We start from the raw sequence: 103,395 nt of genomic DNA, 5'->3' as shown, positions 1-103,395 counted from the left end.
CTGCTTATGTAACTTACATGCAGAGTACGTCATGAGAAACGCTAGGCTGGAGGAAGCACAAGCTGGAATCAAGATTGCCAGGAGAAATATCAATAACCTCAGATATGCAGATGACAGCACGCTTACGGCAGAAAGTGAAGAGGAACTAAAAAGCCTCTTGATGAAGGTGAAAGAGGAGAGTGAAAAAGTTGGCTTAAAGCTCAACATTCAGAAAACTAAGATCATGGCATCTGGTCCGATCACTTCATGGAAAATAGATAGGGAAACAGTGGAAACAGCGGCTGACTTTATTTTTTGGGCTCCAAAATCACTGCCGATGGTGATTGCAGCCATGAAATTAAAAGACGCTTGCTCCTTGGAAGGAAAGTTATGACCAACCTAGATAGCATATTTAAAAGCAGAGATATTACTTTGCCAACAAAGGTCCATCTGGTCAAGGCTATGGTTTTTCCAGTGGTCATGTATGGATGTGAGAGTTGGACTGTAAAGAAAGCTGAGCACCGAAGAATTGATGCTTTTGAACTGTGGTGTTGGAGAAGACTCTTGAGAGTCCCTTGGACTGCAAGGAGATCCAACCAGTCCATCCTAAAGGAGATCAGTCCTGGGTGTTCATTGGAAGGACTGATGCTGAAGCTGACACTCCAGTAATTTGGCCACCTGATGCAAAGAGTTGACTCATTGGAAAAGACCCTGATGCTGGGAGCTACTGGGGGCAGGAGGAGAAGGGGACGACAGAGGATGAGATGACTGGATGGCATCACTGACTCGATGGACATGGGTTTGGATGGACTCCGGGAGTTGGTGATGGACAGGAAGGCCTGGCGTGCTGCAGTTCATGGGGTCACAAAGAGTCGGACATGACTGAGCGACTGAACTGAACTGACTCTGAGAATGAGGGTTCTTTATTTTTCAACCCATGTGTGATATCTCTGAGAGTATACACAGAAGACATTGAAAACTACAGATTATCAGTATAGATGACTCAGGAATACATTCACAACAGTTATCTATTACAATGAGCCAAAACCAAAGATTCTTTCTCCTTTGTTTTTGCTTCTGTGAAAAGTGTTAGTTGTTCAATCCTGTCTGACTCTTTGTGACCCCGTGGACTGTAGCCCGCCAGGCTCCTCTGTGCATGGGATTCTCCATGGAAGAATAGTAGAATGGGTTGCCATTCCCTTCTCCAGGGGATCTTCTCAACCCAGGGATCGAACCAAGGTCTCCTGGATTGCAGGCAGATTCTTTACCATCTGAGCCACCAGGGAAGCCCCTTTACTTCTCTGGACCTTTCAAATAACTCAGTGTGCCCTTTGGACTTCGATATTCTTAATTATATGTTCTTGGGGGCAAGGGGAATTGACTTATCTGAACTAGTTGTTAGTGGAGCAATACACCCTGAATATCTTGTTAAGCAAATCCTGGACATTTCATTCAACATACTTGAGATATAACGGTTTTCCATTAAATGCCCGTTTCCCTAGAAACTGTAACATTTCAAAGGTTATTTACTACAGATTATTTTAAGAGAGCTCAAACAACACTTCTAACTTTATCCTGATGTAGATGTTCTGCCTCTAGATTTCCTGAAAACCTACAGTGACCCTATAGGCTCCAAATATTTCACAATTCTGTAGTAACAATTCTGTTTCAGGCATATTTTGGTAACTCATTAAACAAAAAGTTTGTTACAACATGCTGTAATTTTGATTCCAGAAGTGTACTAAAAGTTTTTATAACTTTGGTAATAAGCCATTATTTCAAGTCATCTCATCAAATCCATTAGCAAATACAAGTATACCTGAGAAATATTTTGGCTGTGGTTTCATGCCACTACAATTAGTGAATATTGTCATAAAGCAAGTCATGTGAAATTTTTGGTTCCTTAGTGTACATAGAAGTTATATTTACACTATACTGTAGTCTATTAAGTGTGCAAAAGTATTATGTCTAAAAAAGCAATGTACATACCTTAATGAAAAAATACATTATTGCTAAACAATGCTATCATCTGAGTCTTCAGTGAATAGTAACAGAAGCATCAAAGATCATAGATCACCATAACAAATATAAATAACAAACTTTAAAATATTGTGAGAATTACCAAAATGTGAGAGACATGGAGTGAGTAAACGTTGTTAGACAAATACTGCTGATAAGACTTGCTTAACGCAGAGTTTCCACAAACCTTTTATTTGCAAAAAAACGCAGTTTGTAAAAATCTGCCAAGTGCAAAAAGCGAAGTGCAGTAAAATGAGGTATACCTGTACACTGATGTAAATAATGTGCTACTATCAAGAGGTCAAGATCGTTTGTTTGCATGTGCAATATATTACTTGTAGAACATCTCAAAATGCTCACCATATTCCACAGTTTTACCTCTCAATCTTAATTCACATGGAGAATGTGGCAGTAAGTTTTACAAGAAAAGATTCCCAGGGATTCACTAGCATCTTGAGCTTTCAAGTCTTGGAATTCGCCATGATGTAGAATGCCGTGGGTCACAATGTAAAAAGTACATTTGCCTAAGGTAAGGAACATATCTGTTTCTAAGCAGCTTGAATTCTTCACAAGTACTGAAGAAAAAAAATAATTTCTTTCACTAAGCCACTCAAAATAGGATTTTTTAGACTGGTTTTCAAGTGAAAACCACAAACAGTAAAGAAAGCTTGCATGTAGTTGACTAACAAGTGAGTACCCTTCCCTATCTCCCAAAAAGAAACTTGATTTGCAGTTATTTTTAGTCATACGTATGGCTTAGGTTCCTCCACAGGCAGTCTCTCCCATCAGGAAGCTTCCATAAGCCCCTTATCCTTATCAGTGAGAAGGCAGACAGAACAAAAACCGCAATCACAGAACTAATCAAACTGATTACATGGACCACAGCCTTGCCTAACTCAATGAAACTAGGAGCCATGACATGTACGGCCACCCAAGACAGATGGGTCATGGTGGAGCGTTCTGACAAAGTATGGTCCACTGGAGAAGGGAATGGCAAACCACTGCAGTATTCTTGCCTTGAGAACCCCATGAACAGCATGAAAAGGCAAAAGATAGGACACTGAAAGATGAACTCCCCAGGTTGGTAGGTGCCCAATATGCTACTTGAGAAGAGTGGAGAAATAACTCCAGAAAGCATGAAGAGGCAGAGCCAAAATGAAAACACCCAAATGTGGACATGACTGGTGATGGAAGTCAAGTCTGATGCTATAAAGAACAATACTGCATAGAAACCTGAAATGGTAGGTCCATGAATCAAGGTAAATTGGAAATGGTCAAACAAGATATGGCAAGAGTCAACATTGACATTTTAGGAATCAGTGAACTCAAAGGGACTGAAATGGGTGAATTTAATTCAGAAGACCACTGTATCTACTACTGTGGGCAAGAATCCCTTAGAAGAAATGGTTTAGCCCTCATAGTCAACTAAAGTGTCTGAAATGCAGTACTTGGGTGCACTCTCAAAAATAACAGAATGATCTCTGATCGTTTCCAAGGCAAACTATTCAATATCACAGTAATCCAAGTCTATGCCCCAACCAGTAATGCTGAAGACGCTGAACGGTTCTATGAAGACCCACAAGACCTTCTAGAACTAACACCCAAAAAGTTCTTTTCATTATAGGGGACGGGAATGCAAAAGTAGGCAGTCAAGATAGCTGAAGTAACAGGGAAATTTGACCTTGGAGTACAGAATGAAGCAGGGCAAAGGCTAACAGTTTTGCCAAGACTACGCACTGGTCATAGCAAACACCCTCTTCCAACAACACTAAAGATGACTCCACAAAGGGAAATCACTACATGGTCAATACCGAAATCAGACTGATTATATTCTTTGCAGCCAAAGATGGAGAAGCTCTATACAGTCAATAAGACTATGTTGTCTGGAGTTGACTGTGGCTCAGATCATGAACTCCTTATCACAAAATTCAGACTTAAACTGAAGAAAGTAGGGAAAAGCACTAGGCCGTGTAGGTATGACCTAAATCAAATCCCTTATGATTATACAGTGGAAGTGAGAAATAGATTCAGGGATTAGATCTGATAGACAGACTACCTGGAAAACTATGGACAGAAGTTTGTGCATTGTACAGGAGGCAGGGATTAATACCATCCCCAAGGAAAAAAAAAATGCAAAAATGCAAAATGGTTGTCTGAGGAGGCCTTACAAATAGCTGTGAAAAGAAGCGAAGCGAAAGGCAAAGGAGAAAAGGAAAGATATGCCCATTTGAATGCAGAATTCCTAAGAATAGCAAGGAGAGAGAAGAAAGCCTTCCTCAGTGATCAGTGCAGAGAAATAGAGGAAAACAATAGAAGGGGAAAGACTAGAGATCGCTTCAAGAAAATCAGAGTTATCAAGGCAACATTTCATGCAAAGATGGGCACAATGAAGGACAGAAACGCTATGGACCTAAGAGAAGCAGAAAGTATTAAGAAGAGGTGGCAAGAATACACAGAAGAGCTATACAAAAAAAGATCTTCATGGCCCAGATAACCACGATGGTGTGATCACCCACCTAGAGCCAGAAATACTGGAATGCGAAGTCAAGTGGGCCTTAGGAAGCATCAATTGGAATAAAGCTGGTGGAGGTGATGGAATTCCAGTTGAGCTAGTTCAAATCCTAACAGACGATGCTGTGAAAGTGCTGCACTCTATATACCAGCAAATTTGGAAAACTCAGCAGTGGCTACAGGACTGGAAAAGGTCACTTTTCATTCCAATCCCAAAGAAAGGCAATGCCAAAGAATGTACAAACTACTGCACAATTGCACTTATCTCACATGCTAGCAAAGCAATGCTCAAACTTCTCCAAGCCAGGCTTCAAAGTTTGTGAACTGTTACCTTCCAGATGTTCAAGCTGGATTTAGAAAAGGCAGAGGAACCAGAGATCAAATTGCCAACATCAACTGGATCATTGAGAAAGCAAGAGAATTCCAGAAAGACCTCTACTTCTGCTTTATTGGCTATACCCAAGTTTTTAACTGTTGTGGATCACAAAACTGTGGGAAATTCTTCAAGAGACGGGAATACCAGACCACCTTACCTGCTTCTGAGAAATCTGCATGCAGGTGAAGGAGCAACAGTTAGAACTTGACAAGGATCAACAGACTGGTTCCAAATCAGGAAGGGAGTACAACAAGGCTATATATTGTCACTCTGCTTATTTAACTTATATTCAGAGTACATTATGTGAAATGCCGGGCTGGATGAAGCATAACCTGGAATCAAGATTGCCAAGAGAAATATCAATAACCTCAGATATGCAGATGACACCATTCTTATGGCAGAATGTGAAGAACTACTAAAGAATCTCTTGATGAAAGTGAAAAAGGAGAGAGAAAAAGCTGGCTTAATACTCAACATTCAGAAAACTAAGATCATGGCATCTGGGGCCATCACTTCATGGAAAATAGATGGGGAAGCAATGGAAACAGCGAGAGACTTTATTTTGTGGGGCTCCAAAATCACTGCAGATGCTGACTCCATCCATGAGATTAAAAGACACTTGCTCCTTGGAAGAAAAGCTGTGACCAGGCTAGACAATATATTAAAAAGCAGAGACATTAGTTTGCCAACAAAGGTCCATCTAGTTAAGGCTGTGGTTTTTTTCAGTAGTCATGTTTGGATGTGAGAGTTAGACTATAAAGAAAGCTGTGCACTGAAGAATTTATACTTTTGAACTGTGGTGTTGGAGAGGACTCTTGAGAGTCCCTTGGACTGCAAGACCAAACTAGTCCACCCTAAAGGAAATCAGTCCTGAATATTCATTGGAAGGACTGATACAGAAGCTGCAACTCCAGTACTTTGGCCACCTGATGCGAAGAACTGACTCACTGGAAAAGACCCTGATGCTGGAAACATTGAAGGCAGGAGGAGAAGGGGTCAAGAGGATGAGATGGTTGGATGACATCTCCAACTCAATGGTATGAGTTTGAGCAAGCTCCTGGAGTTGGTGATGGACAGGGAGGCCTTGTGTGCCGCAATTCATGGGGTTGTAGAGTCAGACACAACTAAGTGACTGAACTGAACTGAGTGCTAAATTGTCTTAAAAGGTAGAGAATAATCAGATGTAATATAAATACATATTTATAGTTTTTTTCTGTCTTCTCTTGACAGAAAAAAAATTAAGATAGAAATTCCAATGACATTCACACATTTTTAAAGGATTCTTTTTTTACTTCTGCTTTCAGAAATGACCACCAATTTTAAAATAAGCACAATAATTTTGGGATTTGTCCTTACTCAGCTTAAGTTTGGACAAAAATATTTTGAACAGCTGCTTAAACAAAATCGGCAGAGCTATTTTTCAATTGGTCGTTTATATGTGAACAACACTTGTCTGGAAATTCTCTGGTAGTCCTGTGGTGGGGACTCACGTTTTCACTACTGAAAGCCTAAGTTCAATCCCTGGTCTGGGAACTAAGATCCCACAAGCCATTCTGTGTTGCAAAAAAAAACAAAAACAAACCAATGGACCTCCCACCCACCTACTTCGCTTATGTTTCAATAACACTTATGCAATTTTTTATAGTACAATTTTTAAAAATATTTCAAGGTAGCTTGTTTAGACTAGAAAACTGATATGAATCTGATCAGCCTAAAAGGAATTTATACGTATAAATACAATTTTCCTGTATACTATACACTGATGTATGATTAAAATCTTTTACAAAGTAAAATACTTCAAAGAAAAGCTTATCAGTTTTTAGATTGCCCCTTTTCATTTATAAGTGACATAAAAATACCACTACTACTTTTTACATGAATTTAAGATGGAAATATTTTCAAGAGAATGAGACACCACAATGAAGGCTTCATGAATAATTTATTCCATTTGAAGTTTTTTTTGTTTTTGTTTTTTTTAAAAAGTATAAACCTTTTCATTTCCTCAATCACAATTTGTACAACTCAGTGTTATGGCATTCGGCAGCAATAGTGTTTGTTCCTTATTCTTTTTTTGTCACGTTAAAAAAAAAAAAAGCAATTGGACCATATTAAATGTCACTGCTAAACAACTTTAAAACGCCCCTTCATAAAGTGACCAAGCTATTTTGAGAGAGCTGATGCTGACATGTCCAGTAATGACATTACAATTTATAGTTTAAACTCAGTAACTTTAAGGTCCACAAATCCAGTTTACTCTGAAAACTAAAGCTATTTTAAAACTTCATGAATACATCAACCTGAGGAGTATTTTAGGTCCCAAATCCAGTTTTAAATTAATACTCCACAAAAAAGAAAACATATATATATATATATATATAAATTTAAACCACAGTTCTGGGCCCATTAAAACATCAAGAAAAACTGAATGGTTAAGATTTTCTAGCAGACTTTTTTGAGGGGTGCAGGGAAGCAAAAGAATTTTATGTCAAAAACATTTTTCCTTAATTTAGACAAAGAGAAAACCCAGACCAAAACATCACTCATGCAACATTAAATGTATTAATAGACTGATATGTGATGCCATAGTGGATGAGTAGCAAATTATATGATGCAACAGCATTTAAAAACTTCGTTTTAATGTATTCAATTTGAACATTTTAAATAACGCAACATAGTATTTTGATATTACAGTATTAACATAGTGCTTGATTAAAGATCTGCAAATCTTTGTAGTAACACATTAAGTTAAAAAATTACCTCAGAAGGTAAATATGAAGACAAAAGGAGAATATTTTAATACAGTAACCTGTGCCATACTGACAATTGAGTACGAATACAGCTGAGGATAGTTGACTAAGTAGTAAGAGCTTAATTTTTAGTGGTTTAAGAAAAGTTAGAAAGATTTAAAAATTACAGCTACTTTAAAATTTAAGGATTACATATAAGTACACTTGGTGGCCTTCTGGCCAAACAATAAGGTGTACAGAAATTTATTCATACAGTGTTAATTCACAGTCCTGATAACTGAATGGCTTGCATAAGAAAGGTATGGCTAGATGTTTCTCACTGGCTGGAAGCAGACATTATATAACTAATCCTTTAAAATGCCAAAATACTCAACTCCCACCCTGCTTTGTAATGGATAACTGCACAAAAAACAGACATTAGCACTGTAACAAAGAAGTCATGGTGTTGGTGATCAACTGGTATAAAGTATATCACTTTGCTTACCTATTTAAACAAAACTACCCATACTTGTCTGTGACTACATTAGTAAGTCAGATCCATCATTCTGAACGAAAGGCTTAATTTTTTGTTTTTTTCTGAAACAAGTTTCCTAACCTTTTTGAATGGCTATTTAATAATTTTCCATTTGAGTGTGAATTTATATATGAAGGGAAGAAAAAAGTCTTATCAGTAAATCCTATATATTTGGGAACTATTCCTTGATTCCCAGATAAAAAGGAATCATGTAATGGGTTCCTTTCTTATGGCTCCATATAAAAAGAAACTGTCAGGGAATAATTTTTTAAAAATCTGTTTTCAAACTGAGGTGTGGTTACTATAGATTAGTGATTTTAAACAACCGAGAGTATACTTTTTAAAGAGTCACTATTGAGATAATAAAATATATAAAAAAAGAATACCATTTTAATACAAATTTCAAATAAGCATCTTTCCCCTCAAATCTCAGACAAGTATTTTTTTAAGTACAGAACAAAACATGCCAACATAATCTGTAGTGTGTTAGCATAATTTAAGAACAAATGCACAGATGTGACCTTTAAATTTTCACTTCAAAATAGGCTGACCACTGGGATTGCATTATAATTTTGAACAAATGATTGAAAACCTTTGTTAGCAATTGTGTTTTCTCTATAGGAAAAACAAGACTTGCTAATATTTTAATATACACAATTTGAAGAAGTTACATTTTTCATAAGAAAGTGATATTTAAGCTAAGCATATAGTATTTACAAAACAAGTTTCAGTTAAAAAAAAAAATAACAAAACATACCAAATTACAGTTTTGTAAATACAATCCATTTTGTCCTTGTAGGGAATTAGTGAACATACAAATTCAGAATTTAGCTAGACTGCTTCCAAGAAAGACAGGTAGACTTGGCGACTGTGAATTTAAGTCAGCTACACAGGTAGGAGGCTAACTTGGACTCTCTTGTGAGCAGCACTGTAGAAAGGATTTTTTAAGGGGATAAAGGCTGCATAAAAGCAGTTATCTTGGCATGTGCAAACAAGAAGAGGGAAAGCTGTATTGAAGGAAGGGGTGAATTAAAGTCCCTAAAATTCAAGTCCCTTCTTTAGGGAGGTGAGAACCTCCTTGGCATATGCCCTGCCTTTTCTGAGCTGTGTTATAGAAAAGTACAGACTCTGGTGTTTGGGACTGTCATCTCCAAACCAAGAAAATTAAATAAATAAAAAAGGCAAAAGGAAACAGGTTAGGTTTAGAAAATGGTTCTTTAACTAGTGGAATAGTCTGAATACCAGAATTCACTGAGAATCTATTTACACCACAGTTTGATTGCACACACACACCCATACATATGCATACTCTCATACACATTCCCAATCTTTAATTAAAAAAAAAAAGAGTCAAACAATCAAGAGTGACTGCTCTTAAAATAATTTGTAAAATGCCTAGAGCTGGGCTAAATTTCAACCTATAGCAGATCCTGAAGATAATTTTCATAATTAATAATACTACCATGCCTAGATGTGCCACTGTTAAAACAAACAAAAAATTTTAAGCATGTAACATTAAACACCAAAATTAGTTTAAGCATTCAGTAGCAAATGTTTTTCTTGTAAAACTAAGTTTCTTTCACTGGAAATGGCCTGAAATATTAGTCATAGCCCTAAACCATAGTACAAAATATAACTGAAGAATTCTCATTTTTATTCTAAGTTAAACCACCTAACAATATCACTTGTATATTGCCATCATGTTATTCTGTAAAGGTGTGGTTGATATATAAAATGTTGTAAGACCCGGTACCTTTTCAATTTATAAACACAGTGAACTTCATTACTGTACATGTACTCTGCAACTACAGCTTAGCTGTAAATCCTCCACACACAATGGTATGGACATTATTTCCCCTCTATCCCCATTAAACTGTACATCAAGACAATACAAATTTACTGTCCCACCCACCCCCTTACAAAAAAATAATACTCTAAAAGCAACCCTACTGCAACTTTTTAATTAAGACGATTACATATATTTTAGACCAATTGCTTTAAAGCAAGAAGGCAGTATAAACCTTCTAGGAAAATTTTTATAAAAGAGGTTAAGAAATATAAGACAATTTATACATTTAAAAACTTACAATAAATAAGAGATGCAGGCATTTTTGAATACTAGATACTATAATCCAATACAAGAACATCTTGATGTTCTGAAGCCATATGTTGAAATTCATTGTTCCTCATGTTTCCTTCTCCATGCTTTTAATATTCATTTAACATGACTGGGTACTATGGCTCATTACTTTTCACAAATACTGTGACTGGAAAAAAAAGGTTAATTTTGCTACGAAAATGTTATAATATGTTGTGTATGATCAGTCATCATCCTAAAGAGTTCAGTATAGTCAATGAAAAATAACAGGGTTATCGCCCCTCCCTCCAAGTCAAAACAATATTTGTTGAAGTAATAAGAATTAGACCCCATCACAAATGACTTTCACTGAGAAGATAACTGTAACTTAATCTTGCAGCAAAATCTTTTTCCTTGTTCTTTTCTTGCACAGTTCCATCAAATGAAGATCACAGCATATTCATGATAAAGTTATATAACTGATTCAGCACCACAAAATGAATTGGGAGACATGAGCGTCTGTCCTGGATTGCAGGGTCACAGGTTAGCCAGGAGAGTGCATTGTACTGTTCCAAAACAAACCTGAAAAGCAAGTAAACTAAGTAAGTCATATATGTACCTACATTGTAAATTTTGGAAGCAAATTCGAAGATGGCATATAAGATTAAAAGTCACACACACAAAAAAAGTTAAAGTATGAAATAGAGGGTCTTGGGGAGATTAAAGAAAACTGATTTTCATTAAAATTGTTCTCAGAGGTAGATTACATGTATTAGAAAGGAAAGCACTCATTCTGAATGATAAATAATTCAACTAGAGATCCAAAGGTAAAACAACTGTAAACTACTGCCAAACATGAGAAAAATCTGTGAGGATGAACATGCCATTCCTTCCAAGCTCAGCAGTAAGCAGCACGGTACCTGAGGACGTCTGAAGTCTGGTTTGAGTCGAGGGGGTGGGAGTGTTTACTGTGAAGCAGCTCGTCAGATTGCACTGAAGGCACGTGGAGGTGCAGAGAGGCCTGGAAAGGAACAGGGCCAGTCAGCCAGCGGGAAATCTGCTGGTGTCGCCTCGTCTGCCCAAGGTCTCGTCCTTGATGAAATACATTTTAGACTTACGTAGTGAATGGGAGCCACTATAAACATGGCTATTCTTCTTGTGTAATTCATTATGTAATTTTTAAGTGCATAACAAAACTTGTTCAGTTTCATGGCTTTTGAGACCACAGAAAGGATTTCTAATTATTTTCTATGTGTAACTTGCCCAGATGTGTGAAGTAAATGTTTAAGAAAGCACAAAACTGATAACCTGAGTACAGTCTGTATGTAACACAGACTATGCGAATTAACCTAGGTCCAGGGCTGAAAGAGTACTGTGCTAAGTAGCTTCAGTGTGTCTGACTCCTTGAGACCCTGTAGACCATAGCCCGCCAGGCTCCTCTGTCCACAGCGAATTTTCAAGGCAAGAATATTGGAGTGGATTGCCATGCCCTCCTTCAGGGGATCTCCCCAATTCAAGGATCGAACCCACATCTCTTATGTCTGCTGCACTGGCAGGGGGGTTCTTTACAACTAGAGTCACCTGGGAAGCCTGAAAAAAGTACCAGAAGCAAGCATATGCACATATTTTACCTGTAAAGCTATAAATCTTATGCAGAGCTACTTTCAGTGGCTGGATGAAGCACAAGCAGGAAATCAAGATTGCCAGGAGAAATATCAATAACCTCAGATATGCAGATGACACCACCCTTATGGCAGAAAGCACAAAGGAAATGAAGAGTCTCTTGATGAAAGTGAAAGAGGAGAGTGAAAAAGTTGGCTTAAAACTCAACACTCAAAAAATGAAGTTCATGGCATCCCGTCCCATCACCTCATGGCAAATAGATGGGGAAACAGGAAACTGTGACAGACTTTACTTTCTTGGGCTCCAAAATCATTGTAGATGTTGACTGCAGCCATGAAATTAAAAGACGCATGCTCCTTGGAAGAAAAGTTATGACCAACCTAGACAGCATATTAAAGAGAAGAAACATTACTTTGCTGCCAAAGGTCCATCTAGTCAAAGCTATGGTTTTTCTAGTAGTCATGTATGGATGCGAGAGTTGGACCATAAAGAAAGCTGAGTGCTGCATAATTGATGCTTTTGAACTGTGGTGTTGGGGAAGACTCTGGAGAGTCCCTTGGACTGCAAGGAGATCCAACCAGTCCATCCTAAAGGAAATCAGTTCTGAATATTCATTGGAAGGGCTGATGCTGAAGCTGACACTCCAGTACTTTGGCCACCTGATGTGAAGAACTGACTCATTGGAAAAGACCCTGATGCTGGGAAAGATTGAAGGCAGGAGGAGAAGGGGATGACAGAGGATGAGATGGTTGGATGGCATCTCCCAACTCGATGGACATGAGTTTGAGCAAGCTCCTGGAGTTGGTGATGGACAGGGAGGCCTGGCATGCTGCAGTCCACGGGGTCGCAAAGAGTCGCAACTGAGTGACTGAACTGACTGATGAGCAACTTAAGTAATACAGTGCACAGATGCATTCTTTTGTCCATTCAGTTTCATAATGGAGGTTTAGTAACAACTCATACACTCACTTAGGTATGGCAATGAAGAGTAAAAAAAAGGAATATGGTACTCTTCTTCACATTTCAATCAAAGAAAGTGAACTGTTTAGTTTGTAAGTCAAAATATATAACAGTGTTAAGCTATGAAAAGACATAGTACTGACTGCAGAAACTCTTGACAGATCTCATTCTCTGTACGACTATAAAAGGTATTATTTTATATTGAGATGCGCTCTCCTCTACAACTGCAATAATATGTATAAAATTTTGTGTTGTGTATTTAGAAATATAATCAAAAATATGTTTCAACTGCCCACGGGCCCTAGATTTATGAGTTATAAGCAAAAGTCTCTCATATGGCAGATTACAACAAATAAATGAATGTAATTAGTAGTAGTGCTCTAATTTCAATGATAAAAAGATTTTTTTAATCATCTAGGTAACAACCTTTTTTTCCCCAAGCCAAGAGAAACATACCAAATGATTTTATTGCCTATGATATAGAAATAAAATGGAATGTATAAAAAAAAAAAGGTGAACAAAATTATGGTAAGTTATGCCTTACCTGGTAATTCAGACCAGAAGTCCTAATCTTGTTACACTGTATCTGAGGGTGAATGCCCACTTTACACTATCCTCTCTGCAAATAAATATTGAGTAGAAAAGAATCTGGATAGTCCCTTGGACTTCTTATAAAGTGGTGTTTCTTAAAAACATGTTCTGTGAAACACTATTATTTGCTGCTGTTTTTCAGAGCTTTTAATGTGTATGGGAATAACAAAAGAGAGAGAGCAGAAAGCACATGGAGCACTTCCTAAAGGACCAAAGAACCCTCTGTTTTGTAGAAACTCCAAGGACTACTACAGAAGTGCAGAAATCCCCCTGGGAATACATTCTTGTAATGAGATACAAGACCACTACACATATACTGGAAGGGGTAGAAAAGTCTTGTGCTAAAACTATTACCTTGGCCAACACTCTCTAAATATATTATCTCACTAACAGTCAATTCAGATCAACAGCTCTTGTATCCTTCATTAATGTGCTACAGAAATTCACTGTTTAATCAAAATGTCACTGACTCAATGATATGTGAGCCAAGGGAATCATATTTAATAGTAACAGGCTTAAAAGACAGCAACAAGCTTATTGGTTCAAGTACCCACTAAATATAATCCTAAAAAACTAAAGTACATACTATTCAACTTTTACCCTACAAATAAAAATCAGCTGGCAAGTAGTTAAGTTAGCATAATTTATGGAATAAACCAGTCAACTTCTGGTAGGTTTATACAAGAATAAGTGAAATCAGATCTTCATTTGTTATTTTGGAAAAGTAGTAGTAGCAGCAGGAACAAACTCTAGATAGGGCTTTCACATTTCATTTTACCATTTTATGATTTATCTCCACCTTGTTATATCACTTGATAATGAATTTGTTTTGATAAAATAAGTCACTATGGGTCTGAGAATACCATTACTTGAAAACCACGCAATAGTTTTAACACAGCAATTTATACAAAGCTAGCAAGCTTTTTTAAGGAGGAAGGGAAATGCACCTAAACAGCAAACATTTTTATAAAGATTATGAATCCTTCTTCAGTTCTCAAAGTAATGAGGCATAATAGGAGTGTACTATGCTATAATTCAAAGAATAACATATAATCATTAAATGATTCAGGTTTTAATCAAGTCTACTACCAATTTATGACTCTGGACAAACGAGTTTTTCTGAACTGTTAATATGCTCACTAAGAAAATGAAAAGGAGGTTTCTTCTAGCTCTAAACTCTAAATGTGCAGCTAAAACTAATTAAGAGCAAAGGTCTCAGACAGTCCATTTAAAGCTATTTAAAAGTTTAAACTTAATATAAATTTAAGAATTAGAGTTGCTTCATAATTATTCTCTTTGTTATTTTATCTAGAGAGTTATATGTGGCAATGCATTTAAGACCTCAGACAAAAGCTAAAGACTTCACTTCCATACTTCTTAGGACTTAAGCGGTCAATCAGCATCACTCAGGAACTGGCCAGAAAACAAAAAAAAGAGCAATACCTTAAGAAAAAGGGGACACTGATATTGTGCTTGAGGACATGCTGACCAGAACCAGTCAGGTAAGGGACCCGCTTTGGCAGTTGATACAAAGTAACCAAGGGCCAATGGTTGCTGAAGAATATTAGTTACTTCATCATGAGATTCTGTTGAAAGTAGTCGATCAGTACCTTGACCCTTAAAAAGAGAAAAATTAAAAATATGTTAGTTCATTTGCTACATAATAGCTATAAATACAGAATGGTTTATTACTATCAGTCTCATTACCTAATTACTTCAATTTAAAAAATACTGAAGGACATTTTATTTTCTTTTATAGATAAGATCTGTTTATTTAATAAAATTCATCAGCAATGGTCCAGTGTCATCTGAATTATTTTCAACAATAATTTTCATTCCAAACTCTTACAATAAATATCATTTCAAAATAAAAAGATAGAAAATTTGGCAAAATGTGTTAAAATGCCTGTGGTTTAGTTGCTAAGTTGTGTCCAACTCTCGTGACCCCATGGACTGTAGCCTGCCACACTCCTCCGTCCATGGGATTCTCCAGGCAAGAATACTGGAGTGGGTCGCCATCTCCTTCTCCACTGAAGGACATTTTAAAAAGTCAATTTGCTACGTATCTTAATTAGTAATAGTATTAAATAAATGAATTTTAAGAGTTTTAAGAAAATATACTATTTTAACAAGTTTGTATTATTAGGTCAAGCCCATGTTCAGTGTGTGACTGTGTGTATAAATCTTTGTAGCTGACTCAAAAGTTTACAAAACATTCAACGAACTTTCTAACTTATTTCCTAATACCCTCTCAACTAATTCATGATTGTATCCCAATCCAAAAGGTGGACTGAATTTATCTTTGTTCACGTAGCACTATCTATAAAATGCAGTTAAGAGTTATTTGGAAGGCATTATGGCAAGGATCATAGCCTTTAGACTAGTTAATGCATTCTTTGCTATTTATGTTAAGGAAATAGGTAAAAAGAAAAATGATATATCAACACAGAAACGTTCACTGCAATTATTACTTACAACAGAAAAAAAATAAAAGATTTAAGTGTCCAATATTTGGGGAATGATATAACAAACTAGATAGTATTACTGACTCAATGGACATAAATCTGAACAAACTCCAGGAGACACTGAAGGATACAGGAGCCTGGCGTGTCGCAGTCCATGGGGTGGTGAAGAATTGGACACGACTTAGGAACTGAACAGCAATGAAAACAAACTATGGTAAAGGATCAATGTAATTAAAAAATTGCTAAGGGAATTCCCTGATGGTCCAGTGGCTAGGACTCAACGCTTTCTCTGCCAAGGATGCAGTTTCAGTTCTGATCTGGGAACTAAGAAACCACAAAATTGGTTCTATTAAAAGTGGTATGATTATTGGTGCTTTTCCTTATTTGTTTCTTTTTTCCCATCATTTAATTCTTTTCCAGTTAAAAAAGAAAAAGGAAAGGATGCAAAGTAAGGTCAGACGAAGATCCTTCTTTAAACATATGTAAACATATGCATGTTATAATAATCAAATAACCACTACATATATAATTTCATTCAAATAATGATGTTATTCAAATGAAGCTCAAATAATTTTGAGTTCAAACAGAAGGACAAGACAGAATGTTTCCGTAACGTAAGTGGTAAAAATAAAAAGGGGAGGGGTCTGTGCTCTTTCTATTTTTATGGGAAAATCAGTTATTTCCTTTATGTTCCTTGTCCACAGCTCTGATATGAGTGGCAGCTCTTAGAGTCATATCCTGTTTTTCAGATAATCTAATTCTATTTCTAACCAGAAGCTGTGGTGAAGTAGCAGGAAAACTTAAAGAAGGATTAATGCCAAGTAGTCTAGAAAATACAAAGTCAGAGAAAGCAGAACCTTAAAGACCCTCTTAACAATGTACAACTCAACTTATTGATGTCTCCGTGGTAGAAGTACATGAACGGACTGTTTTAATTTTCTTGCTAATTTTCAAGGGGAAAAAAGTGTTCTTTCTCATTGATATAGTCCATTACTAAGATAATGAATGACATTTAGATAAACTGAACTTTTATAACAGGATTACCTTGCCAGTGTCACCTCCATGGGGGTAATGAGATCCTGGAGAATGAACAGGAGAACCCGTTGGAGATGCAGGAAGGATATTAATGATATCAGGGTCAAGATCATCTCCTGTGTCTAATAAATCAAAGATACCCATTCCATCTGCTCCATCTATGAAGAAGGAAGAAAAAATTAAATACTCCATTTTTCATATCCCACGGTCATTTACAAGAAAGGGTTAAAACAATGGATCTTAGCCAAAATAAGTTAATTTAATCAACATCTACTGAATGTATACCATGTCCAAGTATTGTGATAAGATACAAATAATCAACTATGCATAAATAAACATGAGACTGCTTTGAATAATGGTCCCTCCCTAAAATGCCCACATCCTAATTCCAGAAATCTGTGAATATGTTATGATAAAGAACTTTACAGATGTGATCAAACAAAAGGTCTTGAGATGGGGAGATTATTCTGGATTATCCAGGTGGGTTCAATGTAACCAAAGGGGTCCCAACAAGAGGGTTAAAGAATGCTTAGAGTCACTGAAGATGTGACTGTATTAACTTGCTGGCACTGAAGATGAAAAAAGGGACCATGACCAAGAGATGTACATGGTCTCTAGAAGTTGTCAAAGACAAGGGAACAGATTCTCCCTTAGAGCCTCTAGAAAGAATCAACCCTGCAGACGCCTTGACTTTGTATTTATAGCCCAGTAAGAATAATTTTGGACTTCTGATTTCCACAACTGTAGGAAAATAAATGTGTGTTGTTTTAGGCCAATAAGCATGTGGTAATTTGTTACAAATAGCAACAGGAAACTAACACAAATGCTGGGAATGAAAATGTATTTAAAATGAGACTGCTGCTGCTACTGCTGTTAAGTCGCTTCACAAATTCCTTAATTCTTTATTATTAAAATATTCAAGTTACTGCATACACATTAAAAGAGGAGAATAATTATTACCCATACTTTTGACTTTAGAGATGTGTCATTTTCTCAGAGAAACAATGCAGTATCACTTATTTTCTCTTGTACTAAAATGCAATCTATATAAGTACATCTAGAAAAGTTATAAATTACTCTATTATTTTAGTAAATCAAAATAGAATAGAATATAAAATGACCTGCAAAGTTTACATACAGGTAACTCAACAGTATGTACATAAACTATACAAATATTTTATGATCAATGTTGTCTTTTAACGTAAGCAAACATCAGGGACTTCCCTGGTGGTCCAGTGACTAAGACTGAACTCCCAATGCAGGAGTCTGAGGCTGATTCTTATTCAGGAAACTAGAACCCACAAGCCACAACTAAGAGTCCGCATGCCATAAGCAAGACTCAGTGTAGCCAAATTAATTAATCAATTCAAAAAATAAGTAAATATTTATGGGATAATTCACAGCATTAGTTCTGATATCAATAAAGTAGAAGAATGGTATTAGTCTCCTGTAGCAGTTTAACAAATTTCCACAAACTTGTTGAAACAACGAACATTATTTTCTTCTAATTCTGGAGGTCAGAAGTCTAAAATCAGTTTTACTGGGTTGAAATCAAAATGCTAGTCATTAGGCCAGAAATCTAGGTACAGGCAGGGGTATGCTCTCCCTCAAGGCTCCAGGGGAAAAATCTGTTTCCTTGTCTTTTCTAACATCTATTCCTATTTTCCTTGGCTCAAGCTCTTTCCTCCATCTTCAAAGTCAGCAGCATAGTCATTTCTCTCTGACTCTGATTTCCTCTGTTGCCACTACACGGTCCTCTCCTCTTTTGTGTACAGTCAATTTCTCTCTGTCTCCCTCTTCTATGGATATATAAGATTGCATTTCGGGCCCACCTGCATAAGCCAGAGTAATCTCTCCATCTTAGATCTTTTCTCAGATCTGCAAGAGCATGCATATAACGTTAACAGTCACAGGTTTCAGGAATATACACAGGACACAGATGTTTTGAGAGGCATTATCCAGTCTATAATCAGTCAGAATCACCCAGATTTATTTTATATTTGCAAACCTCTAGAGAACAATTTGACTTCCCTGGTGGCTCAGATGCTAAAGCGTCTGCCTACAATGCGGGAGATCCAGGTTCAATCCCTGGGTTGGGAAGATCCCCTGGAGAAGGAAATGACAACCCACTCCAGTACTCTTGCCTGGAGAATCCCATGGATGGAGGAGCCTGGCGGGCTGCAGTCCACGGGGTTGCAAAGAGTCGGACATGACTGAGAGACTTCACTTTTCAGAGACCAATTCACTTACCATTGTTGGGATTGAAAGCTAAGTCTAAATTTTCAGTGGTATAAGTAGCTGAAGCTACTTGCACAGAAGCAGAAGTTGGAAACACAAGTATATGAGTACATGATATATCCTGTGGGGTATTAAGCTGAGACGCCTGCATGTTTAGAGTGGTGCTTCTTCCGAATACAGAACCAGTTGACACAGAATCTGAAAAGAAAATGAAAGGTATTTTTTCTTTTAATTAATGAAGAATCAATTTTACATAACACTTAGAAACTTAAGTACATAAAGAATTAAATCTGATATAAACTAAAGATAACTAACCTGGCATAATAACAAAAGAGCCTTGGGGTTCCATTGCTACCAAGCAAGCACTGAGAATGCTAGGAGAGTCTGCAGCAGATATACCACACATTCTACACATGTCTTTCAGCCTTTTACTTAGAGACTGCAGGTTTCGACGACTCAGCAAACAGCTCCAATCTGTGGGTATCAACAGTAAATAATAATAATAGTAATACCCAAAATAAAAGCACTGTTAACAACCTAGAGAACAAAAGTTAAAACATAATGGTTTTGAAATTAATGTATTCCTCAAGAGTCATCAAGTCAAAAATCTATTACTGATAGGTCTCAACATCTTTTACCCCCTAACTTCAGTATATGCTGATAACAGTATCTATTGAACATAGGATGAGTTGACTAATAAGCAGAAAGGGGATAAAACTGGGAGATGGCAAGAATAGTAGTAATAGCACTTATTTAAAATTGGAATAAGTTCTCTTAAAATTTGAGTTAGGCCATTTGGCAGCTAGACATATGTGGTTCCTCTTTAAAGAGCAAGACAGAAAACTAGGTTTTTATTACCTTTTGCATTTTATTCAGTACCTATTCCTAGATATGATCTGAATAGTATATGAATTAACATAAAACAGAAATTTAAGTATTAAATAATAAAAACACAATTTTACCTTTTAATTCTCCATGACCAATCCTTCCTAGACGGCCAATTACAACTCTCCATGGCAATGAACTCATCTGTACAAGTCCTAAGCACCATTCCCAAAGTTTCTGTAGACCAAATCTTCTAGCAGATCCTTTTTTCCGACGAGCTCTGTTGTATGGAATAGAGACAGTCATAAATATTTCTAAAATTCCTATGATGACATTTCAAAAGAGCTCAAATTTGTGAAAAACTGGTTCCTTCATTTTAGTGCTTGACACATTTTTTCACAACTCCTAAATAAGAATACATACAAAATTAAAGGTTTGGTATGCTAGTTTACATTTCGTTTAATACATGCTAAAACATATACTTAAAATTAAAAACCATTCACAAATTATCAAAATTCATCAGAAACAGTGCTCTACACCAGAGACTGGCAAGCTTTTTCTTTAAAGGGCCAGTATTTTAAGCTTTGCAGGCCATCAGAACTCTTCTGCAACAACTCAACTCTGCTGCTGCAGCATGAAATGGACAACAGTTACACAAACAGGTGCGGCCAGATATGGCCCCCAAACTGGAGTTTGCCAACCCTTGCTTCATACTTTAAATTGAAATATATCGAACAAATCCTCCCATACTTCTCAGAACAAACAATGCTATTTTCTGCATGCATGTCCTTTATTAGGCAAGTACATAAGCACTCTCTGGCTGAGCAATAGTAGCTATCATTTGTTGAGTACTTACTGTGTATCAAGCAGCATGCCCAATTAACTTATATGTAACACTTCATTTCATCCTAAGAACCCTTATAAGGCAGATAAAATTATCCTCCTGATTTTACAGAAAAGTAAGCTATAGCTCAGTTGGGTAAAGTAATTTTCTCAAGATCACACAGCCAATAAGCCAGGATTGGGATTTTAATCCAGATCACTATGACTCTAGCACTGGCCCTCTTAACCATCACCTCACTTTTACTTTCAGTAAAATGGCAGCACACCATCTCTGTATTGGGAAGGCAGCATTATTCTCTCTGTTCTCATTCTCATCCTTCACAGATCAATGTTTCTATATCTGCTTCTTCAGTGCCACTATAGCCAAATAAGCAAATTTTTTTTTTTGGCATATAACCAATTTCTGACCTTAAAACAACAGAATGTTTATAAAAGAAAGAAGAAAATAAAGGAGAGAACCAAAACTGAAAAATCAAAAGTTACTTCATGGACTTTCATGTTCTCTTAGGCAATGTTCACTAGCTTTGAAATATGGTATCAGTGTGTCTATTAAGTGACAACTCAATACAAGGTTCATCTGTTATAAACTCTTGGTTACAGCCTTCATGAATAACTAGTCATGATACCCAATTACTATCAAGAAGAATTCTAAAGAGGGCCACCATTTTCAGAAGACACTCCAATATTTAAATAGTAAAATTTTTCATTGTTGTTTAGTCACTAGGTCACATCTGACTCTTTTGTATCCCTCTGGACTGTAGCCTGCCAGGTTCCTCCATTCCAGGGATTTCCCAGGCAACGATACTGGAGTTGGTTGCCATTTCATTTCCCAGGGGATCTTCCTCACCCAGGGATCAAACCCATGTCTCCTGCACTGACAGGTGGGTTCTTTACCACTGAGCCACCAGAGAAGCCCAAAATTTTCAGTGAATAAAGTTAATTTCGTTTATTAGGGACTGTATCTTAGATGGTACATGAGAAAAATAAAATGTTCTAGAAGCTTTACTGGATTTTAAATTGCAAATGACCTTCTAGTCCCATGTTTCAAAATCTGTTAGCCTAAAATCATTACCTCAAGGTTTACTATATACAATTTAGGGGCTTTAATCTCTTTTGTCTATTTAACAGATTAATCAAAATTATTAATCCCCTTACACAATACAATATAAATATTCACTATAAAAGAAATGAAAAGTACCCATAATCCCAAGACTTAATGTAATGATACATTTAAGAAAATAAAAATACCTGTTTGGAACATCAATGTTAATGATACAAGTTTCTAAAAGTTCTCCATATAGATCTGTGCAAGATGCAAGAATCCATCTTTGATCATGTGATAAACAGTAGCCCACGAAAAGAACATGATATTTCTGTCCAGCTTCCCCAAAGGTTTCTCCTAGCTCTGTTTGTTTATCCTTCACTGGAGCCAGGATAAAAGGAGGTGTGTAAAGTCGAATACACTCTGGTCTCTGTAGAATAAAACGTTAAGTTACTATGGCACCATACAAGTGCAGAAAAATTTTCTATTGAAAATAAAAACCCATTACAAGATAAGTGGAAAATAAGAACTAAAAAGAAACCTGCACTTAGTTTTGCATAACATCCAAAGTAGTCATTTAATAACTTTGGTTATGGAAAACATACTTACATCAGGACTTTTAAGAGCTGTTTCCATGGCTAAACCTGGACCAAAACCAGTCAATGTCTTCACATTGGTTGATGTTGGAAGTGGTCTCCGACACTGGGTAAAGGCCGAAAAAGCCAGAGATTTTAAATGCTGGGTATAGATTTGTCTATCTTCATGCTTCACAGGTTGCAACAGGTACTGACAGGGAACAATCTAAGAATTAAAGGCAAATATTACAAATGTTAAATTTTTAACAAGAGATTAAAAAAAGAATAGTGGGTTTAAAACTCTAAAAATTTTATTAGAAAATTTAAACAGAACCTATGTAAAATAAAGAATTATATTTTCTTATCTAGTATATAGATTTTAATACTCAATTATACTAATGAGTTATGTAAAAATCTTTAAACATTTCTACATAGCAGCTATATTGATTAATACTGCCACTGACTGCCATAATCCTATTGTAGTCTATAAAGAAATAATTCAAATTCTCTGCATACAACTTAATGTGATTTTTCTCTACTTTTACTTTATAACCAGTCTCATTTAGAACTCTAGCTTATATCAGTCCATTCTTGATTTTCTTATTTAAGCCAAAGAATTAAAAAATTAGTTTATATAAAAGTAACACAGGAGAAACATTTACCCTACTTAATGCAATCTTTTTATCCTCCATTATTACTGTGGTATAACTGCAAGTTTATCTTTTATAAACTCTCTAAGATTTCTAATATCATTTAAAATGAAGTCAATAGATAGAATCTGGCTTTTAGAAAATCAATCTAGATATAGAATAGTAGCTGTAAAATGTCTATCAGGACCAAACTGTTTTAAGAAAACTTGTAACATTTATCATTCTTACCTGTACAGAAACAGTATTCTTAATATGAGGAGGAAGAGTCTGGACCATTTCCAGAAAACAACGAAGTAACCCCAAAGTCCATATATTAGAAGAATTAGTGCTCTCATCTTTATTTTCATATGTAAAAGGGTCAATTATATAAACAACAATTGCAGGTGGATAAGTGATTGCATGTGAATCACCATCTGTGGGGATGCCCACTTTGTCCCGATCCATTGTGCTAAAATTTGAAGGAGAAATAAGACAGTTAGGGAAAAAGCTGTACTCCACCTTCTTAAAATAGCATCAAAGGAGGTTCTTATCCTCTCCCCATTTTGGGGGTGGGGTGCTATCGAGAGCCTCTCTAGAAATGAGGACACCGTTCCAAACAGAATCATAAATGTTCACAATTTCATGGTGTACAAAGACCCTTGTCATTAAGAGGTTTGCAATTAAAAGAAAGAGAATTCTTAAAACCACAGAGGATAAGAAATGTCAGACAGCGTAGTGCTTATGTGCTAAAACTAAGACAAAAGTTAACTTAAATGAGCTGCCCAAGATCACAAAGCTGTCTAGAGGCAGAGCTAGACCAAAAAGAAACCAGTTTTCCAGACTTAGTCAGTGGTCTACTACATTTTTAGAAAATACACATTCATTTCAAACTTCATAACTTCACTGGTGATTAAGCTTCATTCTTTGATGGCAGTATGAGTTTTTAAAACTCCAAATCTATAGATATTAAAGATGGAAGGATCTAGCTGGGTAATTAAGAGTTTGTTTTTAATCACATTTATAACTTTGGGGAAAACTGCAAGTGGGAGCTGAAAGACATAATCAGGCTCAGGTTAACCTAACCTATAAATCAAAAGGGAATACCTTCTTCATAAAAGGAACAGAGCTGCCATCATCATTGTTGTTGTTAAAAATAACTAATGTGATTGGAAGCATTTTCTGAGGCACACAATGTACATTATATCCTTCTGCTCCTACTTTACAGATAAGAAAACACTGGCTCAAAAAGGTTAGGTAACTTTCCTGAAGTGATATAGCCAGTAAACGACAGAGCGACGATTCAAACCCTGGTATAACTCTTATGCCTCTGAACAGGGTCATTCAATAGTGACTTATAGATCACTGCAGTGATTTGCACTTAATTGACAATTATGTCACAGAATAGACTCAAACATCACAGGACAACTGGACTAGACAGTTTTCAAGGTCTTCATTCCCACTCTGAGATAATACGATAAAGACTTTATGAAAAGTCTTCATCATAATTTTATAGGTAAAATATTCAACATTAAAAACTAAAATTTCAAGGGTAAGAACAAAGGCTCTTCTATATTCTCATTCAGAGAGAAGCGGCATATATTTATATTTCTGCAAAATCAGTACATTTAAAGATACCTTTCAGACACATCAGGATGTGGCTGAGTGGGAACCGAAGATGACTCTCCAGAAAGGCCAGCTGTCTGCAGAGCTGAGGGAGGCTGCCCTCCTAGCTGGCTACTTGGAACTGTACTTGCTTGTGTAGACATGGATCCCGCAGCACTACTGTTCATAGTGCCGAAAGGTGGAAATGAAGGTAGTTTATTGGATGACATTCCACTATTCAAGCTGGAGGACAATGAAGATGAAGCTGAAGTTGTGGGTAAGGTTGAGTTAGCTGTGGCAACTGAAGAAGACATTGCAACACCTGAAGTCACTGTCATAGTGCTGCTCACTGTAGGTGCTGGGGTGGCAGACGGAGTATTAGCACTTCCAGTACTCGTCATCTGAGGTGGTGTAATCAAAGACTGACTTGTAGGGGCAACTAAATTTGGCTGGGATAGTAGAGAGCTGTCCAATGGCTGGGAAGCAAGATAAGGACCTAAAGATAATAAAACAAGCAGGATATTTAATTCTTTATTTCACTAATTGGTTCTTTATTTACTATGTGAATAATAACTAGTGGACACTTTTTCAGTAATTACCCTCTCCCTAAGTTGCCTGCTAACAGTATAGCACACACTAGCTTACTATTTCCCCTAGAAAGTGAAAAAAGCGAATTCTGAGTGGAATTGAAAACCACTTTCAACTGAAAAACCAACAGATAGAAAATTTTAAAAAAATGATTTCCATGAAATATCCAGCAAAATTTCATTAAACCATTGAAGAGTTCCCTGGTCACAAGGTGAAAAGTGACTATACTGGGGGCTAATTAAATATAAAACAGAGGGGTTCAAATTAAGGGGTTCAAATGATAGGAATGTCTAATGAGGTTCAATGTTTTGGTTTTGTGTCTCTTTGGATTAAGTCTAAAGTAAGTCCATTGATATTTAATTAAGGGTTTTAAAAACAAGTTTCAATAACTGTCATTTTCTTAATTCCAACAAAGAACTATCTTCCGATATTATAGAGGGAACTACAAGTTGTTTTTATCTCTAAACCATTAACAAATCAAGAATCTTAATGTTAATAAACTTACACAAAAAACACATATCTTCCTACTTGATAGGAGCCCTATTGCAGTGATCAAATTTTTTTCTGTAAAGGATCAGATAGTAAATACTTTTGGCTTTGCAAGTTACACAGTCTCTGTCACTACTACTTAGCTCTGATTTTAATAGCACAAAAGGAGGCCCAGACAACCTGTAAATAAATGAATGGCTGTGTTTCATTAAAATATTATTTACAAAAAGTTGGTTGACTGGGTCATACTTTGCTAAAATTGGCCTTATACAAAAAATATAAATTCAATACCTAGGTCATATCTGCAGACTTGTGCATAAAGCTTGAGTTTAGAAAATGCTTCACTGTTACCATCAGCTGCCTGAGAAAACCATTCTGCTACCAACTTTTCTGATAGCTTCTTTGATGCAGTAGATCCAACTCTCATGATCCCATCCGTCAATAATCGAGAAATAGGTCTATGCTGACCCAATCGACAAGACTATAAATATACACACAGAAATCAGAATTAGTGAATTTGCTATTTTTTTTTAGTACATATCATAAACTAAAGCATTGAAGCTATTTAAAAAATAAGCTTTATCATTTATAATTAACATTTGGAATAAAAATATTAAAGGAGAAAAAGTGCCATAGGTCTTTATGCTTTTTACATTAGAAATCCATTAAATTTCTATCAAAGTTATCTCCAATGAAATAAAACACCTAGATAATAGCACTAAAACCACGTACTTTGAATAACAAAAATTTGCAGCCATTTTAAGTTGTATAACTATTTCAAATCATGTATATAACTACAAATATCCAGCTCTCCCTCAAATTCTGTTGGCCACTATGGTTTGTTATAGGAAGTCCAATTTCAAATAGGTTTGCAACACTGGGTTACGAAAATTTATGACAAAGAATTTCTTTACTGTAAGAATTTCAAAGGCTTTAATAATCTAACATGTATAATGAATTTCTAAAAGGTAAACAGATATACAATATCTCCCCAAACCTATCTAACTATGGAATTTTTTTCTCAGAAGATTTTGCAGGACTAGCGTTCTAAATAACACACTTTGGAAATACTTTTACAAGACACATTACAGATACCTTGCAATTATTAAGTAGAACATTAATGAGGAACGAAACTGGCACAAAATAATGATTCAGGTTGTAAAAGAAATTTTAAAGACTAGACTTCCAAGTATTTGTAGGAAAAGGAAAATACCATCGGTCCTTCATATCCTTAGGTTCCGCAATCACAGATTCAACCAACCATGGATCAAAAATATTAAAAAAAAAAAAAAAATCAAAAAAGTTCCAAAAAGCAAAACTTGAAATCCCACACCTGCAACTACTTACATAGCATTAGCTATTGTAAGTAATCGAGAAGATTTAAAGTATAAGTGAGGATGTGTGTAGATTATATGCAAATACTATGACATTTTATATAAGAGATTGGGCATCCATAGATTTTGGTATCTGCAAGGGATCCTAAAATCAATACCCTCAGGATACTCAGGAATGACTACAAAATGAAGACTTTATGTTCCAGAGTACTTAAAATTTATAATCATTGCTCTCAATGATCAATACAACATAAGAATTATAACTTAAAAGACCAGCCAAGAATTTCAGAAAGAAAATGAGTCTTAGAGATGCCTATCATAGCTGCATTTTACAATGAGCAGAGTAAGAACCTTAGGTCCTGGAGAATTAAGACAATAATTCTTTTTTTTTTTAAGACTAGAATTTTTTAAGATGTAATTTTTTTCCTAGCCATTTAACAACATTACCCTTCCCTTCAGAAAAAGATTATCTTAAATGTGATGTATATGCACCCAATGTTTTCCCCTCAGTATAGCAACTTCCACTGTGAGTCATGGCACACACATCTAACAAAGATCTGGGTCAAAGCTGTAAAGAATGTAACCTGCTAGTACAAGAACTAAACATCTAGCCTGACATCATTATTCTTTTTTACCAATCAACTGAAATATTCAGTATATTTTATATATAAACATACAAATCATAAGGTGTTTTAAAATGACCTTTTAAAGCACCTACCTCATATATTGCAGTAAGATCTCTAAAAAAGCTTTTGGCTCCATTTAACAAGGCTTCATTTTCTGGACAGAGTACAACATAGGCTATATCTCTTTGAGATCCATAGGGTTCCAGCATAAGTCTCTCCCAGTAAGGGAGAGCAAATGGAGAAAGCACCAGAAAATCAAAATCATAACCCAACAAAAACGTGGGGATTGGCAGTGGTTCTGGGGATTCATCAGTTCCTAAATAAGAAAAGACGTATTTTAAGAAAAGATCTAAAAGAGGAACATTTAAATGTCAGGAGTTAGTGAAGTTATTATTAGCAGTAAAAATATTTAGTTAAAGACAAAAATGCCTAAAAGTCAGTGACTGAGACTTTTACAGTTAGAAATTTACTAAACAATCTGTATGAAACATGTGACTTATACCTTCACTTAAATGAAAAAAATTAATTTGGGTGAAAAACTTATCAGTACAAAAGAAAATATGGGAGGCAGAGTTTTTTAAAATATTAGTTTCAGGTATACAGCATAGTGATTTGACATTTTTATACGTTATAAAATCATCACCAAAATAAGATCTATTATTATTCATCATCACAGAAAGTTGTTATAATTTTACTGACTGAATTCCCCATGTGTACATTACATCCCCATGATTTATTTATTTATTTATTTTGATTTATTTATTTTATAGTTGGAAGTTTGTACCTGTTAATCCCTTTCAACCAATATCATCATCATTTTATTTGGGATAAATTTAGACTAGAGAAAATCTTTGCAGGCATAATGTAAAACCTGTACATTTATAAACCGATCAATCTGGACTTCTCTGGTGGTCCAGTAGTCAAGAATCCACCTGCCAGTGCAGGGGACATGGGTTCAATCCCTGGTCTGAGAATATTCCACATGCCAGGGGGCAACAAGCCCATGTGTTACAACTACTGAAGCCCACGCACCTAGAGCCCGTGCTCTGTAACAAGAGAAACCACAGCAATGAGAAGCCTGCACACCACAACTAGAGAGTAACCCCACTCACTGCAACTAGATAAAGTCCACACTCCGCAATGAAGAAACAGCAAGGGCAAAAATTAATAATAAACATAAAATTTAAAACTAAAAAATAAATAATAAAAACAATTAATCTGACAATATAAATTTTAAATTGTGGCATGAAAAAACACTACTAGCAAAGCCAAACAATTAAAAACAAAACAGAAGAAAAGATTTGCAACACATATAACAAAAGGTTAATTCTCTTCCCATAGAAAGGGAACCTATAAATCCATAAGAAAATGATCAACATCATAACAGAAAAATGGGCAAAGGATATGAACAAAGTTCACAAAATCCAGAAATATCAAAGTTCACAAAACCCAGAAATACCTTACACATAAAAAGATGCTCAATCTCATTAAGAGCAAGGAATTTAAACTAATTAATAGCAAGTGCTACATGCCAGATAATGTTTAAAGATCTTTACATATATTAAGTAACTTAACCCCATGAAAACCATGAGGCAGATACTAATATTAACTTGATTTTAGAGGTGAGAAAGCAGGAATAGAAGAGTTAATAACTTGTCCAGTGTCACACAAGAAGTGGCACAGATGGGATTAGAATTCAGAAAATCTACCCTTACAGTCTGTACCATTCTACCCATTCAAACTATAAAGAAACACACCGTTTTCTCCGATCTACTCAGCATCTTACTGGCAAAGGTTTGGGGAAACAGGCATTTTATTGGTGGGAGCTTAGACTGCTATGGCAAGGAGCAATTTGGCAATATTTTTTTAAAAGAAATACACACATGCTTTAAGCCAGGGATTGTGTACATTATAGAAAAATAGTTGTAATGATAATGATGTAATCAATATATATCCATAAACAGTAGGCTGGTAAAAATTACATCATGTGTAAAGAATAATGCAATATATGCAGCCCTTAAAAAAAAAAAAGAGAGCTCCTTATGTTACCGATCAGTAAGGTGCAGAACTCTGTGTCTACCATTTTGACTTTTAAAAACAATGTAAAAATACTAAAACAACAAATGCTGGAGAGAGTATGGAGAAAAGGGAACCCTGCTACACTGTATGTGGGAATGCAAATTGGTATAACCATAATGGAGAACAATATGAAAGGTCCTCAAAAAACTTAGAAATACCATATGATCCAGCAATCCCACTCCTGAGCATGTATCTGGAGAAAATCATAATCCCAAAGGATACATGCACCCCAGTGTTCATTGCAGCACTATTTACAACAGCCGAGGCATGGAAGCAATCTAAATGTCCACTGAAAAAGAAATGGACAAAGAAGACATGGTATAAATATTGTTGTTTAGTTGCTAAGTCGTATCTGACTCTTTGCAACCCTATGGACTATAGCCCACCAGGCTCCTCTGTCCATGAGATTCTCAGGCAAGAATATTGGCGTTAAAAAGAAAAAAAAAAAAAAGAATATGGGAGTGGATTGCTATTTCCTTCTCCAGAGGATCTTCCTGACCAGGGGTCGAACCTGGGTCTCCTGTGTGGCAGGCAGGTTCTCTACCACTGACCTACCTGGGAAGCTCAGTGCATACATATACAAAGGAATGTGTGTGCTGTGTGCTAAGTCGCTTCAGTCACTTCTGACTCTGTGCAACCCTATGGACCGTAGCCCGCCAGGCTCTTCTGTCCACAGGATTCTCCAGGTAAGAATACTGGAGTAGGTTGCCATACCTTTCTCCAGGGGACCTTTCCAACCCAGGGACTGAACCCAGGTGTCTTATGTCTCCTGCATTGGCAAGTGGGTTCTTTACCTCTAGCGCCACCTGGGAAGGCCTACAATGGAATATTACTCAGCAATAAAAAAGAATGAAAGAATCCCATTTGCAGCAACATGCATGGACCTAGAAATTATTACACCAAGTAAGTCAGACAGAGAAAGACAAATATCATATGATATTACTCAGCTGTGGCATCTACTTTAAAAAGATACAAATCAACTTATTTGCAAAAACAGAAACATACTTACATATATTGAAAACAAACTTACTATTACTAAAGGGGAAATGGAGGGGGGAGGGATAAATCGGAAGCTTGTGATATACACACTACTACACATAATCAACAAGGACCTACTATATAACCCTACTCAAGATTCTGTGATGATCTATATGAGAAAAGAATCTAAGAAAGAACAAATATATGTGTAACTGAATCATTTTGTTGCACACCTGAAACTAACACATTGTAAACCAACCATATGCCAATAAAATTATTTTTAAAAAAACAGAAAAAAATAAAAAGAAACTAAAAGTACTATCATTAAACTGCAATTTTCACCGAGTATCAAGGTTGTTTTGTTTTTTTTTTTATAATTGCGTCTTTGTTGTTGCACACAGGCTTTCTCTAATTGCAGCGAGCGGGGGTTACTCTCTAGTTGTAGTGCATAGGATTCTCATTGCAATGGTTTCTCTTGTTGCAGAGCATGGACTCTAGGCACCTGGACTTCAATAGTTGCAGGTCACAGGCTCTACAGTGCTAGCTTATGTGCTTAGTTGCTCTGTGGCTTGTGGGATCTTCAAGGACCAGGGATAGAACCTGTGTCCTCTGCATTGGTAGGCAGATTCTTAACCAGAGTCACCAGGGAAGCCCCAAATATCTTTTTTTTTAATGAAATTTAAATTATTTACCCATTAATAAAAGGAGGAAAAGGAAAATATGAGCAAATCTACTACTTCTGTACATGATGCATTCTAAAACCAAGGATGCATTCAAAAAACTCAAGGATTTCAATGCTAAAAACTGTTATTCCAAATATATTTTAAAGTTCCAATTACATCTCATCTTTCACAGACAATTTTTTCCCCTCTAGAGACAATGTTCAACAGATAGTTTAAGTATTTTGAATGTTCCTTCCATTACAGTTGATCACAAATCTACTGTGTACTATGTGGGAGTTACTCTTGTCACAACTGGCAAATTTCATGTTTTTTTTCCTAAAGGAAGACCTTTGGGCCTCTTATCACTAGTATTATCCTTTTCTTTTTATCTCATTTTTCATTCAATTTTGTATGTAAAATGGTAACTTACAAGAAAAGTAGTGTATCAATCCTTTTAATATGATTCTTTCTTAGCATAGAATCTTACTGGTCAGTGTAACATGTAACAGCAAGCTGTTCTTTCTAAAGTGAGGTTGGAAAATTCAGTAAACTGAATGCTGAAAATGTTTCAAGTGAGGAAGGCTGAGATTGACCACAATGGCCTTAAGTCAAGCATATGCCACAGAAATAAGGAAGATAAACGTGCTTATTAAAGTTAGGTAAAGATACTGAGAACTGATATGAAATAAGTCAATACGTATGATTGTAAATTACTTACCATAAGAGCCTCGGCCAGCCATTTTATGAAATTGTTGCCAAGTGAGAGGACCTTGAACCCCCCAAGGCCTTACTGTTCTTTTTTTCTGAATAGCATCCTGAAGAACTGGCTGAAGCGATAGGAGCATTCGAAGTATATCCTGTGAGCACTGCACACTCACATCTACAACCATTAAAAAAAGAAGAATTGCTATTGTCAACACACAAAAAATTTTAAGATAACAAAGAAATCCATCTAGGAAAGTAAGTTCAGCTCTACATCACCAAGATTAAGCATCTGCTTGTGTTTTTTTTTTTTTTCTTTCATTTATTTTTAGTTGGAGGTTAATTACTTTACAATATTATAGTGGTTTTTGCCATACACTGACATGAATCAGCCATGGATTTACCTGTGTTCCCCATTCCGATACCCCCTCCCACCTCCCTCCCCATCCCATCCCTCTGGGTCATCCCAGTGCACCAGCCCTGAGCACTTCTCTCATGCATCCAACCTGGGCTGGCGATCTGTTTCACACTTGATAATATACATGTTTCAATGCTATTCTCTCAGATCATCCCACCCTCGCCTTCTCCCACAGAGTCCAAAAGTCTGTTCTATACATCTGTGTCTCTTTTTCTGTCCTGCATATAGGGTTATCGTTACCATCTTTTTAAATTCCATATATATAAGCATCTGCTTGTATAGAGAACTATATTAAGTTCTATCTAAAATGATCTGTGCGTGCATGCTAAGTCACTTCAGTTGTGTCCGACTCTTTGCAACCCTAAAGACTGTAGCCTGCCAGGATCCTACTGGAGTGGGTTGCCATGCCTTCCTCCAGTGGATCTTCCTGAACCAGGGATTGAACCCATGTCTCTTATGACTCCTGCATTCACAGGCAGGTTCTTTATCACTAGAATCACCTATAGAGATGATTTTTCTAGGTATTTAAAACCAAGAAGAAACATAATTAAAAACTTATCGTAACTTTATAAAGTCATTCATTAGCTCATTAACCAATTTATAAATCAAATCAATTTCTTCCTTTTTGCATTTATTTTGATTGTCTTTGGTGCTCAGAGGTACCTTAGTAGAAAGAACACTACCTCATACAGAAATGGGTTATTAATTATCCACTTTATATACCTCTACTTTGGTAAAAAGATCAGATAAATAACACTGGTTACAATGATTAAAGTTTAATTTGTGAAAAATAGTAAACTGTAACAATTCTAAAGTATATAATTTGCATAGTAACAGATAATAAACTTGTTCACACTGCTAGATAGTGTCATAATGCCCACACATACTTTATAAACCTAGACTTAAATACCCACACATATTTTTATAAACCTAGACTTAATAGATTTACAGATTATCAAATTATTATGATCCACATTTCTGACCAACTATTAGAATGGATATGAAAGGTGATGCTCTTAAACATCAAATGACTTTTTAAAAAACCATGAAATCTTCCTAATATAATTAATCTGTCCCTTGAGCATGGCTCAGTTGTATCATTACATCTTCTTTGAGCACTCTGTTACATTAAATCATTCAACTTTAATTCATTATTATTATTGCCTAATTTATAATTTCTTGCTTTAATTCCCTATATCTATAAATAGTGTACAGAATCAGAAATAATTTCAGATATACTGTTGAATAATTATTATACTTAATTAACTAGTATATACATAACAAAAATACTATTTAAAATGATAAGAGCTATTTAAAGTGGACTGATAATACACTAGTAAATAAAAAATAGGTTTTAAAACTGGAAGATATTTTACACAAATAGAACTGTGTATTGATATGTGTTTACATAAAATCTAGAAAAAGCTGTCACTGGCTAAGGTTGTTTATCATAATCAAATGGGGAACTTTTATAAAACACATATACAGAGCTTACCCTGAGAAATTCTGATCTGAGTAAAGTTCAGGAATTTACAGTTTGATCTTAATTCAGAGAGATTCTCATTCACAATCTTTCATTATAAAAAACATATAACAAAGACCTACTATGGTTCAGGAATTATGCTAGCTGCTGGGAATACTGTGAAATACATTCTTATTCACGTCTTCAGGGATCTTATCATCTTGTGGGGAGGAATGCATGAAAAAGAATATAACTGCATATTATGACAAGTGCAAGGTCTCAAAGCTGAAATCTGGTTGGAAAGCAATGGTTTCAGAATATACTAATTTTTAAGAGTGATCATGAAGAATAGATATTCTGTTGAGTAGAACAGAAATAAGCATCCAGAAATAAAACTTCATATTTACAGTCAATTAATTTTTGACAAAGGTGCCAACACAATTTAATGTGAAAAGATAATCTTTTCAACAAATGGTTCTAGGGCAATTGGATATTCATGTGCAAAAGAATAAAACTGAAACTCTTCCTTACATGATATACCAAAGTTAATTCAGAATGGATCATAGATGTAAATATGTGATAAAACAATAAAACTCATAGAAAAAAAATAGAAGTAAATTTTCATGACTTAGGATTAAAGTCTTTTTAGATATGGCACCAAAAGTACAAACCTTTAAAAAGGACAAAAGAAAGTAATATACTGAACTTCATCAAAATTAAAAACTCTTCTGCTTCAAATGACACCATCAAGAAAGTGAAAAGACAAACCAGAGAAAAGAAGAAAATATGTGCAGATGTTAAGAAACTTATATCTAAAAGATATAAAGAACACTCACAACTCAATAATGAAAAGACCAAAAAACCTAACTTAAAAATGGGCAAAGGATCTGAAAAGACATTTCTCCAAAGAAAAAATACAAACAGGCAATAAACACATGAAAAGACACTCAGCATCATTAGTCATTAGGGAAATGCAAATCAAAACGATAATGAGATAATACCTCACAATCCAGTATGATGATGATGATGATGGTAATAATTACAAACACATGATGACAAGTGTTAATGAGAATGTGGAAAAAGTGGAACCCTCACACACTGCAACGGGAATGTAAAATGGAGCAACTGCTTTAGAAAAGAGTCTGGCAATTTTTCAGAAGGTAAAACAGAGTTATCAAGTTCACTCAAGACTAATAAAAATATATGTTTACACAAAAACTTGTACACAAATGTTCAGTGTATCATTATTCATATCAGCCAAAGAGGGGAAACAATCCAAATGCCCATCAACAGATGAATGGGTAAGTAAAATGTGGTATATGCATAAATAGAATCTTATTTGGCAATAAAAATGAATTAAGTACTAATCCATGCTAAAACCTGGATGAACCCTGAAAAACTACGCTAAGAAAAAGAAGTCAATCACAAAAGACCATACAGCGTATAATATTATTTACATGGAGTATATAAAAGAGGCAAATCTATAAAGACAGAAAGTAGACTGGTAGTTGCCCAGTGCAAGGAGGGGGTGGTTGGAGGAAAACAGGAGTGATCACTAATAAATACAGATTTTGGGGATGATGAAAATGTCCTAAAATTGATTGTGGTGATGGCTACACAAGTCTGTGCTAACTAAAAACCATTCAGTTGTTCACAACAAAAGGATGAATTGTATGATATGCCAAAGTTGCTTAGAGATGAGTGATCATGCAGTGGTGTAATGATGGGGCTGGGGCAATTTTTACGTCTATTCATCTATATCAGATTCTTAACTTTCTTTTCAGAAAGTATGTATTTTTTATAATTAGAACAAAGCTTTTCCTATTTTGAGAAAAACAAACATTACCGTTAAATTACGAACTCTTAATTCTAACAAATATTTCAACACCTTGGACTTCTGGCCATCTACTACATGCCATCTACTACCAGGTACTATTTTAGGTATTTGGACATAACAAACAAAACAGACAAAAATCCTTTCTTGTACACAGAACTTGCACAGAGTGAACTTAATGGGGTGAGAGATAATAATTAATACATTATGCAATATGCTTAGAAGGTAATAAGCAAACACTAGGGGGAGAAACACTAGGAGGAGGAGGCCATCTCATGTGAAGAGTTGACTCATTGGAAAAGACCCTGATGCTGGGAGGGATTAGGGGCGGGAGGAGAAGGGGACGACAGAGGATGAGATGGCTGGATGACATCACCGACTCCATGGACATGGGTTTGAGTAAGCTCCGGGAGTTGGTGGTGGACAGGGAGGCCTGGCGTGCTGCGATTCATGGGGTCGCAGAGTCGGACATGACTGAGAGACTGAACTGAACTGAACTGAGGGGGAGAAAGCAAAAGGAGCAGGATGGGGGAGATAAAGAGTGGTTTGCAATTTTACACTAAGATGACTTCTGACAAAAGTAAAGAGATAAGAGCGTTATTCATGTAAATACCTGGAAGAACGGTATTCTGTCCAAAGCAGAGGAAACAATTTGGGGCAAAGGTACTAATGTATTAAATAGGAGCTTGCTACTATTTAATGAAGCTGTTATAATTTAATGAAAAAGTACTCCAAGATTGCAAATTTAGGTTTTATAGCATGTCTTTGTATTGAAACTTTAAACTGAAATATAAAGATATTTCTTGTTTTGAATTATTTTCTCAATGTAAGTCCTTAGGATAAAACCCATCTTCATGGCTGCAGAGTTGTCTGTCGTATGTCTTTGTTGTAATAAACACAGTTCTCCCTAGGTAAACCACCCAGTATTGCCCTTGTTGCTGCTGTTCTGCTGCTCAGTCGTGTCTGACTCTGTAGCCGCACGGACTACAGCACACCAGGCTTCCCTGTCCTTCACTATCTCCCAGAGTTTGCTCAAACTCATGTCCATTGAGTAAATGATGTCATCCAACCATCTCATCCTCTGTCATCCCCTTCTCCTCCTACCCTCAATCTTTCTCAGCATCAGGGTCTTCTCTAGTCAGTCTGCTCTTTGCATCAGGTGGCCAAAGTACTGGAGCTTCAGCTTCAGCATCAGTCCTTCCAATGAATACTTAGGGTTAATTTCCTTCAGGACTGACTGCTTAGATCTCCTTGCTGTTCAAGGGACTCTCAACAGTATTCTCCAGCACCACAATTCAAAAATGTCAGTTCTTTGGCACTCAGCCTTCTTTACAGTTAAACTTTCACATCCATACATGACTAGTGGAAAAAACCGTAGCTTTGACTATATGGACTTTTGTCAGCAAACTGGTATTCTGCTTTTTATTATGCTGTCTAGGTTGGTCATAGCTTGTCTTCCAAGGACCAAGCGTCTTTTAATTCCATGGCTGCAATCACCATCTGCAGTGATTCTGGAGCCCAAGAAAATAGTCTGTCACTGTTTCCCCATCTATTTGCCATGAAGTGATGGGACCAAATGCCATAATCTTTGTTTTTTGAATGTTGAGTTTTAAACCAGCCAACTCCTCTATCACCTCCATCAAGAGGCTCTTTAGTTCCTCTTCACTTTCTGCCATAGGGTGATGTCATCTGCGTATCTGAGGTTGTTGATATTTCTCCCAGCAACCTTGATTTCAGCTTGCATTTCATCCAGCCTGGGATTTTGCATGATGTGCTCTGCATATATTTCTGTTTCTGCTTTATTGACTATGCCAAAGCCTTTGACTGCATGGATCACAATAAACTGTGGAAAATTCTAAAAGAGATGGGAATACCAGACCACCTGACCTGCCTCTTGAGAAACCTGTATGCAGGTCAGGAAGCAACAGTTAGAACTGGACATGGAACAACAGAATGGTGCCAAATAGGAAACGGAGTACGTCAAGTCTGTATATTGTCACCCTGCTTATTTAACTTATATGCAGAGTACATCATGAGAAATGCTGGACTGGAGGAAGCAAAGGGTGCAATCAAGATTGCCGGGAGAAATATCAATAACCTCAGATATGCAGATGACAGCACCCTTATGGCAGAAAGTGAAGAGGAACTAAAGAGTCTCTTGATGAACGTGAAAGAGGAGAGTGAAAAAGTTGGCTTAAAGCTCAATATTCAGAAAACTAAGATCATGGCATCTGGTCCCATCACTTCATGGCAAATAGATGGGGAAACAGTGGCTGACTTTATTTTTCTGGGCTCCAAAATCACTGCAGATGGTGACTGCAGCCGTGAAATTAAAAGACACTTACTCCTTGGAAGGAAAGTTATGACCAACCTAGACAGCACATTGAAAAGCAAAGACATTGCTTTTCCATTCAGCTCCACAGTTTAAAACACTGATACGTGCCATGTAGGTGTCATGTGCTCAGTCACGTCCAACTCTTTGCGACCCCATGGAGGAGGGGTTGCGACCCCCTAACAGGCTCCTCTGTCCATGGAATTTTCCAGGCATGAATACTAGAGTGGCTTGCAATTTCCTCCTCTAAGGGATCTTCCCAATCCAGGGATTGAACCCACGTCTCTTATGTCTCCTGCATTGCAGGTGAATTCTTTACCCACTGAGCTATCACTGGGAAGGCTCAAAACACTGATAACACACACAGAAAATTTTTTAATCTCTATCCCCAACCACTCTTCTCAATTTAAAACTTGTATTTCCAAATACGCACTTGGATAAGTAAGGATCATCTTACTTCTTTGCTCAAAACTGTCCTAGCCATCTCGGAATAAACTATAAAGACCACAGTTAAACATGGTGCATTAGACTCCACATGACATTGGTGCTCAGCCATCTCTTAGACTTCCAACTGCTACCAGTCCCCCCATCGCCCAACTCATTCCAACAACAGTGCCTCTTTACTGTTTCTCAAACATTAAGCACATTACTCGCGGTCTCTGCACTCTCTGAAAACACTTCTTTTGTTTAGCCACACAGCTTACATTCCCCGTCTCTATGTAGGTCTTTGCTCAAATGCTGTCCCTCAGTAATATCTTCTCTAAACATACCTCTAAAGTAACACATTTCTGTCCTGTCTTTTTCTACTCCTTTCCCTGCTTTTCCCTCAAAGCAGTTGTCACCATCTGATACCATATAATTACTTTCATTTAAATTTGTTATTTTGAGTCTTATAGGCTCAGAAAGGGCAGGAAATACGTTTGCTTTAATATTGTAGTTTATAAAAGAACAGTCCCTGGCACATACTAGTTGCTCAATAAATATTTAATGAGTGAAAGAATCCTGAACAAAGCAGACAACCAGCAATTTTCTGCTAATTAACATGTGCAAAGTACCTTTTATACTCCTACACAAGTACATAATTACAGACTTATAATAACCATACTTTTGTTGCTGAAATTAAACTAAACTACTCGGAAGTTCTTCCTTTAAAAGTGTCATTCTTGAAGGAGTTTTAAGTGCACATTTAAGTGTCTCTATCAGCTAAATGGGAAACTGTCTTTATTACCTTAAGAAGAAAAAGTCATACAACTAAAACAAAATGGAAAAATTACTTCATTAGCATACTTACCATTTCTTTTGGACCAGGGGTGTAAGCATGAACTTTTCACAAGTGCTTCATCAACTTTGCCTCCTGACATGTTATCCATGAACTGACGCCCATGTTCCAATGCAAGGTAGCAGTCATTGCAACAGTCCCGCTCTTCAACACGTACCCAATTGTTAGTTACACCAATTTTGGGAAAGGGATCTTGGTCTGCAGCTCCAAAAGGTGAAAATAAATTAGTGCACTGATCTTGTAGCAATAGTATCAATTCATCAGGCAATTTTTCAGATTCCTTTAGTCCTCCATTAACATGTTCAGCAGAAGTAGCCCTGAGAGCTTCAAAACGTTTTTCTGCTTCTTTGCCACATTCTGTGTTGCGTCCTATGATATCTAGTTCATCTTCTAGAAATAATCCTGAATTGTTTCCGAATTTCCTGTTCATGACCGCACTGAAGCCACAAGTACACCTATACTGTGCTTCCTGTGTTGGATCTGGAATGTAAACTCCAACATCGGCACCCTTGATATTCATGTTGCAAACACAGATACAGCAACTATCAAAGTTACAGTCTTTAAACAAATTCATAACTGATTCTGAAAGAATGAGGTTTACATAAAGACTGTGTGCTTCAGGGATGGAAGGAACAGTTGCAGGTTCAACAGAATTAAGGGGTCTGCAGGTGGATGGAGTGGAGGCTGGTGAATATAAGTCTGAATTTTCATATTTGACTGAACCTTGAGCACTAGCTGGTCCACCAGCTCCACGAGGAGTCCTTGGAGTCCTTGGGGTCCTTGGAGTTGGAAACCTAGGGGTAGATGGAGAAGGAAGAATTCCTGCTCCACTGTTACTAGGAGGTGCACTGCTAGGAGGCATCCCAAAGGAAGTATGAGTTTGAGGTGTATAAGCAGGGCCATATTCTTGATCCATAGTACTTCCATCACTAGCATCATCAGGGGAAAAGAAAATAAAAAAACATACATAAAGGAACATATTAGTAAGGTGAAATACAACTAAAGATTTCCCAAATATTTCTCAGTAACACTGAAAATTATGAAAACACAATTGGTCCAAAAATTGTAAGTACAATTAAAATATATGTTTGGTTAATATATCCACTCCAGGTGATTGTTGTGTGGTAAAATCCAACTAATTAGTCCTATTATAAATAAATAAAATTTGTATACACTGTTCCACATCTATATATCCATGATTACTATCTCTACAGTTCTTGTACTAGGAATACTCACACTTCATTGATTCTAAGATGCCTCTAACTGTTTAAAGAAAAGGACAGTGGCAATTTTAAGATGTTACCAATTATAAGACACCCCAATTTCAGAGATATTTTAAATATAAAAAGTGTGTGGGAAAAAAAAAAGTGTGTGAAATATGGCAAATATAAAAATAAGTGTGATTAGAATTTTAGACCAAAACAAAAGATGCTTCCAAATACAAAGTTTTCTGGTCTTTAGTGTTCCAATACTTTACTTTAACCATATCAAACACCATTATAAACTATTAATCAGAAAATAATTTTAAAAAATTATCAAAAACCTGTTATCTTTTTCCAGATACCAATATACTAGGTGTTAATTATGAAAAAAAATTAAAGCTACACAATATTCATATAATATACCAATAATATAAATTTAAATCATACCCCTCTTTGATGAATGGCATTGTAGGCCCTGAAGAAAGCAATTCTAACTTTCCAACAGTCCAGCTCTGACGGTAAATACACTCTTCTGGCAATTTGATAGGAGGCAGACACTGGCTTGGTAGAGTTTTTAGAGGTGCAAACATGGAACATCCCACTAGAACTTGACAATTTTCAGGCTTATACACATAAGAAAAATCCTATAATATAAACAACACGATTTTCAGCATCTTGTCTTTCAAGGGAAAAAAAAAACACAAAACAAACTAACATTTTTTTCCTTTTTTAAACAGAATAATAAAATGTAAATATAATTCTACTCTTTCATTATGAGAGGATTTTTGAATATAGCAGTAAACTAATTCTATATAAAAATGTAGAAGTGAATTATTTTTCTAGAAAAATAAAATACTTACTTTAATTTCAGAAGGTTTTGGGCTACAGAATCCTTCATCAACCTCAATTTTGAACTGTGCTCCTATACTAGAACTATTTCCTTCTAGAACAGTTCCTCCAGGTGTTGTATCCATACTACCATATTCTTTATTATTCATATTCATTGGAGAAAATCCCATAATATGTTGTTCCAGTGATGGTGGTGTAGGATACATTTTATGAAGATCTGCAGTGCCTATAGTTAATAAAACACACATTTTAACATAAGACTAAAACGAAGTTATTTTGTGTATAAAACAAAGGGATGGGAGATATTATTGAGATTAAAAGTTTGCAGATTTATCTGGAATACAGATTTGGTAAGCTTACTTATGCAAGATAATGGGTCCAGATTTCCTGTCTTTGATTCCTTGCAGCTGGATTTATCATCTGATCCATTCGCCGATTTTTTAGATCCAGGCTATTAAAAAAACACACACACACACATAAATTTCTCTGAAATTTAAATCCAGTCTGAACAAGATAGTAATCATTTGGATGTAATTTGAAAGTAGAGCCCATTGGTGCCGCAGCCAAATATCTACTAGATGAAATTTGAAGACATAAAAAAATTTTACGTATCAATAAACCAGATTAGTTTATCTGATGATTATAATAATACTCCAAATTAACAGAGAGAGGAAAAAGTTCCTTCAAGAAAACAACCATTACTTTCAAAATACATTAAAACCTATTAAAATAACAAAAAAATAATAAGAAAATTTAACAGAATTTGGGAACTGCCTCTTAGTAAAAGATACTTATAAAGCATTTGTCTCTTTAAAGAAAAGACATTAAATATTCCTTTATAATCAATAACCTTTCCAAATTCCTTTTACATTTTTATCTTTCTTAATGATCTTCTAGCCCCTACAAATATGCTACGAAAGGTTAAACTAAGCAAAACTTCAGAAAGATCTTGTACGACAAAACAATAGGATCTCTAACTAAAGGCAAGTTTTAATACATTGAACAAAACAAGTCTTAAAATCTCCAATCTGTCCTCAGTGTTGTTAGAGCTGACAATTTGGTTCCTAAAACAAAGTGGCTAGCAGGATACAAGGAAACCAAGCTGTCAGCTCTAACATTGACACATGAACAGCAGCAGGCAGAAAGCACAAAAGTACCACAGTATTCAGGGACTGTTGTTTAGTCGCTAAATCATGTCCGACTCTTTGTGACTCCATGGACTGCAGCCTGCCAGGTTCTCTATTCATAGCGTTTCCCAGGCAGGAATACTGGAGGGGGCTGTCATTTCCTTCTCTAGGGGATGTTCCCGACCCAGGGATCAACCCCACATCTCCTGAATTGGCAGGCAGATTCTTTGCTGCTGAGCCAGCAGGGAAGCCCTGTTTTCAGGCATACAGTTATCTAAACTACACTATATTATGGGATGTGAAGTAGAAGTTTATGTATAGTGATATCTGCATTATATCACTTAACTGAAGAGACCAAATGTACGATAGAAGTTTCCAAGCTACCTTTATACAGATGAAAAAGGAATTCCCTTTTATAATGCAACACTCAATTCATTAATTTCCCAGAGATTTCACATTCTGAGTGATAGTCGCTCAGTCACGTCTGACTCTTGGCGACCTCACGGACTGTAGCCTGCCAGGCTCCTTTGTCTATAGAATTCTCCAGGCAAGAATAATGGAGTGGGTTGCCATTTCACATTCTAGGGACTCTTATTTTAAGCTTTAATTTCTTTTATCTTCAGCTTTCTCTGCAAATGGGTGTTAAAGATTAAATATTACTTTTTCTTCCTCTTTCACTATTATAGTATATAGATGTCTTATAATAATGACTGTGGTACCAAACAAATTCCTGAATAAACTGACAAGGCATATAACTTCAATGTTAATTATTTATTCTCTGATTGAGTCAATTCTCGGGTCATTTCTAAAATTATAGGATCAAAGATTAGGTAAATAATCTGCTTTCTAAGGACTGCAGAAAAGGAACATATGGCCAAGATCAAATTAAGCTTAATTATACATGTCCTTCAAACATAAAAAGTAAAGGAAAAAAAAACCCTTAAAGTTTATAGGTTACATTATATATGGAATGCTTAGGGAACTCTGGTGGTCCAGTGGTTAGGACTCTGTACTTTCACTGCCAAGGGCCTGGGTTCAATCCCTGGTTGAGGAACCAAGATCCCACAAGCAGCACAGTGAAGCAAAAAAAAAAAAAAAAAAAAAAAAAAAAAACCCAAAAAAACCCACCACCTCAAACATGAGGGAAATTAAAAAAAGGACATCAATTACAGAAATTTTATTTCAAAGTATTTCCTATCGTTCAGTGCTAAAACATAGTATTCAAGTCACATATCACTTCTGAAGAAAAACTTTTATAAAACTGAGGAAAATAAACTATAATTGTAATCATTAATAAGGATACTTACTGTCAGTTCATCTTCATCAGAATTAAAAAGATTATCAAGGTCAGTATAAGAGACAGTCAGGTCTGAGTCATAAATCAAACTGGTTGATGGAGGTCGGGCATGACCAGCAGGGCGGGGAGCATCTACAGATGGCAATTAGAAAAACAAAATAAAAAATTCTACTACTGACCAAATAAGTATTTTTCTATTTCTTTAAGCTAGACATGTACATTTACATTTGTAAGGGTATTATGCAATAAAGAAACTGTGATTTGCTTAAAATCCATAGATTTTTTTAATAGAAATAAAAATTGTAAATATATGGTGACACCTTTCCAAGGAAGCTCACCATATATAGGAAGCTCAGGTTTTATAATCCATAACATAACTAAGTAATCTACATTAATAATGCATCAAATAAAACTGTAAGGACAACAGAATTAAACACAGACATTTTTAGTCTTTTTATCTTTCTGAAATATAAAGGAAGCACAGAATAATTAAGTTCTCTAGTTATGTCAGACAGACTATCTTAATTTGAGTTCCAATGCCAGCACTGACAATATGACAAGAATTAAATGTGAGAGAGCGCATTAATGGATAAACCACTTCTGCCCAGTGCCAGGAACTTAAGTACACACTTAATTACCTCTTAGTTAAGTTTCATTTCAGTTCTAAAATTTTATTTTCCTTTTTGCTTTTCTCCCCAGTCTTAGTGAAAAATATATGACTACTATAGAAAAAATAAAAATACAAAGGAAAGTTATATTCCACTTGCATTCCCACACAAGGGAAAAAAAGCAGTTGGTGTATAAACCTTCCAAAGCATCCTCAGGATGGTTAAATGACTTGCAACAACCCTCCCTTTCAGAAAGATTAAAGTCACTTTCCAAGTGCCTTTGCAAATCCATCCTAAAGATTCACTAAAGCAGAAGTTCTAAAATTTTAGTGTGTAAAAGTCATCTGGAATACACCAAGATTCCCAAGTTTCACTTCAAAAGATGCTCAGTGTCAGATGGTCCACATTTTGAGAAAGCCACACCACAGGCACAATTACACAGTTCCTTTATCCTAAGGCAGGTAAACAGACTAAAAAACCTAAACAGTTAACTCACCAAGATACTTACAACCACTGACCATTAAATTTATTTCATGAAAGACCATCATCTCTTTCTTATTCAGATGGACGTTTTTTCTTATTTCGTTTTTGACTACAAAGAGTCTAATGGATCCTCCCTATTTATTTCAAATGCTAAAACAAAACTTTGTCCCTAATAGACACATACCAAAGAACAATTTCTTTTGCCTCCATCAGAAGTTAAACAGATCTTGTAAAAGAAACAATACAACCTGTCTCTCTTTTCTACTTACAAGGAGGACAAATCAGATGCTTTCACAGTTGAGTCTTCAGTGTACCTCCAGTGCTGAGAACAGTGCTAGAAAACTACGTTAATATAAGGAGCTCAGCAATAATTGTTCTAACTTGGGGGTAGGGGGAGAAAAGGACAACCAAATTACAGTAAAGTCTAATTCATAAACTGAGTTTTTATAACTGAGAGGGATCTTAGGTAATGATCTTATCCTATCTCCTTCTTTTACAGATAAGGGAGTTATTTTTATTTGTTAAACAAAGGAAAGCAGCTCCACAATTCAAAACAGTATTTCTATCACCTGAGGCTCCTTCTCCTTAAAATCCATCATTTTAAGATTAGTCCCTTTCTATGAAACATGAACTATGCAAAAAGGAATACTAAAAGTCCAACAATATCAGACTACTTTAAAGTAACAATCCTGGAATGCAGTACTTTGACTGGAAAATAAGTTTTACCTTGCTTGATAGATGGACTAAATAATGACATAGCATCTTCTTCATGTGATAACACTGTAACACTAGATGGCCCATCTTCTACCTGCATACAATATTACATATTAGATTGAAATACATATTTTCCCAATAAAAAAAATACCAATTATTGAGTAGCTATGTATTGATCCAAACAGTCCATCCTAAAGGAAATCAGTTCTGAATATTCAAAGGAAGGACTGATGCTGAACCTAAAACTCCAATACTTTGGCCACCTGATGCAAAGAACTGACTCATTTAAAAGACCCTGGTGCCGGGAGAGATTGAAGGTGGGAGGAGAAGGGGACGACAAAGGATGAGATGGTTGCATGGCATCACTGACTCAATGGACATGAGTCTGACTAAACTCCGGGAGTTGGTGATGAACAGGGAGGCCTGGCGTGCTGCAGTCCATGGGGTCACAAAGAGTCAGACATGACTGAGCAACTGAACTGATGTATTGATCATTCTGCTGGGTGTTCTACAGACATTATCAATAACTCTCACAACTAACCTACAGGATAAGTAAGTATGTTCATCTTAAGTTACAGACAAAAAGTACTTCTATAGATAACCCAGGAAATAAACTAGTAAGTAGTGGAGCTGGGATTTCAAACTAAATCTGTCAAATTTCAAAGTCCATGTTCTTTCTACAAAATCTATTACATTCCCAGCTACTTGTTTTCATATTTACAAAAGAACAAAATGTCAAGTACCTGGCACACAAAAAGGCTAAGCAAAACTTTGTGAAATGAATTCTTTGAATTAAACATATTACTGCGTCCTTTTTGTAATTTTATAGCCTTCAATTTTCAATTTTGTGTTTAAGGCAAAACTCTTCTCTAGCAGTTATCTTGTGCTTAATAGATCCTCAAATATTTTATTTAAAAAAATTTTTAAGACACATTATTAATATAAGACTTTACTTCTTGAGTCACATATTCAAAATATCATGTATTTTATAAACAGAGTGATGTGTATTTTACTGCATTTTTGAAAACTGTTAATTCACTTAGAGCATAGTTTAACTCAGAATCAAAGCAGTTCATCTACCTAAGTGTTCTGATTTCAATATAACAAACTAATGTCCTTTTTCTCTAATCTCAAAACTTTTATAATAAAGATATATTCATTATCATCAGAGACCAGTAATAATTTCAAAGCCATATAAGCTCTTAAATTTTGTACAATGTGCCTGATTAATCTATTTTTAAGAAATTTTTTTCTAAGTTAAAATGAAGAATCTTTTTTTAAAATGAGAATTGTGGTACCATATGCAGAGCTACAAAACATCAGTGACGCTTTGGTGTACTTTCTCTTACTCACCTTGTGTTTTTTCCCAGCTTCTCTTTCATTATTTTGTCTATCTTTCTTATCAGGAAAAAGGAATTCCTCATCTCCTTCAACGAATGCATATGGATCAATTTTAGGTTCTTGTTCTGAATCAGATGCTATTGCTGAAAGATACTGATTTTTAATTTGATATTGCTGCACTAATTCATCAGAAACTTTTAAAGGTTTCTTACATTGCACCATTAACCTGCATAAAAAAAAATTAGAAAAATTAATTATATTCTCCATAAAAGCATAAAAATTTCTAAAGTGACTAAGTATCATAAAGCTTTCAGAATTATTTTCTTAAAAAAATTATTTAGAGATGATCTAACTTGCAATCCTCCATTTGACAAATGGAAGAAACTGAGGCATAGAAAGATTATGTGATTTACTGAAGTCTCAAATTCAGCAACAAAGAAATGGAGCTAAAATCCTGGTCTCACAGTCTTTCACCAAAATGTGTTGTCTTTTGGTAACTGACTCCATTTCCAAATACTCAAGTGCATTAACCTGTACAAATTCATTCACTTGAAAGGGATTCATATCTAAACTGCTTCAGCACAGGAACTCTCAAAATTTGTGCCAAACAGTGAGACTACTGTACTTTTATACAAGTTATACCTTTATAAAATTTATATCTACTATACAATTTATACCTTTACACCTTTATACAATTAAAGTGATTATCCTTTTCCTACTGCCATGAGTGGATATACTTTAAGTTTAAAAAGTTTAAGAGGCTGACGTGTTTCATGAAAATAACAATTTTCTACTGTATTATTTATCAACTGTAAATAATTCTAGCAAAACCTTTAGAATGTCAAGTGGAGTTTCAGCACAAGTTATCTCAGAGGTTTTTACTACTCACATTGGAAAATAAGTTATTAGTCTTCTGGTTCTACTTCATGAATGATAAACGTATCTCTATACTCTCCTAAAATAGCCAATAAAATGTCAAAGAACAACAGAACAGGCAAGAAGACAACACTGAAGTTAGAAAGATGAACTACTAGGAAGAGACACCAGAAAAAAGTGAAATCCAAGGAAGTCACAACAAACTGACAGGATCACCAAACCCTGAAGGCATCAGGACCCTTACATCTCTGAAGACCAAGGTGCTTGGTGAATGGGAAGAGAGGATGATTCATTTTTGGTTTGCATGACACTTTTAGACTCCTAAACTCATTTTCTCTATGGTTTGCAAAGCTGAGATTCCCGCACTACCGAAACAATGACAGCCCAGCTTCTAGTCAAATAATGCTTAAAATCCTGCAATGACTATTTTACCCTGAGTCAAAAACAAAGTCCTTATAATATCCTATCAAAGCTTTCCATGATCTGTCTCCCCTTTTCCCCTTCATCTTCTACTATTCTATTCCTCCCTCTCTCACAGTTCTTTCAAGGGCTTCCTTGATATTCCTCAACAGGTCAGCCACACTTGTGACTGTTCTTTTTATCTGGAACATTGTTCCCCCGAATAGCTGCATGGTCAACTCCCTCACTTCCTTCAAGTCTTTAAATGTCACATATTTATGAGACTTTATTTAAAATAAACCCACTATCTCAACATTGATCCCCCTTATCTGGCTCCACTTTTCCCTCCACAGTATTTCTCTCTTAACATGCTATGTAATTTGCTTATGCTTATGGCTGTCTGTCACTCGACTAGACTATCTATAAGCCTCTAAATGTTAGGGATTTTGTCTCTATTTACTGAACTATCCCGAATGCCTAGAGTAGTGCCTGGCACATAGTAAGTGCTCAATAAATACTTGCTAAATTAATATATGAAATCTAAAAGCCACAGAGGATTGAGATACTGTGTTTGCATTAATAATTCTAAGATAAAGTATGTTGTACTTTGAAGTAATTCACCTTTATTTGTTAGAAAATGATACTACTGCTGTGACTTGCCTGTCCTGGTGTCCTGGGTATCAAGACAAAAAAAATCATACGAGAAATAAGGTTTGGAATCAATGAAGCTATTTGCTAGTTTATAAACTATGAATGACAGAGCTATCACAGCTAGCTAATCTATTCACCAATGTCCAGCACTAGAAGCACTCTATACCCTATAAACTAAGGTTTGAAATAGAGGTAATCAAAAGAATAACTGACATTTTCTCACAATGCTATCAAATATGATATATGTCACTATTATCTCAATGTGCCTCAGATTTATCCTCAAACTGAAATCTCAAATATACAAAACCTTTTATTCCATAGGAACATAGTGCTAACCCAACTGTCAATGGGATATATGTTTTACAGTTATCTGTTAGAATGGTTCTGTTCTATAAATAAGCATTTATTTCTTGATAAGTTTTCTATCTCACCGTACTAGATGCTAAATGTTTCCTGAAATGTCTATCAGATACCAACATAAATCATTAAAATAGTATTTGTATCTACTTTGACATCTATTTTCTTATTTAATACTTAAAAGTCATGAAATAGGAAACAGAGGGTGTGCTCTCTGACTTGGATGTGAAAATTATGTTGGAAGAAATGGTCAAATAGTGGCAGGGTTAGGGCAGGGAAGATTTTAAATAAATATGCAAATACACATAACTATTCATAGGGGGAAAGTATAAGAACCTACCCCTCCACCCCCAGTCACTAACCTGAAAGACTACTCTGTGTTGAGGTGAATAAAACATCTATTTTCATATTAAGTTGTCCTCTGGCAGAAGCATAAAAACTGCCACACTATTCACATAAGTAGTTGTTAAGCTAGTGGGCAGTAACAGTAAAAAGAAAAAATCCTACTGCGCAGGGCTCTTTTAGGAATAAAAATGAGTAAACCAAATGCAATACCTAAAGACAACTTTTTGTTATTTTATTGAATGGATCTCACAGCAAAGAACTGAAATGAAGTCAATGATATCAAGAGTATCAAGTCACAATAAATTAAAAATATAAATTATTTACATTATACATCCTTCTATATTTAAAACTAATAGAAATAAAAAATGTGCTTTTTTTCTTTAAAGAGATGCCAGATTAAAAACTCAAGTTAGCATTTCATCACTATCCAATTATAAAGTATACAGACAATTTTGTGAACAGGAACAAAACACCTCTCCTTTTCTAAAAGGAACTTTCACATAAAGCCAAAGTGTTAACTACAGAGATAATTTCAGTCAGATATAAAAGCAAATACAGACAAACTGGAAAAGAATGATTAGGTACAGCCATGAACAGGAACCTTTGTAATGCCCAAAGCAAACCAAAATTACTTTTATTAACTGTATCTCCTTCTTTTCACTATGACAAAGCAGCACACGACCCTAAAAAGTACTTGTAGAGAATTTAACATGGCTTACAGCTTATGCTTCAATGTCTTTATTCAAAAGAAATTCTTTCAGACAAGATGTGACAATATTTTAGAACTAGCAATTATAAAAGGAGGTAAGCTATAATTCAAGAACTGTTAATGAAGAAATGAATTTAATAAATCTCAAAAAATTAACAGTACCTTTTCTAATACCATCTCCAATATTCAGAACCAATCCTTAAACTGAGTCAAGCTAGCTGTCAAAAGTATAGCTGTATTGCATTAAAGTAAGATATCAAATAAGGAAGACTTAGAAAAAAATCTTAAAGAGAAAAAAAACTTATAAGATTTAGAATACAGTAAATCAAAGCAAGTTTATTTCATCATAGACATCTTTCTATGAAACAAAGTAATTAAAATCTATCTTTTAGAGATCAAATAATGCATTATAATAACTATATACATACAATAAAAATCTGATATATCACTGATACAAATATAAAAGCTAATTCCACTAATGGACATTATGGTTAAGATATCCTGAAGTATCCTTTATACCAACCAAGACATCATGACAAGAACTATGCTCAAGTACAGTTCTTTGTTCAGGGTTTAGAAAGATTCTTTGTGAATCAGAATAGCAGATTATTTTAAGCTGTCACAAATTCTACTAAAACTAAATTCTTGAAAAAAATGTCAAAAAGCAACTGTAATGTTTCTTGGCAGAAATTTTGCTTTTTAAAAAAATTTACAAGGTCTTAAGTCACTATTCTAAAATAGATGTTATCATTAACAAAGAGACTAAAATTAATTAGACACAAAAAGAAAATAAAGGTAATTGTCACAGATGTGTATATTTTGTGTGGGAGATATGCTAAGCTCCACCCAACCTCTCTCTCCTCCAATTAAATTCTAACAAATTAGAAAAGGAATTTTACTTTAAAGTGGCTACTAAAAAGTGTCAGGCTGGATGAAGCACAAGCTAGAATCAAGTTTGTTGGGAGAAAAAATCAGTAACCTCAGATATGCAGATAGTACCACCCTTATGGCAGAAAGTGAAAAAGAACTAAAGAGCCTGTTGATGAAGGTGAAAGAGGAGGGTGAAAAAAGGTGGCTTAAAAATCAACATTCAAGAAACTAATATCATGACATCCTGTCCCATCACTTCATGGTAAATAGACAGGAAAACAATGGAAACAGTGACAGACTTTATTTTCCTGGGCGCCAAAATCACGGCAGATGGTGACTGCAGCCATGAAATCAAAAGATGCTTGCTCCGTGGAAAAAAAGCTATGATAAACCTAGACAGCGTATTAAAAAGCAGAGATGTTTCTTTGCCAACAAAGGTCCATCTAGTTAAAGCTATGGTTTTTCCAGTAGTCATGTATGGATGTGAGAGTTGGACCATAAAGAAAGCTGTGTTGAAGAACTGATGCTTCTGAACTGTGGTGTTGGAGAGGATTCTTGAGAATCCCTTGGACTGCAAGGAGATCCAACCAGTCCATTCTAAAGGAAATCAGTCCTGGGTGTTCACTGGAAGGACTGATGTTGAAGCTGAAACTCCAATACTTTGGCCACCTGATGCGAAGAGCTGACTCACTGGAAAAGACCCTGATGCTGGGAAAGACTGAAGACAGGAGGAGAAAGGGATGACAGAGGACGAGATGGTTGGATGGCATTACCGACTTGATGGAAATGAGTTTGAACAAGCTCTGGGAGTTGGTGATGGACAGGGAGCCTGGCATGCTGCAGTCAGTGGGTTCACAAAGACTTGGACACAACTGAGCAACTGAACTGAACTGAGCTACTAAAAAATTTGGCATAAAAAAATAATAAAAAAATAAAAAATTTGGCATCAACTCCTGCACATGAAGCCTAAGAATAAAGGAAATGCTTAGAAATGATGAAGTAATTACTCTTCACAAGTCAAGTGGCCATCACCAACTAAAACTGATTAGCAAAATAAACAGTATGTCTTTCTTTTATCTACTTATTATTAACACCTATTACAACCCTTTAATACCAATCAGTGGAAAACTTCATTTATTTATGCCAAATGTAAACTGAATTGCCACTAACAAAAATAAAGGTCTAAATTTCTCCTTCATTATTTCCTAAAAAGGCACACATCTGTAAAAGTCAACTAGTATAAACTACTTTTTTATTTCTACTGATGCATTCTTGCCACTCTTTGTATTATGCTGCTGCTAAGTCACTTCAGTCATGTCCAACTCCGTGCGACCCCACAGACGTCAGCCCACCAGGCTCCCCCATCCCTCGGATTCTCCAGGCAAGAATACCGGAGTGGGTTGCCATTTCCTTCTCCAATGCATGAAAGTGAAAAGTGAAAGTGAAGTCGCTCAGTCGTGTCCGACTCTTAGCGACCCCATGGACTGCAGCCTACCAGGCTCCTCCGTCCACGGGATTTTCCAGGCAAGAGTACTGGAGTGGGGTGCCACTGTCTTCTCCGCTTTGTATTCTAGATCTATTCTAACTGGCCATAAGGTTCTTTAGTCTACTCCACATCTATAAAATCCATCCATCCCTACTGCATCCTTCTAATTTCCTAGGGAGGTCCCTGTATCACCTTATAAGCAATATTTTGCTACTCTATTATACAGCCCCACCCTACTCTTGAGATTTCATTTCTCATCATGACATACCAAACCACTAAGCAGCAACCTATAATCTTTCCATACTAAGCTACCTAAAGCTTCTGATCTCTATAAATGGAATTATTTTCCACTCTGGCTCTGTGTTCCTACTATACTTTATATATATCTGTATCAGAGAATTGAATATTATTTTCCATTAGATTACAATTTCATTTAGGGCCAGGACCAAATTTATCTTTTTTTTTTTTTCAAATTTATCTTATACTCCAACATCTTACAGCATCTTGTATATTACAGAAACTTCAGTTTTATTAAAATTGATAATGTATCTTTGAGGAATATGAATTTAAACAAGATAATCTTCCCACAAAAGGAGAAAGAATAATGTAGGAGTTGCAACAACCTTCTAATTAATTAACCTCATTAAAATTAAGTGTTATACACTTTCAGACTTTCAAAACTCAAAGTATTAAAAAGGATAATAGAAATTTACTGTGACTGGGTAATAGGAATTCACTAGCTTTTTTTTTTTTTTGTGGGGAACTGTAATGTTTTTATTTTTATTCCATTTATTTTTATTAGTTGGAGGCTAATTACTTTACAATATTGTAGTGGTTTTTGTCATACATTGACAAACTTTTAAAATATAAAACAAACTAGGCTTTTGAATGGATTACTATATGGCCAGAAATGTGTTTGACATATTACATCTTTAAAAATATAGAATACTTCAATAAAGAATTTAAGAAGACTGTTTAAATTCCATTAAGGAAGTATAATAGTAATTTAGGGTATTTATAATTCTTTTTAGATAATTTATTTTTAATGACAAGGGACATCATCTGACTGTGTCAACAGGCTTTGCCACTTGTTGTAAGGAGATGACCAATCCTCATGATTTCCCATCTCAAGTAATATTAAGAGCAGGCACTTGAATTAATAAGTTATTTCAACAAGATCTCCTTAACTGTGAGAAGAAATAACTTTTGTTTCAGCATAATACAAACACAGAAGACCATGCCAGGTATTTTACTGTGGTTTGGAAAGAGAGAGTACAGGAGAGCTCGCACGTGAAACTAATCATTAAACATGCTTAGTATATGTAATATAATAACTTATTCTAGATTTCTATTTCTGTTAAAAGTTATTTGTGACATTAAAGGACCTCAACATGACTAACATTTCAGGCTGGAGAATTCCTTGTTGTACAGGATAATCCTATACCTTGTAACATATTTAGCAGCATTCCTGGCCTCTACCTATCAGATGTCAGTAGGACACTTCTGGTCGTCACAAACAATGTATCTCTAGACACTGCCAAATGTCACCTGGGAGGGGTGTGTGTGTGTGTGAAAGGCGGCCAGAAACTGTTCCAGTTAAGAACTACTGCCATAGAACAGTAACTCCAGGGAAAAGAAAATCACCCAGATGATTAAAACATAAAAGACCAAAACTTCTAACCTACCAAGTATAAAAGTTATACTCCAGAAATGTTTCCTAGTTCATATAGTAGCGAAGCCTCTAAAGGCTGACTTTCTGTGGTACCTACCCTATTCTTATCTAGTATTACAAAAACAAGGATTCTATCTACAAGTAATTTATGATACAACACACATTTTAGTAACTAGCATAACCAAACAGCATTCATGAGACATTTTTTAAAAACCTGTATTTTTGTGCTGTTTGCTTTTTATGAGGTAGAAAAAATGGTGACCAGTAACAGAGAGAGGCATGTTATTTCCTTCATTTACATAAACATGATCCAGAACCATTCTACTCTGCATGCTACCTTTCTACACTATGCTTCTCATTCTTATTCAATGAGAAAAACATCAAAGTAATTTGAGAACAGACTCTTAAGGTTAAGCTGTATTAATTTCTAAGAGACCTTCATTTCACTTACAGATAACTCATGCACACAAGCAGCCAATACACTTAAAAGTTACAGCTAGAATTCTTAGATCTAATGACTATATCCATAAAAACTCACTCTTAACGTTCTTAAAACTGAAAATATTTACATCACTATTTTTTTTAACATACATTTATTAAATAAGAAAATATGACATCTAGAAAGAAATAAGTTTTAAAATCACAAATTTAGGGCCATACTGTCATTTCATTCATCCAACATTTGCTGAGTGTCTACTAAATGCCTAGGATTATTCTAGGGGTGTGGGTGTGTGCACATGTGTGCACACAGGCCTGTGTATGTGTTTATGCTGGAAGAAGACAGTAGTACACAAGACAAAATTCTTACCCTCATAGAGTTTACATTCTAATGGGGGAAGAGACCATTAACAAATACGCAATTTCAGATAATTATATATATATATATATATGTGTATGTATATGGAAAACAATTCACAGGATAGGCAGTCACTTGGGGACTAAAGAGAAGCCACAGTTTTGTTACGGTGGTCAAGGAAATACTTCCTGAGAAGGTAAATTTCGAGTTCGATGGAACAAAAAGGAGTGAGCAGTCCCCCCTCCCCCGCAGTCCCATAATGCAGTTTCTAAGACCCTGATGCTGGGAGGGATCGGGGGCAGGAGGAGAAGGGGACGACAGAGGATGAGATGGCTGGATGGCATCACCGACTTGATGGGCATGGGTTTGGGTAGACTCCGGGAGTTGGTGATGTACAGGGAGGCCTGGCGTGCTGCAATTCATGGGGTTGCAGAGTCGGACATGACTGAGCGACTGAACGGAACTGAACTGAAAGGCCTTGAGGAATGACCTTAACTTTCTGACAGAACAGCAAGAAAGCTGATGTGGTTAAGTCAGGAAGCAAATAGGAGAGTAGTAAATACAAGTGAAGAACCAGGTATACAGGAGACTGTGTAGAAACCTTACAGATGAGGAAAAGAGTATGGATTTTATTCTCATGTAAAGGGGAACTACTTGTTTCCAAGAGATCTGCTGACTAATTTAGTAACTAAGTTAGTTGTCTTCTATGATCATAAGGATATCCTAAAGTCCCTCAATTTCAAATTAATTTTAGTTTTTAAAAAAGTCATACTAGAATGCTTTTACAATTCAAACTGCTAGACAAAGCACACAGATATATCTATTAAAATAATAATCAAGGAACTTTAAAAGAAAATACATCTCTGTAGGGAAAATGAGAGGCTATAAATGGATCGGGCATTTTACTTTATCTCAGGGAAGCTCAAAAATCAATGAAACACAAGCAAAATGAAAAAAAAAAGAAAAAAAGACCAACGAAACACTGTAGAGAAAGTTCATAGCTTAGAATATGCAAGAGGGGGCTAAAGGCAAACCACATAAACAACAGGAGAGCCAAACTGCCTAAAAACCAAAGAAACCGCCTTTTATCTCTGGAAAAGAAATGAAAAAGCTGAAAATGGAGAAGCAGTGTTTCTTTTTAAAAATACCCATTTCTGAACTGAAGCACAGTTAATTCACAATGTTCTGTGGCTTTCAGGTGTACAGGGATTCTGCTTTGTGTGTGTGTGCATACATTCTTTCTCAGATTCATTTCTATCACAGGTTATTACAAGATACTGTAAGATAGTTCTCTGTGCTGTACCGCAGGTCTCTGTTGTTTACTTTATATATACTAGTATGGATATGTTAATTTCAAACTCCTAGTTTATCCCCCTCCTCTACACCCGTCCCAGTCCTGAAAAGGTTCCTTTTCTAAGAAAAACGAATAGATAACCTGCTGAAGGCACAAAGTTTAGGTATAAGGCCTCCCCGCCAAAACATCCCCTACCCCATTACCATAAAGCAAAGTGTCTGGAACTGACACACAACTGATACTGAAATATTTATTGAATGAGTAAGTCCTGCCAATTGACAAGGTTCTCTCTTTACACACAAATTTCTACTCAGCTCCTCTATTCCCTCATTCTAAAATGTGTAAGATGAGGAGCTTCCCTGGTAATCCAGAGGCTAAGACTCTGCACTTCCAATGCAGGGGACATGGGTTTGATCCCTGATCAGGGAACTAGGATCCCATATGCTGCAGAGCCAAAACAAATAAATAATAAAATGTGTAAGATGAAACAATAATATGATGAGAATCAGTATAGTAAAGAAAAAGACCAAAACACAGTACTTCTAAAGGGAAAAAAAAGTTAACAGGACATTTAACAACAGGGTGCTATTTTTTTTTAATTTAGAAATTAAAAACACATGAATAATAAATATTAAAACTCTAAGAAAAGAGCTAGGGGAAAAAAAAAAGAAAAGAGCTAGAAGTTGAGGAATCCCCTCAGAAAAACAAAATGAGAGAAAATATAAAAGTTCAAAATCTGAATTCTAGAAATTCCACAGAGAATGGAGGGAAAAATAGAGACATTATCCAAGAAAAAAGTTCCAGTGATGGGACAAAAGAAAAAAGACTTCAAACTAAACCAGCTCTCCTCAAAAGTTCAGTACAAGGAATGAATAAAAGATCACTACATATATATGTGTGCACGCGTGTGTGCGTGAGTGTATATACACACACACACATTCTTGTGAAATTTTAACATTCTAAGCAAAAGACCCTAAAATTTTCACTGACAACAGACAGAGAAGGAAGTGTAATCTCTGCACACTACTTGGCCTTGTATTGATAAATAGGTAGATAGCTTTAATGACTATAATAGTAAAACGAATATAATGGTTGGTTTTCACCTTTAAAAAAAACACACTAACTGATTCACTCTGGTGCACACCTGAAACTAACACGGCACTGTAATCGACCACACTCCAATCAGACACTAGGGGAAACCCCACTATGGATAAAAATGCAAAAACTTTGGGACAGACGATAATCAGAACAACAGAGAAAGTAAACGGGACCTGAAAATAAGACTATTTTTGCCCCAAAGTACATTATACATAATGTATACGTATGACATACTTTGTGGACAAAGAAGGCAGACCATAGAACAGAGGAAGATATCTGTAGTACATCTAACTAACACAAGATTAATAGCCAGAAGATACAAAGAATAAATCGGAGTGGGGGGGAGGTGAAAGACTAAAAATGGACTAAAAATTATATCCAAAGCATAATAACTAATATGAGATTAATAACCAGAATATGAAAGGAATAAATTGGGGGGAAAAAAGAAACTAGACTAAAATATAATATAAGTATAGGCCCATGAACACTTTCTAAGTGCTGCTTAACATTACTAGGAAACTGTAAAACATATAGTAAGACAATAATATGCCATTCTGCATGCAGCAGAATAGAAAATTAAAAGTCTCTTAATATTAAGTACTGAGGAAAATGTAGAATAGCTATTCTCATACTCTGCTGTTTGATGAGGGTATAAACTAGTATAGTTTAGAAAGTAATTTGGCAACAACCTTTAATGCTGAATATCAATATACCCCATGGCACAGCAATTCCACTTTTTGCTATATTCCCTAGAGGAATTCTTACAAGTGTAAAAGGAAATGTGTACAAAAAAATTCACTGCTACATCTTTTGTGAAAAACTGAAAATAATCAACATGCCATCTCAAGAAAGTAGATAACTGTGTAAATTTTGGCTAATATATTCATAACAAAGAAATACCAGAAAGCAAGTGAAATTAATTAACTAGAGCCACAAGTATAAAAACATGTATAGAAGTGATAAATACCAAATTCAGGACAGTGGAAGGAAGAATAGAGGAAAAATAATAGTATACAGTAGTGCTAATTGTATGTTAAATCCTTAAGTTGGCTGATGGACCAACTTAGTTGATGGACAAATGTTATTATTTTCTCCACTTTTATGTGACTAAAATATTTCATAATAAAGAGGTCCCCTGAGGAAAAAATACAGTAGAGAAATTATCCAAAATTAATACTCAACTACTGAAAGGATTTATTATTGTAAATCCAACCCTGAAACCATTCTGGCGCCTATTAAGAACTTACATCATTTCCACCCTTAAATTTTAATTGACTATTAAAAAAAATACATACTCTGTAACTGATGTTACACTTTCCTGTCCAAAAGGTCCAACTGGATCATCCTTGAATTTATCACTTGGAAGTTGAGGTGGTAAAAATTCTAAATCTTTTTTCTTTGGGACCTTGTAATACTTCCAGGCTATAGTAGCTTCATCTTCTTCCAAGTTTACTGCTGTACCAACATATATTGTAGGTTCTACAGCTTCCTGGAATTGAGCTGGGAAAGACTGGGATAAACTGTCTATCCCATCTTCCACTGGTTTAGAAGGAATCAAGGGATCCGGTGTTGGCATTTGATAAAAATGTTGACTTTGCGGAGTTGAGGGTGTTTTAGTCACTCCTTCATCAACCACATCACAGGGGTGAGGACTAAGTGGGGGTGGTTGAGGTGAATTTGCCATTTCAGTGCCATGCATTTGAGGAGTCTTTGCTACATCATTAGTTCGGATATTTGAAAATCTCACTTGACTATCTGGAGCAGATATCACAAGTCTTTGGCTGGCTGAATCTGTGTCCATGCCAATGTCATCGCTAACAGACACACGATGGTGAAAAGGAGTCAAGGGGCGTTTCTGTGGCTTTTCACTCTTCTCTTGCTTCTCACTGGTCTTGTGCTTCGGAAGTACTTGCTGCTGCTGACTTAGAGATGGCGCCTGTCCTTGTTGTCCAGGATTTCTAGGTTTGAGATTTTTGTGCCTGGGAAGTTAAAAGAAAGGTATATTTATAGCATAACTATTGTATCAAAGTATATAAGTTAACAGTATTAGAAATTTCAGATGTCATTTGTTTTTCACATATAATCCTAAAATTATTTAAGTTTACATAGGAAAATTCTGTTTAGTGGCCTAAAACTAAGACCATGCAGAAAGCTTCATAAAAGTCAATTCTCTCATGCTAATTTAATATGTGATCAGATAGGCAAAGATGATTTGCCTTACATAATTTAAGTATCTCAGTATCTGAATATAGAGATAAGATTCTAGTTAAGATAAAAAGGTATAAAATGTACTCAAATGTATCCATTTAACCCTCTCCACTGAGGGAACATACTGAGATACACTTCTGTGCAGTCTAGGACCTGTATACAGGAGGGCAAAAAAGCATGAAAAGTTAAAACTGCAGTTACGCCGAAATGACACAAGAGAAACCCATCGTTATCATGACACCAAAATCAAAGACACTGTACGAAAAGGAAATCACAGAACAAAACTCTTTAAGGAAACACATGTATTTGGTGATCACATGGTTGTAAATATTTGTCAGAACTCAAAACTGCCCACCTGAGAAGGGTGAGTGTTACTCTATTAAAATTATACCTCAATAAATTTCACTTTAAAAATGTAAAAAAAAAAAAAAAAAAAACAAGAACACAGATGTAAATCAGTAACAAAAGATAAGCAATTGAGAAATTCATAAATTAAGAACACATCATAATCAAATGGGATTTGCACCATGAATGTAAGGTGTAACATTCACAAGAAAAAAAAAAGTATTGTTCATCATATTAACAGAATAAAACAGAAAACTATATGATTATCTCAATAAATATAGAAAAAACGTGACAAAATTCAATACTTATTTATATAAAAAGATTCAACTAGCAAGTACTAGGACTTAATCCAATAAAGTTCAGTTCAGTCACTCAGTTGTGTCCGACATTTTGTGACCCCGTGGACTGCAGCACGCCAGGCCTCCCTGTCCATCACCAACTTACGGAGTTTACTCAAACTCATGTCCATTGAGTCAGTGATGCCATCCAACCATCTCATCCTCTGTCGTCCCCTTCTCTTCCCGCCTTCAATCTGTCCCAGAATCAGGGTCTTTTCCAGTGAGTCAGTTCTTCACATCAGGTGGCCAAAGTACTGGAATTTCAGCTTCAGCATCAGTCCTTCCAATGAACACTCAGAACTGATTTCCCTTAGGATGGACTGGCTGGATCCCTGTGCTGTCCAAGGGACTCTCAAGAGTCTTCTCCAACAACATAGTTCAAAGAATCAATTCTTTGGCGCTCAGCTTTCTTTATGGTCCAGCTCTCACCTTCATACATGATCACTGGGAAAACCATAGCTTTCACTAGAATGGACCTCTGTTGGCCAAGTAATGTCTCTGTTTTTTAATATGCTGTCTAGGTTGGTCACAACTTTTCTTCAAAGGAGCAAGCGTCTTTTAATTTCATGGCTGCAGTCACATCTGCAGTGATCTTGGAGCCCCCCAGAATAGAGTCTGTCACTATTTCCTCTGTTTCCCCATCTATTTGGCATGAAGTGATGGCACTAGATGCCATGATATTAGTTTTCTGAATGTTGAGCTTTAAGCCAACTTTTTCCACTCTTATCAAGAGGCTCTTTAGTTCTTCACTTTCTACCATAAGGGTGGTATCATCTGCATATCTGAGGTTATTGATATTTCTTCCAGCAATCTTCATTCCAGCTTGTGCTTCCTCCACCCCAGCGTTTCTCATGATGTACTCTGCATATGTTAAATAAGGAAGGTGACAATATACGGCCTTGACGTACTCCTTTCCCTATTTGGAACACGTCTGTTGTTCCATGTCCAGTTCTAACTGTTGCTTCTTGACCTGCAAACAGATTTCTCAGGAGGCAGGTCAGGTGGTCTGATATTCCCATCTCTTGAAGAATTTTTCACAGTTTATTGTGATCCACACAGTCAAAGGCTCTGGCATAGTCAATAAAGCAGAAGTAGAGGTTTTTTAAGAATTCACTTGCTTTTTCGATGATCGAACAGATGTTGGCAATTTGATCTCTGGTTCCTCTGCCTTTTCTAAAACCAGCTTGAACATCTGGAAGTTCACGGTTCATGTACTGTTGAAGCCTGGCTTGGAGAATATTGAGTATTACTTTACTAGCATGTGAGATGAGTGCAACTGTGCGGAGTTTGAGCATTCTTTGCATTGCCTTTCTTTGGGATTGGAATTTGAAAACTGACCTTTTCCAGTCCTGTGGCCACTGCTGAGTTTTCCAAATTTCCTGGCATATTGAATGCAACATTTGCACAGCATCATCTTTTAGGATTTGAAATAGCTCAACTGGAATTCCATCACCTCCACCAGCTTTGCTCATAGTGATGCTTCCCAGGCGCACTTGACTTCACATTCCAGGATGTCTGGCTCTCTAAGTGAGTGATCTTACTATCGTGATTATCTGGGTCATGAAGATCTTTTTTTGTATAGTTCTTCTGTGTATTCTTGCCACCTCTTCTTAATATCTTCTGCTTCTGTTAGGTCCATACCATTTCTGTCCTTTATTGTGCCCATTTTTGCATGAAATGTTCCCTTGGTATCTCTAATTTTCTTGAAGAGATCTCTAGTCTTTCCCATTCTATTGTTTTCCTCTATTTCTTGGCATTAATCACTGAGGCAGGCTTTCTTATCTCTCCTTGCTATTCTTTGGAACTCTGCATTCAAATGGGTATATCTTTCCTTTTCTCCTTTGCCTCTAGCTTCTCTTCTTTTCACAGCTGTTTCTAAGTCCTCCTCAAACAACCATTTTGCCTTTTTGTATTTCTTTTTCTTAGGGATGGTCTTGATCCCTGTCTCCTGTACAATGTCACAAACCTCTGTCCATAGTTCAGGCACTCTATCAGAGCTAATCCCTTAAATCTATTTCTCACTTCCACTGTATAATCGTAAGGGATGTGATTTAGGTCATACCTGAATGGTCTAGTGGTTTTCCCTACTTTCTTCATTTTAAGTCTAATTTGGCAATAAGGAGATCATGATCTGAGCCACAGTCAGCTCCCGGTCTTGTTTTTGCTGACCGTATAGAGCTTCTCCATCATTGGCTGCAAAGAACATAATCAATCTAATTTCGGTATTGACCATATGGTGATGTCCATGTGTAGAGTCGTCTCTTGTGTTGTTGGAAGAGGGTGTTTGCTATGACCAGTGCGTTCTCTTGGCAAAACTCTACTAGCCTTTGCCCTGCTTCATTCTGTACTCCAAGGCCAAATTTGCCTGTTACTCCAGGTGTTTCTCAACTTAAGAGTCCCCTATAATGAAAAGGACATCTTTTTTGGGTGTTAGTTCTAGAAGATCTTGTAGGTCTTCAAGGAACTGTTCAACTTCAGCGTTACTGGTTGGGGCATAGACTTGGATTACTGTGATATTGAATGGTTTGCCTTGGAAACAGAGATCATTCCGTCATTTTTGAGATTGCATCCAAGTACTACATTTCAGACTCTTTTGTTGACTATGATGGCTACTCCATTTCTTCTAAGGGATTCTTGCCCACAGTAGTAGCTATAATGGTCATCTGAGTAAAATTCACCCATTCCAGCCCATTTTAGTTCGCTGATTCCTAAAATGTCGACGTTCACTCTTGCCATCTCATGTTTGACCACTTCTAGTTTGCCTTGATTCATGGACCGGACATTCCAGGTTCCTATGCAATATTGCTCTTCACAGCATCAAACTTACTCCCATCACCAGTCACATCCACAACTGGGTGTTGTTTTTGCTTTGGCTCTGTCTCTTCATTCTTTCTAGAGTTATTTCTCCATTGATCTCCAGTAGTATGTTAGGTACCTACTGACCTGGGGAGTTCATCCCTCAGTGTCCTACCTTTTTGCCTTTTCATGCTGTTCATGGGGTTCTCAAGGCAAGAATACTGAAGTGGTTTGCCATTCCCTTCTCCAGTGGACCATGTTTTGTCAGAACTCTCTAATCCAATAAAAAAACATCTATTAAAAAACTCCTGGAGAAGGAAATGGCAACCCACTCCAGTATTCTTGCCTGGAGAACCCCACATGTGACCATGTGACCATGGGGTCATAAGACTCAGACATGACTTAGTGACTAAACTACAACTACTGTTAAAAAAAATAACAATATCATACTTAATGATGAAAGACTAAATATTTCTCCCTAAGACTAGGAACAAAACAAGAATATTAGCTCTCAACATTTCAACAATTTTATTGAAAGTTTTAGCCAACTCAGTAAGTCAAGGAAAAAAAAAAGATTTCAAAAGAAGGAAAACTGTCTTTATTCACAGAACACATGATTAGAACTTTACAATGAAGGCATGAGGCTGATCACCACCTTCTCAATCTTAGCATTATTAAAAGTGGGACAACCAGCACGTCTCTTCTGATGTGACACCATACAAAGCAACACAACACTACCCACGAGATATTCTCACCAAAAATATTAAACCTGAATCTAACTAAGCCTCTAAATCAGCAGTGCCCAAAATAATTTTCTGTGATGACGATGACAGAAATGTTCTTTATGTGGCTGCTGATTTGAAATGATACTTACGCAATGGAGGGGTTAAACTTTTTAATTTTATTTAAAACCAGTACTTTAAATTTAAATAGCCACTCATGGTTACAAACATAGCTAGCTAGTATTGGAGGGCATGGCTCTAGAGCTACCTTCCATTTTCAAAAATACAAGGAATAAAGAACAAGTTAAAATACACAACACATTGAGAAAATTTGTAATGTGGGACATTCTATAGAACAGCTTATCTAGTTTCTCCAACCAAGTCAATGTCATCAAGGGGGGAAGAGAACTAAAAGAGAGACCTGGAAAACTTAATAATCAATTCTACATTCCTTGTTTGAATCCTGGAAGTCAAACCAAACACAAAAAAATATTTATGATACAAATCTGAATAAAGTATCAGATGATACCAATAAAATGCTGTTTCTTTTATCAGATATGATAATGGAATTATGTAAGAAAATATTGACTTTTTTTAAGAGTTGCATGCTAAAGTAGGAGTGAAATGAAGATGCTTAAGATATGCTTTAAAAACCTTCAGTAAGAGTGCAGCTTTGAGGACTAGACAAATAAAGCATTATATCAACAGTATTATAGAGTACTATGAACTTGAAAAAACAGAGTGGAAACTATATATGCTGACAAGGAAAGATATCTAGGATAACTGTTTTTCTAAAAAGCAAGTTAGAGAACAGTATACAGAGCATGATTCCTTTTGTGGAAATGAAAGCAAGCAGGCAGATCTACATACATACATAAGAAGGAGAACTTGTCATTTTAATTTTTATATTCATGTGCATTATTTAATTTTTAAAATAGCATTTACAATTTTAATAAAATTATTGGCTATTAAAAAATAAACAATAATTCCCATCCAATGTTAAGAATAACCCCTTCTCTACCCATCCCCTCTTTGAATATTTTCAACAACAAGGACCATATTACCTTATGAGGAAATGCATTCCATCATCAAATAGCTCTAGTTGTTAGAAAATTATACTGAAATAGAAACTTGTCTTTTCTATGTCAGACATTCATATATATATATGTGTGTGTGTGTGTGTGTATATACGCATTTTTCCTATACCGAGGTATTAGCCTTATATTGAACTCTATTTCTAAAGCTGTCCTGCCCAAGAATGGTATCCAAAGCCACACATGGCTTGTAATGTAAAACATACTTTAATTTTTAAAGACATTTATGAAAGAATGTCAACTATCTAAATTTTTTTTTTTGCTTTCCAAAATACAGTTGATTTCTATAAAAGTATTTTACTCTTGTTAATTTGTACTGGGCTTATTATTTTTTTAATAAACTAAGCAGTGTTTTAAAATTTCTCTAAAATTATATAAACAGACATGTACTTTACTCTTTTGCAACCCCATAAACTAAATAACCCACTAGGTTCCTCTGTTCATGGAATTTCCCAGGCAAGAATCCTAGAATGGGTTGCCATTTCCTTCTCCAGGAGATCGTCCCAATTCAGGGACTGAATTCACATCTCCTGTATTGGGAGGTGGACTCTTTACCACTAAGCCACCGGGGAAGCTCCATAAACAGACATAACCCATATAAATAAAAGCACATACAGAGCCCCTTTAACTTTTAAGAGTATAAATGAGTTCTGAAACCAAAAGTTTAAGAATTCAACAAGTTATACAAGGCACTAAGGAGAGAAACAATCTCTAATAATCTAAGGTGTTCCAACACAAGGGATACAAAAAGTATCCTTCTGTAAGTCTAAGAAATTATTAATCTGAGCTATGTAAGAACAGCAGTGGCTCTCCAAAACTTTGGTAACATCAAATCATAGTCCCTTTCTTCTATATAGACCTTCGCCTAAAAAGTCTAATCTTTAGAGACAAGTGAAGATCACACTAGAAGTCAACAAAGGGGAAATCTTTCTAAAAAAGAAGCTGTCCTGAATGTACAATCCAACAAAATGACTCCTTTAGATTATGCTTCCTATTAACTGAAGTTCCTAGTATTTCAGTGTTAATATCTAAAATAATTGCATCATTTTCTACTTACGTAGCTTGCTAAACTCTAATTTTCTTATGAACATTCCACCAGACTAAAGCCTAATAACCATAAATGTGCAATTTTTAATCTAATAACCGAAAAAAATGCCAACTAAAACAATTTTATGTTTCTCATATGTTTTATGTTTTAGTATAATGGGAAAAAAATAATTTTAAGGGCAGTTCTCAGATCAGTGAAAGCACCAAAAAAAACCCAATACCTTTGTATGTAAAAAGTGGAAGTAAAACTGGTAGAGTCTTTCTGAAGTCAAAATAAAAGTATTTAAAAGGTCCCCTCACCCACAACTGTCTATCACATCAGCCACCTAATTTTATTTCCTTCTTAGCACTCATCACTCAGTAATTTTAGAAGATCAAGAATTATTTTTGAAAACAAATTAATTATCTGCCCCACTCCCGTTAGCATGCAGGCTTCGTAAGAGAAGCCCTGTTCACTAATGTATCCTGAGCCCTGGACATCATCTATCATTAAGTGAGTGTTTAAAAAAAAAAAGACCTAGCAAGTAACTGATAGTCACAAAAGTGTTATTTTATTTTTAAAAAGTTAAACACAAGCTAAAAACTTTTGGAAACAACCTATTTGCCCATCAATCCCAGAATGATTAAAAACACTATGATAGCTGTATTCAGTAGAATATCAAGAAGTTTTTTAAAACAATAAAGCAGATTCACAAGAAACTAGAATGAAGAGATTGAAGGCACATTAAGTGAAAAAATAAAGCTAAATACATCTGTATTATGTTTCTGTGTTGGGAGGAAAAACACATATACACACAAAATTACACACACACACACAAAAGAATAGTACCTAACTGGCAAGTAATTATTTCTAGTGAGAAAAGAGTAGGATGTGGAAAGAGGGAGCGGTCAAGGGATACTTCAGCTTTATTTGTATAATTTAAATTTTTTAAAATCACATATACTCATGCAAACTGCTTATATAACGATGCAACTTTTTTTTCAAATCAATTTCCAAGAGACGGGTCCAGTCCTATCTTTCACAGAGTTAACTTACTATAAAGAATCATTTACAAAAAAAAAAAGAAACACTTAGGAAAATGCGGTAACAAAGAAAGTAGTAACAGCAGGGAGCTTCAATCACTTCTATGACTGAAAGGACAATAAGATGATGTAGTCCCATCAGATCACAATAGTCTGGGAAGATGCTAGAACCACAGCAGCAACTACCTAACGGTAACTGGGACCAGCGAAGAACCAGCTGATAAAGGGACACAGCTATTGCTGGAGCTGGCTCAAAAAGGGGTGGGGAAATACCCTGGTTTCTTCCAAGCTTAAGATTATAACTAATCTTCTGTTAGTGCCTCCAATTAGTCAACTCCAAAAAACAAGTGAGCCTAACCAATCGTCATGCTGTACATCTTAAAATCATACAGTATCACTGTCAATTCTATCACAATAAAATTGGGAGGGGAAACCAACAAAACATGTTGAAAGCAAGGAAGCCTACGAAATGTAATTCCCTGCAATACAAAATAGAGCAGGGAAAAGATACAGATAGATGTGATAATAAGCTGGCTGACTGGCACAGTCAGTTATCAGTGTAATATGCCCTACTTCCTACATTCTATGGCAGGAGAGGACTCACACATATGGTGACTCAAAGTCTGCTTCAAGCCTTACTTAAGTGAAAAAGAACCAGAGTGGGGGGAGGGGCAGGGATACAGCAGGAATCTAAAGTACAAAATGCAATAGTAAAAAAGTAAATGATTAGAAACACTATTTACTAGGAGGGTAAAATTACCAAAGTTAGTTAAATACACAGATTATATGAAATTTCACCATATGAAATCTCTGTATTCCGGAGGAATTTCTGGAAATCTGAGACAAAGTGTGTCTTTAAAAATAAAAGTTTAACTTAGAGACCAAGAATTAAAACTACGTTTACCAATGTGCACTTTGAGTGTCAATCTTTCAAAAAGAATAAAGCAAAGCCTAAAACTAAACTGAAAACTAAACTGAACTAAACTAAGCCTAAAACTAAAACAGAAGAGCTGTTATCAAATCATGCCAATACAGGGAAAGAAGAGCCTAATTTCATTTAAGCATTCTATTGGTCCTAGACCAGGGATTAGCTAACTTTTTCCGTAAAGGACCAGACAGTAAATACTTTAGGCTCTAGGAGTTTTACAGTCTCTCCTGTAACTAATCAACTCTGTAAAAGCAGCCACAGTTAGTACATGGATGAACAGATGTGGTTCTGTCCCAATAAATTCTTATTTATGGATACAAAAATTTGAATTTCACATAACTTTCACAAAATATTTTCTATTTCTTTTTCAAATATATAAAACTGAAACCATTTCAGCTCACAGGCCATACCGAACACATGAGCCAGATTTGGCCAAGAGATCAGTTTGCCAACCCCTGGTCTCAGACAAATAATGCACTGAATCCCTACATTTCAAAACTAAGTTTGATTTTTCCTTCCAAGGTGAGTATGTCTTTTAACTATTTTAAACTATTAAACAGGAACTAATCTTATCTATATTTTTAATCCAATCTGTCGACAACAGAGGCGCATTTTTTTTGTTGTTCGCCCCCATCCCAACCTGCCCTCCCAACCTGGGGCTTCCTTGATGGCTTAGGGGGTGAAGAATCTACCTGCATGCAGTGCAGGAGACACAGGTTCCAACCGTCCCTGGGTCGGAAAGATCCCCTGGAGGAGGAAATGGCAACCCACTCTAGTATTCTTGCCTGGAAAATTTCATAAAGGAACCTGGCAGACTCATACATAGTCCATGGAATTGCAAAAGAGTCAGACATGACTGAGCACACGGCCCACCTCCATCCCACCTCCAGCATAGATGGATTTATTCAGGGTAAGCAGAGAACGGCAATATGGGGTCTACAAACACGGTGAGCAAAGAGTGAGTTCCCTGTATGGCAAGGGAAGGCCAACACTTTGATAGAGGAATAAAAGATGATGGGAGGGTTATAGTAAACAGAGGCCATGTTTTTTCATTGGCCTCGTCCTTGCTAGGAAAGGAGATGAGTGTTTCTTCTTTCTGTTGTGCTCTGTGATTGTGAGAGCTCCCCCCAATCTGGCCAGAGGCAAGTTTTTAACAAGGTTGACAAATATTTTAAAAGTGTAGTCTTTAACCCAAAGAAATCTATATAAATATAAATTTAATCTATGCAAAAACACATCAGAACACTTGAGGGGGTGTCACTGTACTCAAAGCTAATATAAGAAAAACCCTGACCCTAACCTGCATGCCTCCTTCCCTCCAGCTCACAACCATGAGAAGAAGAGGTGGGTGGTCAACTATTCATTCACAAGTCCTGGTTAGAGGTGTCAGTGCCACTATTTGTTTACTCATCTGCAAAAGCATATGATCTACCTTTAATCTGTAGACTAAAATAATAAACTCTTGGCAATACAATCTGCATGCCTGTGATAAACAAACCTCATCAAAGTCCCTAAAGAATTCCAAGTACATTCATTTTTCTACTGACCTTTCAATCAATACAGTCTATTAAAAAGCTTGCATTTTACAGCTTTGGTCCCTTGTAGAATCTTATTTTCTGAATTTTAGTTCAGCATTTCACCTACAGCTTGACCAAAGGGATGTTATAAGAAACTGCTGCACAAACCCCAATATTGTATTTACTATAAAAAAGATTGAGAAAAATTTTATCTAGTATATCATGCATCATCTTTTTTTATGAGGACCCTTGGGAGAAATTTCTCAAGCACAGTGCCATTTATGAACACTTTTCTCAAGAGATTTGTGTTCCTCTTACCTTATAGATACTGTATATTCCATAATTCAGTATAAAATTCTTTTAGGCTGTGAATTCAAGCTTTCACAGTCCAGTTCTGGTAACTGTAAGAATCTATGACATACATTTGTATGTACTTCTATAATTAGCTCCATATTACTGAATTTTTATTTTCCTCAATTTTTTTTCTTTTGGGAAAAATCCTGACACTGTGTTTATATATTTTTAACTCAAACAAAGTGGGGCGTAAGTATGCAATGGCATAAGAAACTACCACACACATATATGTTCTAACTAACACCATTCAACCGGGGGAAAAAAAATACTTACCTCAAACAGCTGCAATTTGTTCTTTGTGTGGCTTCAACAAAATCCCAGGATGCCACTTTATCAGCTGTCTCTTCTTCACACAGACCACCTGATGAAGCCGAATACTTCCTCCTAAGATTTGAAATTATATAATGTTTAGAATTCATAAAAATTTTTGTAAATTTGAATTAAGCATTAACATTGACGTTTTAAATCAATTTTTTTGTATTAAAATCTTATGAATGAGCACTTACACTTTCAAATCTCTTATCTACAAGTAACTACCAACATGCAATTTTTAAACTTGAAGATGAAAATACATACTTGTTCTGTGCTCTGTTCATATTACATTCTTGCCAAACTCTATCCACCACATGATTTGCTAATTTTCTGGGTATCTTCCCACCATGATGGCTAGTACTATCTGAGCTGAAGCCATCAGATACTGAAGAAAATTTGATCCACTTCTGGGCAGACTGAGGATCAACTGAAAACAAAAAACAAATTGATTGTAGGAGAATAAAGGCAGGTTTAAAAGAGTATTACTCTGTTTTCTGTTTTTTTGATTTCTCATACAACTTGCTCCAGCTATCTGGTAAGCCTACTTACATTTTAAGTAAAAAAAGCAGGTCAGTTTACTTAAAATACAGAAAGCAAAAAAATTTGAACAGGAGATGGGAACTGATGGTAGTATCATATTAATGTTAATTTCCTGACTTGGAAGACTAAATGGCTGTCATATAGAAGACAGTCCTTAATTTGGGGAAACAGACTTAGTGCTTAGGCGTAATGAGGCATCATGTCTGCAGCTTGTTCTCAAATGGTTCAGAAAAAGACCCATGATAAGGAATGTATGCACAGAGAGAGGGTGATGGAGCAAATATTAACAATTTGGGAATCTGAATGAGTAGAGCTTTTTATACTGTACTTGGCAAACACTTCAGTAAGTGTGAAATTATTTCAAAATAATTATTTTTCAGTGTTTATTATATTTAAGAGAACAGATTTACCACTAGAGCTAATGAAACAGATTAGTACAACACCTGTTTGGACTTCCTCAGGAGATGTAGGTGGTGTAAGAGTAACCGAAGACATAGCAGGATCTCTTGTGGAAGCAGGCACTTGGTGGACACCCAAGCAAGAAGCTGAACAGTGAGAGGATCCCACAGAGCTAGGAGTAGGAATGTCTGACTGAGGGACTAGAACAAAGCATGCTGGGTAGATCATTCGGACACCAGCTAAAAGGGGGGGAAAAGAGGAAAATCAATTACCTTTGGGTTTGTAGTAGGATTTGTTTCACTCAAAAGTGCAATAATGGAAAAGCAGATACTAAATGATCACATTTGTTAAAATAAAAATACATTAAATATAAAATAAAAATACATTTAGTATATTTTTATAAATATACACTCTTTCTGGTAAAATGTTTTTCTGAAAGAAACCACAAGAAGCTGGTGGTAGTGGTCACCTTTCAAGAGAGAGACTTAGAAGAAAGCAGCTTTCTCGTTTCACTTTTGGATTTTCTAACCATGAATGTGTATTACTGAAAAAAAAAACTTTATTTCCAAATTTGATCAAATTTATTTTAAAACTTTAACAAAGGTAACTGGCACTAGAATTATGGACCTTATATTTTCTTCTTTATATATCTCTATCTGAAAAGTCTAATACATGTTATTGTGTTTTCTTCCTATTTCTGATGCAACTACTCTGGTGATATATTTACTGAAACTGAATATTGATACTCCTTTGATTAAAAAAATAAAGAAGGTAATCTTCATATAACATTACCATATGAATCCATTAAATACAGTGTTGCAAACTCTAATCCCAATCATCTGCTCAACCATATATTCCCCACACTTTCCACATCTCTCTAAGGTGGAGTATACATTTGCACTCATTGTTAGATTGGATGTGCAACTTGCTCTGGAATCTCCATGCATGTGACAAATGCCACAACCCAACAAGAACTTTAGATGCACTTGCAGGATCACTGCAGCCTCTCCTACTTTACGTCCTCTGCCTTCAGATTAGCATGTCTCAAATATAGTTTACCTTGTTATAACTTAGGTACCTGAGGAGGAAGATGCATGTAATACAGCCTACCTAGGCAGAACTGACCTGGACAGAGCTAATCAGCCACAAGGTCTTTAGGTATACATTAGGCTCTGATGACCTTTCAAGTCATCAGAGGCTACAGTTTTACCAAATGTTAAGATACTGCATCACACAGGCTGTCAACTTTCTCACCTCCAAATATTACTCAGTCACAGTTATTTTCTTCTCACCTTTAGCATGCTTCCCTCTAGGTGGGTTATAGTTCCCTTCCCCAATGACTGACTTGGCCATATGACTAGTTTTTACCTAATGAAATGTGAGCAGATGCAACATGCATCATATCCTAGCAGAAGATTAAATATACTTAATATGCTTAGGCTCAGTTCCTATTATTCCTCTGTTCTTTTAAGAATATTATATCCCAGATACTGGATATTCCTTGAACCTAGGTTGCAGAATGAAAAGGTACAAGAAAGTAAAACCAAATGTTTGATGTTAAAAGCCACTAAGGTATTAAAGAGTTATATTATTCAGCTAAATCTAACTAATATATATAGTCACACATTTCCCACTTAGGATTAATACTCAGAATCCCAGAATCCCTACCAACAAGAACTTCTACTGCAGCTAAAGAATCATCTTCCCAATCCATATCTTCCTGTTTTTCTTCAGACATCTCCTTCAAACAAGATGAGATTGGATAGAACTGTTTCCATTCACCAATCAATTTTTTTGTAGCTGAATCAGACATCTTGAATGCCTGTCCTGTGAGAGTGCCATTTAGTCCAAATGGGCTTAAGATAACTAGAAACCCAAAACAGACATTAAGTAAGTAACTAAAGACAATTATACCAAATAAGATGACACTGAATAGTATGGCAAATAATCATGCAATTCAAACAAAGAAAAGTAAACCCATAATGATCAATTCCAGAGAAAATGAATTTACTGTATTTCATTAAGTGAAGATAAAGTATAACACTGAGTTTATCATAAAAACTTAAGATTCTGTCTACCCAAAAATCTCAGATGGATAGTTTCAATGTAAACTGTGAATATCTGTATATCCTTCGATTTCTCTTGGCCTTTCCACTAAGAAAAAGCAATTTAAGGAAAAACAACATATAAGTCCTTATTATATACTGCCATATAAATTTTAAAAGAGCAAATAGTAAGCTTAGAACTAAAACAAGAACACAATGCCTTAGAAAGAACACACCTGTAAGAACTCACAGTCCTTACAAACAAATCATATTTTTCTTTAAAATCATCAATCTTACAAAATTATTTCCTCTAGAGTTCAACCACTTTCATGGTATGAATTATATCAAAAGTCCTATGTACCTACATTAAACATGGCTTATGTGAACTGATAAAAAAAGATAACCTTGAATATATATAACATGTGTACCATCTATAGCCTATTTAAAAGAACATTTTAAAATATGCTAACATTCATGTACAAGAACTTTTAAAAATAATATTTGCATTAAGAATTTATTTAATTGACTTAATACTCTAATGGGAAAGAAGTAAACTACATCAGAACCATCATTAGGCTAAAGATTGGGGGAAATCTCATTAATCTCTACCAATAAGATTTGTTTCTTGAAACAACAATAAAAAATCAAGCAACTATGCCAATAACATAATCTACCTTGAAATGGGCTATTAGACTGTTGGGCAAGGGTGATATGTTCTTCACTAAGAAGGTATACAGGTTGATGTTGATTAATTTCCACACTGGTACAAACATTGCTGTCTCCATGCAAGAAAAAGGTGAAAGAGCAGGACAAGTGTTCACTAATAAAGAAGAAAAAGTAGTATTTTAGTAATGATTTATAGCCAAAAACAAAGTCAATTTGCTTTTCTTTTTTAAGAAGTTACACCACAAAAATGTACATTCTCTTTTACCCAGAAATTCTACCTTATCATCTAAAGGGAAAAAAAGAAATCACAGATGTAAGCAAAGATTTAGCTATAAAAAATGTTCTTCACAGCACTGTTTATAATAGGAAAAGCTGCAAAGAAAGGAACCAGTTAAACAAGTTAGGTACACCCACACATAATGATGACACAGCCACCAAAATAAATAAAGGAGGGGGAGTGGGTTTGATGGGGAAGGTAATAGTACAGTTTAGTATAGTTTCAAAAAAAAATCTATGTGTACGACAGAATTAAAAATGATCTAATGTTTTATTTCCCGTCTAGTAAAAAATAAATACAAACATATTTTATCATATTATTTCTGAAACTCGGCTGAACACAATCAGGCAGCTAATGTGCTGCCCTCCCCCATCCCCAATGAATAGTTATTTTAAAGCAATGGTGAGCGTTATAATTGAAGGTATTCTAGAATCAAAGTTACAAGCAAAATAGAACATCTTAGGAAATTTACATATGACTGGGTATACAGATTGGAAAATAAAAGTTCCCAAGAGGAAAGCAGATATATTCTTAAGATAAAACTTAGAGAAGTCGAGTGGCCCAGGAAAGAATGAGATTATACACTAAGAATCTACTCACCTTATTCCTTCTCCAAACATTTATCCTAAAAAGCTTAAAGAACCAATTCTTTAAGTTATAACCATTAATAAGCTTGAAATCTATTGCATACATCTATAAACCCCTTGAATTTTTTCTGGATGAGACAAGGGCATAATTTAAGTTACAGTAAAAGTAATTACTGTATCTTCCCCATCCCAGTAGCTTTTGCTGTTAAATTATTTCCAGAGTAATTCTGAATGTACACAAAAGTTACAAACATAGAAAGTCCCCATATACCCTTCACTCAGTTATCCCTAACATCTTATATAACCATGCTTCGTTGGTCAAACAAGTAATTAACACTGGCACATCACTACAACAAACTCCAGTTTTTCATCTGTTCACCAGAATTTTCCACTAATGTCCTTTTTCTGTTCCAGAATCAAATCCAAGATATCACAATGCATTTATTACCCAATTATTTTTTTGCTTCAGTTGTATTGAGACATAAGGGATAACTTTCTATAGGAAATAAAATTATTTACATTATTTAAAAATAAATTAAGCTCATTTCTTCTGATTAAAAACCTAAGTCCTTTGGAGTAACTATGGTTGAGTAATTACAAAGACTATAGACATCTCCTTATATTCAGATATAAATGCACTATATATTAAACAACCAAGTGAAGACAAGTGTTACTCCTTTTATTCAAAAAGTGTTTTGTAGCAAAGCACATGACACTATGTTAATCTCAATCATTTAATTACAGCTATGATAAGTGCTATAACAAAAATTATGTACAGGATACTAACAGACTGTCTTAACAAGACCTAAATAATGAAAATAAACTTAGATACATACATTTTATATATATATAATTCCTAAGGGAAAAAGAATCACACTTGGTAACACCATTAAAGTTATTACGTCCTATGATACTTTTCATCAGCCTATCCCCCCCATACCTCTTATTTCTCCAATTTCATTTCTTACTTATCTTTCTCGAATACTTCCCCTTTCTCCCTCAATTGACCTCTCTGCTGTTCCTTAAACACATCAGGCCTTCGTACCTACTACTATTCCATCTGGAACACTCTAGATAGCTATATTCATCTTCATCAACCTTTCTCAGGTTTTTAAACACCTTCTAAGCGAGGTCTTCACTGATCACCCTCCTTTAAATTGTTCTTCTGGGATTTGTTTTGGTTTAAGAAATAATCAAAATCTAACTTATTACACAGTTTATTTCTTATAGTCACCAAGAATGTAAGCTCTACTGGAGAAGGAATCTGTTTCCTTTGTACAATGTTGTATCCCTGTATTGACAGAATAGGTCCTTGGCACATAGTACTAAATACTGTAGAATAAAATCCACATTTGATCTTTTTTTCCCCTAACCATACTCCTTTTCTTATCAAATCTACAGAGTTGTTCAAGCCAGATATATAAATCATCTCAAATTTTTCATTTTCCCCAAACTTCCTACTTTCAACTAGTCCATCACTAATTCCTACTGATTCTAGTTCTTAGATAATTTTTTTTGTTCTTTATCTTTTTAAGGTCTGAGTAGTTGTTAAAATCTCTAATTTACCTTTCTTTACAACACTGCCAGCGATCTAAAAATTAATTCTAATCATGCAACTGGGAGGCTCAAAATCAATTGTTTCTCAATGCCTTCAGGACCAAGTCAAAAAACTCCTAAAACCTTAGCACAGCACTTTAGATCCTTCCACAATCTGACCCTTGCACTAAACTCTCTAGACAGAGATCACTTAATCCACCAAGAATTACCCCTTTGTTTAGATACCTCACATAGGGAGAATTATACGATATTTGCCTTTTTATGACTGGCTTCTTTCACTTAGCATAATGTCCTCAAGGTTCATCCATAGTGTAGCACATGACAGGATTTCTTCCAGGATAAACAATAATTCATTGTATGTATATAACATATTTTGCTTAGCCATCACCCATCAAAAGATATTTGGGTTGGTATATCTCTTGGCTATTAAGAATAATGCTGCTATGAACATGGATGTGCAAAATGTCTTCAAAATCCTGCTTTCAATTATTCTGCATACACACTCAAAAAAAGGTCTGCTGGATCATATGGTATTTTGTTTTCAATTTTTGGAGCAATCTCTGTAACATTTTCCATGGTGACTGTACTATTTTACTATCTCACTAACCGTACTATTTTACTATCTCACTAACCATGCACAAGGGTTCTAATTTCTCTGTCCTTAGTAACATTTGCTATTCTTTATTTCAATAGTAGTCACCCTGATATGATTTTGGGCTTTCCTTGTGGCTCAGCTCGTAAAGAATCTTCCTGCAATGCGGGAGACCTGGGCTCAATCCCTAGGTTGGGAAGATCCCCTGAAGAGAAAGGCTACCCACCCCAATATTCTGGCCTGGAGAATCCCATGGACGACAATCCATGGGGTCACAAAGAGTCGGACACAACTGACTTTCACTTTCACGTTTTTATTTATATTTCTCCGATTAGCGATACCGAGTAATTTTTTTTTTAAGATTTATTTATTATATTTTTGGCTGTGCTGGGTCTTTGTTGCTGCACATGGGCTTTTTCTAGTTTCAGCAAAAGGAGGCTACTCTCTGGGTGTGGTGTATAGGCTTTTTATTGCAGTGGCTTCCCTTGTTGCGGAGCACGGACTCTAAGTGTGCAAATTTCAGTAGTTGCAGCTCACGGACTTAGCTGCCTCACAGCATGTGGGTTCCTCTCAGAGCAGGGACAGAACCATGCCCTCTGCATTGGCAGGCGGACTCTGGATCACCAGGAAAGTCCTGAACATCTTGTCTTATGCTTATTGACCATTTGTATATATTCTGTGAAGAAATATCTACTGAAGTATTTTTCCCATTTTTTTAATTGGGTTATTTGATATTTTGTAGAGTTGTAGTACTTCTTTATAATCCTGGCTATTAACACCTTAGCAGATACATGATTGCAAATATTCTCTTCCAATCCTTAATGCACAAAGAAATTTAGGTTGGATATAGTCCCATTTGTCTATTTTTGCTTTTGTTGCCTATGTTTTTGCACCATAACCATAATATCACTGCCAAATCCAGTGACATGAAGCTTTTCCATTACATTTTTTTCCTTGGAGCTTTATAGTTTTAGGTCTTACATTTAGGTTTTTAATCTGTTTTAAGTTATTTTTTGTATACAGTATAAGATAAGGGTCCAAGTTCATTCTTTTATATGTGGATACTTGTTTTCCCAACACCATTTTTTGAAGAGAATGTCCCTTCCCCACTGAGTGGTCCTGGCACACTTGTCAAAGGTCAACTGAACATATTCACAAGAATTTATCTCTGAACTTTCTGCTCTCTCCCATTGGTTTACCTGTCTGTCTTTATGCCAGTACCATACTGTTTTGATTACTGTAGCTCTGTAATGCTTTGCTCATTCTTCCCTTTATCCAGACTTTGTAGTTCTTCCTATCAGGGGTGAAATACACTTCTCCAACTCTTGAATCAGGCTCGCTTTGTGACTTGCTTTGGCCAAGCAGAAGGATGAAGAATACTTATATATTTCACATATAATTTAGCTTGCCCTCTGGTACTTCTGTCATCACAAGAATATGCCCTGACTGGTTCACTGGTCTAAAGAGGGATGAGAATCATACAAAATACACCTCTACCCACACTACGGTTTACAGTGACTAGACTGACTAATCCCTAGCTGATCTGTAGGTACATTAGTGAGAACATGTAACTGTTTTAAATCCCTATGTTTTGGGGCGGTTTATTACACAGCCGTATCTGATATAAAAAGTGGCACCAAAGGTGAGGCACTACCATAACAAAAACCTAAACATGTGGCATTCAGTTTTGGGATCACAGAATTGGTAGCAAAGAATACAAACACTGAAAAGCAGTCAGGAAAATGGTAACCTATGTTAATATAACATATAAATACTTCATAGAACCTTTGCCTGAAATAATCCGGAATGCAGAAAACATGCCTAAGTGAACTCACTGCAGGGCTGGAAAATAAGTTTCTCAACAAAGCAATAGTGTGGACTACGTTATAGCACAGCTCAAGAAAAATACCAAATCAAGAGTGTGAATCTCAGTGGTTAAGAATCTGTCTTCCAATACAGGGAATGAGGGTTCAATCCTTGGTCGGGGAAATAAATCCCATGTGCCACAGGACACCTAATCCTGTGCACCGCAACTTGAGGGTCCCTGTGCCACAAGAGAAGCCCTTGTGCCGCAAAAAAGACCCAGCATAGTTTAAAAAAGTGTGTAAAATCTCAGACCCCCTTGGTAATACCAAACATTACTCTTAATACCAGCTGAAACATTAGGATTTTTTTTAAAACAGATTTTTTAATGCAATGAATTGAAACACAATTAGAATATACTTCAATTAAAAAAAAAACACATTAGAATGACAGTTCAGGTCCTCTATGCCTATGGAGACAAGGCTAACTTGAATAAATGTGAAACTACTGGCTTGCTAAAAAATAATTTTGGCTTTTTTAGTTAATTATCATTGAGCAAAATGTGCATCTCTTCTTCTGAAAGTGGGACTACTAAAATCAACTTGTTAAAAATTCAACACCTTTGTGAAATAACAAAATTATTTTTCCTACTCCTAAATAAAATATTTCTTTGTAACACAATTAACCACTTATAACAGTTTTATTGAAGAAATCTTTACCACCTTCCTTTTAAAACTCAGTAATATTTGTAAAGCAATTATCCTTCAATTAAAAAAATAAATTTAAAATTTTTAAAAAAGTGATAAAAAGGTGCTGGCAAACCATTAAGGACACGAGCCACATGACCTGGTGTATAATAATAAATGCTCAGCAAAACTTACTGTGTTGAAGGTCTACATGGTAATGGCTTCTTTCTATGTACTCTGTTGTAGTCAAATCTCAACTTTTTCTTTCTTACTGTCTTTTAATTATTATCTAGGCCCTACTTCTCTTTAATTATCTTTCTAAAGCTATTTTTATTAGATTTAATTCAAATGTAAAAATTTGTACTAGGAAAACATACTGAAATGAAATCACGTTGGAACTCTTTTCTCTTTAATCATATGTTTTCATATCTGGAAAGATAAAAAAAAAACTCTTAGAAGGGTTGCTTTCTGGAACAGAGTATTGATGGAAAAGGAGACTTTTACTAATTAATTAATTCAGCAAATATTTATAAAGCACACATTATGTGTCAGACACCATGCAAAGTGTTGGCTATGCAGAGGTAACCAAGATGGACAGAGTCCCTGTCTTCAAGAATTTTACAACCTAGTGGAAGAGGCAGGCCTTTTATGTGCACATACATAAACACACATACATACACATGTGTTCATACACATACATATTTATTTACTTAAAAGACTGTAATGAATGATACAAAAAAAAAGGATGCTAAGAGAGAATTCACTAGAGGGAACTAATTTAATTTGGATGGAAGGCGGTTTAGGGAGAGTGATGTTTGTGCTGAAATTTGAAAGATGCATCAGTTTACAGGGCAAGAAATAGAGGAAAGCATTCCAGGTAGAGGAACCAGCAATGCAAAAGCCCTGGGGCAGGAAGGATTTTGGCTTACTGGAAGAACTGAAGGAAGACCAGTAGCAACTGGAGTACAGATAGGAGTAAAAAACTGGGATTAAGATGGAGAGGAACAAGCAGGTCAGAATATACACAACGAGGCAGTCTGAATTTTGTTCTAAAGTGCAAGGGGAAATTATTGAAGGATTTTCAATCAGAAGAATGATAGTATCTGATATTTTTTTGTTTTTACTTGAAGACCTCATTAATTATTAGAGAGGAGAATCCATAGGATATGTTTGCATGCGTACATGCTCAGTCACTAAGTCCAACTCCTTGCAATGCCATGTACTGTAGCCCTTGAGGCTCCTCTGTCCACAGAATTTTCCTAGCAAGAATACTGGAGTGGGTTGCCATTTCCTCCTCTAAGGGATCTTCCCAACCCAGAGGCTGAACCTGTCTCTCTTGTGTCTCCTGCATTGGCAGGCAGATTCTTTACCACTGAGCCACCAGGACCTACAGCAATAATGGCCCAGGTGAGAGACAGTGGTGACTTGGAATAGGGTAGTGACAGTAGAAATGGAAAGAACATCTGGAATGTGTTTGGGAATTTGGTGATGGATTATATACGGGAACCAGGAGGTCCCTAGAATTAAAGCAGTTATCTGATGACATGAGCCTCAGGGTAGAGCATACAGAAGTCTAGAGAAGGAACAGGTTTGGGGTAAAGATCAAGAAATCAGTTTTTGGACAAAGTAGCTTTTATGATGTGGTGGAGGCTTGGGTTTATATTATATATCTGGGGATTATCAGGGTGTGGATGGTATTTACATTTTTGTGAATGAATGTGATTATCTAGAGAGGGAATGTTGAACAGAGCCCAGGAACTGGCCCTGCTGCTGCTGCTAAGTCGCTTCAGTCGTGTCCGACTCTGTGCGACCCCACAGACGGCAGCCCACCAGGCTCCACTGTCCCTGGGATTCTTCAGGCAAGAACACTGGAGTGGGTTGCCATTTCCTTCTCCAATGCATGAAAGTGAAAAGTGGAAGCGAAGTCGCTCAGTCATGGCCGACTCTTAGCAACCCCATGGACTGCAGCCTACCAGGCTCCTCCATCCATGGGATTTTCCAGGCAAGAGTACTGGAGTGGGTTGCCATTGCCTTCTCCAAGAAACTGGCCCTAGGGAGCTCTAAAAACTGCAGCTTTAGTATAATAGAAGACACTCACATAAGGGACCAAGAAAGAACAGCCTGAGTGTCAGAAGAAGACATTGAGGAGAACGGGTGTTGTGAAAGCAAAAAGCGTTTCAGTAAGAATTAGGCCCATTCTTGTACAGCTGGGATATACGCTTGTGATGTGTGCCTGCTCATTTGCTTTAGTTATGTCCAATCCTTTGTGACCCCAGGGAGTGTAGCCCACCAGGTTCCTCTGTCCATGGGATTCTCCAGGCAAGAATACTGGAGTGGGTAGCCATGTCCTTCTCCAGGGAACATTAGGATTTTTTAAAAATTACTCACAAGCTGCCATATAATTTCCTCAAAGAATGTATCTAAACAAATATATGCAACCAATCTCATTACTAGATGTGAGAATGTTTATGAAGCCATATTTACACTTTTCTTTTGAGTGACCTCTTTTCTGACAGAATTATTCTATAACTTTTAAGGCTAAGGTACAGAAAGTATATATACACAACATCATTTTTAAATAGTATTTTTATCTTAGCAAGCCAACAGTGTTCTGAGAGGGTTATGCCCATTATACATCGCTTGTTGTTTAGGTACTAAGCTGTGTCTGACTTTTACAATGCTGTGGACTGTAGCCCTCCAGGCTCCTCTGTCTGTGGGATTTCCCAGGCAAGAATACTGGACTGGGTTGCATCTCCTTCTCAAAGGGATCTTTCCAACCCAGGGGTCGAATCTGCCTCTCCCGAATGGCAAGTGGATTCTTTACCACTGAGTGATCTGGGACCCCAATTTTATGTACTGACATAAAACAAGCAGAAATCAACTTTCAAAGCATCTATCTCCTCCAAAGAGCGGATAAGAGAAAACACGTGGTGAAAAAAAATTAAGAAAATTTCATATTAAACTAGTTAGAATGAATATATATATTTTTAACATTATAACTGTTTAAAATTTTTTCAGAAAACATTAAAAGATAAATTTTGCCAACAAAAAACTAAGAATTTAAAGGGGAATAACTAAAAACACACTATGTACCACTACAATATTGTAAAGTAATTAGCCTCCAACTAATAAATGAAAAAATGAAAAAATAAAAATAAATGCTAATCATTGCCAAAAAAATAAAAAATAAATAAAAACACTCTATGTCAAGGGAAACATTTACTAAGGAAGTGACTCAAGTAATAATAATCTACACATAGGTAAACTGCAGTTTGATCAAGTTTAAGGTAAACATGCTATACCGATCATCACGAATGCTGTGTGCTTAATCAGTAATCCAACAGCAGATTCCAAAATCTAAATTGCAAACACTTTTAAGAACGTCTGTAAGTTCAAGCAACAACCTAAAACAGTGTATTGTTCTTTATTTTTAATGTTTATTTGGCTGCCTGGGGTCTCAGTGGCAGCACGCAGGATCTCTGCTGACATCATCTGGGATCCTTAGTTGTGGCACATGGGGCTCAGCAGCTGTGGGGCACAGGCTCAGCTGCCCCGTGGCATGTGGAATCTTTCAGACCAGAGTTCAAACCTGTGTCCCCTGCACTGCAAGGCAGATTCTTAACCAGTGGACCACCAGGGAAGTTCACAGTCTTTATCTTTAACGACAAAGAGGCTTGGAGACCTGTATTTTATATCCTCATATTTAATCAATGTACTATAGTTCTTAAAACTACAGCTTTCAACCGTTTCATTTCATACATAAAATATTAAAAGAAAATAAAAAAAATAAAAATAAAAGAAAATAAACTCTCCGCTCCTACTCTCTGTACTACCCTACTTCGCAGCAAGCTCTCAATTCCAGTTGCCTATTTTAGGAAAAACATCACACCATATACTGCTAGCATATGTTTCCTATACAGACTGATCTAATTGTAATAGAAAATGGTTTAAAATAAACCTAGTTTGTGCATGTATAGGAGGAAAAAAACTAAACATTCTAAATATGAGATAAATTCTCTGAAATTCTTACACAAGTATACCTTGCTTTACTGTGCTTCACAGACAACTGCGGGCTTTACAAATTGAAGGTGTGTGGCAACCTGGCACTGAGCAAGTCTGTTGGCACCATTTTTTCAACAGCATATGTTCACATCGTGTCTGTGTGTCACATTTTGGTAATTTTCACATTTCAAACTTTTTCATAATTATTATACTTGGTATGGTGATCCATGGTAAGTGATCTTTGATGTTACTATTGCAGAGAGATTATGACTTGCTGAAGGTTCAGAGAATGGTTAGCATTTTTTAGTAATAAAGTAAGTTATGTACACTGTTTTCTGGAAATACTGCTACTGCACACTTAAGAGACTACAGTTAGTGTAAACATAACTTTTACATGCACTGGAAACCGAATAATTTCCTGCGACCCAATTTATTATGATGTGTGCTTTACTGTGGAGCTATAGAATAATAAGACTCAACACCATCACAATAAAAATTGAGCTGCTATTTTGTAGATACTGACAGAATGACTCTAAGGTTTATGTGCTGCGCTGAGCTTCGTTGTGTCCGACTCTTGGCGACACCATGGACTGTAGCCCACCGGGCTCCTCTGTCCATGGGGATTCTCCAGGCAAGAATACTGGAGTGGGTTGCCATGCCCTCCTCCAGGGGATGTGCCCAACCCAGGGATCAAACCCAGGTCTCCCACATTGCAGGCGGATTCTTTACCGTCTGAGCCACCAGGGTAGCCTATCCCTACTCCAGAGGATCTTCATCTTCCCAATCCAGGAATGGAACCAGGGTCTCCTGCTTTGCAGGCGGGTTCTTTACCAACTACCAGGGAAGCAATTATCTCCAAGGTATACCTATACTAAAGGTAAGCTAGTCAGAAAATATTATAGGCCAAAGTGAAGGTTAGGTAATACCACCATACTAAATTCACAATGGCTTGTCTTTCGAGGAGAGAGATCATTTTACAACACCACTTTATTTTCAGTACTCAGCACTTAGAAAAGTGGAGTTAAAACAAATATGTGCAACTACAATAAGAATCCAAGGTACTGTTAAGCTACCATAAAGTATTATGGAGACTAAAACTGCTCTCCAGGAGCTTTTACTATAATAAGCAAAGCAAAAAGGTAAGAATAAGGCATAATTTTACAGATGAAACCTGAACAGATAATCTGTTATAGGAAAATGTTCCTTAAGTACTGAAATTAAACATAAGATTCTTTTTATTTCTAAGACATAAAATGGAAATATGCTTACAGATTACAGTCAGCTGTACTAATCCTCTAACAGTTAAGTATACTGCTTTAGGAAGTGCTGTATTATCAGCACGTCTGTTGGGCAGGCACAGAAAGATGATATCCCATTTTGCTGGTAGGAAATTCAAGGCACAAAGAAGTTAACTGACTTGTCTTAAAATCATAAGCCTATTTATAAAGGGAGTGTTGACTTACAAGTTCTAGTCATCCTAACAATCAATTAAAAACGGGCAAAGGACTTGAACAGACATTTAAAGAAGATACACAGCCACCCAACAGGTGAAAAGATGCTCAACATCACTAGTCATTTAGAAAATGCAAATTAAAATGACAATGAGATAACTACTTCACATCCATAAGGATGGCTGCTATTTTTTAAAAAATGAAGTGTTGGTGAGGATGTGTAGAAATTGCAATCCTCCTACACTGCTCGCAGGAATATAAAATGGGCCAGCCATAGTGGAAAAGACTTTAGCTATTCCTCAAAAAATAAATAAAAATAGAATTACTGTATGCCCTAGCAAATCTACTTCTTGTATGTTCCCAAAAGAACTGAAAGCAGGGACTTGAATAGATATCTGTATACTAATATTTATAGCAGCATTATTCACAATAGACAAAAAGTAGAAACACCCCAAATGTTAACTGACAGATGAGCAGATAAACAAGATGTGGTACAAAAGTACAGTGGAAAATCATTCAGTCTGAAAAAGAAATGTGGACTTCCCTGATGGTCCAGTGGCTGCCTCCACGCTCCCAATTCAGGGCCTAGGTTCGATCCCTGGTTGGGGAACCAGATCCAACAAGCCACAACTAAAGAGTTTGCAGGCTGCCTCTAAAGATCCAGAATGCTGCGACTAAGACCCAGAACAGTCAAATAAAGAAATATGCAAATATTTTTCTAAAAAGAAATGAAAGTGCAAGCTACAACTTGGATAAGAACCTTGAGAACATGCTGCTAAGTGAAATAAGCCAGACACTAAAGGACAAATACCTTTTGATTTCACTTATGTAAGGTACCTACAAGAGTCAAATTCATAGAGACAAAATGTAGAATGGTGGTTACCTGGGGCTGTGAGGGGGAGAAAATAGGGAGTCATTATTCAGTGGGCAAATTTTCAGCCTGGAAAGATGAAAAATTCCTGGATAGTGTGATGGCTGCCCAACAGTATGAATGTAATTAATGTCACTGTACCATACACTTAAAAAATGGCTAAAATGGTAAATTGGGTTGTCTATATTATACCACACACACACAAAAGAATCCTAGTCATCCTAATACAAGATTTTTATTCCACTGATTTAAATAGTTTTCAAACCTGCCTATCTTTCATTAGAATCGCACAGAGATCTTTTAAAAATTCCAAAGCCTAGACCACATTCCCAGGTTAATACACAGATTATTTTTTTAATCTCTCAAGGTGATTCCATATCCAGACAAGTTTGGGAACCACTGCATTAATCTATATTTCTGTAGCCCTCAGAGTGATTCTTTAAATTCCTTAAATTTATAGGTACAATTTCAGTATCAAATATCCTTACCATATCTCAATGAACAAAAGATGTATATTAAAATCCAGAATATAACACCTTTATCTGTGAATTTTATATACTTCAGCTCCCTTAGTGAACACATTACTTACATTATATAGTAAAGAATACTCAGAAAGCAATGACATTATTTTGGTTTACAACTTCAAGTGCTCAGCAAATATAGCATCTCCCTAGTATTTTTAAGTCTTCTGTTTTACTATTTTCTATAACTTTAAAAAGATGTAGGTGAGACCTCCCTGGTGGCCCAATGCAGATCACATGATGTGGGTTCGATCTCTGGTCAGGGAACTAAGATCCCACAATGCTGTGTGACACAGCCAAAAGATTTTAAAAAATAATAAAAAATAAATAAAATACCACGGAGGTACAGGAGATACAGCAATCTACAGGGCACAATCTGTCTCATTTTTTCATGCCCTATAATCCAGCTACAATACCTGCAAGATGTATGAATTTCAACAAGTTCCTTAACCTCCCTATTCTTCAGATTTAACAACTGTAAAATGGACTAACAGGTCTGTTTTGAAAACTGATTTAACACACATTAAACCCTGATTTCAAACACAGCCTGGTCAGTTATGCTCATGAAAAGGTTTCTCATTCCCTTCTCCCCTTCAGGAAAAACAAATTTCTCTATTATCATTCATATCTAAAATCAACAGTTCAAAAAGACAGATTTGTATGAATCTCTAAGAATCACAGTAAGAAATGACAGTAAGAAAAGCTTAATGGGAAGGAAAAAAAGAGAGAAAAAAGTCTTTCCTCACACTCAATTTTTCTCAAAAATGTTTCTAGAAAGTATGAAAATGGGTAAAACTGACCATGCAAATCCTAATGACTCAAACATCACAGAGAAATTTCATTAGGTCGTAAATACTATAATATCATCACTGAGGACTTCAGAATAATCTTGATGATTGACATTAATGATAGACTAAGCTAAAAGGAGGAAAAAATAAGACAGTAACCATGCCCAACTTAGCAAATAATGGACATCTTGACAGAAGATGGAAGTTTCCCTATTTTTGAGTCTCAAGTACACTCCCAGTTTAGCATACAATTCCAAGAGGGTTCATCACTGTTGATGCAAACCAATATACACATGACTATCAAGCACTTGTAAATGTGGCCAGACCACAGTTGAGATGTATTCTAAAGTACGGAATGCATATTAGATTTCAAAGACCTAGTTTAAAAGAAGTAAACTACCTCATTCATATCATTTGCATATGTAATTACATACTGAAATATTTTAGATATATTGGGTTAAGTATATGAAAATCAATTTCACTTTTTAAAAAACTTTCTTTAAAGTGCCTACTGCAAGATTTTAAAATACATATGTGACTCATACTATATTTCTATTAGTGCCATCTTAGAAGACAAGAAGAAAGGAATTGAGTCCTTAGAAAACATAATAGCTTCCCTAGAAGTTAAAGTTTTCAAAGATATTGAGGAACCCAAAGGATATCCCACAGCTATATAAAATGGCTACTAATATGCCACCTTAAATCTCGTGGTGCTTATATTTAAATAAGATGGAGTTGAAGGGACTGTGTAAAAGCCACAGGGGTATGAAAGAAAACAAAGCTTTACGAATGAAGTTTAAAGTAGTCTTTCAGTTACTGCCCAACCCCACAAAAAAACCCAAAAACACAAAAAACCTTAACTGACTTCTTTAGTGATGCTAAGGCATTATTTTAAGTGTAAAGGCTCTGGTGTAAGTAATATCATCCAAAAGAACTTTCTACAATGATAGAAATATTCTATATCTATACTATGCAATACAATAACCAGCACTCATAAGAGTATTTGAAATGTGGTTTAGACAACTGAGGAACTGGATTTTTATTTTTCAATTCACTGAAATTTAAATAGCTACAACTGATTGGTGGCTACTGTAACAAAAGCACAGTTCTAAATAAAAATGGCCAAGTCCTGTCCAATCACCTTACTAAAGCCTGCAGCTTGCTCCATAGCTATTTACATATACAGAACTTCCAATCAGCATTTTAGTGCCCAGAAGTCTTAAGAGTAGAAAAGGAGATAATTCAGACATCCAGGATCTCAGAAATATTACTTCTTATGTACTCTCTTCTCAGGAAACTACAGGTAGACGGGCACTACCAAAATAGTAAGACAAAAAAAACAAAACATGAGATCCAGGGAATATGCGACCCAACACAGACAAGAAGGCAAAGCAAATTCCCAAGATGACTACTGTGAAACAGGCCTAACAGAACAAGTCCAAACCAGAAAAGAACAATGAAGGGCTCAAATAGGGATACTGAGAGAGAGTAAGAAGAAACTAAAAGATTACAGAAACTCCTTAAAGGTAGAGGGGAGACTTATACTTCCTGTAGATAGCCTAGGGGCGAATTACCAGTAAGTATACAGGTTGGGGATGAGCAAACTTTATCTGTAAAGAGCCAAAGAAATATTTTAGGCATTGTGGGATCATCAGTCTCTTATCACAACTATTCAACTCTGCTGGAGTGTGAAAGCAGGCATAAAGTAATTAAAAAATGAAGGAACAAGGCTGTGTTACAATGAAATTTACAAAAACAGGGGGCAGGCTATATCTGCCCTGTGAGGAGGTAGTTTACCAACCCTTGACATAGGTAATTATGGGAAAAAAGAGGTAATCACATTAACACTGGGAAAAACAAAATTATATAGAGGAAATGGATTGTAATCCTACATGCTATATGACTCACTAAATATTTATAAAATTATAATAATAGAAACAATAGGTACTTTTTTTTTTTAAACAAATCTCATAACTATATTGGTAAGATAAGGGGAAAAAAAGAAGGGACAGGAAAATTGAGTATCTCAGTATGCCAATCTCCAAGTGGTACAGATGGGAGTTGGGAGATGGCTGGGGTGGAGGGGATGGTAAGATAGCTAAATTATTAATAGAAGATTAAATCCTGAATAACTGAAGTAACAGAAAACTCAATAATTAGTATTTGCTTCTAAGCTTTTAAACAGGTAAATTAAAGTTAAGTTAGAAGAATTTAAAGGGATTGCCTCTGAGGAGCACATCTAGTAGTTGGGGCTCAGGATTACAGGTTTTCTTTTTAATTCCTGGTAATCAGCTTGAATTCTTAAAACTGCCTACCTACTATCTATTCTCCATTTCTTCTTACTAACCAAGGTTTATTTTGCTCAGAGTGGCAATGTTCCCATATAAAGAGTATTTATCTCAATATAGCCAATGACATATCAGCTAAAATTTCCAGAAAAGAATCTAATTTCTGATCCAACGGTCACCCCTTCTCATCTCCTCCCTCCCTTCCTCTTCCTGCCTGGAATCCACTGTGAGTGAAGTCTGGAGATGCAACACTTACTGGAACCATGACGATACAAGCCAAAGGCTAGAGATAAGACAGCAGAAAACTCCAGGGAACCTAAGTTTTGATGACATCATTGAACGTATCTTCCTCCAGACTATTATTAAGAAAAATCAATTCCTACATAAGCTAGTTAGGACTTTTTTGTCATTGACAACTGAATGCACTCCTACCTTGTACAACTATTCTTTTGACAATAAAGGTTTATTTTAATTTTCAGAGAGAAAAAATGAAAGGCTTGATATGTCTTACCTACTCATCAATTATAATGAAACTAGAAAGGGAAGTTTACAAAAAATTTCATGTGTGCATGAAAAAAGATGCGCACCTGACATAAAATGACATCTCAACAATGATTACAACCATCCATCTTTCAGGGAAACTAATTTCCTTCATTTCTTCTTTTCCCATATCCCATCTTACATACCACTGTTTCATTTCTCTCGAAGTCTTAACTAATTCAACAACTGCTTGCAACTAAATCTTCTAACAGATTATGCCTCATATTATTTAAACCAGAGAACTGTAGTAACCTAAAGCTTTTATGTGAATACATCTTAAAAGTCTTCTGTGCCTCTAACTGCAACTATCCTACACATTAGCATCATGAATTTGCTCAATTCAAAGCTAAAGAAAATCATAAGCACCCCAAAAGTAAACATGTCCTACATAGAAACATACAAATTTAAATAACTTTAATTAAAGCAAAAAGATGCTGAGAATGAGGATACCTCAACCCAAACATGACTATAGATCATCATCTAAAAACAGATATTAATACTGCTTAATTTTAACAGAGTACCATGAATATATTTCCACTAGTACTAAAAAATATATATACTTCAATGCGTAAGTCTCTGCTTTCATCTCACATTTTTCCTATTATCTCAAATCAAAACTTAAGCCACTGTACTGACACACAGCCTATCCGTACTACAAGAAAATTCTTAAAATGTGTAAAACAGAGAAAGAAGGAGTCAAAGAAAACTGAATATTTATAGTACTTTGCCAAAGTTAACCTTCTGAATGTCTGTGAGATATTAGTTTTATCACACATTCTATAGTCATTAATATTAACAAGCCTAAAGAAATATCAAGTAAGAGTTTAAAAATAGCTTACCTTTTATTTATAGGTTTTTCATCTTTTTCATAAGGCTTTACAAACCACTTGCCAATACGTACAAAGTTCCGGTTCATTAAACACCGTTCCAACAGATTGTGAACTGCTTTGAAAAGCAAAGTTCGGCATTCATAGGAAAGTCCATTCTCCCACACTCCATCTTCCTCTTCTATAAAAGAAATGAAAGAGACAAAAAGTAACATAGAGGCGCTATATCTACTCAGAGCTAAACTGAAAGTATTACAGTTTAATCCCTAAATTCATAAACCCTACTTCACCTCAGAATATTGAGCTACGACCATTTTGCTATCTCTCTAGACACTAAAACATCAGGTTTCAAAGCTAATCCATAGAGAATAAAAGGCCAAAATGCCATGTACTCTATTAAATTACCTGAAAATTATTTTCCCACTATATAAAAAGGCAATGATATATCACAAACATACTGATTTGGTTTCTGCATAAATGAACAGGACATTTGTATAACCAAGGGAAATACCACACACTCTATACCTAAAGTGCCAATTTCTAAGTTGACTCACTTTTTAGTTACTTTGTCCTAACTCTTCCAGTCATTCACCCTGCCAAAAAAAAAGAAACTAGACAGTTAATAATTAAACTCAAAACATTTTATGTCCATCAGCATTCTAATCCATGATTCAACTATAAAAATAAGTGATGGATAAAAAGGAAGCTTCTGGCACAGAGCCTAACAAGCAGTGCATTATCAGCCACCTTAGGTCTCATTTCAACCAAATGATTCCCATGCTTACCATTTAGTATAAGATTCTCTACATGGGGGAGAAATTAAAAAATTTAAAGACAAATTTTAAATGGCACTTCTGATAGAAAGTTATGTTGGTAGTTTAGTCGCCAAGTCGTGTCCAACTCTCTGTGACCCCACGGACTGCAGCACACCAGGCTTCCCTGTCCTTCTCACCATCTCCTGGAGTTTGCTCAAATTCATGTCCATTGAGTCAGTGATGCCATCCAACCCATCTTATCCTCTGCTGCCCCTGTATCCTTTTGCCTTCAATCTTCCCCAGCATCAGGGTCTTCTCCAATGAGTCGGCTCTTCGCATCAGGTGACCTAAGTATTAGAGCTCGAGCTTCAGCATCAATCCCTCCAATGAATATTCAGGGTTGATTTCCTTTAGGATTGACTGGTTTGATCTCCTTGATGTCCAAGGGACTCTCAAGAGTCTTCTCCAGCACCACAGTTCAAAAACACTATTTCTTTGGTGCTCAGTCTTCCTTATGGTCCAACTCACACATCTGTACATGACTACTGGAAAACTGTAGCTTTGACCATACAGACTTTTGTAGGCAAAGTGGTGTCTTTGCTTTTTAATATGCTGTCTAGGTTTGCCACATCTTTTCTTCCAAGGAGCAAACGTCTTTTAATTTCATGGCTGCAGTTACCATCCACAGTGATTCTGGAGCCCAAGAAAATAAGACCTGTCACTGCTTCTACTTTTTCCCCTTCTATTTGGCATGAAGTGATGGGACCGGATGCCATGATCTTGGCTTTTGCAACCTATAGATTTGCCAGCAAATCTATTAACCACTCCAAGTGAAGTTACAAAATAATAATAATAATAACATAGTCATTTTGAGATAAATATACTTGTGGTTCAGAAAAAAAGCTTTTTACTCTCTATCCATTTATACCTATAAGAAAACATCCAAGGAATCCTACTATAAATAGGAGCTACTGCCATCAACATTTTAACTTTTGCAATATTTTAATTTGCTATTTCAAATATAAAATAGTGTGGCATACTCCTATAGTCTATTTAACTTTATAAAACATTTCTTAAGTATGGACCTTCTTTCAATTTAAGTAAAAAAAAAAAAAATCTTTCTTAATTCAACACTAAAAATGCATATCCCATCCCAATAGAAAAATAATAAACCATGATGCTTTAGAATAAAAGCAGAGACACATATTAAGAGTGACAGATGGCAAACATTCATAACTTACACAACAAATGAGTAGAATAAACATTAACTCAAAAGCACAATAAGCACAATAACAGTGGACTTTAACTTCACTAGAAATTTGTGCCACTACAAAAGTTAATGTCGATTTTATGTTGCTCATTAAAATGTTTCCTAAATTATAATCAGTCTTTCAAATCAACTGGTTTTTCCAAAAAATAAGCTTTTTAAAAATGAGAAAAGCTTTATAAAATGACCATATTTGAGAGTTGAGATAATTTTTAAATCATTAATAATAAACAGAGAAAGTTCTTCATACTCGGCTGTATTTATTATAGACATCCTTATCTACTTCCAATTAAAGACAAAATTTCACAAATTTCACTTTATTAAAGAAAACAGGAGGCTAGAAGAAAAGGGAAGTGGCACACAGTGGCTTCACTTTATTTAAAAAGTCTAGATCACAAGCATATCTGTGAGTTGTTGAGGGGGGGAAGAAAAAAATCAAACCTTTCCCAATCTGCTTAGTTTAATCGGCTTCTACCATTTCAAAATGAAAGTTACATTAAAAGTTTTACCTACAATTATGTGATTTATGATTACTAAAAGTACACATATTCTTAATTTCAGAAGAATTATGCTGGAATTCTTCACTTCTTTATAAACTATCTAGTGTACTTTTTATAGCCTTTTACCTCAAAAATCCTCACCTTCTAAGGAAGTGCAATGGAGTCATACACAAGAAGCCCCTACCAAAATCTTTTCTCAAACTACTTCTAAGTTTTAAAGCAACAAAGAACCAAAACACAGATACCATTTCATTTCAAACATCTACAGTCACTATAAACTTCAACTATCAGAAAATTATTCCCTTAAAACTTGAGACTGAATTCACCTTCTTACCCAAAAGTTAAAAATCTTTAAAATAGTAAAAAGCTGTAATAATTTTTATAAATTTTCACATATTAAGATTTTATTTTTAAAAATCTATTTCAGTTAAACCTGTATGTAGTTAAATAGTTTAAGAAAACTAAATATAGCTTAGAAAATTAATCAGTATTAATATTCAAGCATTTCTCTCTCATTGCTCTAATTGTGTCTAGGAAAACTCAGGTGAACTTAATCCTCATTTTACATTAAACCCTCAAATGCCCACAATGCTCATTAACACTAAATGGGAGTTATGCATAAAACAACAATCTATCTGATCACCTATTAGAGGATTTTCTAAGGCCAACAAATCTCTTAAGCACATCTTCACCTATAGGTAGGTAACTAAGCAACCATTACACTAAATAACAATTTGATTTTTCATTGCTGAGGAAATAAGAATAATTCCTAATAACATTCAGTGAAAAGTCGGAAGGTTTTTTTTTTGGGGGGGGGGGCAGGGGGAGTGTCACTTAGAAAGAAGCCTACTAAGTCAAGTTTCTATCTTGATATTATAGTAACCATAATAAAAGTACTTCTCCACATCTTATATTCATAGATATAAAAACCAAAATGGTACAACCAAGCCACCAAAGACATAGTGGCATACACCCCTTACATTAATTAAAATAAGTCCTTGTATCTCAACACCAGCATAACAGAAAAGGGTGGGAGGGGAACACAAGGCAAATCTTTACTCTTTTGAACTTAATTAACCACAGCCTAATGGAGAAAGTCTGCTTAATGTATTTAAATAAATGTTTCCCTCCTCTTCTATCTGTATCCCCAGAGAAAAGTTTCAATTCTGTGTTTCTAGTACTTTTCTGTTACCCTTAGCATTAGCACTCTTAACCGTTATTGTTACTTGAAAAATTTTTACAAAATATTTGAACAATGAGTAAGTTCAATGCTAAATTTGATTTCCATAATTTTTTGAGGATACAGATTATAGTGATACAAAAGGATGTGACAGGTCATCAAAATAATTATTTATGAGTAGGGGGAAAAAAATAAAAACAAAAAAAATTTTTGATAAACCTAAGTATTTGTACTCAATTTTCTCAAAACTGACATCTTTACATATCCTCATAGTGGTAAGCCAGTAAAAAAGGAATCTACCTAAGTAAGTCTGCTAAGCTACTAAAATGCAGCATATACTAAAAAATAATAAATGGGTCAAAATTGATCATCGTTGAAAATGCTATGTATTTCTTGAAAAAATAGAGAAATGTTTAAGTGTCTAGTTTAGCACCTGTCTTGAATAATAATTGCCCATTCATAAGCTGTTCTTTCAACAAATTGCTGAGAGCCTTAAATTGGCAGCATTATTGATCAGCAAAACCTGAAAAACATTGGTTTAAAAGCAGCCTCTTATGTTTATCTTTGATTTGAAGATTTAAAAAAATACACTTTTCTTGCTTGATAGTACACAGAAAAGCACGGCAATGTTATCCCTAGAAGACATAAATGTTGTCCCTAGCAAACATAAAAAATTGGATCACAAGTAAATTATGCAACAGAAGACAGAAATGAATTAACTCTCTTCAGGCTACCTGGGGCATAAAATAAATTTTTAGTTGACTAACACTAGACTGCTTTACTTGGCTGCTATTTATCTATTTGTCAATCTTGTTAAAGCTGTCACTTACGGTTAAATTCCACTGTAATTAATATCCTTCAGTAAAAGCATCCAAAATTAAATTCTAAGACTAAACAATGACCTATTTGACAGTATTTACAATGAAATTGTTATAATAAAAGTATTTGAATATGTCACTAAAATCCAGCATAAATACCACAGGAGCCAGGAAAAAGAAATATTTTTAGCCCTGACTGATTCTGTTTTTTCAATTCTCAGGGTATCAGTTTTCTCAGAGTCTCATCACATTCTAGCTACTATAATTTTTTTAAGATGCAAACCTCAGAGAGGAGGTAGGTGTTTTTATTTTTGTTTCAAGGGAAAAACTAAAAGCCAATAGTGACAACAATAACCTTCAAACTGAGGGTTAAAGTATATATCAAATCAGATTTGGCTTGCTGTGAAAGACTTTTACCAATTAGCAGTAAAACTAGTTTACATTCTATTTCTACACATTAGCAAAACTTGAAAGGAAGGTGACCCAAACATGTGCTACATGTAAGAGGCAGGCAGAAATTAAAAATGCACTATGGAACCTGACCAGACTCTTCAGAACTATCAAGATCATTAAAAATAAAGCAAGTCTGAGAAGCTGTCACAGTCTAGAACAGTCAAAGTAAACATGACAACAAATGTAATATGGTATCCTTGATGAGATCATAGGATTTAAAAACGACATTAAATAAAAATAAAGGATAACCAAAGAAACTATTGACTTTAGGTAATACCAATATATCAGTATTGTTTCATTAGCTGTGAAAAATGTACAATTTTGATGGAAGATATTAACAATAAAAGAAACTAGGTGAGGGCAACTCAGGGAACTCTATACTATCTGTTAAATTTTATGTAAATCTATACCTATTTTAAAACAAGAAGTTACTTTAAAAAAATACACTATGAATGACACAAATGAAATTAAGGGGGTGAAGCAAAAGCAATTTTGTACTTTTATTACTGACTTAATATGAAAAACTGAGAATTCTCGTCTGCAAAAAGGAATGGCTCCTGCCTTCTTTCACCAAGAACGGCAACATTACTGCCACATCACAAATATTTCAGCAACAAGATGTGGTAGCTGCTGAAGCAGACAGAAAGACACTGCCCGCAAACAGCAGGCCCAGCTGCGTTAAGCAGCTCTCAGTCGCCACCTGGGCCCTTCCGGTTCCCATCCCCTTGCTGCCACACCTCCACTTGGACTCAGCGCTGCCTCCAGCAGCTGAGGCCACCCCACTGCCCAGCTGCTCTCTTCTCAGGGGAGCTTCAAAGAAGGGACGGAGTGCCACAGATGGGGAGAAATGAAAAAGGGGTTAGCTCGAGAGACAGCGGCAGACTAATTACCCCAAAAGGGAGGCAGACGGTGTCCCTGGAGCAAAGAAAAGGGCGAGACAAATATACTCCATCTAAAAAGACCTTATTATTCTTTAAGATATGTCTGATTTAAGTAAAAACATTTCAAGTAAATGACAGGTTAAAAAAAAAAAGCTAAAACATTCTAAAAATACCATTGGCTACACAAACTGTTTAAAATAGTACCAGACAGACTTTGGAACAGAAAGTATGATTACATATAACCATTAATATATTTAGCTTTACTATTTTCATTGCTTTCACTGATAAATTCTTAATTGGCATTCAGCAAAATCTGATAAGCCTGAACTTCCAAAATTACTTTCATTATGGTTCAAATAAATATTTTAAAGTACAGGCAGCACTATTTTAAATAATTATGCTTACAAGCAAACTAGAGAAAAAAATTTAATAGCTGTGAAGTTTCAGGAGAAAACCTATTTAAAATAGAAAAAAAAAGTACCCACATAGTATTTTAATATACATCACGCCAGTTCACAATTAACTTCAATAGGCTTTTAATTTCAAAATGTTAGTCCTACTAATGTAAGACTAATACTGCATAACTGTTAAGATTATGTTTGAGTCCACAAAATGTATTTCATGGAATCTCGGAGAGAGGGGGTGGGGAGAGGGAAATGGTCTGTTCAGATGTTCTAACTTTATTAACAAGTCTGAAACTTCCAAGTCAGCATAATAGTTTACCTATATTATCAATAATGTTGAAACAGTCTTCAAATATTTTAGTAAGGTGGTTTTTATAATCACGTCAAGATTAAAATAACTCAAGCATACCTAAAGCCAATGAAAGAAAAAGGAAGCTGGCAGGCTTAGTTTTTGGCATGACAATTACAAAGCATCACCTTGCTGATGCTGTAAAGGAATATTATACCCTGACGTATATGCATGCATCATATACACATACATATATACAAACTCATCATTTAATATATTTAGAACCACACTACATACTTAAAACTAAGGGCTAGACTCTCCAGCAGGATCTTATTAGAAAAGCTGGAAAGCACTGATCATAAAAGAATTGCAACCACTCTCAAAAATAAATATTAAGACTGAAGGGTTTGTTCATTTGAAGATAAAAAATGTGACACACACATTCCTGCACAAACACTGGTCTTAAGTGCTTGTTTGAGATAGTCACCTGGATTACATACATCCAAAAATAAAATAAGTTCTATAGATCAAATAGACAATAATAGAAACTCCAGAGTACTTGATTCCAATAAGGAAACTTTTTCAGTTATCCAAAAATCCCAAATTTTCTCGTCAAGAATCATTATGTTACATCTTACTGAAATCTTTGGTACACTGCAGCAAACAACTAATCATTTACATTCCTATCATCAAAGATTCAGTTAACATGGACTCTAAAGTAAACACAAGCTTCAGTATTACATGAAGAGTTATAGTTTCTCTTTTGAAAGTAACATTTGGTCCTAAATATCAAGAAAATAAGAGAAAAGTAATCTTATCAATTTGCTCATAATAAAATTACTTCCTGAACTTTTCAGATTATGACACATGTCCCACTATAAAAGCTAAACAAGTTGGCACTGTTTCATATCAAAGACAGTCTTTGATGCAACAGTACCTAAAATAAAAGAATCACATTCCAAGAATAAGAAAATTAACATATGCCTTCATTTGTTAATAATGTAACAACCACAAATAAAAATACTGAAATAACTATATGCCTAGGGGGGAAAAAAAAACAAATGAGAAAGTTACACTGTTTCCAGATACTTCTACAACTGTGTGCATATTTACACAGAAGAGAGCATAGCAGAACTGACTCAAACATGAGTTACACTTGGTTTCAAAAGTATTTTTTGACTTTGTTAGGAAATGGTCCCTGATTCTTAATTTTAATCTTCTTAATTTTAATTAATTTACTAACATGCTTTCCTTGGGCTCTGTCTGCTAGAAATTCATGAGAAAACTGGGAGGTGAAAGAATAGTTATTCGAGGCTCAAAAAACCTGCCATAAAATGCATCATTTTGAGTAAAAAAAAAATAACCGCAGTGAAATACAACATGAAGCTGCATTTTTGTCTGGTTTCACAGTAAACAATGTTCCACCAAAGAAATCTTAATTTGTAATATAAATGTTTTTAGGGAAAATATACAACACTGCTATATCTTTAAGTTAGAAATGATAAGCTGCTTTCACCTGATAAGTCATGGTGAATAAGGTCAGCAAAATTGGGGTCTTCACCCCACCAAAATATCCACAATTCTCTTCTTCCAGGTCTCTGATCACGCCGCCAAACACCAAGTACATCTGCCTTAAGGCAGCGACTAAAACTGCTCAAAATGGGGTCTTCCTCCGTCACCGGAAACAGAATGGGGGCAGAAGTCGGGCCTTGCCACACGTATCGTTTCCATTTAATTCCCGTCAAGTCAGCCTGAGGAAAAGAAAGGATGATTTTTTTTATTATTGCATATTCACTCAAAATCAAAAGTCCTCACTATTAAATTCCCCTATTTCATTAAGACATTACAATTTTTCAACATATCCTTGGGATACTGAAAACAGACTGACCAAAAAAGAAAGGGGAAAAAAAGCTTATTCTGATAATTCAACAACCAAAAATTAAAGGAAAAGAACAAAGACAATGAAAACATTAATACTGACATGTCACTGAATACAAGTCAATAAATGTGTCCCAAGGATAAATGAAAAAACTTTAATAATGTTAAATATAAACACAGACTTTAATACTGCACAGAGTAGACAATTCGTTCTCAGTCCTAAGTTCTGTTCTTACTGGTTACATTTGTTTCTTGGTGTCAAACTTGCTACAAAATTAACTTTTAAAGATTCATCATTCCATGTTTATAGAAGTCACAGCTCTAACGAAAAGAAATCTCAACTACAATTGAAAACATTCTTGTTAAATCTTTACACATCCCTTTAAGGAAAAGTCAAATAGCTGCTCACAAAGAACCGTCAGATTTGCTAGTCTTATCTTCAAAGAACCTGATCCTAAAAGTACCAAAAATAGACTGAGTTGGAGAAGACAGAAATGTAAAACCTGCTGTTTGTCTACTATATCTGAAGAGATGCTGATTAATGGATATTGTACAAGAAACATTTTATAAGGGGGAAGGGCATTAAAGATCTCAATTTAGTATCGTAAAAGAAATTATCAGCGTGAATTCAGTAATTCTTTAATCTAACTTAAAAGTGCAAGCTTAAGGTGCCAAAAATGAAACTGCTGATACATGACTGGCAGTTTACACTTGCCAACTAGTTGTGCTCCGCCCACTCAACTCACTTACCTATCACACACTCTCTTAATATTTCTCATAGGACAGGGAAAATGAAAAAAAGAAAGTTACCGAAACTTCAAATCATTGATGACGCTAAGCTCCTATCCAACTGCAGACTGAATATTTGCAACAGTTGGTACTTTTCAAAGTCTTTATTGAGATGTTCCCAGACCGGGGCCAACCAACACAACTGCCATCCGTAGAGGCAGTTTCCCCTTACTTTTCAATAAGAGGAGGAGCAGCCTTCTGTATAAAAATATTTAGTCCAGAACCATAGGATCTCTTTCATAAGTTCGCTCCACTCTCACAAACCCAATGTTCTAATAGAAAGCAGGTCGGCTAGAGACTGTCAAAACAGCAAACTGTTTTCAAAGTTTAAAAGAAAAACTACGGAATGGCATTCACTGTTTTTTTTTTAAGAGTCTGAAGTCACCCAAGGAACAAACGAGCCCCCTACAGCTTGACTCATCTTGATTAAAAAAAAAAAAAAACACGTAAAATTAAAGGACGGCTAAGTTCCGGGGTCCCGTTTATTGGGGGAAAACAGAGAAGCAGAGCCAGGCAGTGGGCGAATGGGCAATAATAGAAAGTGGCAGAAAAAGGATACACGGTCAGTAAGGAGGCCAGCAACAGTTAAGCCAGCAACACAAGAGGAAAATGCTGCTGTCCTGCCAGGAAAGGAGCCCAAGTTGGGAGACAGGACTGCGGGTGAGAAAAGTGTCGGAAACGGGAGAAAAGGCCGACGCTCCTCCGGCAGCCCGGGACGGCGGCTCCGGGCCGGTGCGGGGCTCCCGCGGCGCCGGCTCGGGCCGGGCCTCGCCCGGGGACTCGGGCATCTGGATCCGACCCGGACCCCCTCCCCCACGGCCCAAGGGCGCACCTCGAGCCCCTCCCCCACCGCCCGCCCGCCGCGGCCCCCGCCCGGCACTCACCAGGCAGAAGAGGTTACAGTGACAATCTTCCAGGCTGGCCCCGTTCGGCACGAAGGAGGAACTCATCGTCCCTCACAGCAGCCGCCGCCGGCGCCACAACCCACCATCCGCCATTACCGCCGCCTCCGACCAGAGAGAGAAACAGACACCGGGGAGGGCGGGGGGGTGGTGGTTGGGGGGGCGGTGGAAGAGGAGGCCGCCGGGCCGCCCGCCCTCCCCACCCACCCCCCCGCCGCCGCGAGCAGCCCCCGCCGCCCGGCCGGCACCCAGCCGCCCGGGGCCGAGGGCCGGAGGCGGGAGGGCCGCGCCGCGCTTGCCCCGCCGGCCGGGCTGCGGCCGCCGCGGAGCCCGCGGACGCTCGTCCCTCTTTGGGGGACGGAGGGGATGTGTGCCCCTGCCACCAGAAAAAATAATAAATTACAGAATAAATAATGAAAACCGAGTCCGAGAGGGCAAAGCCCGAGCCCCAGAGGGTGCTCCCGGGGCGGAGAGGCGCCCGCAGAGGGGCGGGAAGGGCGAGAACCCGGAGAGAAGCCCAGGCCCCCGGCCCGGCGGCGGCGATGTCCTTAAACCCTGAGTCTCCTCAGTGGCGGAGGTTGGTGGCGGCGTCTGCGGGCTCAGACCATTCTCTGGCTGTGTCTTCGTGTCGTCCCTGAGCCAGACCGGCCTAACGCCCGCTCTCCTGCGGCCTCACCGCCGGGACGCCGTAGTCTCCCCCATTTTGTGGGCCCAGCGGGCGGTGTTTTTCCCCCTTTAATCCGAATTCACGGGTTTTCCCTTCGCTTTAATGGCGGCCACAGGGACCAGCTCGCCCTCTCTGCTCGCCCATTGGCCGCCTGGAGGTCACGTGGGCCCAGGCTCCGTGGGGAGGGGGAGAGAGAAGGGAGTGAGGGAGGGCCGGGAAGCTTTCAGCGGAGGCGCTCAGCCCCGGGGGACGGGGCAAGCGGCTGGTGGCCACCGAGACAGCGCCATCTGCTGGGTGCCCCGGCCAGCGTGCGGTGACCCGGGCCCCGGCCCTCTCTCTCTCTCTCCTTGCCGGGCAATTGACAGTACCAGAGGGTTCACATCACAGATCTGAGAATTACGTTGAAATCAGTTTGAATTCTTTGGAAGAGAAAAGTACTGCAAAAATTCCAAGCCATTCTCACTTATTCCTCGAGGCCGTTGGGGTGCAGTACAAACCCCTGGCCTCGGGCGTCAGATCCTCTGAGACCGGACCCGGCCACTCGAAAGTCGGGGTATTAAGAAAGAAACATACAGGAAACAATATAGCCTTGTGGTTCACAGCTGGGGAGTTAGAGTTACACTGCCTAGGTTCGAACTTGGAGCAGATCACTTACCTGCGTCCCAGTTTACTCATCTGTGAAATGAGGAGGACATACCGTCTCCCTCACCGGTTGTTGTGGTAAATGAGTTAATACAAAGAAAACATGTAGGTAAGCCCCGTGCCCAGCACAGATAAACACTGCTTAGACTATCTGTTACTGTTGTCATCATTACCTCATGTGGTTATTGTGAGGAGTAAGGGACCCAGTGTTTGTAAAATGCCCACTGACAGTCATCTCCGTGAGAACCGGCACACATTTTGCTTTTCCGCTGTATCTCCAGTGGCTAAAAAAGGTTCCTAGCACACAGTAGGTGCTTGATATTTGTGAATTTGCGACTGAATGGAAAGAAGTAGGAGCCAAATTAAACGTTCCTTCCCGTTCCCACAAAACATTTCAGTTCTTGATTGGATCATACTTCAACGAAGGAACTCAAGACACTTTTCCTAAGTTTTAGAAGGGAGAGAAGGGGAGAGAGATGGAAAGGAAAGAGAGGGGTGAGGGGAAAGGAAGGAAAGGGGTAAGAAGGGAGGGAGGAAGAAGTAAAGGTGATTCAAAAAATTGGAGACATCATCGAGTTAGGACTTTACCATAATTTTTCATCTTAGGTGCCTCTGTAAAATGATGGTGGATTCTTCTATGTTCCTTATTCAGCCACAGATTGAAAAGCCTTCCTCCTGTATTGATTCATATATGATAGTGAAGAACCTAGATCTTGAAGCCAAAAACCTACAGGAGAAGTTCTGCCACTTACTAGTTGATCTTGGATCAAATTTGACTTTAGATCAAATTAATTTCTCCTGCTTTCAATTTTCTCATTGTAAAACAGGGATAATAAAAGTAGCTTTCCTCCTAAAGTGTCTGGTGGATGAAACATTGCAGACATAGGGTTTGCCACAGTGCTTGCTAAATCTTAGCTGTTAATATACTTTAAAAAATCATTATTGAGCACCTACTACTCATATGAATGTGTTCCTGGTCTGTGCTAGGCCTGGGATACAAATATGAATGAGATATATGCATAACCCTAAATACTTTGGCCACATAATGCAAAGAGCTGACTCATTAGAAAAGAACTTGATGCTGAGAAAGATTGAAGGTAGGAGGAGAAGGGGACGACAGAGGATGAGATGGTTGAATGGCATCACTGAGCAAGCTCTGGGAGTTGGGGAAGGACAGGGAAGCCTGGTGTGCTGCAGTCCATGGGGTTGCAAAGAGTTGGACAGGACTGAGCAACTGA

General features: G+C 36.3%; 1 protein-coding gene across 1 annotated transcript; it reads right to left on the bottom strand.

Annotated features, from left to right (window-relative positions):
- Nucleotides 1–6,805: 6,805 nt before the first annotated feature.
- Nucleotides 6,806–100,987, bottom strand: MED13 (mediator complex subunit 13). Its single transcript, XM_061142687.1, has 30 exons — nt 100,831–100,987; nt 98,796–99,030; nt 90,745–90,913; nt 73,951–74,096; nt 72,900–73,097; nt 71,276–71,470; nt 70,557–70,719; nt 70,254–70,364; nt 58,904–59,587; nt 47,068–47,281; nt 45,727–45,808; nt 43,920–44,041; nt 41,846–41,936; nt 41,497–41,711; nt 41,084–41,280; nt 39,447–40,363; nt 32,126–32,287; nt 27,781–28,004; nt 26,020–26,209; nt 24,685–25,147; nt 23,299–23,518; nt 22,455–22,646; nt 22,052–22,275; nt 20,098–20,240; nt 19,451–19,609; nt 19,148–19,333; nt 16,907–17,055; nt 14,841–15,014; nt 11,144–11,244; nt 6,806–10,805 (listed from the first exon to the last, which is right to left on the bottom strand). Exons 1-30 carry the CDS (start codon nt 100,894–100,896, stop codon nt 10,673–10,675), a joined length of 6,525 nt encoding a protein of 2,174 aa, XP_060998670.1. The 5' UTR covers nt 100,897–100,987; the 3' UTR covers nt 6,806–10,672.
- Nucleotides 100,988–103,395: the final 2,408 nt, after the last annotated feature.

The sequence above is a fragment of the Dama dama genome, chromosome 5, assembly GCF_033118175.1.
Source record: "Dama dama isolate Ldn47 chromosome 5, ASM3311817v1, whole genome shotgun sequence".
NCBI lineage: Eukaryota > Metazoa > Chordata > Mammalia > Artiodactyla > Cervidae > Dama > Dama dama.
This window is presented reverse-complemented; position numbering and strand designations above follow the sequence as displayed.

Bases quoted from the DNA above. Each gene is read 5' to 3' on its own strand.
- MED13 (XM_061142687.1), bottom strand. From the start codon at position 100,896: ATGAGTTCCTCCTTCGTGCCGAACGGGGCCAGCCTGGAAGATTGTCAC. The intron at 32,288-39,446 runs GTAAGTATGCTA...TAATGGTTGTAG, and splicing joins CCCCTGGTCCAAAAGAAATG to ATGTGAGTGTGCAGTGCTCA. The intron at 22,647-23,298 runs GTAAGAATGATA...TTTAATTCTTAG, and splicing joins AGAATACTGTTTCTGTACAG to ATTGTTCCCTGTCAGTACCT.